The following is a 139512-nucleotide window of genomic DNA, read 5'->3' on the forward strand; positions in this document are numbered from 1 at the left end:
CACCTTTCTTGTTCCTAAGAATGGCTTCATAGTTAACAGGCCCAGATTATAAAGCATGGTTCAAAATCCCAGTCGCATTTTCAAAAGTGACCAAATGCCCCAATATACTTAGTATAGTCACTTTTTTATTATCCATTTTAACAGACAGGAAAAAAAAAAAAGGAAAACAATCTTTTTTAAGCAGATGAGCTTTAAAAATGTATTTGGCTTGAGATAGCATCATGTTTAGTAATATCTTTAGAAGAATTTTTTTCTCCATGTTATATTTTACTTTGACTAATGTAAAAATTGGTAGATATTTCCTAAGAACACAATAATTTCACATTTGGAGAAGGCAGTCTCAGAATCCACTTGGTATGAAATGTTTTCTATTTTCTGTTAATAATTCCCAGAGAGAATAATCTGCATCTGCATAAAATTAATAACAATACCTACACTTTCAGCAAGTTTTGGTGGTCTAAAGGATGTTTTTAAAGGATGTGTGCAATTCTTGGATACTCCTCCTGTCTAGAGGTGGAGTCTATGCCTTCTCCTATTCAACCTGAGTAGGACGTAGTACTTACTGACTTCCTTAATGAATACAATGAAACAGAGGTGATGCTGTGTGATTTCAGAGGTTCAGTTAGGAAAGGATATGTATCATCCGCAAGTTTTCTTGGGATAATAACAGCTTGTGTTTAAGCCACCATGTGTGCAATCTGGCTATCCCAACATTGCCTTGTAGAGATCCTACATGGAGCGATGACATGTGGAGAGAGACAAACAGCCCCAGCTCCTCCAGCCCCTGGATGTTTGAGCCTTTTCAGCTCAGGCACCAGACGGGTAACTAAGGAAGCTTTAAAGGTGACCCTAGCCCTAGCCACTGTCCAGCTAAAACTCTATGAGACACCCTGAGCAAAACCTGCCTGGCTGGGTCTTATCAAAACCCCAATTCATTGTGAACAGAAATAATAGTTATTGTTTTAAGTCATTAATTTTGGCAAGTTGTATGAGATAGATAACTAGAAGATACTTTCAAAATAATTTCATCCCCGAAATTTCCCTGAGAGGGCAAACTTATATTCTTGTTTCACAAATAAGGAAACTGAGACAGAAAAATTAAATAGGTGCACTAGACTAGTCCAAGTTCCTCTTTTTACCAGTGTGGAAAATGAGGACCGGAGAGGTAAGATGACTTGCAAAAGCCATAAAGCCTGTCAGTGGAAAAGCTGAACCTTTTTCCAACCCTCTTTTCAGTCATTAGCTATATGTATGTCCCCTGCTCCGTTATGACGACACTCACTTTTCATTAAAATAAGTGGAAGTGGCTAGGATCATTTTCATATTTAGGTCAAATTGTCCTTGCATCAGTAGAAATAGTGGAAAGAGCATTGGTCTTTTCAAATCAATTTGCTGGCTGTGTGTTCACAGTTAAGTTATTTAACCCCTCTGAACCACATTTCTATCATCTGTAAAACATGGATAAAAGTGCTGACTTTGGAGTAGTGTTAGGAAAACAAGATATAAGGACTGTAAATTGCCTGGCACAATATAAGTCCTCAATAGATGTATCTTTAGAAAGTCTCTTGTAAAGTAACATTTTAGTACCATCATTATTATTTTTATTTGTTTCCCGAGGGCCTAAAATGATAAAAGTGATAATGTTATAGTATAATAATACTAGCAACTATGGTTTAGCTTATTTGATCCTCACAGCACGTGGAATAGTTAATGTTTTTCACTTTTTTTAGATGAGGAAACAGTCATGGAGGAATGGTTAAGTAATGTGCCAGTGTTAGTTGGGATTTGAATCTTGGCAGACCAGGAGGGGAGAAAAATTATCTTTTAGCACAGTGGTAAAAAAAGATATTCTGTTACTATTTGACCTCCCCTTCAGGCCCTATAGGGAATAAAACCAAGTGTAATATGCCTGATAACAGCCAAATCTTCTACCAAGCCAGATGATTACCCAATCATTCTGGAAAGTGAATCAAATTCTATGTAATTGTATGTAACTTTAATGTTGCTTAAGAGAAGGTTTTTCTGGAATGTCAGGGATTTATTATCTAGGGTCTTCAGTGTAATTTTCATGTTCTAGATAAGGGCTCCTAACCTGAAATGTGTATACTCTAAATGAAGCTATGAAGTGTATTTGCAAACTGAAGCATGAGACACCACCATTAAGAACAATTTCAGGCTCAGAGTGAACCTGAAATGAATGTTTATTTGCATTGCACTATAATTTTTACATTCGTGGTTCAAGAGTTTTGAAGTAAATTGTGTTTATTGTAATGTTACAGCTATCTGTACATGTGGGTCACATTACTTATTAAAAAAGTTCTTGGGGCTTTTACATTATAGAAATCCTCGCCATTGGCCAATAATCCCCTTATTCTTTAAAAATGTAATACACTTATTACATTATTATAATTTTCTAGTGTGAAAGTATCTTGTAAATTTCCATGTTGTCACAAAGCTATTGTAATAGCCCTGATCATTTCTCTTGGCAACCCATTTAGGATTGCTCACTGGGGAAGAGTCTGGGGAAATACCTCAGATGGTAAAGCTCAAAGGCACATTGTAACTGCCGGTCTTCATTTCCTTAGAACTCAGACTGTTACAAAAGTCTGAAAAGCTAATGTTCTCTACTTTCTCTCCTGTCCTCCATAAACTTCTTCAAGCCCTTCCTGCTCATTCCCTGCAACTTACATAGTCAAATGAGAATGTCTTGCTTAACTAGTAGAGTGATGCATATGCTTTTAATTCAGGAGAGGGTGGCTGACAGTTTGGCATGTTTATGAATCAAGACCAGACTTGCACTTTACTAGAAACAGTTTGTGCTTACATATTATTGGAGGATGCTGGGAAGCTAAGTGTCCACTCTAAAATTTTTCCCAATTTTGATATGTCTAGAATTTTACCGGTGGAGATGATTTCTTACAGTTATAATAACACAAACCCAAAGAAATGCTGGATAAAATACACAGTTAAGCAAACAAGAAAAGGAACATAGATGTGCTGGGATTCAAAATGAACAGTAGCCATAATGATAGTAATGTGAGCTCTTGAAACCATGGATCAGGAGGACATAGCACCTAAACAGAAGACCTAAAATCTTCTCATGAAAAAAATTTTAAAAAAGTAAATCACATCAAGAAACAATCCATGAAAAACTAGAGAAATAACACAATCAAAAAGAGAATGTGTTCCCTCAAAAACCTGAAAAGACAGAACTACCCAAAAGATCCTATAAAGCAAATATATTTAGAGACATAAAATAAGGAAATAAAAATTTTTTAATGAAATGATAAGACCCTATAAGAAAAGAGTAATGGTTATTTGAAAAAGTACATTTTAGAAATAAAAAATAGTAACTGAAATTTAATTCCATGACCATCCTATATGGCAAGTACTGTAATCATCCCCTCCACCTAACAGATAAAGAAACTGAGGTTCGGAAGATTAAATAATTTGCCCAAGTTCACATAGCTTGTAAATGCTGGAGCTGGACTTGAACCCATGTCTCTGACTCTAAAGTTTCTACTTTTAACTATTATGCTATAATTATTAATGAAAGTATGAATCTCATAACCATAATAAAGGTAGACACACACATATATCTTTATAGGTTACCAATATAAACATCTATATAAGCAAACACAGAGATATAGTAATGTTAATAGTGGCGAATTATGAGAGTTGATTTACTTGTAATCTTCTCTGTATCCAGAATTTGTTATGCTATGGACTGAATGTTTCTCCCCACTCCCCCAAGATTCATATGTTGAAACCTAATCTCCAGTGTGATGGTATTTGGAAGTGAGACATTTTGGAGGTAAGTAAAACATGAAGATGGGACCTTCATGAATGGAATTAGTTTCCTTATAAGGGTATGAAATTACCCTCTCCACTATGTGATGATATGAGAAGACAGCCATCTGTAAACCCGAAGAAAGCCTTCACCAAGAACCCAACCATGCTGGCAACTTGGTCTTGGATTTCAAGCCCCTAGAACTGTGGGAAACAAATGTTTGCTTAAGCGCACACCTTATAATATTTTGTTACAGCAGCCGAAGCTAAAACACTTTACTTAAAACGTTATAATATAAAAATAAAAAACCACACCTTATGACTTCCTTTGCTGAATAATTGGATGAAGCAAAAAACGAAAAAGCAAAACAAAACCAGCCACAATGAAGAGGATAAAAGGCAGTTTGGATTCTGCTGAAGACAGAATGTGTGATATGGAAAATAGATCTGAGAAATTACCTATAATACAGTGAAAAGAAATCTTATACATTCAATTTCTAGTGGTTGCTCTCATATTTTAAACATACATACCTGGTTTTACATAATCTAGTTACTCAGTATCTTTAGGCTCTTCCCAAGCAACACAATGATATTCCAGTTTTTAACTCTGAACATCTGTTTGACATATAATTTTTGCTAGCATTTTATTTCTAACTTCTGTGTGTTCCCCCATGTTTATTATTATTTACGTTGTCCTATATAGTCAATGTTTGTTTAGAGTTATCCATTGCTTTTTATATCTCCAGTTTCAATCTTTTAAAAATACAGTGTAATAGTATTCCATAGCAGTGTAAGAAATTATCATAAACTTGGGGGTTTACAACAACATACAGGCAAGCATTTTTTTGTTTTGTTTTGTTTTTTGTTTTGTTTTGAGGTGGAGTCTCACTCTGTCACCCAGGCGGGAGTGCAGTGGCACAATCTCAGCTCACTGCAACCTCTGCCTCCTGGGTTTAAGTGATTCTCCTGCCTCAGCCTCCTGAGTAGCTGGGACTACAGGCATGTACCATCACGCCCAGCTAATTTTTATATATTTTTTAGTAGAGACAGAGTTTCACCATGTTGGCCAGGCTGGTCTTGAACTCCTGACCTCAAGTGATCTGCCTGCCTTGGCCTCCCAAAGTGCTGGGATTACAGACATGAGCCACTGATCCAGGCCACCTTCTTTTATTGTACCTCACTTTATCGTGCTTTGCAGATAATTGTGTTTTTCACAAATTGAAGGTTGTGGCATCCCTGTGTTGATCAAGTCCATTGGCACCATTTTTCCACTATCACGTGCTAACTGTGTATCTGCACCACATTTTGGTAATTCTCACAATACTTCACACTTTTTCATTATTATTATATCTGCTATGGTGATCAATGATGAGTGATTTATGGTGTTACTAGTTACTATTGTAATTGGGGATACCACACACTGTGCCTATAAAATGAAGAACTTAATTGATAAATGTGTGTATTCTGACTGCTCCACTGACCAACAATTCCCCTGCCTCTCTCCCTCTCCTTGGCTCTCCCTATTCCTTTAGAAACAACAATATCAAAATTAGGCCATTTAATAATCCCACAATAGCCTCTAAGTGTTCAAGAGAAAGAAAGAGTTGCTAGTCTCCCACTTTAAATCAAAAGCTAATTAAGCTTAGTGAAGAAAGCATGTCAAAAGCTGAGAGGGGCCAAATTGTATGGCCTCTTGTGCCAAACAGTTAACCAAGTTGTGAATGCAAAGGAAAAGTTCTTGAAGGAAATTAAAAGTCCTACTCCACCAAACACACAACTGATAAGAAGGTGCAACAGCCTTATTGCTGATAGGGAGAACATTTTAGCAGATGGAAGATCAAATTAGCCACTACATTCCCCTAAACCAAAACTGAATCTAGAGCAAGGCCCTAACTCTCTTCAATTTTATAAAGGCTGAGAGAGGTGAGGAAGCCGCCAAAGAAAAGTTTGAAGCTAGCAGAGCCTGCTCATGAGGTTTAAAGAAAAAACCGAGAAGTTATAAAAGTGCAAGGTGAAGCAGCAAGTGCTGTTGTAGAAGCTGCAGCAAATTATCCAGAAGATCTAGCTAAGAAAACTGTTGAAGGTGACTCCACTAAGCAATAGATTTTCGTATATGAAACAGCCTCATGCTGGAAAAAGATGCCCTCGATGCCTGAACCCAAAGCTTCAAAGGATAGGCCAACTCTCTTGTTAGTGGCTAATGCAACTGGTGACTTTAAGTTGATGCCAATGCTTATTTACCATTCTAAAAATTCTAGGGCCCTTAAGAATTTGTGCTAAATCTATTCTGCCTTTGCTCTATAAATAGAACAATTAAGTCTGGATGACAGCGCATTTATCCTGGTTTGTTGAATATGTGGAGCTCAGTGCTGAGACCTACTGCTCAGAGAAAAAGATTTCTTTTAAAATATTATTGCACATTAACATTCAGCTAGTCACCCAAAAGTTGTGATGGAGATGTACAAGGAGATGAATCTTGTTTTCCTACCTGCTAATATAACATCCATTCTGCAGCCCATGGATCAAGAGGTAATTTGAAAACCTTCTGGAAAAGGATGACTTTGAGGTGTTCAAGACTTCAGTGGCGGAAGTAACTGCAGATGTGGTAGAAATAGCAAGAGAACTAGAATTACGAGTGGAACCTGAAGATGTGACTGAATTACTGTAGTCTCATAAAACTTGAACTGAAAACGAGTTGCTTCTTATAGATGAGCAAAAAGAGTGGTTTTTTGAGTCATCTATGAAGGTTGGAATCAAATTCTTCCAAACTCCTGTTAATGTTTATATTTTGACTTCCTTTCATGGACCATGGATGTTCTTAATGGCATCTAGAATGATGAATCTTTCCAGAAGATTTTCAATTTACTTTGCCCAAACCCATCATGGAATCACTATTTATGGCTGCTATGGTTTATGAAATGTAGTTTTTAAGTAATAAGATTTGAAGCTCAAAATTATTCCTTGATCTATGGGCTGCAGAATGGATGTAGTGTATGCAGGCAGTCTGTTCCTGGCAAAGATGCTGTAAACATTGCTGAAATGACAACAACAATAAAAATAGAATGTTTATATAAAATTGGTTGATAAAGCGGTGGCAGAGTTTGACTCCAATTATGAAAGTTCTATTGTGTCTAAAATGCCATAAAACAGTATCTCATGCTACAGAGAAATCTTTCATGAAAGGGTCAACCAATGCAATAAACTGTAATGTTGTGTTATTTTAAGAAATTGGCACAGCCACACTAACCTTCAGTAGCCATCACCCTGATCAGTTAGCAGCCATCAACATAGACAAGACCCTCTGCCAGCAAAAGGATTGTAACTCACTGATGACTCAGATGATTGTTTGCATTTTTTAATCAATAAAGTATTTTTAAATTAAAATATGTACATTGTTTTTATATATAATGACATTGCACACTTAATAGACTATAGTGTAGTGTAAACATAACTTTTATATGTACTATAAAACAGAAAAAGTTGTGTGACTCGCTTTATTGCAATATTTGCTTTATTTTGGTGTGCTAGAATGGAACCTGCAATATCTCCAAGGTATGCCTGTACATCCTTTCAGTTCTCTCTCAGTTTCTGTGGATCAAGAGTCCAGACACAGATGGAAACTTTGACCTCTGCTCAGCTTTTCAAAAGGTTGAAATCAGGTTGTCAGCCAGCCTGCATTACTTCCTGAAGGCTCTGGGAAATAATATGCTTCCAAGGTTATTCAGTATATTGGTGACTTCCATTCTTTGTAGTTATAGGATTTAGGATCCCATTCTGTTGGTGACTGTTGGCTTGGGTCTACACTCTCAGCTCCTAGAAGCTGCCCAGTTTCTTGCCATGTAGCCTCCTTCAACTACCCTCACACTTTGAGTCTCTCTGACGTGCCCTGTCTCTGATCCCTAACCCCAGATCTAAAGGTCTCGCATGATAATCTCCTTAAGACCAGTTGATTTGGGGACATCAATACATCAGCCAAATCCCTTCACAACAGCACCCCGATTAATGTTTGTCTGAATAACTAGTAGAAAGTATGTTTACAATAGCTACAGGTAAGCATCATGGGTGCAATTTTAGGATTCTGCCTACCACAAAAAATGTTAAAATTTTTTTAAATAGAGAAACTATAAAGAGTAAACTCTCTCAGCATTTTCTTGTCTTAAAATTGTTGTATGGCTACACTCTTTTAAATGGCTGTTTGTACGGGTTTACTGTGTATTTTGATCTCTAGGTTATTTACTTCTAAATGTGTAGGGATGATATTAAAACATGCTGGTATCAGTTAATTTAATTAAAATAATAAAAAGTTATATAAGTGGGAAAAAAATGGTTATTAAGCTTGACTGAGGATTCTATATTGACAGTACAGTAGTCCCGCCTTATCTGTGGGGGAAACATTCCAGATCCTCCAGTGGATGCTTGAAACTATGGATAGTACCAAAATCCTGTATATATCATGTTTTTTCCTACACATACATACCTGTGGTAAACTTTCATTTATAAATTAGGCACACTAAGGGATTAACAACAATAACCAATAATAAAATAGAACAATTATAACAATATGCCAGCATCACTACTCTTGTGATTTGGAGCCATAAGTGAAATAAGTGTTACTTGCACACAAGCACTGAGATGCTGCAACAGTCAATCTCATAATCAATATGGCTAATCAGTGAGTAACAGGTGGATTGTGTATGTAGTGTGGATATGCTGAACAAAGGGAAGATTCACATCTCACCTGGGCAAGGCTACTCAGAAAGGTGCCCAATTTGAAATTTAACATTTTTTTTCTAAAATTTTCCATTTAGTATGTTTGAACTGCAGTTGACTGCAGGTAACAAAATGTGGAAAGCAAAACCACAGATAAGGGGGAACTACAGTAAACTCTCAGCTTTAAAATACTCCATTGTCTTCTGGCTTCTCTTGTTGTTGTCCATAAATCTGCTGTATGTTGGATTCTCATTCTTCATACGTAGCAAATCTGTCCTTTTTACTTTGTTGTTGTTCTTTAATTTTTCTTTATTTTTGATGTCCTGCAACTTCACTAAGGTATATCTAGTGTGGATTTAGTTTTATTTATTCTGCTTGTTATACATCCTGAATCTAAGGATTTGTGTCTTAATAATTTTGCAAAATTCTCAGCCACTATCTATTTGAAAATTACTTCTTTTCTGTTTTTTATTTTTTTGGAAACATCTATTAAACGTATGTTGTACCTTCTCATTAGATCTTTCATGCCTTTAATTTTGCTTTAAAAATTTCCATTTCTTTATACTGCTAGGTTGGATTCTGAATAATTTTCCAGAAACATTTTCTAGTATATTAATTCTCTGTTCAGCTGCATTTAATGTATTTTTAATTCATTCATTAACTTCTGAATTTCAATGACATTGTCTATCATTTCTGGATGTTCTCTTTAGTTCTTTTACAAATCTGCCTAATTTTGTGTTGTTTTTTTCTTTTCATGTTGTCATTTCTTTATTTTATATTTTAATTTATTTAAAATACTAATTTAACATAATTTGTCAACTAACATAGTAATAATTGTTTCAGGTAAGAATCATCAAGAGATCCTAAAACTAATGGGTAGAAGTTTGATGGGAAATAGAATATTTACATAGTCTCAAAGTATCTCTCCACATGAAATTTATTAATTAAAAAGGAGAAATAGTAAGTTTGTGCTGAAGAAACCTGACATACATTTCTTAACCAAGTGCTCAAAGTTAATCTCCCACAGTAAAAGGGCAAATAGACATCACCTGCCTTTGATATGATGCACTAAGAAGAACACAATATTATTCCTGCCAAAAATACCTAATTTGAATCTACTCATTAGGAAATTTGAGAAACCCAAATTAGGAGATATAGTACAAAATAATTTGCCTCTAATCTTCAAACATATAAGGTCATAAATGACAAAGACTGAAGAAGGATTTTAGATTGAAGGAGACAAAAGAGACATAGAAACTAAAAGCAATGTATGGTCCTGAATTGGACCTTAAACTAGACAAACATTTTTTTCTTTTACTTTAAAGTATGTTCAATGGACAATTGACAAAATTTAAATAAGATCTGTAGATTAGATAATAGAACTATATCATTGTTTATTTTCTGATATTATAATTATATACAGTGATTATATAAGAGAATAGCCTTATTTTATGAAATACATACTGAAGTATTTAGTAGTTAATAGGCATTACATCTGCAACTTACTCTCAAATGGTTCAGAAAAATATCTGTATATATATATGATAGAATGCTTATGTTAAACATTGGGAAAATCCAGATTAAAGGTATATAGGACTTCTTTTCATTATTTTTGCAGCTTTTCTGTAAGTCTGAAAAATTTTTGAAACATAAAAATAATCAGTTTTATAGGTTCTATCATATTATATTATCTAATCAGCTGTTTGTAGCACTCATAATGAATTGTGTACTCTTTGATTTTAGCATTTGGAACTATGAACTGATCTTTAGTGGGGCTTTAACTATGAGACTCAGTACACCTGAATTGACAGCATTTTGTGTTGGTTTCTTCCAGGAAATCTAGGGATAATATTGGCCTGAGAACAAATCCAGAGTCATTTGTTTTGGCTTAGGGTTTCCCACAATACAAAGGTGGTAAAAATTTGAGACCAAAGTGCACATGATTTTCAGTTCTGTGGTTATAAAGTCTTAAGGGAGACTTTGTCCACCTATAGACAAATTCTCTGTTATCTTCTTGCCAGCGAGCAGATTTTCTTTCTTTCTTTTGTTTTTCACCCTGTCATTCACTGATGCTGTAGCTCTTTGACTTGTATTACATTTCCCACTCCCTCCCACATGTGGGCCTAATATCTCAAATTTGTGTGTGAATGTCAAAAACACTTTCTGAAATTGTCAACATGCTGGTTCCTCCCTCCTAACCTCATCCCAGTGAGAGTTATCACAGATTGGGTTTATAGTCTTACCACTCTATCCTTTAGTTACCATCTCACATCTAATCCTTGAGGATTTCGCTTACTTTCTTGAGAACTCAGCTACACATTTATTTACTATATTTTAATCAAACAGTTCTTGGCTTTTTCAGAATAACTTTTAGGTAACAATTTTCCATATTTCCAGAACTGAAGCTAACACATAAAGAGATAAAAAATATGTGTAAGCAGTTAAGAGATTTGGAAGATAGAATCAGAAAGGCCAATGTATGCCTATAGAACTTCCAGAAGGATATAATAAAAAGAGTGGTGAGAGGTACTATTTGAAGAATGTTGTAGAGATTGAATAGCACATTCTAATCTAAGGTATTTATTCCTTTTCATTTAAGGCTTTGTTCACTATCAATTGCTACTTCACTTTTGAGGGCCAAGTGCTATCAATCAATCATACTGTAATATATATTACCTACTGCTATGGTTTGGATGTTTGTCCTCACCAAGTCTCATACTGAAATTAAATTCCTATATGAACAGACACTTCTCAAAAGAAGATATTTATGTAGCCAAAGGACACATGAAAAAAAGCTCATCATCACTGGTCATCAGAGAAATGCAAATCAAAACCATAATGAGATACCACCTCACACCAGTTAGAATGGCAATCATTAAAAAGTCAGGAAACAATAGGTGCTGGAGAGGATGTGGAGAAATACGAATGCGTTTACACTGTTGGTGGGAGTGTAAATTAGTTCAACCATTGTGGAAGACAGTGTGGCAATTCCTCAAGGATCTAGAACTAGAAATACCATTTGACCCTGCAATCCCATTACTGGGTATATACCCAAAGGATTACAAATCATGCTACTATAAAGACACATGCACATGTATGTTTATTGTGGCACGATTCACAATAGCAAAGACTTGGAACCAACCCACATGTCCATCAATGATAGACTGGATTAAGAAAATGTGGCACATATACACCATGGAATACTATGCAGCCGTAAAAAAGGATGAGTTCATGTCCTTTGCAGGGACATGGATGAAGCTGGAAACCATCATTCTGAGCAAACTATCACAAGGACAGAAAAACAAACACTGCATGTTCTCACTCATAGGTGGGAATTGAACAATGAGAACACATGGACACAGGAAGGGGAACATCACACACCAGGGCCTGTTGTGGGGGTGGGAGCATGGGGGAGGGATAACATTAGGAGAAATACCTAATGTAAATGATGAGTTATGGGTGCAGCACACCAACATGGCACAAGTATACATATGTAACAAACCTGCACGTTGTGTACATGTACCCTAGAACTTAGAGTATAATAATAAAAACAACAAAAAAAGAAATTAAATTCCTAGTGTGGTGGTATTGGGAGGTGGGGCTTAGTGGGAGGTGTTTGGGTCATGGGAGCAGATCCTTCATGAATAGATTAATGCCCTCCCTCATGGGTAAGTGAGGGCTCACTCTATTAAGTTCCCAAAAGAGCTGATTATTTTAAAAAAGAACCTGGACTTCACCCATCCCTTGCTTTCTCTCTCACCATGTGATCTCTGCACATATCAGCTCCTCTTTGCCTTTTATTGTAAGTGAAAGCAGCTCGAGGCCCCTACCAGATACAAGTGTGGGTGCTATGCTTCTTGCATAGTCTGCAAAACCACAAGCCAAATAAACTTATTTTCTTTATAAATTACCCAGCCATAGATATTTCCTTAGAGCAACACAAAACAGACCAAGACACCTACTGATTCAGAGCACAGGATTTAGAGTTATATAGACTTGATTTTGAGATCTTGAGCCATCATCCACCTTGAAGGTATAAAATGCTGAAGCTGAAATAGCTGGGAGAGAGGATTACTATGGAGAAGGCATTTCTACTCCTGCGAGATAAAAGGGGTGCTTGTTTCACCCCTTGAGCTAAGAAAGAAAGCTTCAAAGGAATTATTTGTAGGACTTGTCCTGTAATCCTGGATCCTTGAAGCAAGGGAAGGCAAAAGAAACTAGAGACAGATTGTGCCAAGACAATAGAGCAAGAAAAAGAGGGTTAACTTAGGAATGAAAACCTTATCCATCAACAGCATGGTGAGACAAGGATGCAATAGTTTTTTTCATTGGCTAGATAAGAGCCATGTGAGAGAGAGGTGATTGGAACTACTTTAAATTCCACCCCCCACCACCACTTCAAGAAACAGCCTGAATAGGAGGTGTGAGCCCAGTTAGGGAGTTGACTGCCACATGATCAGAGACTGAGGGAAGAATTGAAAGCAGCTAGCAAGCAACAAGTAAGCATCAAGGGAGTTGTGATTAGAGGAATCCAGTTGGGATATCATTAAGAAACTCACCAAAGCATCCCACGAGAGGAAGAATCATCTTTGGAACACTGCCATACTCGGGCTTCCAGCATAGATTATATCCATGCCACTCAGGTAACACTCAAGTGTTGCATACCTCTCTTCCTCACTCTCCATCTCTAAGCCTGATATAACTCAGATCTAGGTCCTAAAAACAGGAAGAGGAGGATGAGGAAAAATAGACGGAGAAAAGAGAGAAGTGAAATGTGCTCTTCCCTCATTCTGTGTTTCCAGGCTTAAAGCAATATCAAGGTGAGAGGTGGTGGCAGTGGTAAGAAGAAGGAGCAGGGATTATTACATTCTTAGCCCTGTAATGAGACAATGGGTACACATAAAAGTGACTGGAGCACTTCTATTACCTGAGCATAATAAAAAGATTTTGAAACCTGCCAAGATTTCATTGTAGCAGTGAGGAAGAAATAGGTCAAGAGTACATTTGAAGAGACATAGTGAAAAAGAATAGTTTTTGGTTTTGGTTTTTCTGCTTGTATTTGTTTCAGTTCAGTTCATTCAATGTCCAGGTTTCATCTGCAATTTGTGCAAGGTCGTGTGGTGGTTAATTGGCAGAACTGAAATTGAAATTCAGAGACTGTTTACACTGTATGATAATGGCTTTCTTTAAAAGGGAGAATATTTGGTACTTATTTGCATAATTAGAAAGCTTAGTTTCATCTCTGGATAATTTTTGGCCCAAAAGATAAACACATGCGAAGTTCTGGATTCACAAAGTGTTCTCTCCAAGGACACCCAAGTCTTGGCTGACTTGGGTATGGAGTTTCCCTGGGCATGAGGCTGAGACTGAGATGTCAGGATTTCCATGGTGAGCCAATACTCACCGAGAGAGCAGATGGTTTTCAAAGTAAAACCTAGGGAGAGAGTTCCCAAAGGACACTGGATCTGAGGTTTTTTGGCAGAGAAGAGGTTGTTTCACCAGTAGACTGGAAACAAACCATACTCCCCTCCCCATTCCCAGTCTGATTCCCTTCATACACATACTTGTGGGACATACTCTCCACAATGACAACACACAGCACAGTGTTCACCACTAAAGGATAATCATATCTTCCTGCTGAACGCAGTGGGCTTTTCAAACAGATTATGGGGAGCCTGCGTTTTGTCGATAAACCTCTAGTAAGACTCAGAAGAAAACCAGAACACGGAGTTGGGATTTGAAACCATAGCCTGGCTAGTGACAGGAACCAGGCCTGGAGCGTCACTGTGGAGGGCAAGGAAGGGGGAGTGGGAACCAGGTGCAGTACAGGAAGGGGATTTCGTGCAGAATCTGCTTTCAGTTCTGCATCACTTGGAAACGTCAATCTTACTGGAAACTATGCTAATGAATGGCAATCAAAGCATACGTGGTGTACTCCTATAATACAGGAGCTGCTTCCCAGAGCCATTGGCCCAACTATTTGCATGACATTTGGGTTTTAATGTAGTATGGCTTCAGTGTGTTATGAGGGGTAGGATACCAGGCGTAAAGTGTATATGTTTCCTACAGGAAATTTGCCATCTGAGCAGTGCTCACTCTAAATCTCTGAAAACCCGTACTTCAGCTCCCTTCAAACAACCTTTCTGAAGTAGAATAGAAAACAATGTTGACAGGAGGCTTTGAAGTTGGATTTATTGTTTCCATCTCCTTTATAATAAAAGTTACCTTTCTGCCTCACTTTTACAAAAAACAAAACTTTGAGGAAATTTCAATTTTCTTTAATATTTGAGAAGGAAGAATGTAAAACTGATAATATTAGCCAGAGTTCTTTATGTTTGAAATTTTAAAATATTCTTTGAGGACACATTATAATTCTTCATTAATGGTAGCCTGTATTTCTTGAACATAATTAGGGGTTCAATGGATGACTTAAAAATGAATAAAAATGTAAATATAAATTATATTTAATAGTAATTATTAAATATGTAATTAAATATAAAAATAATTATATTAATTATTATATTATATTATACAGATAATATAATATCGATTATCTATGATATATTAATTATCTTATGCAATATTAATTATAATATTAACTATTTATGTATTAATTATTATATACCAATAATTAACGTATTAGTTATTAATTTTATAATATTAATAATCATTATATATGATATGTAATAGATATAACTATAGAACAATGTATAATTATTATACAATATTATTAATACAATTATATAAATATACTAAATTATATTTAATATAATTTTATATAGTGATATATAATTTTTGTTTGATATAATTACATATAATTATTATATTATAATAATTATATATGAAATAATATATAATTTATAATATAATACATAAGTATAACAAATATAACTATTATTATATAATTATACTATTTTATAATTATATAAAATGTATTATATAACAATATATAACAATTATATATTTGTTATATGTGATTATATTAAATATATTATTATATAACAATATATAATTATATTTAACATATAATTACTAATTATATATAACAATATATAATTATATTTAACATATAATTACTAATTATATATAACAATATCTGATTATATTAAATCATCTTTAATATAAAATTATTAAATAAGTATATAATTATTAAATAATTTCATAGCATAGAAAGTATTATAGTGTAATTATAAATATTTCTGTCTTTGAATAATGACCCAAAATATATAACCTTCTTAAATTCTTTATATTCTTTTATTTTCTGCATATAATATTAAGGAATCACATATAAGAAATATTGATCATATGTTCATTATTTTTTGCATCTGTGGTTCCGACTCCATTATTAATGTTAACAGTAAATTATTTTTCAGTTTATGTAGTTTTGATGCGTTTAAAATGGGAGGCATGATGAGGAGGTAGATTAAGGAAAATTTCACTGAAGTGTCTTTCCCCTTAGATCTGAATGTGGTGTAAATAGCACATAAAAATGATCATTTCTGTATATAGGGTCACAAAATAATAAATGTAAAATCTGTTACTTGTCTTCCTCTCTCAGTAATTCTCTGATGGTGTCTATTAGCCAACTGGCCTCCCCTCAAATCTAAAGAAACAATTAAGTTGCATGCTGGTCTAAGAACATGACTGATGAAAATATAAATTATTTTACTATATTGAGAGATATAAAAATGCAGTGTTTTATGGTTGGAACAGTATTTTTCATTCACATGTTTATATAAAATATGTTTCATTATACTAGTGTTTATCTAGTAAAAACAATACCACACTATCAAATACTTCAGGAGTAAATAATATCAGTCCCACACAAATGCTTTCAGAAAATAAAAAGGAGGGAACTGATATGAGGTCCTCATTCCCCTTATTCCAAATGCAGGAATAAAAATAAAAGTACAGTAGTTCCCCCTTTATCCACAGTTTTACTTTCATGGTTTCAGTCACTCAAAATCAAACATAGTCAACCGTGGTCCAAAAATAGGTGAGTATAGCACAATAAAATATTTCATATTTTGAGATGGAGAGTGCACACATACACGTAACTTTTATTTTAATATATTGTTATAATTGTGCTATTTTATTATTGTTGATAATCTCCTGCTGTGCCTTATTTATAACAAACTTTGTAATAGGTATGTGTGTGTAGAAAAAAATAGTATATATAGCATTCAGTACCATCTGCAGTTTCAGGCATACACTGGGTGTATTGGAATACATTCCTTGTGGATAAGGGGATACTACTGTATAAAGCAATATCCCTTATCAATACTCAAAAATCTGTAAGAAAATGAGCAAATTAAATATAGCAATACATAAAAAATACTATATCATGATCAAGTTGGATATACCTCAATTAGCAAAATTTAACATTTGAAATTTTATCCATGTAATCCATCATAGTAACTGAATTTAAAAAGAAAAGACATTATTATTCTAGTAGATATAGAAAAAGCATTTGAACAAATCTAATTTCTGTGACTGACTTAAAAATTGCTCTCATCAAGCTAGGAACAGAAAGGAACTTCCACAACTTGATAAAGTACCTACAGGTAATATTATACTGAAGGTTGAAAGACTGAATGCTTTCCTCAAGATTCTATTAACATAGTACTAGAGTTCTCAGTACAATAGGCAAGTAAAAGAAAAGAAAGGCATGCAGATTTGAAATAAGGAAATAAAACTGTCTTTATTAGTGGACACTGTGATTGAGTACATTGAAAAGCCCAAGAAACCTAAAGGAAAGCTACTAGAACATGTGAGATTTACAAGGTCATGGGATTCAAAATCAGAAATCAGTTGTATTCCCATCTATTAATATAAGCAGAAAACAATCAGAAATTAAAATACTGAGGCAATTGAAGAAAACCTAAACTAACAAAAAATATGCCATGTCTTTTATGAATTTTTAAAATATACCATGTCTTTTATGAATATGAATTCGACATTATTGTCACTTCTCCCTACATTGATCTATAAGTCAGTGCAATCCCAGTTAAAATTCTAGTAACTTTGTTGTAAAAATTGGCTGCTATAGTTTGGATATTTGACCCCTCCAAATCTCATGTTGAAATTTGATCCTCAATGTTGGAGGCAGGGCTTAATGGGAGGTGTTTGGGTCATGGAGATGGATCCTTGATGAACAGAATAATGCCCTCCCTGGTGGAGAGGGGCAGTGAGTTCTCACTCTATTAGTTCCTACACAAGCTGATTGTTAAAAAAGAGCCTGGCACCTCTCTCCTTTCTCTCTTGCCTCCTCTCTCATCATGTGATCTCTACATACATATCACCAGCTCCCCTTCCCCTTCTGCCATGAGTGGAAGCAGCCTGAAGCCGTCACTAGATGCAGATGCTGGTGCCATGCTTTTTGTACAGCCTGCAGAATCATGAGCCAAATAAACCTCTTTTCTGTATAACTTATCCAGTCTCAGATGATCCTTTATAGCAAACAAATGGATTAAGACATTGGCTATCTTATTTCAAAATTCATACAAAACTACAAAGAACCTAGGATAACCAAAGCAATTCTTAAAAATAAGAACAAATTTCTATCTAATCTCAAGACTTGCTACAGCACTGTTAAAGATAATTTTATGTGATAACAAACATGTTCTATAACTGTGTGTTGACCTATATTGGATGAGTTAAAGTGGGGAATGCAAAAGTATGTCTTCATTTTTCATCTAATGAACTAGGTTTATGGTGGTACTTTTTCCCATGAAGAAGACGGGGAAAAGAATTGGTTGAGGTGGACAGCCTCTTTTTAATATGCTTACTAGACTTCCAAGTAGAAATTCAAATATTTATATTTCAGTAGTCAGGAAGATTATGGTAGCTTGGACTGGGATGGTGTGGTGATGGCAGTAGTGAACTTGTGAGACATAAACTAACTGGAGGTGTTTTAGATGTTCTCAAACCTTGTGATACATTAGATGGGAGTGTAAGAAATATTCAAGTATCAGAGATTACACCAGTTTCTTCTGCTTGGACTGGGATGGTGTGGTGATGGCAGTAGTGAACTTGTGAGACATAAACTAACTGAAGGTGTTTTTCGATGTTCTCAAACCTTGTGATGTATTAGATGGAAGTGTAAGAAATATTCAGGTGTCAGAGATTACACCAGTTTCTTCTGGCTTGCAGAGCTAGATGGGTGGTGGTGCTTTTGAATGGAAACGGACAAGATTTGGAGGAAGATCATGAATTTCATACTGGATATTTAAAGTTTAAAATGATTGTTAGACAGCCATAATGTGCTGTCAAGCTGACAGTTGTATACGTGTCTCTGGAGATATAGATTTGAGTATCACTGGAATGTATCAGGTAACTGAATCATGTTCAAGAAAAGTAATCATCTAGGCAGTGAATATAGAGTGATATCATAAAGAAGCATAGGACTGAGTCTGGAGGGATTCCAGTGCTGAAAGACTGGGTGAAGTATGTTGAGCTTGTAAAAGAGGATGCTGAGAGTCCCAGTAAAATAATTTATGTGGAAGGTATTTTACCATTTGTAGAAGTTCAGGCAAATGATAATTTTGATAATTAAATTAAGCCCATGCTTCTCAAATAGGGATTTGAGTGCCCCCAGATGTAAGCTGATTGAATCAAGGGGCACTTAAAGCCCTGAGATAAATAATGATACATTTTCTTTGAACATGAATTTTACTCAAGAGTAAGTAATTTTAAATATTCTTTTTATATGGAGACAGATATATTATGGATAAAATGGAAAAATCAAGTCAACTTAAAGGCTATTATATAAGACTTCAAGGAAATCATTTGATTATGCCCCCAGAAATTCCTCCCATAGCATACTTTGTCCCTTATCTCTTGTAGTCTTCATAGGAATGTTTAGTGGGGACATTTGAGATGCACTGATCAGAGTCTTTAAGGTGATGAAAAACTCTTCCCTCACTTTCAACTCCACATGGTAGCAAACAAGGTGCTTTTGAAAAGACACTGCTTTTTCATTTATAATTTTTAAAAGTAACTTTATAAAAACATTCAAGGTAGAACAGTGCAAAGAGAAAAGCAAAAAATTCTTACCACTCAGAAATCACCAAAGTTAACATTATACAAATATCATTTCTCACAATTCCCTTTGTAAGTATACAAATGGTAGGATAAATATTTAAAGCCAATTATTTTAAGATGATGCTATGATTATATCTCCCCAAAATTCATATGTTGAAGTTCAATCCCCAATGTATCTGGACATAGGGTCTTCAGCAGGTAATAAGGCTGGTGCCTTCATCAGATAGGATTGTGGCCTTATAAGAAGAGGAAGATCTTGCTCTCCTTCTCTCTCTCTCTGTGTCATGTGAGGACACAAAGAGATGGTGGCCATCTGGAAGCCAGAAAGAAAGAGTCCTCACCAGAACTCATCCACACTGGCTCCTTAATATTGAACTTTCCAGACTCCAAAACTGTGAGAAAATAAATTTCTGTTGTTTAAGCATCTAGTCTATGCTATTTGGTATGGCAGTGCAAGCTAAGGCAGATGAGATGATACTAAGAAAACTTTTAATTCAAAGTATAATTTAATTATATCTTTAAGAAGAAAAAGAGAAAGTAAAATGACATAAAAAGGAATTACTGAAGATTCCTAGAGGAGGAATTGTTTCTTGGAAAACAAAGAGTTAATTTTTTAATGCAAACTACGCTCTCTTCACAAGGAAATAAAAATTCACATTTTCACTACATCCTTGTCAAAACTGAGTATGTTATTTTCAAAAATAATAATTTTTTCCAATGAAATATGTATTGTCTTAATTTGTGTCAATTTGATTCCTGGAGAGGTAATGTTTTTCATTTGAGGATAATTTATATATTTTTTTCAAATATTACCTGTCACTACATTTTCTCTGTTTTGTTATTTTGGGGTCTTAGAGATACATAAACTAAAGAAATAAAGGAATTAGAGAATTGCTATTGAGCAGCCACAATAATAATAATTATTTGAGATAAGAATAATCGGTGGATGTGAAAATTGTCCTTTCATGAAGGGGACTGGCTTGCCCAAGGCTATCCTCTGCTAGGTGATAGCACCAATCCACAAGTCAGGAGAGTTTATGTGGGACTGGATTCTGATGGTGCTGAATCAAAGGGATAGAATATAAAATTGGAGAAAAGAGAGTTTGTTAATATGGGAGTGTTTTCCCAGGACACAGGATTTAATGCCCTGGCAAGGACCCCAGGAGACAACACTAGTATGTTCTAGAATGGCTGTTGAAAGCTTGGAAAAACTGAGAGCCCACACTAAATGAAATAGAAATGCAGATTTGCCATGGGAGATGGTAGTAGAAGGGATTAAAAGACCCAAGAGGTGAGCATGCTAGATTGCAAATCAGCTATGTTCAGCTGGGGAACACTGTCAAAACAATAAAGAATGTGCTGGAGAAGGCGGCATTAGCATCATTAAGATCAATGGCTGTTCTCTGTAATCCAGGACTGTTGCAGAACTAGGCTTTCTAGTAGCAAAGGGATAAAAAGATTCTGAAATAATAGAGACAAAGTGACAACATGTAACCACCAGAAGCAAAATAGGCAGAATTATTTTAATGAGTACCAAGTTCAGAGTGGCATCCAAAATGTCTGACCTACATAGAACTATAGAGTTTGTCCACGGAACTCAGCATTCCTGTGGGCAAGATGGATGGGCGGTCAACAAGCATATGCTTAACTTACTTAACCAAAAGAAATTGAGCATGGATGATGAGAAAGCTGAGGGCTCCTGCCTTAGTTAAAAAGTTATAATTCAGATCTGAACCAGGCAATTTTCAGACCTAAACCCAGTGCCTAAAAAGAGAGGCTATGTCTCCACGAGGAAGAATCTTAGCATAGCATGGCAAGTTTTATCATAATGATTCTCTGTATCTTTCTCCAAAGGGACGTATGGCCTTTCACTTAGGTGACCATACATTGGAGTAACAATACCCAGACATTTCAAGGACTACTGGAAATAACTGTACAAGTTGACATTGAAGGAAGTGTCACATTGGATTCTATTGGATTCTTCTATTAGAGCAGCAGTCAGTGGGATCCAGGTAGTAAATGGAGTCCTAACCTTGATCTCTCTCAGTGGATCAGTTGTGTTCACAAACCCAGTGGCCATTTTCCCAGGCCTCAAGTGTATAATTGAAATGTCCATGATTAGTAATTGGCAGAGCCCTCCCATGGGTTCCTTGATCTGTGGGATAAGGACTAGCACAGAGGCAATCACCACACAGAAGCCTCTGAAACTGCCCCCTCCATTGGCCATGATAGAAAATCAAAAGTATTATCGTATTCTGGGTTGGGTTTCTTTTATATTTTTTTCTCTGGAGCATAGATTCAAGTTGCCCTGAATATACACACCTTGAGTTTCTTAGTGGCTTGAAAAAATATAAACTAATGTTGGAAGAATTCTTTATGAAGAATTCTTTACAAAGAATTGACATTTTTATAGTATTTAGCCTTTGGCTCCCAGAAGGATAAATATACCTTTCCATTTATTCAAGGTTCCTTGCATATCCCAATCAGTGTGGTTTCCTACAAATAAATATTGCATGTTTCTTGAAAAAGTTGTTCCTAAATATTTTAGTTTTAAGTGCCATTCTGGATGGGAAAGTTCACTACATTTTCTGATTGTTCCTGCCTCTGACCAGCTCTCCAGCTACTAGTGCAATTCCTTAATCCAACCTAGGAATCATCACCTCCATGATTCAAAAAAAATATTCCTTTGAGAAACACACCTAAGGACAAAGCAACCCATTCAGTTTTGTTTTGTTTTAGGGAGAAGAATATTAATCATTTATTCAACAAATATTTATTGAAGGCTCATTGTGAATACAGGTTTGAACTAGATGCTTTGTAGGTAGGTATACGAAAAGGAATATGTAGACCCTGTCCTCAAGAAAGTTATCAGTTCATAGGAGAAATAAATCTTTATGTCATTAATAATAAGAATGACAACAACAAGAAAGGTAAAGGATTATTGAGGTGGGGAAGGTGGGAGAGGGAAGGAGAGAAGGAAGGGGGAAGAATGATGGCAGTTAGAGGAGGGAGAGTTGTCTTCTGAATAATGGGATTGCAGCTAGTCTCAAGATACAGGGCAAAATGTCAGCCTTGGATAGGAAGTTCTCTTCCCTCTGTCATAAAGAGAAGAGTTGCAAGGATGGATTCGGGAAAAAAGAGAGAGACACTCAAAGAATGGAAGCTGAAGAAATGAACCTTAGTTACCTTGTTCTCTGTTAAGTAATAGGCAAGGTCATCTGTAGATAGTGAATACTGGGGTTTAACCCATTTATGCCTGAGGTTGCAATTTTTTGAATTTTTGCAATCAGACGTTGGTGATGACCTTGAGCAGTAGGATATAAATAACTCCCACATGCTTAGCGTTCCAATAATGGAACACTAGTTAAGGAAGAGACCCGGTGCGGTGGTTCACGTCTGTAATCCTAGCACTTTGGAGGCTGAGGCAGGCAGGAGTTCAAGACCAGCCTGGTCAACATAGTGAAACGTGTGTGGTGGTGTATTCCTGTAATCCCAGCTACTTGGGAGGCTGAGACAGGAGAATTGCTTGGACCCGGGAGGTGAAGGCTGCAGTGAGCCGAGATCCTGCACAATGGATTCTGCACTCCAGCCTGGCCAAAGAGCAAGACTTCATCTCAAAAAAAAGAAAAAAAAGAGAAGAAGAAGAGATTTTAAAATTGGTAACATGGGAGAGAGTGTAGAGAACAATTAAAGATAAGAAAATGCAAGGTTTCCCTAAGTGTGATCTTGCAGAGCACCCATATCTGAATCACCTATAGATATTTGGTAAAAATGAGAAGTCCGCAGTTCCACTCTAAACCTACATAATCAGAAAGGAGAGGGCAGACAAGTGCATTTTAGTGTCTTCTTTAGGAGACTTTTATGTTCACATTAAAAAAAAAAAAGAATCGAAGGAATTCTGAAGAACACCAAGTGTTCAGATGCGGTTAGGTTACTTAAATTTGTATATGAAACATTCAATTAATTTTAACTTTTATATTAAGACCGATGAATTTTTAAAGACTGTCTTTAACACTAATGATCAATACTAAAAATATGTTTGGTATCGTGATAAAGGCCAGTTAATGACTTCTGGGAAGGGGACAAAACAGTTGGAGGATAAGAAGATAAAGAAGTTAAAGATGGAGTGGGAGGAGAAAAAAGTGGAGAAGATGGAAATATTGGAGAAAGAAGGAGGAAGGCACATGAAGGAAAATATTAGAAGCAGAAAGGGAAAAGAGATACAGTTACACAGGGAAAGATACTAAGGGATTTAATAAAACGTGAAAAGGGGCTAAATAGATTTTGGGGTTAGTATTAGCATAGCCTGCCTTTAATTTAGCCTTCATAATAAATTATCACATTGTTTTCACCTTATTTGCAATTCTGATTAGCTAATTTGCCACTCTCTTTCACGGTGAGGAATTTCAGCCAGCAATGTTTTGGCTTACCACAGCGGTCCTGGGAAGGAAGATGTAGTTGTTCTTCTACAGCGCTTTTTGCAACAGGATGACAAAATTACACCCAGAGCTCATTCTTCTGGGGACTTCCTAGTATGACTAACCCCTAGGGCTCAAACATCAGGGAAAACTGGAAAATCTGAGATGTAGGCTGCAGATAGTTATGGTTGGTAACCTGACCTTTGGCTACATACACACCATCAGGTCATTACTTTTCCTTTTGGAAATCACTTGTTACCTAAGTAACCAATCAACTAACTCTCTCTAATCTGGATGCTAGATCCCTAAATACATCATAATTTCTTATTTATATTCCTTTATAGAATAAATGGAGCTAACTCTTCCTTATCATAAGTCCAGCACTCCTGTGTTAGACATGTAACATAATAGTGGTTGATGCCCATCACAGAGAAGTTAGTTTCTAGTTACCCAATGGTAGGAGACTTTCCTGGAAATTCCTAAGCAAAGGTTTGAAGTGCAGAAATGAAGGCAATGTGGGAAAATTTTCTTCCAGGTAGTAAAATTTGCGTAAATTAAGCTGTGTATTTAAAAAATGACCTTTGATGAAGTTGAGAGGCATCACAAAGATTTGAAGAGGCACCTGTTGAAGGAGAAAGATAAATTTCTTTCAGCAAGAGGTAGAGCAGACCTGTGGCCTTTGCATACTTCATAGCCTCACTACATTCTCACTCTTACCATCTTCATGATCAGCAAGTCACCCCCATTTCCTCTCTTCCCTCCCTCATGGCTTTGGGTGTTCTTTCATGAATTTTCTTCCTGTCATTCTTTTTGTTAACCTGATTTAATGAAGATAAAGATATTTCCTGTGGAATGGGGTGCATCTGTAGTTGTTTTTTTTCCCCCCCAGAGATTACCTAATTAACAGCCCTGGAACAATGTAGTCTGTTGGGGATCAGTTTTTAGACAGAAGAAATTCTAGACTGTTACTATAACTTCATAGAGGATAGCAGCCTTTGACAGAGCTTGATTAATTTTTTAAATAAGGCTTAATTGCTTATTGTTACTATTGTTGAAGACAATTTGAAATTGTACCAATATTCCCATATGACATTGTATGCAAAAATAAAGTATAAAAATAACATGGAATCTTTAAAAGTGCATACGCTTTGGCTCAGAAATTCTGATTCCAAAAAGCTATCTAAAGAAAACTGGGATACCACAAATGACTGCTATGTATTTACCAATCCTACTTCTGTTTCCTCCTAGGTACCTAGCCTATATCTCTCAGTCTCCTTTGCAGTTTGGTAGAATCAGGTGACTCTGAGATTTAGTTAACACAACGAGGGAAAAGTGATTTACATCGCTTCAACACCTGGGCCATAACGAACCTTCCATACAACTCTCCAGGCTCTCTCTTTCTCTATCCATGTGACTTTATGCTGAGGAGGAGAAGGTCCTAGAAGATGGCCGAGTCACATAAAGGAAGATGCTTAAGTCTGGGACTGATACGGTTTGAATATGTCCTCTCCACATCTCATGCTGAAATGTTGTCTCCAGTGTTGGAGGTGGGGCCTGGTGGGAGGTGCTTAAATCATAGGGGCAGATCCCTCATGGATGGCTTAGCACCATCCTCTTGGTGATAAATGAGCTCTTGCTTTGAGTTCACATGAGATCTAGTTGTGGAAAAGTGTATGACACTTCCCCCTTCTCTTCTTCCTGCTTTTGCTATAGGACATGAAAGCTCTTGCTTCACCTTCTGCCAAGAGTAAAAGCTCACAGAGGCCTCCCCAGAAGCCAAGCAGATGACGACACCATGCTTGTACAACCTGCAGAACCGTGAGCCAATTAAACCTCTTTTCTTTACAAATTACTCAGCCTCAGGAATTTCTTTATAGCAACGCAAGAATTGCCTAATACAGAAAATTGGTACTGAGGAGTGGGGTACTGCTATAAACATACCTGAAAATGTGGAAGTAACTTTGGAACCAGGTAACAGGCAGAGGCTGGAATTGTTTGGAGGGCTCAGAAGAAGGCAGGACAATGAAGGAAAGTTTGGAATATCTTAGATACTCGTTAAATACTTGTGACCGAAATACTGATAGTGATATTGACAGTAAAGTCCAGGCTGCTCAGGTCTCAGATGGAAATGAGGGACTTATTGAGAACTAGAGCAATGGTCACCCATGTTATGCCTTAGCAAGGAGCTTGGCTGCATTGTATTCATGCCCTAGGGATCTGTGGAAGTTTTAACTTCAGAGTGATGATTTAGGGTATCTGGCAGAAGAAATTTCTAAGCAGCAGAGCATTCAAGAAATTGCCTGGCTGCATCTAACAGCCTATGTTCAGATGCAGGAGCAAAGAAATGACTTAAAGTTGGAACTTATATTTAAAATAGAAGCAGAGAGTGAAAGTTGGAAAAATTTGCAGCCTGGCCATGTGGCAAAGAAAGGAAAAGCTTTTTTGAGAGAAATTCAAGCAATCTGTGAAACAACCACTTGCTGGAGAGATTTGCATGACTAAAAAGAGCCAGGTGCAGATAGTCAAGTCAATAGGAAAAAGACCTCCAAAGCATTTCAGAGATCTGTAAGGCAGCCCCTCCCATCACAGGACCTGAGACCTAGGAGGAAATAATGGTTTCCTGGGCCTGGCCTAGGGCCCTGCTGCCCTGCACAGCTTCAGAACAGCCCTCTGCACACCCAGGCCCACTCTGGCTCCAGCCTCAGCTCAAAGAGGCCCAGATACAGCTCAAGCCACCACTTCAGAAAGTGCAAGCCATAAGCCTTGGTGGCTTTCACGTGGTGTTAAGCCTGCAAGTGCACAGAGTGCAAGAGTGAAAGAGGTGTGGCAGCCTCTGCCTAGATTTCAGATGATGTATGAAAAAGCCTGAGTGCCAGGCAAAAGCCTACTGCAAGTGTGGAGCCCTCACACAGAACCTCTACTAGGGCAGTGCCAAGAGGAAATGTGGGGTTGGAGACCCCACACAGAGTCCCTACTGGTGCACTGCCTAGTAGAGCTCTGAGAAGGGAGCCACTGTCCTCCAGACCCCAGAATGGTAGACCACTGGTAGCTTTCACCCTGCACCTGGAAAAGCCACAGGAACTCAACAACCTGTGAGAGCAGCCCCAAGAGCTGAACCCTGCAAAGCCATGGAGATGGAGCTGCCCAAGGCCTTGGGAGCCCACCCCTTCATTGTGCCCCCTGGATGTGGGACATGGAGTCAAAGGAGATTATTTTGGAACTTTAAGATTTAGTGATTGTAGTGATATGTTTAGAACTTGCATGGGGCCTGCTGCCTCTTTCTTTTGTTTCACCTCTCCCTTTGGTAACAGAAAAGTTTACCCAATTCCTGTACCCCCGTTGTATCTTGGAAGTAAATAATTTGTTTTTGATTTTATAGGCTCATAGGTAGAAGGGACTTGCTTTGTCTCAGATGAGACTTTTGACTTTTGAGTGATGCTGAAATCACTTGAGACTTTTGAGGGACCGTTGGCAGGGGATGATTGTGTTTTGCAATGTGTGAAGAACATGAGATTCTGGGGGCCAAGGGTGGAATGATATGGCGTGAATTTGTGTCCCCTCCACATCTCATGGTGAAATGTGGTCTTCAGTGTTGGAGATGGGGCCTGGTGGGAGGTACTCAGATCATGGAGGCAGAGCCCTCATGAATGGCTTGGTGCCATCCCCTTGGTGATAAGTGAGCTCTTGCTTTGAGTTCACATGATATCTGGTTATTTAAAAAAGCGTGTGGCACCTGCCCCTGTCTCTTGCTCCAGCTTTTGCCATGTGACATGAAGCTTCTACTTTGCTGTTGCCATAAGACTTCAGGGAGCTTTTGAGTAGATGCTGGTGCCATCCTTGTACAGCTGCAGAACCATGAGCCAATTATACCTCTTGTCTTTATAAATTACCCACTCTCAGGCATTTCTTTATAGCAATGTAAGAACAGCCTAATACAGGTACTAACTGCGTGCAGCAGAGTTCTCCTGCCAACATATGTTGAACTACATAATTGATAATTCAGTTTTACTAAGCCACTGAAAGCTTTCATCTATTTTTTATAGCATTTAGCTTACTTTCACAAATACACATGCTATAACACAATATACATGTTATAACACTTTAGTAGATTGAGAAGGGAGTACATAAAGATTAGAAAGTGGAAACAAAATGGTTAATATTGGCTAATATGGTCATCTAGAGAGACTGTCCAAGAGAACATAAAGCATTAGAAACAATAGCAGAGTTCAGTTACATTTCTGGAAATAAAATATTCAAAATTTATTTATGTGGAATCTATACTCAAGCATCAAACTATAAATTAAAATTATGAAATAGGTACTGTTTATGATACCAATAAAACCTATAAATCTATTAAAATATGTGAAAAACTTATAGGGAGAAAAATTATAAAAGATGACCTGAAAATGTAATATATAAAAACATATATCATAAGGAATCAGTTCATGTGATTATTAAGGTGGGCAAGTCATAAGATCTGCAGGGTGAATCAGCTGACTGGGGATGTAGGAGAGCCAATGGTTTAGTTCCAGACTAAAGGCTAGAAGGTTTCAGACCCAGGAAGAGCCAGTATTTAAGTTAGAGTCTGAAGGCAGGAAAAAAGCCAATGTCCCAGTTCCAAGGCAGTCAGTAAGGAAAGAATTCTGTCTTATTGGAGGGAGGGGTCAGCCTTTTTGTTCTATTCAGGCCTTCAGCTGATTGGCTGAGGCCCATGTTAGGGAGGACAATCTGTTTTACTCAGTCTACCACCTTAAATGTTAATCTCATCCAAAAACACTCTCAGAGAAACATCCAGAATAATATTTAGCTAAATATCTAAGCACTCTATGGCCAAGTCAACTTGACATGTAAAATTTGCCATCACAAGCTGGAAGCCACCATCCTCAGCAAACTAACACAGGAACAGAAACCAAACACTGCATGTTCTCACTCCTAAGTGGGAGTTGAACAATGTGAACACATGGACACAGGAAGAGGAAGATCACACACCAGGGCCTGTGGAGGGTGGGGGGAAGGGAAGGGAGAGCATCAGGACAAATAGCTAATGCATGCAGGGCTTAAAACCTAGGTGATGGGTTGATAGGTGCAGCAAACCACCATGGCACACGTTTACCTATGTAACAAACCTGCACATTCTGCACGTGTATCCCAGAACTTAAAATATAAATAAGTAAATAAATTTGAATGAAATATTAAAAAAATTCATCATCACACCAACTTTATGGAAAGGAAGTGTTACTACTATAAAAACAGCCACTTCTACCAAATTGATTGGAATTTAATATAATTCTAATCAAAATTCCATTTTTTATATGATTTGATAAATTCATTCTGAAGTTCAAGTAAAAGAATAAAGGTCCAGAAATAACCAGGAAGATTAGAAAAGAAAAACAGTAGGAGATAATTCTTCTTATTTGTATTCGTTTTCTATGGATGCTATAACAAATTGCTACAAAATTAATGGCTTACAACAATGCAAGTACATTATGTTAGCATTTTGTAGATTGTAATTTCAATACAATTCTTACTGGGCTAAACTCAAGGTGTCAGAAGGGCTATATTCATTTCTAGAGTCTCTTGGGGAGCTATTTCCTTTCCTTTTCCAGCTTCTAGAAGCAGCCAGCATTCCTGGCTCATGCTTCCTTCCTCCATTTTCAAAGCCAACCACCTTGCATGGTTTTCACCATTCTGCTGTAATTATATCTCCCTCTAAATCTGACCTCAGCTTGGAAAAGTTCTATCCTTTTATGGACTCCTGGACGAGGTTGGGCCCATCTGAATAATCCAGGATATCCCCCATCTCAAGGTCCTTAATTGAATCAAATATGCAAAGTTCCTTCTGCCATGCGTGGTAACATATTCACAGAGTCCAGAGTCCACGTGGACATCTTTGGGGAGCCAAAGTGTGATATTGGTATAAGACTATAAAAATAGAGACCTAGGAAAATCATATATATTGGGGAGTTTAGTCTACGAAAAAAGAGGGTTGTGAATAATAGGATGAGGGATAAATTATTCAATTCTTGACACAGGGACAAGATTAAAACAGACCCCTATATTTTATGCAAAAGTAAATTTAAAAAATAGTGGCTCACTCCTGTAATCCTAGCACTTTGGGAGGCCGAGGCGGGCAGATTGCCTGAGCTCAGGAGTTTGAGACCAGCCTGGGCAACACAATGAAACCCCATCTCTACTAAAATGCAAAAGAAATTAGCTGAGTGTGGCGGCATGTGCCTGTAGTCTCAGCTACTCAGTAGGCTGAAGGAGGAGAATTGCTTGAACCTGGGAGGCTGAGGGTGCAGTGAGCCGAGATCGCGCCACTTCACTCCAGCCTGAGTGACAGAGTGAGACTCCATCTCTACATAATAATAATAATATAAAAATAAAAGTTGTAAATCTTCTAAAAGAAAATATTAGAGAAAACTTTTATGGCATTATGTGAAGAAGCATTTCTTTAACGGAATACAAAACGCAAAAATCATAAAATATCAATAAATTTAAGCCCATTAAAATAAAAGCAATTTCATGAAAAAGACATTGTAAGATGAAAAGACTGACATAGAAGGATATTTTGCAACCTTTGTCTTAAAAACCAACAAGAAGAAGAAGACATAAAGTCATAAAGTCAGAAGGGAAATTAGCAAAGGATATGAACAAGCAATTCACAGGACTGTAAATAGTCAATAAAATATAAAAATATATGCTCAATAGTATCAGTAGTCAGACAAAATTAAAATATCACTGAGATATAACTTCACAACCATTAAACTGACAAAAATTAATCAGTGGGTTTACATCAAGTGTTAGTGGTGATGTGAGGAAACAGCAATTCTTATTTATTGCTGATGGTAGTATAAATTGTTACCATTTTAGAGAGGAATTTGGCAATGCATGAGAATGAAGATGATCATTCCATAGCTTCTAGCAATTTGACTCCTAGAAAAACTCTCTTACATGCATTCAAGAATATATATACAAAAATGTTATTTTCGACCTTGTTTGTAATAGTAAAAAGCAAAACAAAAAATCTCACCATCCTATTAATTGGGATCAATCTAGCAGTTACTGAGAACTTGGACTGGCCCCTCAGGAAGGGAATAGGTTATGCACATAAACAGATAAAGAAATGTTATCCTGCTGTTAAATCACATACATAAATACGAATAAATCTTATGTGTTAGAAAGTTGCAAACGGATATATAAAGCATAATACCACATATGAAAGTGTGAAATGAAATGATAGTGTATGGAACACATACTAATGTAGTGAAAAGTACAAACATATGTACAAAAATGATTTTAAAAAACTGCAGATAAGTTTTCACCTTTGAGGAGAACTGAGGGGAAAAAGATGATGGGGTGAGGCTATAGCTATATGACATTTATGTCTATAAAAGAGGGAGATATCAAGCGTATATTTAAAAAACATTAAAGTCTGTTTAATCTTGGCGGTGGAAAACAGAGGTCTGTTACATTACATCCTGTGCTTTGCTGCATGTTTTATATTTCAAATGAAATGTTTCATTCTTTTTTAAATAAAAAAAGAAAAGCAGAGATAGGCAAGAGATGAGAGGAAAGCCAAGCAGTGAAAACATTTTCCTTGAACTGAAAATCATTCAATATTATTTTCAACAGGCATTGATTACAGATTTGCTATGTGACTTATCTTTGTGTTAAGAATTTGAACAAAGTCCTGTTTTTTTAAAGCTGCGTCAGTAGTAATTATATTGGTGTTATTTAACAGTAGAACACCATGCCTTATGACTTCAGCCAGCTGAAGTCAAACTCAGTAGGGATGCTTTATTTTGTATAATATAGACTAGTCCAAGTCCTTAGTTTCCACTAGATTGTTCCTGTGTATTTGGATGGCTGCTGAATCTTTTAAGGACATACCCCTGTTCATTCACTCAGCTGCTTCCTCTTCAGTGAAAACTAAACCATCTGTTGTAATGAATATAAGGCTTCCTGCTCTCAATTCTGTCTTCTGATTCCCCTACTAAATGCTGGTTGTCACTTTTAATTTAGAAAAACATCACTATACTCTCCACTTCCTTCTTGAGAATTTTCCTATGAGTATCTCAAAGCTCTTCATCCACGTGAGGGAGGCATTGCAGTTTTTCCAAGGGATTCAGTTGTGGTGTTAGCCCCATTTTGTAGACTGAACAAATGGAGATTTCTAAAAGTCTCAAGGCTTTCTAGCTACTGTTTTGAAAGGTAGTGCCAGTCAAGAAGCAAAGTATTAGTTGCTACTTTGAAACCTAAAATGTCAACACCAGGCAGTGCCCTGTGGAAAAATATCAGCAAAATGTTCACAGCATTAAAATCTACCCTGACAGACTCTCTGTCAGCTGTGGCTGACAGGTTTTCAGCACTTTTCCACTTGTAGGATGTGGGTGGTCTCCAGGGCCAGCCCTGGTAGAGCTGGTTGGTGAATTGGATGGGACTTGAGGGGGAGAGAGGTATTTGGAAAAGAGAGGGCCTAGAAATGGTGAGCTGGAGGTAGGGGAGGCTTTTACCAATGAAAGCAGACACAGCAGAATACCTGGACCCTACAAGGGAATCATTGAACAAGCTATTCATTAATCAAGGGAGCTGGGATTTAGAGTTGTAGTAGAAAAGGCAGAAAAATCCTCATTTGTAAATAGGAAATGGGAAATTTCACCATAGTAACCATAAAACAAGGAGTTTAAAGTGAGTTAAAGGGTTTTCCTAATATACTTCTTACCCTTCCTTTTTTGTTTCTAGAAGTCTCTCTAATATCCATCTGTCAAAGGTGGTCCATGAGATATTGTGAAGAGACAGCTTAGCAGTTTGACCCTTTCAGATCCTGAACCACGAGATGCTCATTGATTGGATTCTGTGCCCCCAAGTAACATGATTCATTCCACTCAATTAAGAAATTTAACTTTTCACTTTCCACTCTGTTAAAAAGAAAATAAAACTCTTAGCAATGTGGGACATACCTGTATCTTGAGCATTGAAACTAACCCAGTGTTTTCAAGGAAATATAGTCTTTATATCATGTTTAGGTATTAGCCTAACAAAAATCATCTAGGAGTTATTAAAGAAGTGGCTGAACTGTGCAAGTACAAATTTCTGATTTGTTAATAAAATGAACTTTTCGTTCTAAAAGACCAAATGCCACTTTCCTGTGTGAACAATATATTGATCTGGCTTATATTCTAAACATGGCCACTCAGAAGAAATCTTGCGAGGTTCTGGCTTGCCCTTTGTATTGACAGATTCAGATCTCAACTATATCAGACCTAAATCTTAAGTCTCTTTGTTAGGGACCAGCAATAAATTACTTGAGGTCAAGTTCTGTTTATACAGTGGACTGTTCTAAGAGAATTACCTTCTTGACTTAATAGCTTCCTTTTGGGTGACATTTCTCCCTGAAAGAAGACAAATTGTCTAAGGTCAGTCTGCAGATCAGTTCCGAGTGTAGGAGGAAATTGTAGTGGATCAACAAAATTGCACCAGTTCTACCAACCAGCATTAGGCAGCATGCCGCCAGTCAGAGGCAGACCCTGAGGGACTGCAGCCAGAGCTCCTTGAAAGAGCAGAGTTTTCAATTCTTTTTTTTTTGGGGGGCTGCTCTTGACTTTTATTTTCTCAGGCCCCACCAAAAAACAAAAACAAACACAAACAAACAAAAACAAAAAACAACAAAAAACGCAAAACAAAAAAACTCCTGCATTAACAATGAAATAAGATCTATTAAACTCTTTGTTCAGTGCTGAGTTTCTTTAAAAGTTTATTTCCCTCCATCTACCAAGGCTAATTTGAAAATTGAATGAAAAGAGAGGGTGAATTTCAGACTCAACTTGAGCTTGAATCTGTTCTGTTTCATCTATTGGAATGACTAAGTGAACCCCAAATTGCCATTTTAAAAAGGGAAACTTTAGAAACTAGAAGTGGACTTAAAGCAATTAATAAGTTTCAGAATACTAAAAATTGAGTAATTTATTCTTAAAGTTAAAGGTATTCTACATGAAGAAATTTAAAAACACAACTTCCTCATTACATATTCACCTACAATGGAATTGGTAGATTTGCCTTTTTACTGCTCCTTTAGAGGAAAAACAGAGAAAGAGAGAAAAAATAGTAATACAAGTCTCTTTTTAATTAAGCATTTTATCCTTTGAAGTTATTCTGATTTTTTTCACATTGATGATGTAATTTATGTAAATAATCATCTATCTATGAAAGGAGTGTGTCTGTCAAAAGCTGAAATAAAAAACATCCGTCATTTTGAAGTGATTAACATTCTCCAGATGTTTAAATCATCAGATTTCAGGAGTTTCTCTTTGTTGTGATAATGATATAGTATCCAGAACAAGAATGTTTACTTTTTTCTATGGGTCAAACGCAGATTTTTCACAATCCTATTAAGGCATGCAGTTCATTATAATTGTATGTGCAGATGAAAGCATATTCAGTTATTATTATTCCCCTTAATTGTAAACTGCTGCTGGTAATTTTACTGTAAAGCTCAAACAAAAGGAGAATACTTGAAAGGACCACCACTGCCCACTTATGTAATCAATTTATATATGTCAAGTTTGTACTGGGATGGTTATCCCCTTCTGTTACCAGACATGTGACATGCTACCACCCTGCAGCTTGGGGCCATGCATGCATGTCTCTGGCTCCTTTTGCAGGCTGCTTGGAAATACAGTACATGTCGGTGATAATGTTAAATGACAGCTTCAAACTATTTCCCTTAGGCCTGCTTGACCTGTGGGTTCAAGGTGAAACAGGAATGGTTCCGCTTACCTTCAAGACTTGAGCATCCTCACCACGGACAAATTTAACTTGGAAGCTTGGTGAGGTTCCCTGGAGATCCAATTACCCTTGTTAGGGGACCTATTGAAACATTAATGACATCTAGCCACTTCACTCATAAAGTTGGACTCAGCTCATGCTTAGCCTTACCTCCCACACACCCCCAGCTTCACGTCTGAAGTGCTTGTAGGGTTTTATTAAAACCGTTTGACCAGGGCACAAACTGACTACATGCTTATTATATGCTACCTCAACGCAGATAAGGCTGAGAGCGGGGTCTCGATCTCCATGTGCCAGTGCAGTCTTATAGAAGTGCATTAATTAAGAACAAGATATACAGAATAATGTCTCCAGAGCTGTTCATTATTCATGCTTTTGGTGGTTTTTTTTTTTTTTTTTTTTGTCTGTTGTGCTCCTGACATATATGTTCAGGAATTTAATGTGGTACTATTCCATACATTGCCACACAATTTTTCTCTCTCAAACATACCAACAGAAGGAGGAAATGTCTTCTTTTTGTGTTCTTATGAGAAATCAAAGCACTGAAATTGTTAGATGATGATGAGTCAGACATAGAATACCTTCTTTCTTACTGGACCGAAGCCTTGGTAATAGGCTAATAATTAATAGTTACCATCTGCTATTCCTTGTACCCTACCTTCAGATCATTCTTCATTTGTATTTGAACACATACATTCCTTTTAATCATTCCATGGCCATTACAGTACTTTGATAAACCTTCAGTCCCTAAGATGTTTCCAAATCACCCCCATCTGACATGGACCTTTGAATTAGAACTTTATTAAAGAGGAAATGTGTCTAATAAGTGACAAAGGGCTGGAGCATTGGGCTGGGAATCAGGTAACTGGGGCTGTCTTCGTTGTTATGTCCAAGCATCAAAGCAGGCACCTCAGCCAGTCCATTGGCTCAGTGCATTAGCATTTTGTTCTTACCTTTTCTGAACAAATGTAGTGGCCTCTTCTTTCACATATGAATGAGTTTCAACCCTCCCGTCTGTGTACCCTCATTTTTCCTCTATCTAGAAGAATGTTGACTCTGGGATTATCGTGAGACCTGAACATTATTCTTTCTCTAAATTAGGGAAAAACATTTGCTTCCATGTTTTTGTACATTTCAATTATGTGTCCACTGGATATTGAAAGGATCCAAAATGTCTTGGGTAAAAGAAAAAAAATGTGCAGGGGAATCTGGGGACATAGCAACTCTATTTTTTATTTATCACCATTATTATCACAGCTACTCTTCACTTACCATTGATAGAGCACATTTTAAATCTTCATATCAAATTAAAATGAGAATATTATTTCAAAATTTTAAAATGCTTCCAGATACGGCAAATGACTTATCCAAGGTCTTAGATTTGTTTATTCATTGATTGAACATCTGGTTTGCTGAGCACCGTACTTTATGTTTATCCCAGAGCAGGAATAAAATAACGATCTCCTGTCCTAGGAAAGAAGCAGAGCCAACACTAGAAACTTAGGGTCAAACTGCTTCTGCTTCTTTTCCCACTTTTTCCCTTGACATCTGGACCCATTGTTTTTAAGCATAAAAATAATTTTCTGTTGTGATTTGGTTTTATTTGACAATTAACCTCATGAAACAAATGGTGGCCACACTTCTCCAAGGAGGATAGGCAATGGCTATAGAGGAGAAGAAAGAGCACGCAATTTATTTTCTCAAATTATTAACCCTTCACATTATGAAACTTCTTTTTTCCTGAGATCCCAAACTAATGTCTTTACTGATAAACCAAATCATGTCATTGGCAGAACAGAGTTCTTTTTGTTAGGATAAAATTTCCTAGACCAATTTTAGACTCATTGGGAAATTTGTAGTAATCTTCAAAATGGCTAAAAATGTTAATGGTGAACCTTTCATCTTGAGCAATCTCTCACCCATGAGCTACTGTCATAGATCAATGATGTTTAAGAGCATAAATATGTAATGTTGAACAAACAATGGGGAAGGTATCAGTAGGACATTCTCAAGATTGACCGGTCCTCCCAGATCTCTAGCAAGTCATTTAGCAGGAGATAGAGACAAGCTTTCTTATTTTTGTATTAATACCACATTAAATAGACTCCTTAATGAAGTCTGTAGATGTTCCCTTCTTTGGCTTTTAAGGCTTTTGAATTAATGTACTTAAATCTCAGGCAATTTTCTTCTGTTTCATTTCCTTGATACAAAAAATGTGACGTGCAGTTTAAGTATTTTTAAAATTTCAGTATGAATGGCTATAGTATGTTGGCAGAATCAGAATAATGTGTTTTGGTAATTTGTTATGCAAATCTTAAAAAAAATTCTTTATCCCATTTCTCTCTCTTCGCCTTCCTTGTCTCCCTCTCCTTTCTCCTTTCCCCTCCCTACCATTTGCTTTTCTTGATATATTGGTTATAAAGACTCAGTGTCTCTACCTTCTTAGTCTATATTAGATCAAATTGTTTCAGCAGGTATCATATCTAGGCCCTAGCAAACATTTCTTAGCTCTTCACTTTAAGGCCATTTTTTTCACCCCCTCTCTCACTGCTAGGTTTATCTTCCTCATATTCCATTTTCATGTTAGTGAATAACCACTAGCTAATATAAAATCCAAAGTCCGTTGGATTTTTTTTTTTATCATTTATGTGTTCTTTTTAATCATCTCACCCTCTCATAACTCATTTCTGGGTTAGCATCTTTAGTAAGTATATTATGTAACACTTTACCATTTACAATGTAGCTACACAACTGCTAGTCCATGAGAGACTCCCAAAAATCTTAGATAAAGTTTGGAGATAATAAGCTACTTGTCTAACATCTCACAGGTATTGAAAGAGCATGCTTAGACTTGAACTTTGGCTTATTGCACCCAAATCCTAGGGACAGGGATTGGCAAGCTATGACTTGAGGGCCAAATATGATCGCCTGCCCATTTTTGTAAATAGACTTTTATTGAAATATAGCTAAGACCATCTGCTTTTCCTAATGGCAGAGATGAGCAGTTGTGACAGTCATTGTATAGAGTGCAAAGCCAAAAATATTTACTATTTGGCCCTTTACAGAAAGATTGCTAACCCTTGGTCTAATGTATCAAAATCTGATCTTTAAAATTAACAAAAAAATTCTTAAAAATTATAAAACTAATGCATGTTTATTGTAAGAACTTTGCAAAATATCAAAAAGTTCCAATATTCATCCTATTTGTCCTTCGTTTTCCCTCTCTAAACAATTAAATCTCAGACCCCATAGGTGGAGCTGAGCCTGGCAGTGGGATAAGGGTTTAGGAGTTGCAATGGCGCAGAACAGGGGCACACCTTACCCATTCCCCTTAGTGATTAAGAGAAAATAGGAGGGCATATTCATAGGAAGACTGCCCTGCTTGGGGAGTTAGAGCCCAAGCAAGGTAAGGAGGGTATTCCTGTGTGTGGACAGCCCAACATGTCTTACAGAGCTCCAATGGGATAAGAAGGGATTGGAGGGAGGGGGTTGCTGTGGGGAGTCAGATCCTCAGTAGGATAGGAGATTGCTACATACACAGGCATTAGTCAAATAAGAAATACTAAGAATCATGGGAACTAGGTTTCTCATTGTCAAGGAAGGGATTTGCAAATATGAAAAGGATGAAAATGGGAAAAAATCCTGTGAGATTTGCTTGGAATTGAAGACATTGGTATTAATTTATAGATTTCAATAACTATAGGAATATATAAAAATAAATATAGATGTAAACGTGTGTAAATGCATACGTTTTACAGCTCTGTATACTGCGGGCCCAAGAACAGTGACAAGCAAATAATTAGCATATTTGGCTCTAAAATGTTATCTTTTAAATGCCATTCTGCACTAAAAGAAATCCAGACTCCTTAGAGAAATGACTTAGTCCGGGACTGGAGCAAGGAAAATACAAGATGAGCTCAGAATACCTTGCTGTGACAGAAAGCAAAAAAGTACTCAACAAATGATGAGGCATGTAAGCTTCCACTGCTCAGAGGAAAAACTAAGCATCAAAATAGTGTTATTAATAGATTACAATAAAACAAAATAAGAAACCAGTTAATAAATTGAAGTTGGATGAGAAAGGATATTAGCATAGTGCCAAAGCATCTCTCTACAAAAACACTTCTTAATTACAAGAAGAGTAACTTTACATGGAGAAGCCTAGAGGACACAACTTTAATAAAATGATCAAAGTGAACATGATTTATAATGCTGACAAGTCAAAATTGTGAACTACCTGATAGGATACAATGAGAATACATCATTGCTTCCTGTGATATTCCTGCCACAGATGCATAACCAGAATCTAATCATGAGGGAATTCCAGACAAACACCAGTTGAGGGACACTCTAAAATTACTTGCTTGTAAACTTCAAAAATATCAAAGTTATGAAAGTCAAAGAAAGCTTGAGGAACTATAGGAACTATTCCTAGTTCTCATGTCCCTTTAATATACCATGAGACATGAGAGAACTAAATACAATATGTGATCCTGAACTGGTTTTATTTTGCTACTGTGTACATTTGGGGGCACATTTAATGGAAATTAAATGGGATTGAAGATAGATAGTAGTAATGTATCAATGTTATTTTCATGATTTTGATATTTTTCATGTGGTTGGATATCCATATGAATGTCTTTGTTTTTAGGAAATACACACTAAAGTATTCAGAGATATTGGAGGTAATATGTTGTCAACTGACTCTCAAATGGTTTATGTTATGACCATTTAAGAGTTGCAAATTAAATTTATGTGTATTATACTTCCAACATTTCTGTTAATTTGAGACTGTTTCAAAATTTAGAAAAAAAATATTTCTTTTAAATTAAGAGAACAAAAATCACTTGTCAGTTTTCTATCCAAAGATAGGTAACCATTTTTTAAATTAACTTTGATTTATAGCTTTCCAGCTTTTGTTTCTGTGTATGCATTCTAAAATATTATTTATTATTTCTAATTTTAGTAAATTTGATCATACCACTTTTAATATTTCATTGTTTTCTTTTTTTATTGAAGATAGTATTTTCTCAATGTATTAAATGTTAAGTAATCAAATATTAGTCCTCACTTTTCAACAAGTTCACCAATAATGGCTATTATAAATCGTTTTATTTTTAGCAAAGAGTCAAAACAAAATATCATTTTAATTTTAATTTTTGATTATTAAATAGATTGTATCTTTTAGATATATTATTGGCCATTTGTGCTTCTTCCTCTGTAAATTACTTTTCTCTTTTTTGCTAATTTTCTGCAACGATATCCCTTTTTATTGATTTACACATTCTCTTTACATAGAATGACTTTAACTCTTTTTTCTGCACACATATATAGTAGGTATCTTCTTTTAGACTTATATTGACATTGTTTCTATTTTCATTATTTTTAGGAAACAAAAACTTCTCAATTGTCATTAGTCTTAATTTTTTTGTAATTGCCAAATATATTTATTTTCTTTAGAGTGAAGTTTAGAAAAGCATTTACCACCTGAAGATCAGATAAATATTTATCAATTTATGTATATTACTTTTTAAAAGTGATTTAAGTTTTTCCCAGAAGTAGCAAGTGAAGATCCATTGTGAGTCACGAAAGACCACACTACAAACCATATTCTCTGCTCAGTTAGGTCTGGTCCTGGACTCTGAGGCTTTCTCCAGTCGCAGAATAATCCTTGCATGTAGGCTTGGCTTCTTGGGGCAGGAGGAGCAATTGTCCACCTCCAGAAATAGAGTATGACTCTACAATTTGGGGAGCCCATTCTGATGCAATGGAGCTCTCCACATGATCATCTTTGTAGTTTTTAATGTTGTTTGTGGTTTCTATCTTGATAAAATAAAAATCTGCTTTTGTGGTATATCAAAACAAATAGAATTGTAATAAGTTGCATTCTAAAAATAATACAACTATTCAATAAAATATCTGTAGTATTAAGAGGCAAACATGTCTTGGTGTAACTGACATATATTGAAACACCAGTGATTTGTTTTCTAATAATTTACATCCAAATGAGGTTTAGGATAGTCCAAGTTTAGCCTCAAACAACTTAAGACAAGAATAACTAAGATTAACCCTTTTGAGTGTGGCTGGCACCTTGTTTTCTTTCTCAAATTTAGTTTTTATTTTTATCAAAATTTGTTCTTAGGTTAAAGAGTAGAACACTAACACTGATAGTAGAAAGTGTGGTAGTCTTTAGTGCTTTTTGCCAAAATTTCTGCCTCTCTTTTTACTTCTGAATACATGGTAGAATTGTATGTTTTTGGTTCCCTTATATTTGTGTAGCGCCAATGTGTTGTAGGTAGAAGAGGGGTATGAGGTGTGTCACTTCCAGGCTGGAGCATTTAATTACTAATGTGAGACTCTCCAGTACTTTTTTTTTACTCTGGTGCAGTGGCTGGCAACATTCAAGACAGTATCAGCCTGGGTCTGTGGGAATACAATGAATAGAGACTGCTCCTGTCAGCGGTGGACATTTAATATGAGCAAGAATAAATATCGATGCCAAAAGTCACTGAGATTTTGCAATTTTTGTTACTGCAGTATAACCTAATCTACTCTGATACATATAATAATGGTGATATTATAATATATTGTTATTTATATTATTTATCATAAGTATTTTATGTTTATTTACTATTATCATTTTTAAAAAGCTTAGTATTTTATTAATAGGTTATATTAGTTGTTAGTTTATCATTATTATAATAGCAAACAGTTCTTACTATGTGCTAGGCACTATTCTAATGCTTTACCTATATTAACTAATTTAATGTTCACAATTATTCATGGAAATGCCATTATTATCTCATTTTATATGTGACAAAACTGAGGAACAAGGTGATTAAGTAACTTTTCAAGTAAGTGGTGGAACTGAATTGTGAACCCAGGCAGTTGTTCCCAGATTCCAGCATCTTAACCACTAAGGCAGTTTTAGAAAGCTTCATTAGTTTTCTATTGTATAACAAATTACTCAAACTTAGTTACTTAAAACAACACTCATTTGTTATCTCACCGTTTCTGTGGATCAAGTTTCTAAGCCTGGGTTCTCTGCCTCAGGATCTAAGCAGGTAGCAATAAAGGTATTGGTTTGGAGGCTTGAATGGGGAAGAATGTACTTGCAACCTCTTTTAGATTGCTGGAAAGATTATATTTCTTGCAACCGTATTACTGAGGAATCTGCTTTTTGCTAGCTGTTGGCTAGTGTCTACTCTCAGGACCGACAGGGCACCTGCAGTTCTTTGTCGCGTCACGCTTTCCATAGGCAGCTCATGACACGGAAGTTTGTAATGGAAAAGGTGGAAAACATTCATGAAGACATGAGAAATTTAAGCAAAGATGTGGAAACTGTAAAATAGAGCTAACCTGGGATAGAGGAGCGAGTCTGAGTACTGTATGGTGCTTGACACTTAGATCAACATCCAGATAATCGTCATGGAGAGAGTGCTATAAATTGAAGGAGGAGAAGAAGAAGCGGGAGGGGAAGTGGAAGGATAAATGAAAGGACAAGGAAAGAGGGAAGCGGAGGGGGAGAAGGAATGGAGGAGGTGAAGAAAGAAAGCACTGTTTTATTAAAAGTTCTGTAACACATTAGGGCAAGGGCAGATCTGCAGATGCATCAAATAGAATGTAATAGAAACTGTCGGAGACATATGTCCCTTTACCATGCTTATTTGGCGCATTGAGGAATTCAGTACAGTGGAGGTAGCCAGCACCTGGCAGAGCAGTGATGGGGCATGGAGGGAACGCCAGGTTCCTGAAAGGAGGCAGTGTTAGTTTCTGACAGGGACAGTGGGATCTGCTTACCCTTCAGTATCTAATAGGTTAGTAAATGTGTTCGCATCCCAGTGGAAACAGTAGTAAGCAAATATCTCAAAGCAGTTTACTTAGTTTATACATGGTATCTTCTGGAGACTCCTGGAAAATGTATTGAGGACTTTTCAGGGCCCTGATGTCTTGCATGGCATGTGGGGGCCAAAAAAAATGACACCTGGATTAATATTCTGTTAATAATATACTGTTAATATTCTGGCTATAAAGTAGGCTGATAAGCCCTGCTTCTACTCAGATTTTGATAAATTAGATCTATTTCCCTTGTTGCAGAACTTTCATGATGAGGGAAAAGTGGCTTATTTCCTTCCTGTGTATAAAGTTGCTCAGTTGATATAACAGTCACTTAAGAAATCAAAGAATATTCACCTTGTTTTAGAATCAGTCTTGTTGATCCAAACCACAGGTGTTATTCTGTTAATGGTTTCATTTGTTCTTGAAAGACATCAACAGCCTTTTCCCCTTTCTATTTGGCATTCTTTTCTTTGCAGAGCATAGCTTATTGTGTGGGGGCTATGCCTTTTCCATTTTCATTTATAAAAACTACTAGGCACTGCTTTAGTTACTTTACATTTATTGAGACAATTTCTTATTCTCAAGTAACCTAGTTTTATTTCTGGTAAAACTTGACTATCCTTAATAGGCCTTTCTATTTTAATTCCTTGCATATTAGCACTGCTTTTCAACATCGCTACATTGATTACAGTCAAGAGCTTTAACTGCACCATCCTTCAGTTTAGGTTTCAGTGTATGGATTTGAACAAATTATGCAACTCTGTCAAAAAAGGATTAACTCTGTCCTTAAGATTGGGTTATATTCTTAACAGAGTCTCCATTGAGAGTCACTTTTAGAAAAAGTAATCCAGGTGGCTCATAGTACCAAGTCAAGTATAAAAATAATAGAAATAATGACTTCTTTCTACTGTGTACAATGAAATTTGATGGAAATATTCAGGCCATGCAGCACTTGCCATTTTTAACATTATATTTGCAACAACATTTGCAGCTATAAGATAAAATATAATAATGATAATTACTGAATTCTTAGTTGTATCCACAGTTTTTGTAAAAAAAAGAAACGCTTTTAATTTCACTAAGTCAAATAAGAGTCCTTAATGTTTTGTGCAATTGTATGTTGTGTTTATTGAATATTGGTGGCTAAATTCTTGTTGGTAAAAGGGTAGGAGAGAAACGAGAGGCCTCTAGAGCAACCAAACTGTGTCATAGTTATATCTTGCTTGTGATACACAACAGATACCAGATGGAAATCTGGACCTACAAAGTAAATTCATTAAAAGTTGATAATTCGATTTCTAAAAGGATTAACTGCAAGGGGTTTTAAATTGTGGTCTCTAGAAAGTAATGAAATGCTTATCAATTTTATTGCTAAAAGCAAGGTACATATACCTCTGCTACTTTAGAGCTGAGCTGTGGAGATTACAAAAAAGTTCTGGGTTTTCCTTACAGGTAGGCTCCCCCCACCTGCCCTCTGACCCCCTACCAAGGAACTTCAAAAGCAAATGCATTAATTACCAATAGTTTTGTCCACATTTCTACCAAATTTGCCTGGTGAGCTTGATATTCAGCAATGGTTGTAAAGGTGCTGCTGCTGGTAATCACTTTTGTGAGTATAGCTGAGAAGAAAGTATTTTACAAATAACATCCTGCAGTAGGCCTGGGAGGGCAAAGCTCAGGGACTCTTGCCTGAGAATAAGCTTTTTTACATCCTGATTTTTCCTGTCATTTACTGTTACTCAGAGGGAGAAGCACAGAGAGTGGGGTTTTGTGGCTTCAGGTTCATTTACATATGCATTGTTCAAAACCACTTGGACCTAGGCAAGGCTCAATTTTGAGATTCTGCTGACCTAGCAAGGAAAAGGGTTAATGATGAACATGAAATTAGAAATGAAGATTTTAAAAAACAATAACAACAAACTTGTTTTAGTGAAAACTTTCATGTTACTTTAAAGGAAATGTAATGCAAAACAATTTCTTTCTTCTCGAACTGACACGAATATGACTGTTGATTTTGTTTTTAACCTTTTACTTTTCTATCTTGCTCTGATTTTCTTTAAACAATTATGTCAGGAACTGATGGGATATTGTTCTCCATTAAGAGTTCAAAAGAGATTTGCTCAAAGTTAAAAACTTTTGTGCTTTAGAGACACCATCAAGAAAGTGAAGAGTCAACCCACAGACTGTGACAAAATATTTGCAAATCATATATTGAATAAGGGACTTATGTCCAGAATATATAAAGAATCCTTAAAACTCATTAATAATAATTTTAAAAACTAAAAAATGGGCAGAGGACTTGAATAGACATTTTTCCAAAGAAATATACAAATGGCTAATAAGCACATGAAAAGGTTGTCATCATTAGTCATTAGGGAAATACAAATCAAAATCACTAGATCAAATTTTCACACACTAAAATGGCTATAACTAATAAGACACAATAACAAGTGTTGGTAAGGTTGTGGTAAAATAGGAACTTTATACATTGTGGTGGAAATGTATAATGATGCAAATATCTGCAAAACCGGCTAGCAGTTTTTAAAAAGTTAAACATAGGTTTATCTTATGACTCAGCAGTTCTGTTCCTATGTATCTACCCATGAAAACATATGTCTACACACAGATCTATACAGGAATGTCTGTAACAGTAATAATACAAATATCCAAAAGCAGAAACAATTCACATCCAAATGTCTGTCACTGGATGAATAGATAAAATGTGATGCATTCATACGATGGAATACTATTCATCACTAAAAAGGAAAAAAAAGGACTGCACATGCTACAGTATGGAGGAACCTCCAAACCTTAAAAATATCTCAATTAAAGGGTCTGACATAAAAGAACACATATTATTCCACTTAGACGAAATGTCCAAGAGAGACAAACATATAGAAATAGAAAATAGAATCATGGTTGCACAGGGCTGGGGGTGAGAATGGAGAGTGATTGTAAATGGGTGTAAGATTTCTTTTTAGTATGATAGAAATAATCTAGAATTAGGTTGTGATGATAGTTGTGCAATTCTAGAACTATACAAAAGCTCATTAAATCATACATTAAATGAATGAATTTTATGGTTGGCAAATTATAACTCAAGAAAACTGGTGAAAAATTCATTATGAGTTTTGACTCAGATTTTGAGGGAATTACTACCTACCAGATGGTATTGATCTTTGTGAACTTCCTTTTATTACACAGGTTTCTGATGACCCAGACTCGAGGGTGTTTTTAAGAAAATTCATTTCATGGAAATTATTAGGGCATTTTAATTTGAGGGAGCAGGAGCAGAAGAGGGGTGTAGGGCACAGATTCTTACATGCGTGGAGTTATTTGAAGATGATCAGCTCATTCCAACGTTGAAACTCCAGTTTCTTTGGTGATTTTCTAATAAGTTTCAAGGTGTAAAATGTGCTGAGTTTAACTCCTAATAAAAATATCCCTTACTGTTGACAGGAACAGATCTTTTTAACTTAGAGGAAGTATTAAGTAATTTTTGAAGCTGATAACATAAATTTCTATTTTCAAGAGTTTTTAAATGCCTTCTTTCTATAGGGTTTAAATATGGTGGAAAACTTATAAAATGCCCTCCAAAACAAAGCAAACAAGAAAGCTCTTGTTTCTGTATTATTTTCTAGAGAACAAAGACTATGCTGGTGTCAAAGTTGAATGTGCCCTCTGATGCCTCAGCCCCAGCTTTGTATCACTATACCTGTTTTTTTTTTTTTTTGAAGGGATAAAGAAATGGGATATATGCTCTAACAAGCTTCAAGTCGCTTTCTAAACTTATTTATTGAGTGTAGAAGTTCAAGTTCCAACATGATTGTTATTTAGAGTGAAAAACTTCTCTCTGAAAATATAAAATAGGCACATTAATAAGCCAAATGTACATTGGTTACCTGCTCCCATCCCCCAACCCCCCTTTTTTTAAAGAGATATATTCTGCATGATGGAGGCTAAAAGGTGGCAGCTGTGCCAAAGTAGTGGACCCTAAATCGCTGGGCAAAAAAGAGAGGGGGAGGCTCTGATTGCTCACAGTACAGGAGTGAATATGCGCTCTCAACCACAAATCAAGCAAGCTGAAGAAAAAAAAAAGGCCCAATCAAGGCAGTAATGGCCTCCACTTCACAATCAGACAAGTGCTTCTTACTTGAAAAATCCTACCATTTATAGCTGATTGCTAACCCGAGCCTCATTTCTAATCTAAAGGGCGAGTAATAATTTGGAAAAGGAATTATAACAACTTCCCAACAATTTAGCAAATTGTTATTATTTCAGGGGGAGGGAAGGGTGGAAAGGAGTTGCTTTTGTAATGTGTTTCTCTTGTGGGCTACCATTTTCATGACATCAAATCCTATTGCCACTATGCTAGAATAGCAACTAATATATAGTGAAAATATGCTTTTAAAAAAAAAAAGAAGAAAGAGAGAAAGATGATATTGTATGCCATGTCACATGTTTCAATGTGGTCAAAATTAAGGGTCTCCAAAGAAGAAAGGAGGAAGAAGAGCTGTGAATTCTTTTGCACAATTTGCCTATAATACACCCAAATAAGTTTGGGTGATTCTCTCTGAGTACCACTGTTTGGAAAGGATTTTGACCTTTCAGAGAATTTGACTTCACAAAAAATAATACCTTTAAATGCTTCACTGAGTTTGTTTTTCTTTCATTGTTGATGAATTTGGCTCAGATAAGGTTTTTGTTACTGAAAATATTGTAATATACAGTCATTATCTACAACCTTATTTTTTAGCTTCTAACTTAGAATGTGTATGTGCATATGTATATATATTTGAAAGATATATATAGCCAAGCATTTCATTAATATTTTAAAATGAGGCTCCTTTTACATAGATACTATTTTGGAGATTCAGCCTCTTTATTATTGTACAAATGAGAAAACAGAGGCTACAGTAAGGTAGTAATTTCCTAAAGGTCACACAGCTAGCCAATGACAGAGATTAAAATAGAACTTGGTTGACCTCATCTGACTACCATACCTTTTGTATGATATGTTACTTTTTCAAAATGATTCTTTCAAATGCCTTTAAATTATGCATTTTTAGGAACGTGGCACATTAGCCTCATGTAGTAAAGGCATCAGTGATTTTTGGTAATAGAATATGCTTGACATCAACATGCAACTTTAAGCCTGAAGTGTGAGCAGTGATATTGTTTCCTCGTGTTTTGCCACTTTCCATTATCTTTATAATAAAACCTATCTGTAATTTAGAACCGTTTTGTCCTCAGATCTGAGAATGTTAAATGTCATCTATTGAAAATATGCCTCATTGTCTTTTATTTCCAAAATTAAAACAAGCTAATTAAAACTGAATAGACAATTAGCAGAACCAAAACACAGTATTGTTCTTTCATTTCCCTTTTATAGGTAGGTAACCAATGACAGAATTTGGTAAGCAGAATGCAGGCCTCTGCTGCAGCTGTAGCTATACACGGGCCAATTATCATATCTGGAAAATCAGGCTGTAATTCTGATTCTAAGTTAGAAAAAGGGCAATTCTCTATCATTTGCATCAATGTAAGCTTAATAAACATTTTTATCACTTATTCATTTTTAGTAGAAAACATAACTTTCTTTGGTATTTTCCGTATGTTAGGATATGCTAGATATGGAAAACATATCTACTTTTTGAATCAAAGGAAATATTTTGATTTTAGATGGAAAAGGTTAAACATAATATACCACGCTTCTGAAGCACAGCCGATTTTAAGCAGATCTAAAAAAATAGATTTAAAGAAACAAATAAAACTCTCTTTATTTATGTGTGTAACTCGAATAAGAAGGCTAAATTTTTCAGATATGCAGAAATGATTTATAGCTTGCAATTACCCACTCCATTCAATATAAACAGGATCATAATTCATATTACATAATCTAGAGCTCATTTGAAAATACATAATGCTATTCTGAAAAAAATAGTTTCTTATGTCATCTTGCATGCCTAGCACCGTGCCCTTAAAGTGATTTTTTAAAAAGAAATAAGTAATTTATATTATTAAGTCCCAGAAAGGAAAAGCAAAGAAGTTTTAAGAAACTGCTTGATATTTTAAAAACGTTTAAGGGTAGAAAATCTGAGCTATAATAGAATGTGTTTATTTTGTTATGGGAAGAACAAAGTTCTACTCTAACAGATGCGTGCACTATACTTCACAGCAGTTTGAAAATTAGAGAAAAATAAGTAAGACTTCCATTGTAACTCAAGATGATCAGAATGTAAAGGCTTGAAGAAAAGGGCCAAGCAAACCCCAAAAGATGACAAAATAGTAAGTAGCAACCAGAGGCAAAATGTGAGATGAAACATGATGCCTTCAGGAGTGGAACCTGAACATTTTAGTAGAATTCACAAAAATGAGCTCGAGAAAAGAAACCCAAAGCACTTTTTGGTTTTACTTTTGAAAAGTAGACACTGTAACAGAATCTGTTCACACTTCAACTAGGGGAAAAATTAGGAATCCTAGCCCAGGAAAATGTTTCTCCAGGATAATATTTTTCTAGGAAATGTCATATTCCTACTCTCTTCTTTTATTAAAACTAAATATCATACACTGTTGCCACAAGCTGAAATGACCCCTAGTGTTAGGAAATAGATTCCTTACAGTGAATCACAGGCACCAAATATCATTGATAGATACAATAATGTTAGCACACATTTTGTCTGTGCCTGTAATATAATAGGCTGCTTTAGTCAATACAAAAAGACACAATCAAAGCATATGATAAAGGAAATCACTGTTCTTTTGCCCGTTAAATAAAAGAATATCTAATCCTCAGAGCCACTCAAGCAATTTGAGATTTTTGTCATCCAGAAAGGACTTTGTTTTCATTATACAATATATATTTATAGCCATGAGTTATAGCAGATGTAGCTACAAGAAGGAAAAAGGAAAGATTTTTTGATAAAAATTCTGGTAGCATCGTCAAGGATAATGTGTGGAAGAATTTCAAAACAAGTTTCTTGAGTAATAAAGTTACTTATATATGGGAAATCCTAGCTTTCATGGCTAAATGGAAAAGTACTCAAGCTGTCGTAGCTGTGCAAATCATTAGATACATTACAAGGAGACTCTAAAACTTAAGTATTTAAAAGTACTGTCTCATTAAACCTACACAAATGAATTCTATGGTAGCCACTTAATTTTTATATCTTAAAGAGCAAACTTTGGGATAGAAATATAATATTAAGGAATACAATTCCCACAGGGTATCAAAGAAGTACAACATGTACATTGTATACAGATCTCTTTACTAAGAAAAATATTGCTGAAAGAGGATTGCATTACAATTCAATAATTAATAAATAAACTCTACTATGATTCTTTTTGTATTTGTGTCAAATAACCAAAGCTAGTAAATACCAATCAGTATGGTTTATAGAAGCAAGGAGGGATTAAAACAAAAATTAACAAAAAACCTTCACTGATTATAATTAATGCAGAATGAAACATTAAAATACAAAATACAGGCATATATTTAAGCTTTTTAGAAAGTATCGATCATAAATGAGATAGATATTTATGTTAAAAATAAGAGGTTTTATTTGCACTGCATTATTTATAAATGAAAAATAGAAAGAAATGAAAGTAAGAACTAATAATTTATAGATTTATGATACAGGTTAAAAAATAAAAATTACTTACCTAACATCCAAGCACAATGTAATTACATTCAGAAAATAAATAATACTACATACATATGCATATTAGAAATATGGAAAGCCACTTTCAAATACATGTTTTGAACTCTGCTCTGAGATTAATTTGAAAGCCTTCCTGGAAGAAAAAAAAAATACCAACCTTCTTATGTGCTTATTGCTACCAGAGTAATTATCTAAGAAGAATATGCCATGATGATAAACTTCATTACTCAATAACATTAGTAAACATTAAAATATTTAAAGAATACTGTACTGCATTATGGTTTGTTCTATTTAAATCTCACAATTATAGCAGTCTTTTCTAACTTGTATTGCTCTATGGAATGAATTGCTGGGATTTGATAATCTCCTGCTAATGCAAGCTGATATTACAGTCATATGACCTAATTAAACGTTAGGATTCATATTTTAAATATATAATTACCAGTGTCATTTTTTAAAATGTAATTACTAGTTTCTACTTTAATAGAAAAAATTGGTGTTCGTGTCAACAGACTAAGGAAAGTTTTCCGAAAAATGTCTTTTTTCTCTGATTGTACAGAAACAATGAAAAATCTCAGTGACAAAAACCATTATTAATATTATTTTCATGAAATAAATTCCCTTGTTTTTTATCATTGTGGAAATTTCTACTTCCAGGATTATATTGCATGTCATTTCTTATTGTCACTTAAAATTCATTCATCTTTTCTTGTGGAAGTATATTTTCATTTTTGGCATTTAAGAAATTCACCTAACAATGCTAGCATGATATATAAGTGAAGAAACAAATTTCCATTATTTTAAAACAAAATAGACTCAAAGATTTGGGGCTTTGGGGAAGAATTTTTCATATCTGAATTGCACAAAATCATTCATAATTATCTCTGAGTGATTTCAATATCACAAATCCCTTCTGATTAGCCCTCTTAAAAAAAGAGACAAACCCGCTTCAGAATTGTTTAGCCCTGTTGGAAGCCCTGTCTTAGAGAATGACAGATTATGTAATTAAATTGAATCGTGTATTTTCCATAGAAAGAAGGCATGATACTGGAACTGATGCAAGCTATATGCTCATTTCTATATTTAGACACTCAACATCAACAGGGCAGCAGCCCACTGACCAACCAACCAAGTTAAGGGATCATATGTAGCTTTTCCATTTAAAAAATATGGAAAGGCAGAAAAAGAAAGTGACTATAGAAATGGCTGATGAAATGTAACCCTTTTAAATAACCATTCTTCATCCCTTGAGTGAAAGAATGTCCCCACAGATAATATTTTCCCATTTAGGAGATTGATTTACTAAGAGTGCAATATAGAAGTCTGGGGAAGCAGTTAAGTTTAGCATCCAAAACGGAGATCCAGGCAAGAAAGCAAAAACGCTAAGTTCACGGAGGAACACATGCCAAATACCTCCAAAAGTTTGTAAGTGAAAATACAAATGTGATATTTAAGAAAAATCCTGCTTTGTTTTTCAAATAAAAAATGCAAACTAGAGATTACAAGGATAAACCAGATGTTACTGGGACTAAATCTAACACACACTAGCAGTAGCAAGGCAACAAATCACTAAAGGTTTCTCAGCATTTGGTTATTTTTGTCTTTGCATGAAGCATAATATTTCTTATCAGACTTTACTTCCAGAGTCTCTTAATTTATTTCTACTTTTCTGCCACCAACCACAACTGTAGTCCTAAGTACTCAGCTGTGCTGTATTTCGAAATCCTCAGCAGTGTCCTCTAAACTGAAAGTGTATATTCCATTTTACTTACACAATCACCAAGAGAAATCAGTGTCACAAAATCCCTTAAAATTAAGAGATCAAAAATAATTTATCAATAGTTATACAAAATCCAGAATAAGTTGTCATTAGGAATTAATTACTATCAATCTTAGAATGATTGTTTTAAACTGGAAGCAATGGATTATTTAAAGACTTGGTGGCTAAATGTAGGTAGTTAAATATTGTAACTATTTGTTGTTCAAGTATTGAACATTGCAGTTAACATAAAGAATAAACGGGACTGCATGAGGAATGGAAATATTAAAAGTATAAATGCAAACAGTTTGACACAAAAATCTATAATCCTAATAAATTTAACTGTAATTGTTTACTTTTTTCAGACCATGTGTAGATTTAATAGATACACTGAGAGAACAATTTCCTTAGAGACCTATACACAAATAAATAAGCCCTGACTAGTGTGTGTAGGCCTCTAAGGAAATTGGATAGAATAAGATAAATAGGATTTATCCCTTGAATTTGTACAAAATGATGTTGATTATGAATTCCTTACATATATAAATGATGTGTGAATAATATAATTAAAGACACGAAGATTTTTTTAATGATTTCACAATTTTAACTAAATGCAGGTTTTAGACTGAAACCGCCTAAAAATTTGAAGTAAATCTTGTTCCCAATATTTCTTTCATTTTACTCTTTAGAAATAACATAATTTTAATGGCATACTTTAATAACAAAGGTGAAAACTTCTGGATAGTTTTGCTATTAAAATACCGTATGACCAAATTATATTTGATATTAGATAATTTAATTTATTAGAAGGATAAGCAGAAATTATGTTTTCCTAATGTTATTCTTTCTTAAAAATAAAACTATCAAAATATCATAGAATTGATTTTATAAAAAAAAATAAACCAAAACCTACTCTGTCTTAAACGAAGCTCAAACTACTCTGTGTCCACTGCGTGTAGTACTCTGCCACCTGGTGGATAATTGTGAAAAATCAGACAATGTGAGCGTTTGGTTTCTCCTTTTTCCTTCTTTACCCGCCGTTTCATAGAACCTATGAATTAAACTTCAATTTGACAATATGCCTATTGCCGTAGGAGACAGTGGCTGTAGGAGAGATTGGTTAGTCTACGTGACTTGTACATTTGCTTTTGCCTCATTTCAAAGCATCATTAAAAATTAGCCACAAAGATTAACAGGTTTGAATAATTTATTGGCAATTATTAAGTATAATGAAATTAGCCAATATTTCTTGATCTCAGCAAAGTTATTTTCTCCAAAGAGTTAAGGACAGTTTATTTAAGTCTTACCATGTCACAGAAAATAGGTAGGAGTTGATATGAAAATCTGAGGAATAAAAGAATTCATTAAATGAATATAATGCGACAGTATTTCAGTATATTAATATGAACATTCTCGCTGCTATATCACAGAGAAATGAACTTAGTAGACAGTTTTATATGTCATTTCTGTCAACACATCTCATGGATGATGTAAACTATAAGATCTAACCTTTGAATAATGATTATTTACTGATTATTATAGACGGATGAATAATTCTCATGAACACACTCAGTGCTGAGGAACTTTGTTTCTAAATGCCAGTCCCCACTGAAATGAATTGAGGTTCTTTGGCTGATTCTATGACTGGGGGCGATGAATGTACAAGATGAGCCTGGAAGGCCGCCTTGTGCAAGATAATGAGGAAATGCTCAAACACTGAAAGAGATATGTTAAAAGTAGACAGGGGTCAACGTGAAGGGACTCCCACTGGTCAAATCTGGAATAATATGAACATTAAAATAAATAATGATAGGAATGGATTATAACCTTTTGAATCAAATAAGAATCCACGAGTTCATCTGTGGGGAGAGTGTGTGAAAGCAAAGCTGTCTTTTAAAGTTGAATGCCAATTAATGAATGTAGAAGGAATAATGGAGGTAACAAATCATTATTTTGCAATCATAGTAATAACTTATTTGGAGAGGAATAATCAACAGATGCTGAAACTAGTGGGTAAAAGTTGGATAAAAATGGGTTATTTACATATTCTCAAGGTAGAGCCTCCTTCAAATTTCTTATTAATTACAAAAGGGAAAATTACCATTAAACCTAGCAGACACCACATTAGCCAAGAGATCAAAGTTAACATAACCAGTAATGGGACAAACTGAAATCCTGTACCTGCTGAAGTCATGCTTTGACAAGAACACATCACTTATATAATATTCTTGCTCCAAACGCATAATTTGAATCTAGTTAAAAATGAATATTAAAAATATAAATCGATGGCTATTAAATTTTCCTGTATTCTTCAAGCCTATCAATGTTATCAAAGACAGAGGCTTATAACCAATTATGTACTATTAAACAAGATTAAAGAAATATGAAACAAAATGCAATTCAGTTTATCCTACAAAGAATATCATTGGGACAAATGATGACATTTGGATAAGTTTTGTAGATTATATAATTATGTTGTATAACTGTTAAATTTCCTGATTTTATAATTTTGCTGAGATTATATGAGACTTTCCTCATTCTAAAGAAATATGCATTGAAATATTTAAGAGTGAAGAGTAAAATATGTTTAACTTACTCTCAAAAGTTTGTATATTTATATGAGATTATTCATATGTACTATATGTCTATATATGAGAGAGAGAGAGAGAATGGTCACTCTGGGTAAAGTATATTCAAGAATTCTTAGTGCTATTATAACTTATTTGTAGATCTGAAATTATTTCAAAATAAAAAGGCTTTCAAAAGGCTTGGTGTGAAAAAAGAAAGACAAGACCTATCATGTTTAGTCACAAGGTATATCTTGGAATACTAACATATGGAAATTTGGATATTTTGTGAGATATAAAGAATACTATTATGCACATGTTTAGTGACTTCTAAGCATCTTTTTTTTAAACTTTAGTCATTTAACTTTATCAGTTTCAAGATTCCTTCAAGAAGTGAATAGTAATATAATTTGGTTAGGGATTTTGTCATTTGCTTATAAAATAATAAATTATATAATACTCATGAACTCTACAATGCATTTATAAACCAGAATAGAAAGTAGTTGTTAAAAAAACAGTGTCCAAGATGCTGGGGATATAAAAATATTGGAAAAACAGCTTTGTCCCTCAGTTAGTCAAAGTTTAATATGATGGTGGTGATGGATATATATATATATGTATGCAATTAATAGCTACCAAGAGAATTCTTGGTTTGTGTGGTTATGTAAGTATAAACAAAATGCTATGTATATATAGTATTGGGAAGGTGCTATGGGAAAACAGGAATGTAAGAAGTTAATTATGAAATGAGCTTTTAGGAAAGCTTCTCAAAAGAGGCAACATTTGAGCTGAGCCCTGATTGATGAGTGAAATTTAAAGAGCACTAAAGATCGTAGGCAAGTGCCAATACAAACAAAGTCTTTAATAATGTTACTAGAAGGAAAGCTCTATGAAGGCAGAGTCCTTGTCCTGTTGCATGTGACTGACACATAGTAGGTGCTCAAAAAATATTTGTCGTGTAAATGAATAAATAATAAAAATGGCATGTAAACAATCTGGTTATTGAGAAATAGTTCACTTTCTTCTTGCATGGCTTAGATTTGGTAGTGGCGAGGACATTCTTTTCAATTATCCTTGGAATAGCTAAAGAACGTAGATCATTTCTATAATATACAAGTGTATTAAAGGTTTGTGTAAATATAATTTATTGAAATATCTGGGAAAAGGTATATAGAAGGAAATAATTATTAGAACCTTTAAATAATCTGCCTCTGATTTGAAAATGAACCAAAAAGAACTAGAAATAATAAAATATAATCTTTGACATGTAAAACTCAATGGACTGTCTAGGCAGTAGATTAGACACAGTTGAAGAGGGTGTGAGTTAACTAAACAATAACCCGAATGAATGACACAGAATGACACACATAGAGATGAAGAGAAGCTGGTGAAGGGGGATGAAAAGATTAGACAATATGGAGAATAGGCCCATAAGTAGGTATAATATAGGACTAATAGACTAATAGTTACAGGAGAGAACAGAATTGAAGAGAGATGAAGAGAGGCATGAAATATGGACTTTAGTCAAGAAATAGCAATCTTGGCTTATCAATTGTAACAAAAGTCCCACACTAATGTAAGATGTAGGATATATAAGATAATAAAGGAAATTGTGTGTGGGCAGATGAAGTGGGTACATGGGAACTATCTGAACTTTTTCTCTCAATTTTTCTGTAAACCTAAAACTGTTCCAAAAAATGTTATCAAAATAAATGAATAAATAAATAAAATGTGCAATGAGTTACAGTTATAGTTTAAATTCAACCACATTAAAGGCAAAACCAAAAAGGGCTGATAAATTCTTGCTTAGCAAGAATAGAATGCATAAAAACCCAGGACATTAAAGGACTGTTGTTTAAAAACATTAGCATTTGTGAATATTAAAATCCTATTGCATTGGAGAAGCATGAATGTTGACAGAAGCCCAGTAGAGTATGGAAAGAAGAGGCTTGAAGGTCAAAGCCCATTTTTAAAAGCCAAATATTCTAACCAAAAAATAGTCACTATTATACACCTTATATGGGAGTGTAATATTTACTCCAATCAAATTAAAGCCTGCTCAAGGGCCCATCTATAAGAAGAATGATGGTGGTCATTTTTCATGGCTCTTCAACACTTAACCCAGCAAATCATATAACTCCTCTCAAAATGGAGAAAGTCCTTGTTTTCAAAACGTGGTGCTCATCACTGCCTTTGCTCACATTTGAAATCAGGTGGCTCTGAAAAGGACTGTGGTTTACTCCATCTAAGGGTAGCCACTGAGACCTTTGCCCTAGTTTCCAAAACATCCATCCTTGCAGGCTTCCAAACAGCTACCTATTGTCCTGGAACCCAAGGGTGCCACATGTGAGCAGGTGTCAAGTCCTGGCACATCACAGAACCTGCAGCACTCTGCCTCTTTCTCAATGTGGGAAGGAGGGTTAAACACCCAGTTGAGTGGGAAGGCATCCATTCCCCTTAAAGCACCAAGCCTCACGTATGTGCAACCTGTGCAGCTTGCACAGGGCCCCGTGCTTAGATGTACCTGTACTTGATTTAGTGCTCTGCTGTTGCCATCTTGTAATTCTTAAACCTTTTTTAAGGGGTCCCACATTTTCATTTTGCACTGTCCTTTGAAAATTATATAGCCGGTCCTGCTCTCATCTCTTATTTATTATATAATATACTAACATAATAATAGAGTTTAATTCTCCCCAAAGATCTAACCAAAGTTTGCCAATGCTGGTGCCCATAGGGACCAAACAATGTGTAAATGACTGAAGCCGTTGTGTCAGGGAACCAGTAGGGGGTGCTGGGTCTGGGGTGAATAGGAAAACAAGTCTTATCCAAAAGGAGGGGCTAGTACTTGAGCGGCTGTGTTGTCCTGTGGGAATGTGAGACGGCTGTAGCCAGATCTTCCAATTAAAAAAAACACACACAAAACAAACTAGAGATGCACTTTTTATTTTGAAATATTAAATCATCATATTTTAAAACGTTGATTCAATTAGAAAAAATATGCTCCATGTGGGCCAAACAAAACATATCTGCTTGGCCATAACTTGGACAAGTTACAGTTTATGACTTCTGGCCTAGAACCTCAAAAGCGAAAGCATGTTCCTTAGTTTCCCTCCTTGTTTTTCAATAAGGTTGACAACTTCATTTTTCCTCTCTCTTTTAGAACACAAAAGCAGTTAACTTGTAGGTGATATGCAGAATCCAGACCTTAGGAATAAATGCTTGCCTTCATCCTGGAGGAAGGAAAAAGCATTTTATTTTGGATGGATCCACTACAATGAAAACAAATATAAAGCCATTCTTTCTCAATAGGCAGGTTATGGTGTGTATTAAATTATTACTAAACAACTGCTGTGTTTCAGTTATTGATATTGGTGATCTGGCATAAATAAAACACATAAATAGTTGTGTGTTGCTTAACAATAGAAACATGTTCTGAGAAATGGGTTGTAAGGTGATTTAGTCATGCAAACATCACTAGTGGGCTACATGGTGGAGCCTATTGCTTCAAGGGTACAAACCCATACAGCATGTTAGTGTGCTGACTACTGTAGGCAACTGTAACACAATGGTAAGTAAGTATTTATGTATTTAAACATATCTAAACATAGAAAAGGTACAATTAAGATATGGTATAACAGGTGAAAAATAGCACACCTGAACAGGGCACATACCATGAATGGAGCTTGCAGTACTGGAAGTTGCTCTGGGTGAGTCACTGATTGAGTGGTGAGTAAATGTGAAGGCCTAGGATGTTCTGTATAAACGTATTACTGTATAAACTTTATAAACACTGGACACTTAGGCTACACTAAATTTCATTAAAATGTTTTATTTCTTCAATAATAAATTAACCTTAGCTCACAATGAACATTTGGTTTATAAACTTTAATTTCTTAAAACTTTTTTTTTTTTTTGAGACGGAGTCTCGCTGTCGCCCAGGCTGGAGTGCAGTGGTGCAATCTCGGCTCACTGCAGGCTGTGCCCCCATGGGGTTCACGCCATTCTCCTGCCTCAGCCTCCCGAGTAGCTGGGACTACAGGCGCCCGCCACCTCGCCCGGCTAATTTTTTGTATTTTTAGTAGAGACGGGGTTTCACCGTGTTAGCCAGGATGGTCTCGATCTCCTGACCTCGTGATCTGCCCGCCTCAGTCTCCCAAAGTGCTGGGATTACAGGCGTGAGCCACCGCGCCCGGCCTCTTAAAACTTTTTGACTCTTTTGTAATAATGCTTAGCTTAAAACACATTGTACAGCTGTACAAAATATTTATTTATATCCTTATTCTATAAGCTTTTTTTTTTTTTAACATTGGAAAAAGCTTTTTGTGAAAAACTAAGATATATACACACACATTAGCCTAAGCCTACACAGGGTCAGAATCCTCAGTATCACTGTCTTCCTCCACATCTTGTACCACTGGAAGGTCTTCAGGGGCAATAACACACATGAAGCTGTCACCTTCTAGGATAACAATGCCTTCTTCTGGAGTACTTCCTGAAGGACCTGTCAGAAGCTGTTTTACAGTTAACATTTTAAGTAGAAGGAGTATACCCTAAAATAATGAAAAAAAGCATAGCAAAGACATAAACCAGTAACATATTATCAAGTATGATGCACTGGACATAATTGTATGTGCCATACTTTTGTATGACTGTCACCACAAACATGAGTCATGTGTTGTGCTACAGCTTTACAATGACCACAACACCAGCAACTGGAATTTTTCAGGTCCATTATAATCTCATGGGGCCACCATATCGTATATGGTATATGGTCCATCATTGATTAAAATGTTATGTAGCTCATGCCTGTATATTAAGGAATGTTAAGGAGTGAATAGGATTCAATGTCTTCTTAGGTTTACGCCAGCACCTGGTGTCTCCTCTCTACTAACCAAAGTAATTCTATTACCTTATATAAACAGATTAGGAAGCAGCCCCTGTCTTCTTAATTCTCATTAATATATTCAGTTTATGGAATCTTTAAAATACATAGTTCTCTTGGAGATCAATTTAAATGAAGAAAAATCAGTGAGCCTCTTAGATTTTAAAACTGCAGAATGTGTTGTCATTTCACCACAGGACAGGCTTGCTCCACCTGCACTCTCTCTTTCCTACAGTTCTTATTTATAACTTTTTTAAAAATTCATTTCTCTTCTCTTTTCATTTACTGCACTGCCAGGCAGATACTTCCATATTCTGTCCACTAGACTAGAAGAAACGCTCCAGGCATTCTGACACTGTGAGTTTCCTTTCCTGCCAACATTCCCTTCCCAGAAGGACTGCTGTATATGTTGGTAGGTAAGAATGTGCACTGCACAACTTCAGTGAGTGCCACTGACATTGTCATCTAGGGGAATGTTCCCTCCCAAGTGGTACAGAGTTCAACTTACACAGGTGAACAAGTTGCCATGCTTTCCTGGAAACTGCCTTAGACCCAATGGTAAGGACTATAACTTACCTGAGCTCTTGCTTATTCTCCTATAAAGTGTACACGTGAAATCTATGGCACAGGTACACTGCAACATCTGTTAATGTGGCCCTTTTTCTTTCCATTAGAAAATCTTCAATTCCTCCTCAAATGATGTCTTCAGGAATAAGTCTGTTATCAGCGGGTTCTAAAAGTGCTGGGCTGATTTTATCAGAACCACTTGGATGAGTTGTATGAAAAATAAAGATTCCTAGACTCCAGGATTAAGATTCTGGTTTGGAAGATCTGGAGCAGGGCCTATTAAAGCAGCATCTCCATGCCTCGTCTTGACCTAGGTAATTCTGATATACAGCCATATTAAGGAAACACTGTCTACCTCCATGCTAGATTATAACGGCCCTTCACAGTTGGGCATCAACTACCTTGACTCGCATCACATGCTGTGTTTCAGCCTTTCTGGACTATTCCCCATCACTGACTATACCATGCTTTTTGATGCCTCATATCCATTATACACCCTTTGTCTGCGAGAGGTTTTCTGATTTTTCCCATCATGTAAACTTGTATCTTGTCCTTTTAGACCTAAATGAAATGGTATCTACTTGAATTGGACTTCCAGTACTTCCTCACCTGTAATCAATTATTCCCAAATCTTTGTTCCTATAACAATACGTATTATAGAAGTCATACTTAAAAATTGTTACATGTCCCTAAAAGAATTTTTAAAACTATGTATTTACATCATTAATTTAGTTTATAGCATAAGTTTAAATCACAACCAAAGATATAATTTCTGGCATATCAACTATAATGCTAATTTCCAGCATTAAAATATCCACTATTATTTAAAATAAAGGTCTTTTTACTTAAAATGTTTAGGCTATCCCTTTTCAAAATGTATCCAAAATAATCTAAATACCTGTCTTAGGTCAGGTTCTTTCAGAATAAGACACCATTCAAACATCTTTGATTTATTAAGCAGGTGCTCCTGGGAGAAACTGGTAAAAAAGTAGGGATAACTATAGCATTTCAGATGAAGTCACAGGATAAGCCGGGTACTGCTGAGAGCTTAGATGACGATTGCACATCCTCTGGGCAACAAACTTATAGTCTGAAGCTCTGCACTTGTCATCACTGGCTTATGAATGGCTGATACACTCAACAAACTAAAATACTCTTATAAAGAGCAGCTTTATAAAACCTACTAGGAACATTACGGCCAAGACACATCAGAACCAAAGCTTAGTAATCTTCAGGGAAGATGGTAACATTGATTCCTAGATCATCATCATCATTTTCAAGTTCTTTATCATTTTCTTTAGTAATACACGGGGCACGTGCTTTTTCTGGGTTTCTTTTTTTCTTATGAGTATATGATGCGTTATTTTTCTCTTTGATCTTGGGATGTAAGTTAGTCATAGTTTCCCTTTCCAAAGCATGCTGTAGGCAGTTGTAAAACCTGTAAAGAAATAAGAACTACTGTTATATCTGTGTGTACTAAAACTAAATGATTGAAATACACCAAGAGCTTATAAGTTATGTAAGTTTGACTATGTCCCATGTTAGCTTTATAAATATAAAATAAATCAAATAAATAATATGTTTTACTAGGGAAATAAGTGCATTTCAGTTCTTTAAGAACAGCCCTGAAAACTGGATTGGAATCGCCTCTTGACAATCTCTGTCCTACCTCACTTTCCATCCCAAATGTAGGGGTCAAAGGAGAGGGTAAAAAAGAATGGAATTATTATTACATAAATGTAATGGCTCATTTTAGGTAATTTGTATAATGTATAAGGTTACAAATACAGATCACCTCTACATAACTAGAAATAACTCCTCTCAATATTTTTCTTTTCAGTTTATTAATGTAGTCTGAATTAATGTATTAATTAATCCATATACCTATTTTTTCACAATTAGAATATTACATATAAAGTTTTACATTGTTTTTTCAAATTTAATATTTATTGAGAATGGCAGTATAACATTATGTCATCTAGATTGGCCTTTATTTATATTCAAATTTTCCCTGATACGAACAAAAATGTGGTAAGCATTTTTGAAAATGATGTGAGTTTTTAGCCATTTCTTTACTATAGACACCTAGAAATATCATTTCATGGTTAAAGGGCATAAACATTGTAAGGTTCTTGATAAATACTGGTTGTTTTCCACAATAGATGTTCAAAGAAATACACTTCTAATAGCTGCACTTGAGAGAGATCACTACACCCATACACTGAATATTCCCGTCAAAAAACACATTCTACCTGGATGGGTGAAAATGATATCGCATTATTTTAACTTTCATTTCTTTGTAAGTAAAATAGAATGTTTTTCATGTATTAGCTATTTGAATTTTTTAGTGTAAATTATTCTTTCCCTTTACTCATTTTGCTGTTGGAGTTTTAGTGTTAGTTTTGTGATACAATAAACTGTAGGCTCTCTGAAAACCAGGCCTCATTTCTTTTCTACTCTCATGTTAATACCTAACACAAAACTCTGCTTGACACAGTAGACTTCAGTCTGTGTTGGAAGGCAGCAGGCAGCATGGTGTGTTGCATGCATTTGATAGCAACATTCTTTTGGGAAAGGTGATGTCAGCTAATTCCAATTAATTTCCCACAGTCTTGATTTTTCACGTTTATAAAGCTGGATATTATTATCCTGTAGCTATCAGGGTTGTCACAGGATTACAGATGATATATGTAAGTACCCAGAGAGTTAGTTATCAAAAATGACTACTTTTATAGAATACAGACTTCATGAGACCAAGGATCCTATCTACCTGTCTTCTGTTATATTCTTAGCATGTAGTAGAGTGCCGGCATACTCAGTAAGACTATATTGAATAAGTGAATGAATAACCCCAGAATAAAAATGTAACTATAAATGTATTATCCTAGGTCCCAAATTAGAATGATCTGAAAGTTAGGAAACCCCCTTGCCACTGCAGAGATCTTATCTTACTTTTATGTCCTATTATAATGGGAGACTGTGGCAGGAAATTTTTGATATCTACAGAATAGACAGCTATTTGGACCAATTTTCATCTTTGATTCAATAAACAGGCTAAGTTCTACTTATGAAGCCTATAAAACTCAAAAATTCCAAATATCCACCTATTCCTAAATACGTCATATACAACATGATGAGTACATATCCTTTTCCATTTTCAAGAACTTATGCATTCATCACTGTACACCTTGATATCTAGTGCTGTGCTTGGCAAACAACAGATGCTCAACAAATATTTTATCAATGAATGAATTAATCTCAAAAATGAACATGGAGTTTAATTTAAAAGACTGAGACACGTGACATACATAACTGTTTGGGACTTGTTCCATGGTAACATCCTTTCATGTAATGCACCCTTTACATCCTTCCGTTACTGAAACCTGGCTCCCCCGCAGACACCATTTGCCATCGTTCCTCCCAAGTGGAGACTGCTTATCCTTTCCATATCCTGCTACCACAGAGCTGAGAGATGAGGTCAGAATAAAACTGGCTCATCAACATTTTCCCAAATTCCTCCATCTGCTCCTCACGTCATCTACCAATAATCTGTTTGGTTCCTTACATTGATGAAAACTTCTGTGCTTGGCTTGATCTTTCTTTCTAGGTCTTGTCACCATCTTAGGTGATGTCAGTGACTGGTATCCTTCTCATGTTCCACACTGCCTGTTCAGAATGACTTAGATTAACATTATCTAAAACATAAATCTGAGCATGCCACAAGATGGTGTGGCTCATCCTGGTCATAAGACGCCATCCATGCTATACAACCTCGTCTTCTACCATTCTTTATCAACCCTGCACTTTAGGCTTAGGTAACTGAGTGTTTTTTTCTGGATTATACTTTCTTCCTAGAAAACGAAAGATAAGATTAAATTGCTCCTTTATGATCACCGAGAATTAACAGCTTGTGAAAAATGCCTCATCCATCACATTAAAAAAAGTAATTAAAAAGGAATGTATGCCTTACTTTAATCAACCATTAAAGAACCTGAGAATTCAAAGCTATGTCCTTAGGGTACCAAAACAACCGGTAAAATGGAACAAAGATCCTTTCCTGAATAAAAACTTCAAATACTAGTTTTCCTTTTCCCTTTCTAAAAGAACTTTAAAAGTCCTTTGAGAAATAGTACTCAATAAGTCAAAAGTTATGTTCTCCCCTTATACAGTAACACTTAAGCCTGATTCTCAAAAGTGCAATTTTCTCAACTCTCACAGACAACAAAATGAGCTCTGAGATTTAAGGGAAAAAAAAAAAAAAAGTATGTTCAGGCAACTGTGTTTTTTCTCTCCTTGAAAGAAAAGCAAATAGTCTTCAGTTTTTCTGCCTCTGCAGTCAAGATTATCATAGCATAGGACAACTTGTACTTAGTCCTCTTCCTGTTTTCAGGCCAAGCCTGAGAAAATGAATTCTTGTTTTTCAACGTTAGTTAGAAAAAAACTTGCAACAGAAAGCTGGAATTTCTCTAAATTCTCAAACAAAAACACAGAATTGAGGAAACTGAGGCACAATTTTATTTCCTTTAGGCTTCCATCATTCACAAATATCAAAGAAGGCTATTCTAATATATATTTAGATTTTAAGTAACATTTTCTCTAAAAAACAACATGTATGTGGCAGGCCCAGTGCCCAGTACAGGAAGCACAGAGAAGTGGTCTGTGGTCTGTGCCCTCAAGGAGCTCATGGTTTAATAGGAGCTACAGAACTGTAAAGCCACGTTTAACACACCATGAAAAAGATGGGACACAGTGCTCCAACTGCAATCACAAAATGCTCTCGGTCATAAGATCCAATGCCTAGGCTGAACTGCAAGGATGAATGGAAGTTGACAATGTGCTAAGAGAGGAATTAGGAGGAAAAAAATGGGTGCGGGGATGTCCCCAGAAAAACTATTAGAAAATAAAATATATGTTTTCGCTTTATATTACTTACTTATTTGGTCTTAAGTATACAGTTGACCCTTGAACAATACAGTTTTGAACTACGCAGCTCCACTTACATGCAAATTGTTCTCAATAAAAGCCACACCAAATATCCCTGCTTCTCCTTCTACCTTCTCTACTTCTTCTGCCTCTGCCACCCCTGAGATAGCCGGACCTACCACTCCTCTTCCTCAGCCTACTCAAGGTGAAGACGATGAAGACAAAGGCTTCTGTGATGATCCACTTCCACTTAATGAATCATATATCTTCTCTTCCTTATGATTTTCTTAATAATTTTTTTCTCTAGCTTACTTTGTTGTAAGAATACAGTACACAATATATATAACATACATACACATGCTAATCAACTGCTTATGTTATGAATAATGCTTCCAGTCAAAGGTAGGATATCAGTACCTAAGTTTCTTGGGAGTCAAGTCATATGTCAGCCATATGCATATTACACGCATATGGCTTATGCATGTAATCCCAACACTTTGGGAGGCCAAAGCGGACGATCACTCGAGTCCAGGAGTTTGAGACCAGCCTAGGCAACATGGCAAAACCCCATCTCTACCAAAAAATACAAAAAATTATCTGGGCTTGGTGGTACATGCCTGTAGTACCAGCTACTCGGGAAGCTGAGGTGGAGGATCACTTGAGCCTGGAAGGCGAAGGTTGCAGTGAGCCAAGGTCATGCCACTGTACTCCAGCCTGGGTGACAGTGAGATCCTGTCTCAAAAACAACAACAAAAGTCATGTGGATTTTCAACTACATAGCGGGGTGGTGACCCTAACCCCATGTTATTCAAGGGTCAATTATACAGGGAAATGTGTGTTATTTATTTAGCTGTTTTAGACCCATTTTTGGAAATGGTAAGACTTGACCATGTGCAGTGGCTCATGCTTATAATCCCAAAGCTTTGGGAGGCTAAGGCGTGACAATCACTTCTGGCCAGGCCAACCTGGGCAACATAGAAAGACCTCATCTCTGCCCAAAAAAAAAAAAAAAAAAAAAGGAAAAGAAAGAAAAATGATAAGACTAGCAACTATGAGGAATCTAAGACAGCTGTTATTCTTTAGTCCTCCTTCTCTGTGTTACCTCTATTTCCAATCTGCTGCTATGTCTGATGGATATTCTGCAGTCTCATTCTCATTCATCTTGTTACTCAGGGACCTATTACTTCTTCCCTAGACTATAGAAAGAGCCTACTTGTACTCACCCCATCTCTAAACCATCTGACAGGTCTTCCAGAATAATCATCCTAATGCTTTGAAGTCTTAAAAAAAGTAGCACTATTTATGAAAAAGTCTATTTAACTAAATTTGTGAACATTTATTAACCACTATTCTCATTCCAGACACTCAGAATATAATGAACAAGAAACTGTTTTTGCCTTTGGAGAACTCAATATAATGTGTTAACTTTCAAGCTCCTTTATCTTTTATGATTAATTCAATAAACATTTCTTGGGCTTCTACTATGAGCCAGATATATGTAATATTGTAGGATAAGATATCTCAACTGTGTTTGTGTATGTGTGTAAGGTTGGGGGCTGGTAGGGGGAGTCCTATCTTCAATGTGACCTGTTGCAGTGGAAAAAAAAGATGTGCGATTAAGTAATTGTAATTCAATGTAATAGAAATACCTGTTTTGCACTGGTAAATGATGATAAGAATCAGAACCAAGAAAATGCCTGGTAAATGATGATAAGAATTGGAACCAAGAAAATGGCTGGGGGATTTAGAATAAGATAAGAAACATATTAAGGAAAAGCTGGTGAGATATTTTAATTAGGTATGTTCAAATGGTTATTGGATATGTTGGCCCAAGACTCTAGAAAGATTTGGAAGACCTGCCAGTACATGGAAAAGTAGCAGAACTAGTTGAAGCCATGGGCCAAGGAGAGAAGCTTGGAGAACAGTATTTAATGAAGAGGAAGAAGAGAAACCTACAATGAAACTAAGAAACATCACAAGCAGGAAGAAAAGCAGCAAAGTGATACAACAGAAATTCTTATTCTCTCATCTTCCAGGTAAACTGAACCATTCACTGATCCCTATTTATGGCTTACATATTGCCATCTGTATTAGTCCATTTTCACACTGCTGATAAAGACATACCTGAGACTGGGCAATTTACAAAAGAAAGAGATTTAATGGACTTATGGTTCCATGTGGCTGGGGAGGCCTAACAGTTATGGTGGAAGGTCTCACATGGCAGCAGACAAGAAAAGTGAGCTTGTGCAGGAAGACTCCCGTTTTTAAAACCATCAGATCTCATGAGACTTAGGATCATGAGAACAGCACAGGAAAGACCTTGTCCCCAGGATTCAATTACCTCCCACCGGGTCCGTGCCACAACACGTGGGAATTCAAGATTAGATTTGGATAGGGACAGAGCCGAACCATATCATTCCCCGACTGGCCCCTCCCAAATCTAATGTCCTCACATTTCAAAACCAATCATCCCTTTCCAACAGTCCCCCAAAGTCTTAACTCATTTCAGCATGAACTCAAAAGTCCACAGTCCAAAGTCTCATCTGAGACAAGGCAAGTCCCTTCTGCCTATGAGCCTGTAAAATCAAAAGCAAGTTAGTTATTTCCTAGATACAATGGTGGTACAGGCATTGGGTAAATATAGCCATTCCAAATAGGATAAATTGGCCAAAACAAAGGGGCTACAGGCCCTATGGAAGTCTAAAATCCAGCAGGGCAGTCAAATATTAAAGCTCCAAAATGATCTCCTTTGATTCCATGTCTCACATCCAGATCACACTGTGTGTTTTCAGGTACACATACTATTGGTGGATTTATCTTCTGGGGTCTGGAGGATGGTACCCTTCACACTCACTAGGCATCCCGGCTCTGACCTCACATTTCCCTTCGGCACTGCCCTAGCAGAGGTTTTCCATGAGGGCCCTGCCTCTGCACTAAATTTCCATCTGGGCATCCAGGTGTTGCCATCCATCTTCTGAAATCTAGGTGGAGGTCCCCAAATGCCAGTTCTTGACCTTTGTCCACTCGTAGGCTCAACACCACATGGAAGCTGCCAAGGTTTGGGGCTTGCACCCTCTGAAGCCACAGCCCCAAGCTCTACGTTGGTCCCTTTCAGCCATGGCTTGAGTGGCTGGGACACAGGGCACCAAGTTCCTAGGCTGCAATATAGCACAGGGACCTTGGGCCCGGCTCACAAAACTACTTTTTCCTCCTAGGCCTCTGGGCCTGTGATGGGAGGGACTGCTGTGAAGACCTCTGACATGCCCTAGAGACATTTTCCCCATTGCCTTGGGGATTAACATTCAGCTCCTCACCCCACTTATGCAAATTTCTATGGCCGACTTGAATTTCTCCTCAGAAAATGAGATTTTCTTTTCTATAGCATTGTCAGGCTGCAAGTTTTCCAAACTTTTATGCTCTGCTTCCCTTATAAAACTGAATGTGTTTAACAGCACCCAAGTTACCTTTTGAATGCTTTGCTGCTTAGAAATTTCTTCTTCCAGATACCCTAAATCATCTCTCTCAACTTCAAAGTTCGACAAATCTCGAGGGCAGGGGTAAAATGCTGCCAGTCTCTTTGTAAAACATAACAAGAGTCACCTTTGCTCCAGTTCCCAAGAAGTTCCTCATCTCCATCTGAGACTACGTCAGCCTGGATTTCCTTGTCCATATCATTATCAGCATTTTGGTCAAAGCCATTAGATAAATCTCTAGGAAGTTCCAAACTTTCCCACATATTTCCTGTCTTCTTCTGAACCCTCCAAACTGTTCCAACCTCTACCTGTTACCCAGTTCCAAAGTCGCTTCCACATTTTTGGGTATCTTTTCAGCAGTGCCCCACTATACTGGTACCAATTTACTGTATTAGTCCATTTTCACGCTGCTGATAAAGAGATTTAATGAACTTACAGTTCCATGTGGCTGGGAAGGCCTCACAATCATGGTGGAAGGTGAAAGGCATGTCTCACATGGCAGCAGGCAAGTGAAGAGAGCTTGTGCAGGGTGACTCCCGTTTTTAAAACTGTCAGATCTTGTGAGACTTATGCACCATCACAAGAACAGCCCAGGAAAGACCTGCCCCCATGATTCCTCCCTCCAGCTCCCTGTCACAACACATGGGAATTCAAGATAAGATTTGAGTGAGGACAAAGCCAAACCATATCACTATCTCTTTTTCCTTTCTTCATGCTCTTCTTTTTTATCTATCATGCTATTTCCCCCTTCCACAGAGCTCTTCATATAAAAACCCTGCCTGCATTTTAGGCCATGCTCAGTGACTTCTTCCATGAAGCTTTCTTTGATTACTCTATACCACTTCTGAGTATATATCCAACAGAACCAAAAGCAGTGACTCAAATACTTGTACAATGATGTTCAGAGCAGCATTATTTATAATAGCCAAAAGGGAAAGACACCTTAAATATCCATTGACACATCAATGAATAAACAAAATGCAGTCTGTAAATACAATGGAATATTATTCAGTCTTAAAGAAAACTGAAATTCTGATACACATTACAGCATGGATGAATCCTGCATTAACTAAGTAAAATAGGCCAGATACTAAAGGATGCATATTGTGTGATCCCACTTAGATGAATTACCTTTAATAGTGGAATTCATAGAGAAAATAGAATAGTGATTACCAGGGGAATGGAGTATAAGGAGTCGAGACTTAGTGTTTAATGGGTATAGCAGTTTAGTTTGTGATGATGAAAACGTTCTGGAGATGGACAGTGGCGACAGTTGCATAACAATGTGAATGCACTTAATGCCACTGGTTAAAATGGTAAATTTCCTATTACATACATTTTATCACAAAATAGAGTTAAAAAAACAACCACTGAAAGTGGATTCAATTACTTTTCTTCCAGATTTGCTTTATCAACAATATTAGATGACAATATATTCTGCCCCCTTATTGTACATTTTATGTAATATTTTCTCATTACACAGTTGGTGAAAAGCACATGGCTAATTTTATGCTACTCATAGCCAGATGGTGGTTTCATCTGACCCATGTGCTGACTGCTTATTAACAGATTCACAGATAGCCTTCCTCTTGTAGTTAGTCAATAGCTATCCCCATTTTTCTACATCATTACGTATGGATTGTCTTCCTACATCTAGTGTCGGTCCCTGTCTCTTCCAGTCTCCAAATTAGCTGTTTATAAAGCAGGCTGCTGCTTGAAGGTCTTGTCTTGCCCAGCTCCAGAAACAACAGGAGCCCAATGGACAAGTCTCTTCCCACTAAGAAGTGGGCTTAGGAATTGTTTCTCATGAACAAGGCCTTTCTTTTATTAAAAATATTTTACCTCTTTAAGTTTCACATTTATAGAATATTTCTTATTGCTGAAATGTTTTTCAGGATAGTTTACGTTTTTGAAATTCTCTGAATTGTGAAACTTTGGTCCTATGGCAAACCAATCTTAGTACTTAATGAATGTCTGATTGCATAACTCATCACCTCCAGGAGTTTTTTCTCTTTTCAACATCAGAAGAGTAACTCTTTCTCTGCATTTGGTTGAACACACAGCTGTTCCCAAAGGAGCTCCTTAATTTGTTCTCCCTTTCTGAATTCACATGTAATCTTCTAATCAGTATCTTAAGACATTTTTACCCTTCTTTAATTTTTCCCTGATTTTATGTGATAAGCATGGCTCTTAATGGCAGCATGCACATTATAATCTCAAAACATATTTTTGAGTCAATGGATTTAAGCATAATTTGATTTTATAGTTGGTGAACGTGGCTCAATTAACTTCACCAGGTGTATAGTTAGTTGATCTTGGGCTCTATGTATAAGCTTGTTAAAATTCAAGAAAGGAAATAGAGAAAACTGATTTGCTACCTCCTATGTTTTAGCAAACAGTCTCACTGGATTACAATTTAATAAGTGGTAAACTTATGGAATGGTGCCAGTAAATACTTACGTATAGTATTCTGTAGTCTGGTGGAGTGGGTTGTTGCTTATTTAAAAGTATTACTTTAGTTACAATACTTGCTCAAAGCATTTTGTGGCCAGGTTTTTGTGGTCAGTTTTTCTCAACCAGGGTGTGGCTGGAAAATTAAGCTCTAGTACCCTAAGACATCCATTGTAAGTAATGAATTAACTTCTCTCCAATGTATCTAAAATAGTACATGTTACATAAAATCCTTGAGAGAATTCAGAAAATAGCCACTCAAATAACTTTGTGAATTGTGTGGTTCAAATGAGGAACCCTAGTTGAGAAAGCCTGGATGGTGATATTTTTATGATTATAGGTTTATTCTCCATGAATCAATGAAGGAGAAGGGCTATCCTGTCCTGAGAGTCCAAAACATAACAGGGTCAGGGCAGTCATTATAAATACACTATCTAATGAATATGATAATTATTCTTTAAGATAGGTATTTCCCAGAAGTTAGAGATAAGAAAATTGAAGTCCAGAAAGTTGAGCAATTTGGTGGAACCAGACTGAGTAACTCAGAACCAGGATTTGAACCCAGTTCTGCCTTGGTGGCATACTTCTACCTCACTTCACCCTTTTGCACTGCCACCACTAGCACTTGTTGGCCTTCAGTGCTTCAAAAAAAGTTCTAAGTATTAAAGAATCTTAAGCAGGCAAATTAAGCAATAGGAATCCTTTGCACTTTACAAACATGATTTGATAAAGAATGGCTTAGCAGAGAGGCATACTAGAAGCATCCTGAATGAGGCTATTGCGATGGTTGTGAATGAGGAAAGAAGCAGTATGGATGGAGACAGAATGACTGAAGAGATATTCAGGCAGCGATTGACTGAATGGAAGTAGCCAAAAGGGTGGGGAGAAGAAAAAAGAAAATTATAAACGACATCAAATTGGCTATTACTCCTTGGATAACTCAAAACTGTGCATCTAGCTGATGGTAGGTCAGTGGCATTACTTTCATATATGAAAGACAGCATAATATTTACTACTTTATATATAAACTTTATTCTTGGGAAAAAGTTGTAAAAGAAAATAATATAAAAGTTTCCTTTGCCAGGAGTTAACGATGAAGAACAAAAGAAGCATGGAGATGTGAAATGAAAGCCATACCTTCCTATTTAGAAAGTGATGGCAATTCTAGATCTAATCCATGACAAGATTTTGGTGTTAAACTAGCCTAAGCCAGAGAAGTGAAATATTTATCAGACAAAAAAAGTCAACCAGGCTGTTCCCCTCAACAGGAAAGACTAGGTAATCTCTGATAGGTCACATCTAGGGGCAGTGTGCACCTCTTCCCTGGCTGCCTTCAAATTGATCAGTTACGGTTCCTGTGGCTGCTGGGCTGTCTTTCCGGAATGATTATGTTTCCCCCCTTTATGCCGGCTTCTGGTGGTCATGTGCCCTACCATCCCATTTAGTGCCCATGGCAGCCTGACCTACTCTCATCTATTACTTTGATCATCTTTTTATTATGAATGATAATAAAAGTATTTTTAAATTATCTACAAATAGATAAGCAGTTGGCATTATAAACTGAAGATGGTAAGTATTAATGTTTTCAAGGATGACCTAGGCATATAAGAATAACATGGAAATACCAATTAATATACCTCTCAATTCTTTTCTTGTTTTCCTCCATTTTTTGATTTGCCACATTTAACAGGAAGTCAATATATTCCTCTGTCACCATCAGTTTTCCCTTATGGCTTAATGGAACTTCTAAGCCATGTGTACTCCGGACAGCCTACAAGGAAAAAACAATTTAGATTTGAAGACTTAGATACCACAGAAACTAAGTCAAGAAAAGTCCCAGTCAGGGCTGTGTTTGAACATACTTTAGTTCCATTACAACAGTTAAGTTAGTGTTTTGATAGAATTTAGCTGAGCACAGTTAAATCAAAGGAGATTAAATAAAATTTTTTCCATCATCTACAGTCATTTCTAAAGAAAGACATTCTATACATTATCTTTCAAAGAAACAGATGATATCAAAGAATCAAATAACTTTTAACAATTTCAATCTCACTATAGCTTAGAAAGCCATAATACACAAACTTAAAGAAAGAAATAAAACCTCGACAGAAATCTCAAGGGAAAATCAAAAGGAACTGGATGCCAAAGGGTCTCAGTGCTCTTGGAGCAGGGCAGAGTTACAAGAGTAAACCATGCCTCCTCTATCATACACAGGAGCTGCTTCTCAATGCTTTAGGGTTCACAATCCTAATAGCTCTGTTGATGAATAGTCAACATGTTCCAAGTAGAGGCAAACACTAGATAGAGGTTAAGAACAACCATACAAGCTCTATAAAAATTATTATGAGAATAAAAATTCACTCCATGAACTTTTTTTTTTTTTTTCCAGACAGAGTTTCGCTCGTTGCCCAGGCTGGAGTGCAATGGTGCAATCTCGGCTCACAGCAACCTCCGCCTCCCAGGTTCAAGTGATTCTCCTGCCTCAGCCTCCAGAGTAGCTGGGATTACAGGCCATGCGCCACACCTGGCTAATTTTGTATTTTTAGTAGAGATGGGGTTTCTCCATGTTGGTCAGGCTGGTCTTTAACTCCCAGTCTCAGGTGATCCACCAACCTCGGCCTCCCAAAGTGCTGGGATTACAGGCATGAGCCACCACGCCTGGCCACTCCATAAACTTTTACTGAGCATCTGCAATGTTCTAGGCTCCCTATAAGGCATGAAGATACAGGGTGACTATAACATGACCTCTGGCTTTAAGAGTTATGACAGAAGAAACACACATGCATGCATGTGCATGTACATACATATACACACACAATGCAAGAAAATGTAGAAGAGAAGCAACTAACTGAGTCTAAGAACTCAGCTTTATGGGAAAGGCAGCAATTGAGTTGGGATTTTAAAGGATGAGTGCAATTTCACCACACATAAAAATTAAGAAGGGGCCGAGCATGATGGCTCACGCCTGTAATCCCAACACTTTGGGAGGCCAAGGAAGGTGGATCACCTGAGGTCAGGAGTTTGAGACCAGCCTGGCCAACATGGTGAAACCCCGTCTCTACTAAAAATACAAAAATTAACCGGGCATGGTGGCAAGGGCCTGTAATCCCAGCTACTTGGGAGGCTGAAGCAGGAAAATCACTTGAACCTGGGAGGCGGAGGTTGCAGTGAGCTGAGATTGAGCCATTGCAGTACAGTCTGGGCAATAAGAGTGAAACTCTATCTCAAAAAAAAATAAAAAATAAAAAAAAGGTGGGGGAGAAGGGGAGGGGGAGGAAGAACTCCAGCCAGAGGGACCACTTATCTGTGGGCATAGAGACATGAAAGAGCATGATACCCTTTGAAAACAACCAATAGTTCTATATGGCTGGAGCATAAGTATGTAATCGGAAGATGAACATAAACAGGTAGATGCAAAATAGTCTGGGTAAGATCTTGAATACCAAGAAAATGTTTGCAGGCCCTGAGGTTTTTTTTTTTTTTTTTTTTTTTTTTTTTTTTTGAGACAGTCTTGCTCTGTCACCCAGGCTGGAGTGCAGTGGCACGATCTTGGCTCACTGCAACCTCCGCCTCCCAGGTTCAAGCAATTCTCCTGCCTCAGCCTCCCAAGTAGCTGTAATTACAGGCACATGCCACCATGCCTGGCTAATTTTGGCATTTTTAGTAGAGATGGGGTTTCACCATGTTGGTCAGGCTGGTCTCAAACTCCTGACCTCAGCTGATCCACCCACCTCGGTCTCCCAAAGTGCTGGGATTACAGGCATGAGCCACAGCACCCAGCTGAGGCCCTGAGTTTTTTAAAGGGGGATTCTGAGAGTGCTGGTTGGAGGGACTCAAGGAGAAGACCTAAAGTAGGAAGACTAGTCGGGAGACAATGGTAAAGACTGAGGTTAGGGATCTTGAGGGCTGGGCAGTGCCAGAAGACCTAGGGTGGGGTCAAGTATTAGAAACGAGGGACAGCATGGAGAGGACCTATAACGAATTGAATATGGAAACAAAGAAGAAGGATGGAAACAAAGAAGAAGGTGAAAGAATGGCTCTGTTTTCACCTGGGCTACCAGATGGAGTAAAGAGTGAGATGGCACACAAACCAGTACACAACGGGCCTTAATTTTCTTTTCTTTTTTTTTTTTTGAGACAGAGTCTTGCTCTGTCCAGCTGGAGCGCAGTGGCGTGATCTTGGCTCACTGCAACTTCGTGGGTTCAAGCGATTCTCCTGCCTCAGCTTCCCGAGTAGCTGGGACCACAGGTGCGCACCACCACGCCTGGCTAATTTTTGTATTTTTAGTAGAGATGGGGTTACACCAGGATGGCCTCGATCTCTTGACTTCGTGATTCACCTGCCTTGGCCTCCCAAGGTGCTGGGATTACAGGCACAAGCCACCATGTCTGGCCGGGCTTTGATTTTCTATTTAGCCATGCTTTAAGGGTTGTCCTCTTTTGTCGTCCACTCCTATTTGGGAAATAGGTTATTGTTAAAAATAGATAGAAAATAGGACAGTATAGGAATGTAGAAGGAGGGAAATCTCAAATAGTTCAAAAACATGCCATGCCAAACAGTAAATATCACAGGAGATCAGAATAGGGCACAATATCTAAGGGCTAGCTTGGCTAGAGAAGGACTCAAAAAGAATGCAAGTCTTAAAGATCATCTAGTCGAAAGGTTGGCAAATCTTTTCTCTAAAAGGACAGATAGTAAACATTTTTTGACTTTGCAAGCCATATAGTATCTGTCACAACTACTAAAGTTTGCCATTGTCTCACAAAAGCAACCTCAGACAATAAGTAATCAAATGAGTGTAGTGGGGTCTGGCCCCATGTGGGCTGAATGCGGCCCTATGACAGTAGTTTGCTGGACCACTGATACTGCTGAGAAAATTCAAACCCTGAGGGATTGAGGAGCTTGCCCAAATTCACACAGTACAGCTGTGATCCAGCAGGTATCAGTAAAGGGGACTTTGGACTCTCTCTGTGACTCTTTCCATGATGTCACAGTGCTTTTGGGCCTTGCCTACTTAGGATGAGGAGGGCAGAGTTAAGAATCAGGTTAAAAGTAAGTAGAGAAGAATATTAAATAAGACCTCAACTGTAAATCCAAACTCTGGACTTTGCCCTGTAGGAAGGAGTAAGTCACTGAAGGTTTATGAGTAAGGGAATGGCAAGAAGATTTGAGAAAGGAGACATTAAAGGCAGGAGTCTAATTAGGTTATTCAATCTCTGGATCACTTTACACTAAAAAAATTGCTCTTTGACAAAATATCTTACCAACATAGTTTTTCCTCTCTTTCCCACCGTTATGCCAGAGTTCCTGAAGCCTGAATCTATTGCCACGGAATGCTGTAAGAAAATAAAACTTGTTAAATTTTGATACTGTGGGTAATCAGATCATCTGTTTGGCTCCACAAACTACAGAAACATATATAACGCTAAAGGCTATTAAGATTTAAAAAAATTTTTTTTTGGCTAGCCAATATGGACTATGCTTAAAAATGACTTTGATCAAACTCCTAACATCAGGAAAAATATTGAAATATGAACTATGGACGTGTCATTAAGAAAGAGTAAAAGTAGAATTCAATCACAAACAGCGACATTTGGCTAGTGATTGCTTCCAGAAAGCAGAATGTAACCAAAAAACAATCATTCTTCTAACTATGTTGTGTAAAAATAAAACAAAATCTTTTAAAGTGAGTACAGTGTTTCTCAATATCCCTTCTATTCCTTGAAAAACTTTGTTGAAATGATATGAGAAAGCACAGAAAGCACACAAATTCTGATCTGCCTGGGGTGGCTTTTTAAGTTATTTCGTCAGTCTCTAAATGTCAGAGAGTCCTGGGGAGCAGACATGGGTCCCTTATTTTCTCCAGCTCAGTAGTTCTTCAACAAGAATAATTTTGAACCCCAGGGGCCATCTGGCAATGTCTGAAGCCATTTTTGGTTGTTAAGTTGTCACAACTCAAGGGAAGAGGAAGGGAGATCTCTAGCAAATAGTGGGTAGAGGCCAGGAATGCAGCTTAAACATTCTCCATTGTACAGGACAGCCCCCACACAAATAATTATTTGACCTGAAATGCCAGCTGTGCCATGGTTGAGAAACCTTGCTCTAAGTACATGCTCTCCTTTTGAGATTCCCTGGTTTAAATACCATATATATGTGTGTATGTGTGTGGTGTGTGTGTATATCTATGTGTATACACATATATATGTATACACATATACGTATACATATATATGTATACATATATATGTGTATACACATATGTATACATACACATATATACACACACATATACACATATGTATACAGATATGTATACACATATACACATATGTATACAGATATGTATACACATACACACACACATATATGTATATATGCATGTGTGTGTATATGTTTACTTATATATGTACACATATAGATGTGTATATATATACACACACGCATATATATGTATATATACTCACGTCCAGTGTAATTTCAGTAAATGGCACCACCATCTATCTAGCCGCTCAAGCTCCAAACCTAGATAGCCCTGATGCTTTCTACTTCTTCATTCCCCATACCCAACTCCCATTGATTCTACCTCTACGATTACCTCAAGTTAATCCAGCTCTTGCCACATCCACTGCCCACTCTTTTTCAAGTCTCCATCACCTCTCTCCTTAACTTCTGGAGGAGTCTCCCAATTAGTCTCTTCTTTCACTCTTGCCCCCTTCAAACCATTCTTGCAGACTAGCTAGTGACAGAATCCAAGCTCTAAACCACGACTAACGATGTTCTATTTGCTCCAGCCCTTGCTATTTTCTCTAACCTTGAGTGGCTTCCCTTCTGTTCTTCGAATACTCCAAACCCTTTCCTGCATCAACTTCTTTATTTTTGCTGTTCCTCCATCAGTACTACTCTTTTCCTGGCTGGTTTCTTGTCATTCATCCTGTTTCCATTCAATGCTACTGCCTAAAAAGGTCCTCTTCTTTTTTTTTGAGATGGAGTTCCACTCTTGTCACCCAGGCTGGAGTGCAATGGTGCAATCTCGGCTCACTGCAACCTTCGAATAAGGCCTTCTTTAACCACCTCTTTAAATGCAGCTCTCCCCTGACTCTCTAGTGGAGTCCCCTTTTTATCTCCTTCATAGCACGTCTCACAGTGAGAAATTATGTTTAATTACATACTTATTGTCTGCCTCTGTCCCCTAGAATACAAATATAAGCTCCTTAGGTAAGGACCCCCCTCAAAAAGGGGCTGTGAATGAGTGAATTTCTCAGTTCCTCTAAGTCCACTTCAATTAGCTCCCTGAAATGGTAGCCTTCCAATGAGGCTTAGACCCAGAGAAGAGCATGGCTGGGCTCAATCAGGATTAGCACAGAGAACAGAATACGGATATAGAAACAGGAGAGTTAAAGTCTGGACACACATCAGTGATGTGATGTGGTATAATGAGACTAAAATAAGGTTAGATAAAAGTTCAGGGTTAGAGCAGAGACTGAAGCCATGAGCCACTAAATGATTAAACACCATGTTTTGCAGACTATCTCTAAACGCTTGTGTTCCTCAGGCCCTCCTCCCTTTTTCTTCTGTACCTTCTCCACAGGTGATTTTATCTAGGCTCATGGCTTAAAATAATAATTGTGTATTGGCATCTTCTCAATGTCTGTCCTCAGTCCACATGGCTCCCCTGAGTTCCAGACTTCTACCCAAACGTCTATTTGAAATTTTCACTTAGGTGGTGGTGTTATGGACTGAATTATGTCTACAGGGCTTCAAAATTCATATGTTGGTGCCCTAACCTCCAATGTGACTATATTTGGAGATGAGGCCTTCAAGGTGGTAATTAGGTTAAATGAAATTATAAGGATGGAGCCCTGATCCAACAGGACTGGTGTCCTTACAAGAAGTAGAAGAAAGAAGTGACATGCATACACAGAGAAAGGGCCATGAGAGGACACAGGGAGAAGGCAGCTGCCTGCAAGCCAAGGACAAGGGCCTCAGAAGGAACTACCCCTGCCAGTACCTTCATCCTGGACTTTCAGCCTCCTAACTGTGAGAAAAATAAGTTTCTGTTGTTTACACTACCCAGTCTGTGTTATATTGTTATGGCAATGCTAGCAGACAAAAACAGGTGTCTTAACAGACATTTCACACTTAACATGTGAATCACATTCTTGATTCCCATTCCTTCTGAAAGGTGAAGCCAGCTGGACTTCCTGGGTAGAGTGGGGATTTGGAGAACTTTTCTGCCTAGCTAGAGGATTGTAAATGCACCAATCAGCACTCTGTAAAAAAGCACCAATCAGTGCTCTGTGTCTAGCTAAAGGATTGTAAACGCACCAATCAGCACTCTGTAAAAACGCACCAACCAGTGCTCTGTGTCTAGTTAAAGGATTGTAAACGCACCAATCAGCACTCTGTAAAAATGCACCAATCAGCACTCTGTGTCTAGCTAAAGGATTGTAAACGCACCGATCAGCTCTCTGTAAAATGGACCAATCAGCAGTACGTGGGCAGGGCCAAATAAGGGAATAAAAGCTGGCCACTCGAGCCAGCAATGGCAACGCACTCAGGTCCCCTTCCAAGCTGTGGAAGCTTTGTTCTTTCGCTCTTCAAAATAAATCTTGCTGCTGCTCACTCTTTGGGCCCACACTACCTTTATGAGCTATAACACTCACTGCAGAGGTCTGCGGCTTCATTCCTGAAGTCAGCAAGACCACGCACTCACCGGGAGGAAAAAACAACTCCAGATGGGCCACCTTTAAGAGCTGCAACACACTGCAAAGGTCTGTGGCTTCACTTCTAAAGTCAGTGAGACCATGAACCCACCAGGAGGAACAAACAACTCTGGACGTGCCACCTTTAAGAGCTGTAACACTCACTGCGAAGGTCTGTGGCTTCACTCCTGAAGTCAGCGAGACCATGAACCCACCGGGATGAACAAACAACTCTGGATGCACCACCTTTAAGAGTTGTAACACTCACTGCGAAGGTCTGTGGCTTCACTCCTGAAGTCAGCAAGACCACGAACCCAACAGAAGGAAGAAACTCCAGACACATCTGAACATCTGAAGGAACAACTCCGGACATACCATCTTTAAGAAATGTAACACTCACCATGAGTGTCTGCGGCTTAATTCTTGAAGTCAGTGAGACCAAGAACCCATGGGAAGGAACCAATTCCAGACACATTTTGGCGACCCAGATGGGACACATTTTGGCGAGCCAGATGGATCAAGCGCCTATTGCCAAGTGGTGAGTACCATTGGACCCCTTTCGCTTGCTATTCTGTCCTATTTTTCCTTAGAATTCAGGGGCTAAATACCGGGCACCTGTTGGCCAAACACTCAGGCATCAACAGGCTCACCCTTGAAATGCATCCTAAGCCACTGGGACCATTTTGACCCACAAACCCTGAAAAAGAGGCAGCTCATTTTTTTTTTCTGCATTACGGCTTGGCCCCAATATTCTCTGTCTGATGGGGAAAAATGGCCACCTGAGGGAAGTATAAATTACAATACTATCCTGCAGCTTGACCTTTTCTGTAAGAGGGAAGGCAAATGGAGTGAAATACCTTATGTCCAAGCTTTCTTTTCATTGAAGGAGAATCCACAACTATGCAAAGCTTGCAATTTACATCCCACAGGAGGACTTCTCAGCTCACCCCTATATCCTAGCCTCCCTATAGCTCCACTTCCTATTAATGATAATTCTCCTCTAATCTCCCCTGCCCCGAAGGAAACAAGCAAAGAAATCTCCAAAGGACCACAAAAAACCCTGGGCTATCGGTTATGTCTCCTTCAAGCTGTAGGGGGAGGGGAATTTGGCCCAACTTGGGTACATGTCTCCTTCTCCCTCTCTGATTTAAAGCAGATCAAGGCAGACCTGGGGAGATTTTCAGATGATCCCGATAGGTATACAGATGTCCTACAGGCTCTAGGGCAAACCTTTGATCTCTCTTGGACAGATGTCATGCTATTGTTAGATCAAACCCTGGCCTTTAATGAAAAGAATGTGGCTTTAGCTGCAGCCCGAGAGTTTGGAGATACCTGATATCTTAGTCAAGTAAATGATAGAATGACAGCTGAAGAAAGGGACAAATTCCCTACCAGTCAGCAAGCCATCCCCAGTATGGATCCTCACTGGGACCTCGACTCAGGTCATGGGGACTGGAGTCGTAAACATCTGTTGACCTTTGTTCTAGAAGGACTAAGGAGAATTAGGAAAAAGCTCATGAATTATTCAATGATGTCCACCATAACTCAGGGAAAGGAAGAAAATCCTTTTGCCTTCCTCGAGCGGCTACAGGAGGCCTTAAGAAAATATACTCCCCTGTCACCCGACTCACTCGAGGGTCAACTGATCCTTAAAGATGAGTTTATTATCCAATCAGCCGCAGGTATCAGAAGAAAGCTCCAAAAGCAAGCCCTGGGCCCTGAACAAAATCTGGAGGCATTATTAAACCTGGCAACACTGGTGTTCTATAATAGGGACCAAGAGGAACAGGCCCAAAAGGAAAAGGGAGATCAGAGAAAGGCCACAGCCTTAGTCATGGCCCTCAGACAAACAAACCTTGATGGTTCAGAGAGGACATAAAATGGAGCAGGCCAATCACCCGGTGGGGCTTGTTACCAGTGTGTTTTGCAAGGACACCTTAAAAAAGATTGTCCAACGGGAAAAGAGCTGCCCGCTCATCCATGTCTGCTATGCCAAGGCAATCACTGGAAGGTGCACTGCCCCAGAGAACAAAGGTTCTCTGGGCCAGAAACCCCCAACCAGCTGATCCAACAACAGGACTGAGGGTGCCCGGGGCAAGTGCCAGCTCATGTCATCACCCTCACTGAGCCCCGGGTATGTTTAACCATTGACGGCCAGGAAATTGACTTCCTCCTGGACACTGGTGCGGCTTTCTCAGTGTTAATCTCCTGTCTTGGGGAGCTGTCCTCAAGGTACGTTACCATCTGAGGAATCCTGGGACAGCCTATAACCAGGTATTTCTCCCACCTCCTCAGTTGTGATTGGGAGACTTTGTTACAGACAGTAAGTATGCTTATCTAATCCTACATGCCCATGCTGCAATATGGAAAGAAAGGGAGTTCCTAACCTCTGGGGGAACTCCCATTAAATACTACAAGGAAATTATGGAGTTATTGCACACAGTGTAAAAACCTAAGGAGGTGGCAGTCTTACACTGCCAAAGCCATCAGAAAGGTGAAGGAGAAAAGGCAGAAGGAAACTGTCAGGCAGATGCTGAGGCCAGAATTGCTGCCAGGCGGAACATCCCATTAGAAATACCTACAGAAGGACCCTTGGTATAGAACAACCCCCTCCAAGAGGTTAAGCTCCAGTATTCCCCAACTGAAACAGAATGGGGACTTTCACGGGGGTACAGTTTTCTCCCCTCAGGGTGGTTAACGACAGAAGGAAAGGTACTTCTACTCAAAGCCAGCCAGTGAAAAATACTTAAAACCCTCCACCAAACTGTTCATATGGGTATTGAAAACACGCATCAAATGGCCAAATCCCTATTTACAGGGCCAAATCTCCTCCGGACCATCCAACAGGTAGTCAAAGCCTGTGAGGGGTGTGCCAAAGGAATAATCCCTTGGTTCATCCTAAGGCCCCTTTGGGGGAACAAAGAATAGGTCACTATTCCGGAAAGGACTGGCAGTTAGACTTCACCCATATGCCTAAGTCAAAGGGATTTCAATACTTGTTGGTCTGTGTTGATACCTTTACAAATTGGATAGAAGCTTTCCCCTGCAAGACAGAGAAGGCTCAGGAAGTGATTAAAGTCCTAATTCATGAAATAATTTCTAGATTTGGGCTTCCCCAAAGCTTACAGAGCAACAATGGTCCGGCTTTTAAAGTCATGATAACTCAGGGAATTTCCAGGGCGCTAGGGATACAATATCACCTTCACTGCACCTGGAGGCCACAATCCTCAGGGAAGGTTGAGAAGGCAAATGAAACACTCAAGAGGCACTTAAGGAAACTAACACAAGAAACTCATCTCCTATGGCCTACTCTTTTGCCCACAGCCTTGTCGAGAACCCAAAATTGTCCTCACAAAATGGGGTTCGGTCCATATGAAATGCTGTATGGATGACCTTTTCTCACAAATGACCTCCTATTTGATCAGGAAACGGCCAACTTGGTCAAAAATATAACTTCTTTGGCAAAATATCAATGAAACCTTAAAAACCTACCTGAAGGATGTCACAGAGAAAAGGGAACAGAGTTGTTTCAACCAGGAGATCTAGTGTTGGTCAAACCTCTCCCCTCTACCTCCCCATCTATGGATTCTTTGTGGGAAGGACCATACTTGGTAATCCTCTCTACCCCCACTGCAGTTAAGGTGGCAGGAGTGGAATCTTGGATTCACCACAACCCAGTTAAATTTTGGACACCCCCTGAGGAACCTGCGGGACCATCAGCTCAGGAGTCCCAAGATCAGCCAGACCAGCCTCGATACACCTGCGAACCGTTGGAGAACTTGCATCTCCTATTTCGGAAGGAAACATCCCAGACTAAAAAGGCTCCTACCTCTGATCCTGAGGAAAAACCCCTTCCTCCTTAAAAAAGATAAGTGAAAACCTACATAACTTTAACACCTCTCCTTGCCCCTTTAATGGAATCCTTTTACTATTTCATCATATCATGTAGCAGCATACTAATCATACTCTTTGCGATAGGACTACATACTGTAGCCAAAAGAGCTCAACTAACAACTTCTACCGAGGACCCCTGGACCGACCCACTGGCCCTTTCACTGGTCTAAAGAGTTCCCCTCTGAAGGACACTACAATTGCAGGGCCCCTTCTTCGCCCCATCCAGCAGGAAGTAGCTAGAGCCGTCATTGCCCAATTCCCAGCAGCAGTTGAGGTGTCCTGTTTAGAGGGGGAATTGAAAGGTGAAGCCAGCTGGACTTTCTGGGTCGAGTGGGGACTTGGCGAACTTTTCTGTCTAGCTAGAAGACTGCAAATGCACCAACCAGCACTCTGTAAAAACGCACCAATTAGCACTCTGTGTGTAGCTAAAGGATTGTAAATGCACCAATCAGCACTCTGTAAAAATACACCAATCAGTGCTCTGTGTCTAGCTAAAGGATTGTAAACGTACCAATCAGCACTCTGTAAAATGGACCAATCAGCTCTCTGTGAAATGGACCAATCAGCAGGATGTGAGCGGGGCCAAATAAGGGAATAAAAGCAGTCCACCTGAGCCAGCGGCAGCAACCCACTTGGGTCCCCTTCCAAGCTGTGGAAGCTTTATTCTTTCACTCTTCACAATAAATCTTGCTGCTGCTCACTCTTTGGGTCCGCACTACCATTATGAGCTGTAACACTCACTGTGGCAGACTGCAGCTTCATTTCTGAAATCAGGAAGACCACAAACCCACTGGGAGGAACAAACAACTCTGGATGTGGCACCTTTAAGAGCTGTAACACTCACTGCGAAGGTTTGTGGCTTCACTCCTGAAGTCAGCAAGACCACGAACCCACTGGAAGGAAGAAACTCCGGACACATCTTAACATCTGAAGGAACAAACTCCGGATACACCATCTTTAAGAACTGTAACACTCACTGCGAGGGTCCACAGCTTCATTCTTGAAGTCAGTGAGACCAAGAACCCACTGGAAGGAACCAATTCCGGACACACTTCAACTTCAGCACACCCCATCTGGATAAAGGCTACTACCATACAGCTAGGGGCTCCAGCCAGACCTAAGTAGCTATGCTTGATTCCTCTTTCTCCTCCTCCCTCTGGCTGTCGTTCCCCAGGCAACCTTACAAGTCTGTTGATTCAAATGCTGAAATATATTTTGAATCTATTCCTTTCTCACTGCTTTGGTGCTATCACCTTAGGCCAACCCACCACCACTTCCCACTTAAATCACCACAAACTACTCCTAACTCATGTCTTTTCACTTACTGCACTCCTTTCTCTATGGTGGAGCAGAACTGAGTTTTTCAGAACAAAAACCTAGAAAGCCACTCTTTGCTTAAAACTGTCCCTTCAATAACTTTTCCCTGAACTCAGAAAGCAATTCAAACTCTTTAATCTGGTCTACAAAGCCTTAACTGACCTAGCTCTAGCCTCCTTCTTGCACCCTTTTTCCACTCTCTAGACCCACCGAAACTTTGTATATACTTTTTCATCTTCATGGAATGTTCATTTCCCAGCTACATGCCTAGCTCTTTCTGTTTCTTTAAGTCTTAGCTTAAAGAAAGCTTTTCAGAGAAGTCTGTCTTCAAGTGAGCTGCTCTTTGCACTGTTCTCTATTACCAGGTTGTTTTTTCCTTTGGTAGAACATTTTGCAACTTGCAGTTTGTTTTTTTGTTGTTGTTGTTGTTTTTTTTGTTTGTTTTTTGTTTTTTGCCTGTTCACTTGTTTGTTTTTGCTGTCTCCTAACTTTGGGAAAGGAACCAAGACAGTCTCTAATCTTGTTCATCACTGTGCCCCTAGTACTTGACACACTGAGACTCAATACATTATTGTTGCTTAAAATGCAATTTAGTTTAACATATAAATATATAAAAGGTATAAAAAGGAGAATCAAGACTAAACAGATGTTTACCTCATGCTCATTTAAATGGGAAAAGTGAAATATTCCTTAAAACTCTTAATTGTACATGTAGTTCCACAGTATTTTTTCTTAAAGCTTGGCAAACAAAAACAAACTATAGAATGCTGAAATAAAAATTTATAAATAAAAACGTTAAGAAAGAAAACAGGAACCATAACCTGGGACTTATATTTTCCTAGTAATGATTAGGCACTCTTTTTTCCTAATATTAAAAATTAATAGATTGGGCAGACCAATACATAAGAAATACATAACTAGTTGAATAAGGTAATATCTCATTGATATTTATAGCAGATTAAAAGCTTAAAATTACATCTACCCACATATATCTATAAATTCAAGTACAATTACAACAAAATTTTACCAGAATCTGTGCATCCTGCAATTGTCGACACTGCACATGAAGAACAAATGGTTCAAATTTCAAAGTGGCATCACCATTTGCTTTCTTCAGAGCTACAATCTAAATAAATGAACAGTGGTATCAGACGCAAGTATATGGCCTGTCCTTTGGTGACCCTTTACCCCATACCCCATACATAACTTCAATTTCTCTTAGAAATTTTCAGAATCACTCAGCATATTTTTTCTGCAATAACTTTTCCCTCGCTTTCTCGGTCCTTTTTCACCAAAAATTTATTTGCTTATTTTCTTAAAATTTCTAGTTCTCACATAAATCTTCTATACCATTCTTTCCACCTATTAGTATACTTTGATGAAGTAAACTACTACTTTATTTAATTCCATAACAGATTTTTCATTACGGAATATAGTATATAAAAACTGTATAAGGATTGTTTAAATTTTTTGTTAGATTGCGATAGAGACAAATGTAATGTAAGAGAAGGGTCCAAACAAAGCCTAACTGCCACCCATGTTCCCAAGAAGCATCCTGTACCAAGCACCAGTGCTTACCAGCAACACTGGTAAGCTCACAAATAGCAGCGCATGCAAACAGCTCAGAGCACAGCCAGTAAGTTCCTGTTCCCTCTGTAACAGGCACAGTTGTAACAATTGCAACTTGTAGTTTTTTTTTGTTTGTTTGTTTGTTTTTGCCTGTTCACTTGTTTTTGCTATCTCTTAACTTTGGGAGAGGAACCTTGGAACTGCTTAGCTACATGAGAACCAATGGCCCCTGAGCATGTTCCTAGCTTTCTGTATTTCAGACCCTATGGGGCAGTGGTCAGGGTCTGGGGGCTACTGCAGCACAAAGTGGGGTACATACCATCACTCTGCCCTGATCAGCTGTGGAACCAATCTGCTAGCCATGGGGACTGATACATTGCAAAGGGCTAGATCTTATGTAGTCTCTTCCCTCCTGCTATAAGCAAATGTTACAACACTTGAGCCTAGTATGCGTGTTTTTTGTTGTTAGTGACCTTGAGTCAGGTACTAGTCTCTTCCCTAGGTAGCAATTGCCTGCCTTTTAACCTTGGCTGCACACGTTATAGTGTATCCTGCGGCATAGTCTGACCACCTAGTGAAACATGTAATATTGTGTCTGAGCTAGAATTTATACAAGACAGTTATTATTTCTGTCTGCCCAGCATCCCTGGGCAACATCGTCCCGCCTTCAGACCATTTGATTTCTGGTGGGGCTGTCAATCATTACCCTGTCACACATCACTCTCCCTATCACAATATCAGAGGTGCCAAGTGCTTGCTTATGTCTGATCAAGGATATTATTACATTCCACTAGCAAAAATAATTGACCTAAGAGGGAGAGCGCCTAATCTAAGCAGGACAATTCCGAGTCCTTCTCTAAGATGGACACATGAATTGCGGGAAAAGGAATTCTTTTTCTACTGGTGTTGCTGACAGCTACCATTTCTGCAATAAAGATTATCTGCAGCAGAAGAGAATAAAGGCACACTGCAAAGTGAACCAGTGCCCGAAGATGAAGTGGGTACTCCGAAGACAAGATTTGAACTTCCGAACCAGCAATACCTGATTCTAGCTCCATTCGCCCTTTCCAGTTAAATAAATTATCTTTTTTGCTAAAAACAGAATTGGATTTGTAAATTCACTGGGAATGAAAAGTGCCTGGCTGATAAAAACTTATGAATTCATCTAAACTCTTTACCTTACGAAACTAAATAACCCAGCAGAGATATGAAGATTTTCAAAAAGCAATGCAGGTAAGTAATGTATTATTTATTTATATCAGTAAAGCTGGTAACACAGAGATAGTGCTAATCCCCTTCTGTTTCTATAATTTGTTCTAGGTTACAGGGTTTTCAAATAGCAGAATTAAAATTCAAAATTTGGATCCAATAGGTGTCCAATATCCATGAACTTTCTGCTGTGTCCAAGAGGATATGTTTTGTTGAGTAGCAGTAAGTAATGCTTCCATACTTTTTATCTCCTACAACCCAAGAAGAGCCATTGTAATGAAAGCTCTCTAGGTTTTATAATCTTCAGCCATTATAATCCTGCATATAAATTACCTTGAATTTTCTATTCTTGTCATATGTATTTAAAGTAACTGAATTTAAAAGTTTATTTCCAGATTTATTTTTTAAAACTTACCACATCATCTTTTACACAAAGTTTGTGTGTAACCAGTAGCCAGCAACAGTTTTGTTTCTGAACCTCAAAACCATTTAAACCCTAAAATAAAAAATAACATAATTTAAGTTAGTCATACAATATTTTACAAAAATAATAAGCATAATGCATAGTATATTGTAGGCTTTCTTAAACTAATAATCCCAAGTCAGGATTTTAAGTATTAATAAAAACAATTCGGTATGTTTTTGGGTAATGTTAACCCAGAATAAGAATGAGCCCAAATAACTTGAGGTAGAAAATTATGTGAAAGGTGAAACTACTAGATAAACATCTTCTGAAATACGGTCATGATTTTGCAAGACGAAAAGGGATTAGTATAAGGGATAATACTAGCAGCACCTGAGTTGTACTCTAGCTATTTGGCTAGCACAGTATTTAAAAAATGAAAAAAAAAAAAGAATTTTAATTTCTTTTGTAGGACAGCACTGTCCCAATTCCACACAAGATCTACTACCCTTTATTGCCACCTATGCCGTTTACACATTTATAATACTTCCTTGGTCTCTAGAGGCATAAATTTGTGACCTCTGAATTAGACTTTAGATGTAGTCCTGAAGGATGGAGCTAAGACTGAAAGGTCAAAGTTTCATGAAGGCAAACATTTAAATATTAATTTAAATTGAACAAATGTTTATTTGCAAACTTCTATTAGGTACTTTCGGTATACACAGAACCTACCCCTCAAGGACACTGGAAAAAGGATGCAGGAAACCACATGAACAGAAATCACTATACTCAAAGTAACTATAATTTATACGATAGATCCACAAGAGACTCTGCTGTCTGGCCTTGGAACCGGGCATTGCTATGCATGTCCTAAATAAATATTTTGACTTCACTGTATGACTTCGGTGATGGTGACTTACGTATCTGACGTTGTGCTGGCTACTCTGAATCTTAGAGCCAAATGTATGGCCCACTTCCAGCAACTTTACAGGATCTAATGGTAGGACTGGAAACTAATTCCATCACTGGCTTCATCTTATCTATATTTTCTTTATCCAGATTTTCCCACTTTTAATTTTTTCTTGTGTTGCCTGTTCGTAAGTTGCCCTAAATCCTTACTGAAATAAGGCAGATTTTAAAATAAACCATAATACGAGGTGTAAGGTAAGAAATAAAAGTCTAACCAGTACAGAAGCAGTCATCACTTCCAAGTAGGTAGTATGTGTTTGTGTGTTCAGGTGGGAGAGGGGAGTTTTGGGAATCATGTCTCAGATGTGCAGAGATAGGAAAACATTTCTGGAAAAAACCACCAAAAAACGTGAGCAAAAGCAAGTAAATACAAGATGAAAAGAACAGTTCAGTTTCAGTAACTAGCTAAAGATGAAGAAAAGCCATGAAAAAAAAGGTTCAAAGGTATACTAGAGTAAGCATTTGGATATTCTGATGCAGAAAAATGTGTAATAAAATATAGTATAGGTGAGATAAGCAGAGTTGCAATTTGTCAAACATGGTTTGGAGAAGAGTAGTTAAGTGGCTTGTTAGAGAAGCATTGCAAAAATCAAGGCGAGATAGAGTTATGGAAATGGGGCAAGAGAGAGCGTGCGGGCAAGAATGCCATTGCTCTGGAGGTAATGGAAGTGATTTAAAAATGAACAGGCCCTGCTAACTTGAGACATCAGCAAATAAATGATCAGTCAATAATGGACCTAAAGAATGAGCCTAACAATGTGCTGTCTTCCATGCTCTTCACCCAATACTACGAATAAAATCAGTACACAGCCAACTTTTACAGTGCATGGGCCAGGCACAATGCCAAATATTTCAAATAAATTATCCTATTTTCTCCACACAAAATCCCTATAAAGCAGATACTTTTTATTATCCTCAGTTCATAGAACAGGAAGGGGCAGAGTTGAGATAACTTTCCTAAGGTCACATAACCAGTGGTTTTTAATCTAAGCAGTATCACTCCCAAGCAGCCTTATCCTCAGGGGATATGTCCCAAGACCCCCTAGTGGATGCCTGAAACCTCAGATGAATGAATTTCTTTTTCCTTCTTCACACTGACACAAGATGCCTTCTTTCCGTAGATCTTAGCAACCTCAGCATATGCTGTTTTTTCTTTCCTTAAGTCTTTCCTTAAGAACTTTCACCTTTTCACTTCAAAGAAGCACTTTATGACTTACTGTTGGCAGATCCAAATCGCCAGCATCATTACTCCCGTACTTTGGGGCCATTATTAAGTAAAATAAGAGTTACTTGAACACAAGCACTGTGATACCACCACAGTCGATCTGATAACCCAGAGGGCTACCAAGTAGCTAAAGGGCAGCAAAAGTATATGGTGAATATTCTGGACAAAGGGATGATTCACCTTCCATTCTGGAAGGAGCTGGTTGGCTCAAGATTTTATCACGCTACTCAGAACAGCATGCAATTTAAAACTTACTAATTGTTTATTTCTGCAATTTTCATTTAATATTTTCAGACTGCTGTTGACTGGGGTAACTGAACCTGCAAATAAGGAGGTATGGCTTGTACAGCTGCTTCTTGATTTATGATGGGGTTACATCCCAATAAATCCGTCATAAGTGGAAAATGTAGGTCAAAATGCATTTACTACCCCTGTAAGCCCATTATAAAGTAAAAAAAAAAAAAAAAAGTCTAACCATCCTAAATTACATACGATCGTACTTATCTCTGCGTAAAACCACCAGAGTTGTAGTAACGGAGGGGCTCACTAGGAGGCGGTGAAACTCCTTAACGCTGGTGATGTTCAAGCATGCAGTAACAATGATTTGTCAGAGCTGTTGATGAGCGGATTCCCGCATTCAATACCTTGGCAGGCTACAAAGTCTTCAAATTCCCTTAGTATTCATATAATAAAATAAAATTTTCTAACCTTTGCCGCACAAGATAGTTCCCAGGTCAGCAGTTTCAACATCATTTGGGCACTTGTTAGAAATGCACAGTATCAGGCCCTACCCTACACTTAAAGAATCGGGATCTGTATTTTAAAAGATCCTCAGCTGATTAATAGCCACGTTAAACTTTTAGAAGCACTGATCTAATCCCCTAAATTTCACATATAAAGAAACAGAGACCACCCCGCAGAGGAGCAAACACAGACATGCTGAATCGGGTCGTCACTGGATGGGCACAAGGCTCCTAAAGTTTCGCACTAGAAGGCAGGCGCTGGACAGGCGCAAAGGGGCCTCACCCCGTCGAGGAGTAGGATGCGGCCAGCGCAGGAGCTGGTGGTGAAAAACTGATCTCGCATGTTCAGAAACTGCACAAGCTCTACCACATCCTCGTCCACACTGCCCTTCCGGCTGAGGTCCGCTTTGCTCAAACATTGCGCCTTCCATTTTCTGAACTCCGCGCTGCGATCCATGGGTGAGGGACTCAGGGTCTGCGCTCGGCTCCTTCACGGTAGCCTCGTCTCTCCCTGGGGGCAGCCATGTTGAAGCGAGCGGTGGCCGAAAAGGTCCAAACTTCCTCTTCGTTCTTAGTTTGGAAAATTCTAGCGCCTTCGCCTAGGGGTGGGGAGAGGCGCACAGCCTGGGCGGAGCCTGCAGAAGTTGACGGTGTAGCAGTCCTAGTTCTGTGGAAGCTGAAGAAGCCCACGCAGATTTTAATTCCCACTCTAGATTCTGGTAAGTGGTTTTAAAAACTCTCCTTACGTGTTCAGACAGCGAATCTCCCCACTGCTCGTCCAAGTGGAACCGAGTTTGATTTTGGCTGCACCCCTTTCCTGCCCTCTTTCCTCCCAGAGAACTAGTGCGTAGAGCCCCGGACCGAAGCCATTCCACTCCAGGGGCTGCAAGTTCCCACCCATAAATCACGTAGGGAGTTTTGCCTTCTGGTCCTGGGCTCCTAGCCCTGGTCCTGCGTTTAGGCTCTGAGTTTAGGCTACCACACCATGAGGCGTCCGTTGGCACTACCCCTGCCCAGCCTCCGCCCCCCGCCCCACGCTGCACCCCCAGCCAGTAACCTGCTTGGTTTTTCCCTGCAGCCAGTGCCTGCCTGGGTTTGGGGATTCCTGCAGCAGCGCTCAGCGGTCTATCCAGGCCGCTTCCCACAGCCCAGCTGTCAGCTGTAGGGGATTTCTCCTAGGTAGGGCCCCTTCCCACAGCCCAGCTGTAGGGGATTTGATTTATTCTCCTAGGTAGGGCCCCTTCCCACAGCCCAGCTGTGGGGGATTTGATTTCTTCTCCTAGGTAGGGCCCCTTCCCACAGCCCAGCTGTGGGGGATTTTTTCTCCTGGATTCCCACAATTACAGGTTTCCCGGAGCTTCCTCCAGCTTTGCCATCAGGATTGCAGTCTTACTTTGAGAGAAATGTATAGTTTTATTGACCCTGTGACGCCCACCACCTAGAATAATCTTCAAAAGAAAATTACGAAACACCCTGTTAACACATCTTTGGATGTTTATACTGAGTTTCTAGAGGAGACTCAGTGACCAGGGAAGGTGTGTCAATGATTAAACCTAAAGGCTAAAGTTTGGAATGCTTGTCCGTAGCTAATGGAAATTACTGTGCGAGTCCCACTGAAGCCGCTGTGATTACGTGTCTGGTTAGCGCAGCGAGTTCAGCAGCAAATCTCTCCAAGCTCTACTCCCCCAACATTAGGGAACAGACTGCCCTGTTCCACGGGATCGTGGAACCTGGAGGAGTCCGGAATTATTAAACTCCTCCCCTCTTCATACCCCGTCCTATCTCAAGTGAACAGAAGTGACCTGATAAGATCACACAGCCAGGAAGAGACTTTGACCACTTGTAATTCTTGCCTCTTTTACATTTCTGGGTTAATAATAAACCATATGCTTACATGAGTCATTGTTTATTAGCAGCAGAACATTTTGTAATGATTGATTTTTTTCTAAGTTTTCAGTTTTTAAAATTCTTGCCAGAATTCTTATTTAATTTTACTTTTGCTCTTGTCTCATAATGTTCCTTTGCTCTGGCTTTGTGAATTGATCTGTTCGTCCCATGTTAAAATATACTCCTAACATTTTCCCAATTCCTTTAATTTTCATTGAAATCAAATGGATACGAGCATAGCCAGGAAAAAGATCACTGTTGGAAGATTTTAGATTTCCTATTTCCTAGATTTGTGAGGCATATTGGCAACCTTTCAGAGGTAAAATAAAACCAAAAATCAGACCAAGGGACTCTAATTTTTTTAAGTTTACATTTGATAAACAGGAAGGCCTGTTTGAAGTATAGTTTAATTAAAAAACACAAGCAATGGAAAGGCCTGTCCTGTCCACAAGGATCCGATGCTAGGGAGTAATTTTTTTAATCATTTTAAAAAATAGAATCATGTCCTTTGTATTTCTGCTGCATTCCCTGACTTAGTGGGCATTTGAGAAATTTCAAACTCTAAGCAGATGCCTTAGTCATAAAATATGTGATTCTTCCTGCAGGTTAGTTTGATTTCACATTTTCTAGCTCAATCTGTCTCACTATCACTATTGTAAAGTTTATTTCTGTGAAGTAAAGGGTCTTATATGCCAGCATCTCAAAGGGTGAGATGAAAAGGATGGTAAAGAAAAGAATCAGCTAACACCATTTAATTATAGGACTTGGGTTCTAGCTTTGCTTCTGTGTGACCCTGACCAAGTCTCTTAACCTCTTGCGATGTTTTCTCATCCATAAAATGGATGGAGATTTTATTTTCACTTCTGCATAAAATAATAGTTTAAATAACTTCTCTACCTGTTGTGAAAACAGTTATGTCAATGGAGGTGAAAGACTTACGTTTTTTAGAAGAAATCCAGTATTACAGGATTTTAAGTATTATCCTATTTGCTATCAGTGTGCCACGTTATTTTATTCTTTGTATAATCTCCTTTGACAGGCTTCATCATTATGAAGCATATGATGATCCTGTGGATAGGTGAGTTCAAAGGCAATGAGTGCAGGTGGGAGCCTGATCAATCAGAATGCTAAAGGCTCAGTGGGAAATAAGATCAGCAGAAGCAAAGTAGGAGATAGTGTGGTCAGGCCATGCCCCATCACTTTCAAGCCCGATAGGATAATGTGGTCAGATAGTACTAGGCAAAGCAGATGAGTCTTCCAAATCCAGTAGGATGAATCATCTTCCTTTATTCCTTTCTCCCAACTTAGCCAGTGGCAAAATGTGTGGGGGGAAAGATACAGATCCTATTTCAGAGTAATTTTATTATTACAACAGTTTTTTTATGGTAATCGTGAGATGTGAGTGAAAGAAATATGTAGGAAGTAGGTAGGTATCGAAAATGAAAAAGGAGCAAGCATCTCATAGGCTGTGTGTCTAGGTGTGAGAGAGAGAGCACCCAGCTTACAGAAGCTAGGGGCAGGGTGGGGCATTTTCTTCTTGCTCTTTGTGTTCTCTGAGTTTAACACACTGCTTCATGTACAGTTAAGGTTCAGAAAAACACACATTGCGTAACAACCGATGTTTGGTATTAATGTTTTGTTTAAATCATCTTCTAGACCGAATTCTTTTGAGAATAAGAGCTTGTTTTGATAACCAGAGTCCTGTAAATATCGTTATATTAAATTAAAGATGATTATAGAACTATAGAGTATATTTTTTTCATAACATTTTAATGACTTCTCTAGTCTGCTTTTTTTGTTTGTTTTTTTTGTTTGTTTGTTTTTTTGAGACAGGGTCTCGCTCTGTCACCCAGGCTGGAGTGGTGCAGTGGCACGATCATGGCTCACTGCAGCCTTGATCTCCTGGGCTCAAGCGATCCTCCCACCTCAGCCTCCTGAGTAGCTGGGACCACTGGTGCTTGCCACCGCACCTGGCTAATTTTTTTTTTTTTTTTTTTTTTTGTAGAGATGGCATTTCGCCATGTTGCCCAGGCTGGCCTCTATCTCCTGGGCTCAGGCAATCCTTATGATTCAGAAATTGAAAAGAAGAACAGAAGGGAAAACAATAATGATGCCTACTGTATACAAGATCATATGTTTGGTAAGTTCTGTGCTTGGTGCTTACCATGTCTCTAGCATGTAACTCTGAGTGAGATCCCAGATTTCAAATGAGGAAACAGCATCAAGAGGTTGACTGCCTTGCCCAAGGCCATGTGGCTCCTACATGATAGAGCTGGGACTCACACCTCGAGCTGCATATTCCAAAACCTGCTCTTTCCATAACATCATGTTGAAAACAAAACAAAAACAACCTCTATGTTCTTATATCCACCATGGAAAATTCTCATCTGGGCTACCTTTTTCTTTTTTATTTTCTTGATACTTTCACTTTCTTGTCTAAGGAATTCTCAGCTAGAGTGAAGACCTGAATGGAAGTAGAGTGGTGAGATTGCTGAGTAGGACTGGGCTGTTTTTCCCCAGCCCTGCCCTCTGACAGACATCTCCCCACCAGAGACTGCCAAGCTGTTCTAAAGTGCAGTCTTTATGCCGTTTGCCTGCTTCTGCCTCCTTTTTCCCCCGAGGACCACCCTTCAGGATATGTCATTGCTAAACAACCTTTGGAAATGTCACTTTCTCCTTTGTGCTAGACATTGTGTTAAATCCTTTTAAGGGTTTTAAAATGGCACAAACTTTTGGTTAATTATATCAAGAACTTTCCATCAATAACACTACCAAAATACTTCTGATTTCACCCCTTGCCCCAACTGCTGTATGTGGAAATGTGGAATGACATTTTATAGCCAGTATGGGCTCTGTTCTGAATAGTCCTGTGTGGAGTTCTGATACAGTAAAAGTCTGAATTCTTTCATTTCAGGTCCTGGTTTCTGCAGCTCTTCTTAATGTTTAAACTTCTTGTGATTGAGGCAGATGTTTTAGGTAATGGCAGAATCTAACACTATTTGGTTGATTTCAAGAAATTATCATAACCCACAGATAAAATTATGGGGATATAGTCAAAACCTTTCATTACATCTTTACAGGTACAAAAATTTTTCTAAGATTGTATAACTTTCTGTACAAATGTTCTTTGCCTTTTTATAGGTTATTTGAACTCTGAGTTTTCATTTCATTTGATATTAACAGTGATAGGACAGAAAGGTTAGCTGTGCCCTTGTAATTTATAAAAGATGGCGCACTGTTTTTAGTTTTTGATGTTTTTCCCCTTTCGTTAAAATGAATGAATTACATAAAGCCAAGTGTTTTGACATTGATAAATCTCAAAAACTTAATGCTGAAAGGAAACAGCAAATTGTAGAATTCTTTTTCAAATCCGAATTTGCTTTTTCCTTTCAGCACTAAGTTTTTGAGATTTTTATATTCCATAAACTGTATAAATAAACATGCATGTTTTGAAAACATGCAAAACAATAACACATTATTTAATATTACATACTCACGTAGAAGTGGTATTAAATGCTTGAGAATGATGAGTACTGAATTTATGGTTATAGTCACCTCTTGAAAGGGTGGGCCAGAAGCAGGTTTGGCTTCAATTATATCTATAATAGTTTAGGTTTTTTAAATGTTAAGATTTGTTAAAACTGGGTAATATCATTTGGCTCTGTCCCCACCCAAATCTCATCTTCAATTGTAGCTCCCATAATTCCCATGTGTCATGGGAGGGACCTGGGGGAGAATTCAATCATGGGGCAGGTCTTTGCTTTTGCATGCTGTTCCCATGATAGTAAGTTTCATGAGATCTGATGGGTTTTTTTGTTTTGTTTTGTTTTGATTTGTTTTTTTGTTTTTTTGAGACAGTCTCGCTCTGTTGCCCAGGCTAGCGTGTAGTGGCTGGAGTGTAGTGGCGTGATCTCGGCTCACTGCAAGCTCCGCCTCCCAGGTTGATGCCATTCTCCTGCCTCAGCCTCCCGAGTAGCTGGGACTACAGGCTCCCGCCACCACGCCCAGCTAATTTTTTTTTTTTTTTTTTGTATTTTTAGTAGAGATGGGGTTTCACTGTGTTAGCCAGGATGGTCTTGGCGATCTGATGGTTTTATAAAGGGGAGTTCCTCTGCACACGCTCTCTTGTCTGCCACCATGTAAGTTGTGCCTTTGCTTCTCCTTTGCCTTCTGCCATGATTGTGAGGTCTCCCCAGCCACATGAAACTGTGATCCATTAAACCTCTTTCCTTTATAAATTGTACCCAGTCTCAGGTGTTTCTTCATAGTGGTATGAAAATGAACTAATATGGTAAATAGGTACCATTAGAGTGGGGTACTGCTGTAAAGATACCTGAAAATGTGGAAGCGACTTTGGAACTGGGTAACAGTTGGAACAGTTTGGAGGGCTCAGAAGACAGGACGAATTGGAAAAGTTTGGAACTTCCTAGAGATTTGCTGATTGGCTTTGACCAAAATGCTGGTAGTGATATGGACAATAAAGTCCAGGCTGAGGTGGTCTCAGATGGAAATGAGGAACCTGTTGGGAACTGGAGCAAAGGTGACTTTTGTTGTGTTTTAGCAAAGAGACTGGTGGCATTTTGCCCCTGCCCTAGACATCAGTGGAGCACTGCACCTAAGATGATTTAGGGTATCTGGCAGAAGAAATTTCTAAGCAGTAAAGCATTCAAGAGGTGACTTGTGCATTATTAAAATCATTCAGTTTTATGTATTCACAAAGATATGGTTTGGAATTGGAACTTATGTTTAAAAAGAAAGCAGAGCATAAAATTTCAGAAAATTTGCAGCCTGAAGATGCAATAGAAAAGAAAAACCCATTTTCTGAGAAATTCAAGCCAGCTGCAGAAACTTGCCTAAGTAAGGAGGAGCCAAATGTTAATCATCAAGATAATGGAATGCGGCAAATGTCTCCAGGGCATGTCAGAGACCTTTGCGGCAGTCTCTCTCATCACAGGCCCAGAGGCCTAGGAGTTAAAAAATGGTTTCCTGGGCTGGGCCCAGGGCCTCCATCCTGTGTGCAGCCTAGGGACTTGGTGCTCTGCATCCCAGCCATGGCTTAAAGGTGCCAACATACAGATCAGGCCATTTCTTCAGAGGTGCAAGCCCCAAGCCTCTGAGGCATTCATGTTTTGTTGGGCCTGCCAGTGCACAAGAGTCAAGAATTGAGGTTTGGGAACTTCCACCTAGATTTCAGAGGTTGTATGGAAATTCCTGAACGTCCAGGCAGAGGTATGCTGCAGGGACAGAGCCCTCATGGAGAACCTACCTCTGCTAGGGCAGTGCGGAAGGGAAATGTGGGCTGGGAGCCCCCACACAGAGTCCCTACTGGGGCACTGCCTGGTGGAGCTGTGAGAAGAGGGCCACTGTCCTCCAGACCCCAGAATGGTAGATCCACTGATAGCTTACACTGTGTGCCTGGAAAGGCTGCAGACACTCAATGCCAGCCCATGAAAGCAGCCAGCAGGGAGGCTTACCCTGCAAAGCCACAGGGGCAGAGCTGCCCAAGATCATGGGAACCCACCTCTTTTATCAGAGTGACCTGGATGTGAGAAATGGAGTCAAAAGAGTTCATTTTGGAACTTTAAGATTTGACTGCTCCACTGGATTTTGGACTTGCATGGGACCTGTAGCCCCTTTGTTTTGGCCAATTTCTCCCATTTGGAATGGCTGTGTTTACCCATTTCCTGTACCTCCATTGTATCTAGGAAGTAACTAACTTGCTTTTGATTTTACGGGCCGATAGGCAGAAGAGAGTTGCCTTGTCTCCAATGAGACTTTGGACTGTGAACTTTTGAGTTTATGCTGAAATGAGTTAAGATTTTGGGAGACTGTTGGGAAGGCATGATTGGTTTTGAAATGTGAGGATGTGAGATTTGTGAGGGTCCTGGGGTGGGATGATATGATTTGGCTATGTCCCCACCCAAATCTCATCTTGAATTATAGCTCCTGTAATTCCCATGTGTCATGGGAGGGACCTGGTGGGAGGTAATTGAGTCATGGGGGAAGGGAGTTCCCATGCTGTTCTAGTAATAGTGAATAAGTCTCACAAGGTCTGATGGTTTTATAAAAGGGAATTCCCCTGCACAAGCTCTCTTGTTTGCCACCATGTAAGACATGCCATTGCTTCTCCTTTGCCTTCCACCATGATTGTGAGACCTCCCTAGCCATGTGGAACTGCGAGTTTATTAAACCTGTTTCCTTTATAAATTATCCAGTCACCAGTATTTCTTCATAGCAGTATGAAAATGAACCAATACACTGGGTGTCAGGTAAATGTTTTGAATGTTTCATAATCTAACAAAAGGAGGTCAGTTTACCTAATGTTAATAAAACTCAACTCATAAAATTTCTAAGGTATTGCAACTCAAGCAAGAAAACCTAAATATGGTATCATGCTATGTCTATCCAGATGTTTTTGTTTGCATGTTTGATTCCTTTGTTGAAGGCACTGAATCCCTACAGGAGGTAGCATGAAGTATTCTGCTTTATAGCTGAGGGATTTGTAAGATGAAAGGTCCTTAAACATGAAATGAGATCAGTGGTAAGCTCATGATTTAAATTGTTATTTGAAAAAATTGTTTGATCTGCTCCCTCCAGGGGGGAAAAACATGGTGATATCCTAGATACAATGTGACAATACATTAATTTTTTTCTTCCTTAGTATCTAGATCACCATGGCGACCGGACAGAAGTTGATGAGAGCTGTTAGAGTTTTTGAATTTGGTGGACCAGAAGTCCTGAAATTGCAATCAGATATTGCAGTACCGATTCCAAAAGGCCATCAGGTAGAAATAAAATTACTTTATTGAGGCTATAATTATACTGAGTGTGAGTCTCTTGCACATAGTATTCAAAAGAAGCAGACTCACAATTATTTTTAAAGATATTGAATTAGGGTGCAATTTACACTACGTATACATATGGACATTGATAAAGTTAACATAAACCTGATAATTTGTGAAGTAGATGTATGAAAAGAATAACCTCTGGTTATAAGCAAATTTTTGATGTAGGGAATGATCTATGTAGTGCAATAATTGGATTTTTCTGAATGGACACATAAGGAGTTTTGAATAACTTATTTTATTACAAACATTCATGATTTTTATTTTTTGCATGCTGGGAAAACAATTTTCTTTTGCATTCATGCTTTTTCATGTGTGATTCATGAGAATTTAAGTGTATAGTTTAATCATCTCCAATGACTTTAACAATACACTTTTGATTTTAAATTATGTATTTTTATTACTGCACCCTCCATGGCTCCCAAGTCTAATTTTCTTAGCAAGCCTATGAGAGTTTTTACAGTTTGGCTATAACCTATCTTTACAAATTTATTTCTCATCACTTCCTCTCCATGTAGACATACAGTGCTGTAACAACATCAGATTTTGTCCAGTTTCCTTAAGACTTCCTTTCGTTCCTCTGTCTTTGCACATGCTATTTTTTTTTTACCCGACCTATCCTTTTTCTCATTCCTAAAGAATTTCTACTTATCTTTTTTTTTTTTTTTTTTTTTTTTTGAGATGGAGTCTCGCTCTGTCACCCAGGCTGGAGTGCAGTGGTGCAATCTCGGCTCACTGCAAGCTCCGCCTCCCGGGTTCACGCCATTCTCCTGCCTCAGCCTCTCCGAGTAGCTGGGACTACAGGCGCCCACCACCATGCCCAGCTAATTTTTTGTATTTTTAGTAGAGACGGGGTTTCACCATGGTCTCGATCTCCTGACCTCGTGATCCGCCTGCCTCGGCCTCCCAAAGTGCTGGGATTACAAGCGTGAGCCACCGCGCCCGGCCTCTACTTATCTTTTAAACCCTAACTAAATACCACTTCCTTTATAAAGCCTTCCCTTACTTTTATACCAGAGGTAATCATTCTGTGTTAATTAAAGTAAAATTAGCTCCTACAATTGCTGTAACCTAAAAATTGCAATAGTCCAGCCACGGATAATTATTTCTTATACACTAAATTTAGAAGTTCTCAAATGTGGGTGGGTAGCTGTTCTCCAACAGTGACTTAGGGACTCAGCTTCTTCTTTCATGTGGCTCTGCCACCCAACCCCTGTCTTCCAGGGTCTCCGTGGAAGAAGAAAAGCACGATGTGACTCAGTTAGGAAGTTTTAATGGGTCAGGTCTGCAAGTGTCTACTGTCACTTTTGCTAACATTCCATTGGCTAGAACTCAGTTACTTGGCTACTCATAACCATGAGGGAGGCGAAGAAGCACCACTCTTTCTGTGTACCCAGGAAAAGGAGAAAACGGGTTTGATGAACATGCAGAGGTCTCTACCACATATCCACTTAAATATTTCTTTCAGTATTTTCCCCAAAATGTTTTTAATACAGTACATAAGCCATTCTGTCATACTTATTTATGTTAGCTTGTAAAACTGGAATGTGAGCTTGTTGAAGGCAAGCACTTATTTGTTTTGCTTTTTTCTCCCATTTTGATAGCTCCCATAATCAGCACAGTCCTAGCATAAAGTTAAATGAATGCCTGAATTCTTTCTGTGAACTAAAATACATTGTCATTACAGGTTCTAATCAAGGTCCATGCATGTGGTGTCAACCCTGTGGAGACATACATTCGCTCTGGTACTTACAGTAGAAAGCCACTCTTACCCTATACTCCTGGCTCAGATGTGGCTGGGGTGATAGAAGCTGTTGGAGATAATGCATCTGCTTTCAAGGTATTGCATTTTTAATTATTTCTATTTTGGCTTAATTTATTTCATGAAAATATTTGAACATAGCTTTCAACCGCATCTTATTTAAGGCTTTAAAAGGCCCCATTACACAATTTCTGCCACTTGGGGGACTCCTCTAGTCAAAAAAGAAATTAAGAAATTAGATTTTATCCAGAGGCCTTATTTGTTTACTACATTGTAGTGAAGAGGTGCTGGGTAATTTCTGTATCTTCGTGCCCTCACAGAATCAACTGTGATTTTTTTGATTTAATAGAAATATGTAAGGAAAGAAAACACACAAGGAAGTTAGACTATTTCCTTACTCTTGATGATACACAAGCTAACAATTTTTAATTTCTTTTATAAATTTTGCTTTATAAGATAAAGAGAAAGTTAATTCTTTTGAAAAATAAGTAAAACATGAAAAAATGCAAGGTCACTATACAGTTTTGGAGCTCTGACTCAGTGAAAATGTTATGCTCAGGATATATACACACACACACACACACACACACACACACACACACACCCCCACCCATATATGCCAAAAGACATTCATAGTAAGCTCATGTCCTAGCATCTTTCCTCATAATTCCTTGACCTGCTCAACTTTGGCAGCACCTTACCAAAATTAGGTTGAGACAGAGAAGATTACTTTGCCCCTGTGCAGGAAGACTGGCAAATTCCTACAGCTTTCCACTCCTCAGCCTGTGGCAACCTGGCTTCTGCCCCCATCACTCCACTGAAAGGATTCTTGCTAATGTCACTAATGGCCTCTGTATTGCTGGAGTTAATGGGCCCTTTTATGTCATTATCTTTCTTGACTTCTCTGTGACATTTGACACTCTTAGCCACTTAACTTTTTCTTTAAAAAAACTTTTTCTGCAGCTTCTGTGACATCATTTTCTTCTGTTCTCTCCCCCTCCTTTCTGGGCCTCCGTTTTCAGGCGTCTTTTTCTCTGGGTAGTCCTTAAATCTTGGTGTTGCCTGGGGCTCTCAGTCTCTATTTAGACCTCTGCTTTCTGTATTCTTTACCTTTTTCATGATCTCATACACTCTTTTTGTTGCCATTATCACATGTTACATCTTTAGCACAGAATTTTCTGCTAAGCTGGATCTGTGCTATCCAAAAGAGTAGCCACTAGCCACATGTGGCAATTTAAAATTCAACTTAAATTCATATTGAAAATTCAGTCCCTGAGTCACTCTAGCAACATTTCAAATGCTTAATAGCCTCCCGTGTCCAGTGGCTACCCTGCTGGACAGCGCAGATATGAACATTTCATTACAGAGAGTTCTGTTGGAGACACTAGACTCACATGGTCAGCCTCCAGAAATCTCTTCCAAAATGTGTCTAAAACTAGCTTATCTTTTCTCACTGCAGATAGGGCCTCTCTTGTGTGACTGTCTTGGTGACTTCTGGGATTTGAGGATTACTCCTCGCTTTCCCTTACTAGAACTGTTTTCTCTCTCCTTTCCATTTCCACTGCCAGTGGTTTAGTTCAGGCTATCTTACCTGCTTAACTGTACCCCTGACCTGGATTTCTATAATAGACACTTAACTTTCTTTTTTCCCTGGAATTCATCCTTACTCTAGAATGAATCATTTTATAGAATTTAATTCTGATTGTTTTACGTCTCTGTTTTCATTCTTGCATCCATGTCTTGTAGACTTCAGGGAGACTCTTAAAATTCCTTATTGTTATGAAATAAGACTGTTTCATGCTCTTTCCCATCTATCTTTCCAGTCTTACCTCCCACTCCTCACAGTGTAGTTTATTCTTCAGTAGTGAATCGTTTGTCCTTCCTGCACATCCCATGCTCTCTCATCTCTGTGTTTGTGTTCATATTGGTTCTTCTAATTGACAGAATTACATTGAAACTTATAAACATGGATTCAAAGGATTTTACACTTTAGCTTCAATTTCTTTTCATTTTATCTCCTGAAACAGTTACATACCACACATTAGTCTGCTTACTCATTGGTAATAAATGCTGCTAATTTCTTGGCATTTATTCCTGTCCCTATCATTTGGCCAACTTTGTTTCCTTCACGTGTAATGACTCTTCCCCATTCTAGTTTTCAACATCTTTTCCTGTTCTTCAAGACTTACCTCAATTGTTAGCTTCTCAATGAAGCTATTCCTAATTTCCTCTACTTAGAAGTAATTTCTTTCTTTTTCTTGTACCTATCTTCAGTGGCTCATCATGTTTGCCTTGCTTTTTATAATTATTTCTATCCTTTGCTTTTCTCTCCTCCCAGAGTCTAGGATGCTTGAGGTTGGGGACAGTGGTATTGATGTCCCTCACATAACTTGAAATAATGCTTTCTATGTAGTATATTCGCAGTAAATGTTTGAATTATATTGAAATCAATTCAACAGGTTTTTTAGCTGTAAAAACAGGATTAATCTTTATCATATTTGACATTTCTAGGCAGCCATATTAAGTGGTGGTACTTGTCTTTGACTCTTGGATGGCTTTTGAATCTTTTTTGTTTTTATCCTATCAGATAGCATTTCTACATTTTCAGATTTCAATTAAAGTATACTGAGCAATCATTACCTTAATAATTTGCCTATTCTAGGGAATATTTACTTTTTTCTAAGAAGGAGGAGTTAAGGTAGGTGGTTACGGTGGGCAGTCTAATTTTCCCTAATGTGCAAATTACATACTGGACCAATAATGCCTGGCTAGGGCATTACTTCACCCTGAGTCCTGCATCTACTTTTTAATAGTGAGGTCCAACAGACATTTGTTGAGACTTTACTGTGTTTCTGGTGCCGTGACAAGAAGAAGGCTGTCCTGGGTCATCCTGCTCTCAGGGTCCTAGTATGGTTTTCTGCCTTTGGGTGTTTGCATGAGAAATAATGGCAATGCAGGGGTGAGGAAACTCATGGACGGGATTTAGAGTAGGTGTTTGGTGTGCAGAAGAAACTTCATATTTTATTTGTTTCTTCTCCCTAGCATTTTGGGCAAAAAGAACAGTTTATATTGACTGCTATTTACTAGCTGCTTGATCTGAGGAAATTATTGAACTTCTTTGTTCCTCAGTTTCCTCATCTGTGTAGTGGGGATTGCTCTAAAGTAGAGACAATACATGCCCATCTCACTGGCTGTTGTGAAGATGAAATTAGATAACACTCCAGAGACACTTAATGCAGTGCCTGGCATAGCAAGCTCTTCATGGACTGAGCCATCAACATCATCATGATGCCATTCAAGGAAGTTTATCCTTCCTTTTCTTATATTTTTTCTGTTTTCCTTAGATTTTCTTCCCATTGGTTCCCATTAATAAATATTTTTAAATGTTCAGTATTTTAAAATGATTTATGGCTGGGCACGGTGGCTCACACCTGTAATCCCAGCACTTTGGGAGGCCGAGGTGGGCAGATCACGAGGTCAGGAGTTCAAGAGTAGCCTGACCAACATGGTGAAACCCCGTCTCTACTAAAAATACAAAAATTAGCCGGGCATGGTGGTGTGTGCCTGTATTCCTAGCTACTCAGGAGGCTGAGGCAGGAGCATTGCTTGAACCGGGGAGGCGGAGGTTGCAGTGAGCTGAGATCATGCCATTGCATTCCAGCCTGGGTGACAGAGCAAGACTCTGTCTCAAAAAAAAAAAAAAAAAAAAATTATTTATATGAGACCCTATAGAGGACAATATATAAGTACTCACTTATTTCTTGTTATAAAGGATTATACCTATTTTGATGTAATATGTTTAGTCCTCCTGTATTTATTCATTTGTCTCTTCCTGTAGAAAGGTGACAGAGTTTTCACTAGCAGCACGATCTCTGGGGGCTATGCAGAGTACGCTCTTGCAGCAGACGACACTGTTTACAAACTACCTGAAAAACTGGACTTTAAACAAGGAGCTGCCATCGGTATCCCATATTTTACTGCTTATCGAGCTCTGATCCACAGGTAATAACACACTGTCAATTTTATGGCCAATGCCAAAAGAGGGCAGTGTTAACTGCCTGCCCTCTAGCTGTCTGTCCATCCATCTGTTCATCATATTTGGTTACCAGTTACTTACCATTAAACATTTATATAATGGAAACTGTGAATTTGGGGAATTGTGCTAATCACTGGGGATACAAGGAAGAGCAAACACTGTCTTCAAGATGCTCATAGTCTAGTAAGGGAAATGACATAAGAGTGATCATATTTATATATAATGTGGAAAGTACAGTGGTAGAGATGTGCATAGGGATATATAGACTCAGAAGGCATGTGCCTGTGGTGATGAGGTAGGGCTTCCTGGCAAGGTGTAAGACTTAGATTATTATTATTATTATTATTATTATTTTTTTTTTTTTTGAGACGGAGTCTCACTCTGTCACCCAGGCTGGAGTGCAGTGGCGCAATCTCGGCTCACTGCAAGCTCCGCCTCCCGGGTTCACGCCATTCTCCTGCCTCAGCCTCTCCGAGTAGCTGGGACTACAGGCGCCCACTGCCATGCCCGGCTAATTTTTTGTATTTTTAGTAGAGACGGGGTTTCACCGTGGTCTCGATCTCCTGACCTCGTGATCCACCCGCCTCGGCCTCCCAAAGTGCTGGGATTACAAGCGTGAGCCACCGCGCCCGGCTAGACTTAGATTATTTTAAAGCCATGGTTCAAAAATCTTGTTATCCGTTAGAATCATCTAGGCAACAATTTAGTAGTACACTATTGGGCCCTACTCCAGACCCTCTGGTCAGTTTCCATAGCTGGTGCCTGAGAATCTATAGTTTAATTCCATCTACTAAGTATTTGAAAAGCATCAGAGGGAATTCACCTCAGGAAGAGTAACTAGAAGGAGAGAGGACATTCTAGACAATGGGAATAGTATGGGGAAGAACAATATGGTGTGTGGGAACAGCTATAGAAACTGATTCTGTTAGAGAGGAGATTTCAAGAGAAAGAGTAGCAAAGAATAAAGTTGGAACAGAGTAATCTCTCAATAAATGTTAGCTGTCGTCAAATAGATAGAATTCAGGTTGTAAAAGACAGATTATAGAGCTCATCCATTGCTCTGTAAAGGATTGGAAGTAATGAAATGCTTTATTCAGGAGACTGTTATTGTCATATTTATGTTTTATTGAGATCACTTATCTGTTGTGTGTGGGATGGATTTGAGGATAGGAATGGAGAGAGAGATAAGAGCATCTTATAGGAGTCTCCACTAGACAAAATCCTTATGGGCCAGAACAAGGGTTCTGGTAGAAGAAGTAAGTAGAGAGGAAAGAATAACTATTTAGTGGGGGTAAAATCAGGGATATTTGGTGATTTCAGGTAGAGAATGAGGAAGAACTGAAGTGTAGTCTAGCTTTCTAGCTTGGGTCATGTTTAGCTGTGACAAAGAAAAGAAGGAAAAAGTTTCAAAGGGAAGCTGCATTCAGTTTTGATTTGAAATTCTGATAGACACATCCTAATGGAGAAGTTCAGTAGCCTATTGGATAAAAAAGCCGGAAGCTTGAAGACTGGAGATACAAATTTGGGGATAGTAGCAGGTAGGTAAGAATTGACAAGGTGAAAAGTGGTTGAAATTCCTCAGGGAGTGAGAACACTGGAGTGAGAATAGAGCCCTCGTGAACATCACCATTTAAGAATGTAGTCAGAGAAAAAGGATAGAGTCGTAAGAGACCGAAAGGATTCCATGACTGGCAGAATCTAGAGGTCATGGTATTCCTTAAGCATCCAGTGAATGCATGGGCTTTGAAGACAGAACGGCCTGGGTCAATGTCTTCACATAGTACTAGTTGTGTGACCTTGGTTAAGTTACTTAAACATCTCAGGGTCAGTTTACTGATTTGAGAAACATAGATAATGACAGCACCTACCTGCTAGGGTGTGGTAAGAATTACCTGGAGGTAATCTGTATAAAGTTCTTAGTACAGGGCTGGCACGGGGTAAGTGCGCAATCACTGCTGGCAGCCTTAGGCATGGCAATTGATACTGCTACTAAGGAGGGAGGCCAGCTGTCAGATGCAACAGAGGTCTGTTCAGAAAAAAATAACAGTTGGGCCCAGCAATTAAGAGGTCATTGGTGACATTGGTGAGTTCCTTTTCAATAGAATGGCGGGAAGAGCTTGATTGAGTGGATTGAGGAAGGAAGATGAAATCAATTCCTTGAATGGAAACTATTCTTTTAAAAATAGGGGAGGCAAGGAAGAGAGAGTAGGTTACTTGAGGAGAGTATGTGGAAAAAAAGGGATTTTTTTTTTTTTTTAAGGATAGACAAGACTTGAACATATTTACAGATGGAACAAGATCTGCATAAGGCAAGATGGAAAGGACTTAGGACATAGGTAGAGAGATTGGCTTCCAGTATGGAAAGGACAGCTCATCCGTAAAACCTAGAAGGGGTAAAGATGATATAATTATGGAAACATTTATGGGTAGGGAGGTGGAGTGTTGAAGGTACTTGTATGTGATTGCCTCACTTTTCACAATTAAGTAGGAGGCAAAAAGTGATATTTTAAGAATCAGAGCTGAAGTGGCACCAAAATGCATGGTCATGTGATTTTTTTTCTATAATAGCCCTTTGGATAGAGTATCAAGGAAGCTAGATTTGAACATTAATCCAGGGCTGGAATGTTGGTGGCACAATTGAATGGGGCAAAAGAAATGAGAGCATGGGGGCTGCAGGGAGAGGAGGCTGGGCAATCTATGGCATCCAGGCTGAGTAGGGACGGAAGGAAGGCCTGGAGCAGCAAGTGGGCAGAAATGGAGCTATCGAGAGTCAGTAATATCTGCAAAGTTGAAGACAGATTTTGAGAGAATATGGGTTTTCAGAATTAGGATAGATTACTGTCATAATATCGGTTATTGGCATCTGATATTTCTCAGGGAGAATGGTTGCTGGTAGTTAAGCCCTGGGAGAGAGTGGCTATAAGTGGAGGAAAATTCAGGAACTGTGGTGCTTGATTTTCTTTCTGGGTAATGCAGAATCTCCTTGACTGGAGCTGGATTTGGGGTGGGAGAGAAAGCCTATGTGCCAGGTCTTAGTCTTCAGTGAGTAGAAGATGGTAAGGGACAGCAGCATGGAAGGCCAGGCCAAGTGCCATGAGCGCCAGGGAAGATGACTGTATTAGTCAGCGTTCTCCAGAGAAACAAACAACAGGATGTGTGTCTGTCTGTTTGTCTATCAATCAGTCAATCATCTATCTATTTGATCTAATCTATCATTTATCTCTATATAAATTCCTTAAGAATCTGTCACTGTACACACACACACACACACACACACACGCACACAGATTGATTGATTTTAAAGAGTTGACCCATGAAATTGTGGAGGACTGGTGTGTCTAAAATCTGTTGCCGTGGGCCAGCAGACTGGAGACACAAGGAAGAGGTGCAGTTTAAGTCCATAGAAAGTTTGCTGGCTGAATTTACTCTTGCTCATCGGAGGTCAGTCTTTGAGAACAAAAGCCTTCAACTGATTGGATGAGGCCCACCCACATTCTAGAGGGTCATCTGCTTTACTCAAAATCCAGCTATTCCAGTGTTGATCTCATTAAAAAAAAAACAAAACAAAACAACACTTACAGAAACATCCAGAGTAATGTTGGAACAAATATCGGCTTCCTTGGCCCAGTCAACTTGACACATAAAATTAACTGTCACAGCGACTCTGCACAAGGATTCAGGAGGGGATTTGCCTGCTTTTTCTCCCCTTACCTCAGGCCCAGGAATTTATGAGAAAGTGTCTTTAGTGTTTGAGGGGCATCTTATAAGAATTTTTGAAAAATTTCGTTGGGAGGTATTTCATATCCCATAGTTTAACAGTAGTCATCCTATCCCCTTATGTTTATGTTTTACTTTAACATATCGTCCTCAGTCCCTTTAGCTCCAAGCAAGAGTGTGGGAGAAAGCTTCACTTATTGCTCATTGTTGCTACTTCTCAGCTCTTGGTGCACAGCTGGGAGCAGGACTCTGGTTACTGTTCTCTTTCCCAGATGGAGCATAATGTTCCATAATGTCTCTGCAGTGTGGCTACCCCACATTGTTCGAGGAAGTAAGAGATCCTTCCTGAGAGTCAGATCTGGATCTCACAGCATCTGCTGGCTTGTGACATTGCCACTGTCCATCTGGAATAGTGAGGCATCCCCTCATGCCTTGCTGCATGTCCCTTCTTTTCAGTATATATTAGAAAAGTAGTCATGTGAACCAGAATTAAAAAAAAAAAAAAATGCCATTTCACCAGACAATCTGGACATTTTAGGGGTTGACATGGGAATCTTTGTGTTAGGATTTATTGCATTTCCTGCTCTTTGACCTTTGATGACTCAGCATTGCTCCCTGAAATGAGAGTACAAGGCTGGTGCAACCTGACGTTCAGAGACATGGAGAAGAAAAATTACTTTCTTTCCTTGGGCAAAAAAAAAAAGCTACTGTGTTTATTTGGACATTACTCTAGACCACAGAATAAAGACCTAGCTCTATAATAAACCTGCTTTGAGGCCCTTTCTGTGGGGATATATGGGAATGAGAGATTCCAGATCCTCCAGGCTCAGCAGTTTCACTTCATGACCCGCAAGGACTGTAGCCACTCAGAAGTAGCACCACATAGTAATCCCAGTGTCCAGCAGCATAGTGCCTGGGACATGAAGACTCCCAATAAATATTTGTTCAAGGAATAAATGAATTGAAGGCTTTGTTTATTCTGTGGAGCTTAGGGAATATTTGGGGCTGTATGTCAGGTTGCATTTGCTCTTTGTGTAAGTGTTAGCCAGACTAAGGGTAGAAATTCCGTAAGATGATGAAAACACCCGAGATTAATTAGCTTCAAAAAATAAGGTGATGTAACTTACACTTTCTTTTGCAGTGCCCGTGTGAAAGCTGGAGAAAGTGTTCTGGTTCATGGGGCGAGTGGAGGAGTAAGTATTTTTTTTTTAATGTATTTTGAAACAAGCTTGGGTTTATGGGTTTCACAGTATAGTTCCTTTGGTCATTTTTAAAAGTCAGATTTATAAATATAGTCAAAGGTGCTTTTTTTGTTTATGTAGTAAAACTTTTGATTTTGGTCTTCCAAAGGTGATGTTTTGTCATTAGTTTAGCATTTCTTGGTTAATAAACTCCACAGAGCACTCCTTCAAAAATATGTTAGATTTTCCACCGGTATTGGGTGTGGACTAAGATAAAGTGGCCTTGTTTTTACCTTCAAGTAGCATCTGTTATACAAATATTTATTTAGAATTTTAAACAGTTCTTTAAGGTTGATATTAATTCCATATTCCCTTAGATAAGGAAAGTAAGGCTCATTAAAGCTTACCTATGTTGCCCCAGACAGCATGGTAAAGCCACACTGTGAATTCTTAGCTCTTTCTATCTCCCTTCCGCTGCTTCCCTGCTGCGCTTTGATGACATCCATGGAGTGCACGTATACAGCCCTGTCCTTAACACCACAACCCATGGCTGAAAATGCTAATGTGGGGGAATGGGGGAAGAGGACTCAGAACTTAAAATAAGCCCTTCAGTGAAATCACCCAACGCACGGCTGTCAGAAACCTCTTCAAGAAACTAGCTGCCAATCTGCCTCTCAGGGGCTTAGAGGGAAAAGTTAGAGCTCTGCAGTTAGAATTTAACAAGAAATCCACATGAACTGTATCAGTGGATGCTTTGGAAATTTTGGAGGTAAGATTTTGCATTTTAAAAATAAAAGGCCTGGGGGGCTAGATGCTTACTTTGAGGAGGCTGTTAACCCTTTCAGAGCACTGTGTATTCTGGAAGGTGGATAGAAAGAAGTAACCTATTAAATGGCACATTGTCCCCTGAATAATGAGTGGTATCCTGAAAATGTGAATTTACCTTTGAAAGTGCCCAGGTAATTTCAGTCCTTTTTGTCTCTGTTTCTTTAGGTAGATGAATCATGAGGTTTCACACCTAGCTTCCTGCACTTCAAATAGATCAGTTCTAAAGGATTTCACCGGATCAAACAATTTATTAAAAAACACCAGGATTGTCTTTATGGGGCTTGAGAAAATATGACAGATATACCTTGTCCAAAACTCCCATTGTTTAACTTCACTGAAGAGGCTATTTTTGGGTTAAATTAAATTTAACCCTAAATAACTAAAGGGTCTGTCAAATACATACATTTATTTAAATTACCTTGGCTTTCAGAGAGCAAACTTCGTGCTCTGTGCAGAAGGGAAAGATTTAAGTAGGAAGGGGAGAGAAGAGTTTAAAGAAAATCTCTTTACATTCCCTTTACCCTCTTGTAAAAAGACCGGTTGCTTCACCATGATTTTTTTTTTTTTTTTTTTTTTTTTTTTTAAGGTAAAATCCACACTGTTCTCTGAGCTGGCTGAGTTTGTTAAATCCTCGGCTGGCAGGGATAGGCTGGTGACCTGGTGTGTGAAGCGCTTCTGATCCTCCCTGTCCTATGAGAGGGAAACAGTACTGGGTTTTGCCTTACTTCTGTTTGTACTTTCTGTCCTCATTTAATTCAAATTCCTTTGGGATTATGTTGTGTTTTTAAAATGGTGTGGAATTTATGAACACAGCTATTACCCAGATATGTTGGTGGGGAGTGCCCTATTTTAGTGTTAGCAAAATAAGTAGAAGAAAAATAGTTGACACATAATGGTGCATAATCTGTCAAAGGAGTATTGCTGGTATAATTGTCAATAAGAATACAATAAACAGTGCCTTTTTAAAAGAGCTATTGAATGCCCTTTTAAAGCAGTTAGAACATAAGGAGATGTAGTTACGTTAGCTTTTTAAAGTGTGGTTTTATTAGAGGTCTTTTATTTAGATTTGAAAATTAAAATAGAAAATCAATTGTGCCCACCCCATAGTGGATTGTGTTTTATCTAATTGGATATCTCTTTCCTCCATCAGACAGTGGGTTCCGTGTATTTGTTTGTTTCAGTTAAATTCCTCTCATAACCTGGCTGAGTCCAGCCTCGTTATTCCCATGTGCCATACAATCTTTAAGGTCCATTTCAGGCCTGGAAGTCTGTTACAACTTTAATCTGTTTCTATCATTATTTTTCATCTTAATTCTTTTCTTGCCCAACCTGGTCCTCCCTGTAAATCACTGGTTATGAGTAGCGGGTGATTCTGCATCATTTCTCCTTCCGCTCTGGGACATTTGGCAATGTCTGAAGACATATTTGGTTGTCACAACTTGGGGAAGGGGTTCTGGCATCTAGAGGGTAGATATCCTTCAATACATGGGATAGTCTCCCACAGCAAATAATTATCTGGCCCAAAATGTCAATAGTGCCAAGTTTGGGAAACTCTGCTCTAAATGTTTGTGACACTTATTTGTACCATCATTTGTCATCTAATCAGACATATTTCCTAGTATTGTTATTTAAATAATTGCTCTTTTGTCTATATTCTTAAATTACTTTGATTTCTCTTTTATACTAAGCATATTTATCTGGTATTCTGGTGATTTCTTACAATCCCAACACTTTGGGAGGCTGGGATTTTGCCAGGTTGCCCAGGCTGGTCTCGAATTCCTGACCCCAGGTGATCCACCCGCCTCAGCCTCCTGAAGTACTGGGATTACAGACATGAGCCACCACGTTCCACCTAATCCTTTGGCTTTAAATACCATCCGTAAGATATTGAATCTCTAATATGTATCTCCAGTTGAACTCTTTTGAGTCCATACTCATATTCAGTGGATTGCTGCACATCTTCGCCTGTAAGTAGATGAGCACTGTGCAGCTCAGCATGTTCCAAGTGATTCTTTTAATTTTAGAGACAGGGTCTTGCTCCATTGCCCAGGCTGGAGTGCGGTGGCACGATCACTGCCATCTCAAACTCCTCAAACTCTTGGGCCCAAGCGATCTTCCCGCCTCAGCCTCCCACATAGCTGGGAGTATAGGCGTGCACCACCACACTTGGCAAAGTGAAATCTGGAGATTTTCACACTCTTAGTGCTCTCCAGTCTTCTCAGTTACTCTACCCAGTTAATCTGGCCAAAGACATAGGAGACATCCTATATTTTTCTCTTTTCCTCATCTCCCCATTCAATCTGTGAGAAAGTCCCATTAGCTTACCTCTAAACTGTATCTGAATTTGTTTTTTCCAGTGCCACCACCTTTGTTCAAGCCAGCTTCATCTCTTATCTAGACTGTTCTAACAGCTGCAAACTGATCTTCCTCCTCCCATTTTCCTCGCCACCTTCTTTGTGCCTCACGTGTAATTGGAGCGACCTTTTTAAAGCCTGAGTCAAGCAGATCATTTCCTGGCTTAAGCTCTCCAGTGATTCTGCATAGTTTTTAATATGCTCAGAAGCCTCTACCTTCACCCCTCAGATCCTGTGTGACTCGGCCTTTCTGGCCTCGTCTTCGACCCTTTCACACATGCCCCTCCCTGAGCCACACTGCCCCTCTTTCTGTTCTTTGACCCCAACTGCATTCCCACCTCACCAGGTTAGCCATGGCCATTCACCATGCCCGCGGCATCCTCCGCGTGGCTGACCGGATGTTCTCGTGGCTTGTTCCTCACTTTTTTTCAGGTCTCATTTTTTCAGAGTGGCCCTTCCTGATGACCTAAATAACCCCTATTCCTATCTCTTTAACCCAACAGCCAGTCTTATTTTTTTCTTAGCACTTTTATTTCCTGTATTTATTTTATTCATTCATATGACTATTATCTTCCTCCACCCTTAGAATGTAAGTTTATTTCTCACATTAAGTACCGTGTCTAGCACATCATAAACACTTCATGAACATTCACCATATGGATGAATTAGTTAATTTACCCATATACCTGTCTCTTCTACTTAAATGGTAGAGGCCTTACATTTGTTATTTAGAATTTCGTATGTGCAGAGAAGTCAGAGAGCAAGTTCTGATCATCTTTAAACCCTGCAAACATCTTGATGCAGTGGTTAAAAACTCAAGTTCTGCAGTCAGACTGGTCTAGCTCCTGTTTCCATCTCTGCATATGACTTGGCCAAATTACTTATAATTTGAAGCTTCAACTTTCTTAGCTGTAGAATAGGGACAATAATAGTATCTACTTTATAGGGTCGTTGTGAGGATAAAATAAAACAATATGTAGAAATTATTTAGTATGGTTCCTGGAATATTTTAACGCCCAATTAAAGTTAGCTGTTTTTCTTATTTCTTCATTTACCCTCTTAAGTTCCTTAAAGGTAGGGTGGGTCCTATAGGAATCTTAAGTTCATTGTATGTAAGTGTTTACAGGAATGTAGAGAATATATAACTCTTGGGTTATATTTGTTTTTCAGGTTGGATTAGCAGCATGCCAAATGGCTAGAGCTTATGGCCTAAAGGTTTTGGGCACTGCTGGTACTGGGGAAGGACAAAAGATTGTTTTGCAAAATGGAGCCCATGAAGTGTTCAATCACAGAGAAGTGAATTATATTGATAAAATTAAGGTAAAAATTTCCACTGTTTTACAAATGTCAAACTTTGTTCCTTGGAGACTTGCGTGGTTTTTTAATACGTTTTTAACCAACTACTCCTTTAAAGCTGTTTGCTTCCTTTTTTCAGTGCCTAGATGAGTTTTTATGCGTGTTTTAAAACTTTATTTAAAAAACAGAGATGTCTAAGTTTTAAACCTTCACTATGATTTTTGTATTGTTTATGTGTATTAAATAGAATATAGCTTCTCTAGACTCTTATAGCTAGAAAAATTGATTTTTTAATGCAAATAACATTTTAAGTAAAGCTGCAGCTTTGTATTTGCAGCTGTGAGGTGTTCTTAATATAATTTCTACTGATGTGAATTCTCCATGGAAGGTGAGATATCCGTAAATTACAAACTGGATCTGTGTGGCCCAGGGAATAAAGTTCATTTGTTAGCTGGATGCTTTGGAGGAATAATCACTACTGCATCTGAAATGGTGAGGTGGCATTTAGTTAGTTGCTGCATTTAACAGAATTCAAGCAGATTCTGAAGTTCTTCGCTTGTACTGTAGTAGCAATTTGCTAAACACTTATTGCTTTGCTAATCCTCAACCACTTCCTCATGTTAGGGAGATTAGAATTTCCCAAATATTGAGTACTGTGTAAACTAGATCATTACAAATGAAGGAAAAAGTAGGAGTGAGAGTTTATTACCTTTTTGGCAATCATCTTGCCAAAAAGCCGAGCAAAAGCACTCCTTTATTATACGTCTGGGGAACCTAAGATCTAGCACTCACTGCTGATACCATTATCGAAGAATATTCACAAAGATGAAAAATGGCCCATTATTTTAAGAGTATGGTTTTTGTTTAGCAACAATCTAATTTTAAGACCATGAGGTCTTGGGAGCTTCCACTGACTTCTGCTTAAGTCTCTCCCTTTCTCAAAAACATTCTCTTAACCTTTATCTCACCTCCCTTTCTCTCCTCCTCTTTCCCACAGAACTTCTTGAAAAACTAATATTTATTGCTTTTACTTCCTTACCTTCCACCACTTCTCACTGCAGTTTTCCTTATAGCCCAAGTATTTATACTGCTGCTCAGAGGTCACTGAGAAGCTCTTATTTAACAGTCTGCTGGTCTTCTTTCAGTCCTCATCTTGTTTGATTTTTCAGGAGCATATGACCCTGACCACATTTCTTTGAAACAGGTTCTCTTGTTACTTTCCTGACTTTTCACTTTCAATCTCCCTCCTCTTCATATTATTTAATATTCATATTCCTTAGGTTGTTTTCACTTGGTCTCTCATCTTCCCTGGTGCTACACTTTCATGCTGATCAGTCTCATATACTCTTGTGGCTCCTTTACTACCCATATGCTGTTGATTTCCAAAACTGTCTTTGGCCTGAGTTCACTTCCTTGATGCCATCAACCCGCTAGACATTGCTACTCATCTGGTTGCCCAAGACAGAAATCCTCATTTTATTTGTTTTTCCTGTCTTTTAATTATCATTCTCCCTCCCACCCAGCAAGTTGATTACCTCATTTTATCAGTTTCATCTCTGATATGCCTTTCAAATGTCTTTCCTTATCTCTATTCTGCTCACCACCATAGCTTAGTTTAGGCCTCAGTTTCTCCAGCCTTGACTGTTATGAATAACTGAGCTAATATCACCTTTTATCTGTGCTGTCATCTCCCTCTTAAAAAAGATCTCCAGAAATAACTAAAATGGAAGCTTTATGAGGAGAGTTTTGTTTTGTCTCTCTGTTCCCTACTGCACTTGCACATGCAGTAATAAACACCTCTAAGAAAAAAACAAAACAACAACAACCACACAATCCAAGTCTTTTAACATGGCGTTCACTGTATTTTCACTATCTGTCCCAACTTACAGTCTTCTCTCTCCTACCTCTTCCTCTCCCTACCACTCCCCCTTACCTGATTACGTTCTTCAGTTCCGCTTGTATTTCAATCCTTGTGTTCTCAGTCCCCTCCATCTTTGCTTTTCTGTTTCTTTGGTCCAGACTGACTCAGCCTCAGGTCTAGCTTCCTCTTACTCATCTTCCTTTCTTTGGGCTTGGGAAACTCCTATTAATCCCTCAGGGCCCAGTTCATCGTCTCTGTGGAACTTTATCTGACCATGGCAGGCAATCAAACCTTAACCTTTTTTCTCTGTATTCTATGATTTATTTCTGCTAATGTGTTACTTCGCCCATTACCTTATGGCTATGACTGTAATATTTCCCGTCTTTCTCACTAGTTTGTTTTGAGCTCCCTATGTTTGTCTTTGTATTCCTGGTATCTAGTGCAATCCCTGGCACAGGGATTCACTGGTGTGTGTGTGTTAAAATAAAATGAATATAATGTAGATGTGTGTAGCTTTTTGTAAGAGCCAGCATCCAACATGCAAGAGCCCAAAAGAATTAGTGCGTCAGATTGTAAACCATTTAGAACAAAACCAAATGCACTAAAACAACAAAAATCATGCAAAACCAAACAGCTAATGATATTTTCTTTTGCTTTTTGTTTATTAATAAAAATGGGAGCCCCCTGGGGATTTGGGGCTTTTGATTTGTTGTTTATTTATGAAAGTTTATTTTAAAGATAGAAAATTTTCAGCTAAGGAAAAGTCTTTTATGCTCAAGTTGAGTCTAGCACCTGAAAATTCCCCCACAAATTTTATTTCACTACAGCAATGTATTTAGTACAAATCTTTATCAGTTTAGATGTTCTGGCTGGTACCTTGGAATTACATCATAATTATATAATTAGATTGTTTAAAATTTCACATTATTAGTCTCAAAGATGTAGCATTTATATATCATTTGAAACATATTTCTATAATATCTTGTACAGATGGTAGCTATTTTACAGTTTTTCACTTGCTATCTTACTCTACATTTCTCTTTTATTATATAGAAATATGTTGGTGAGAAAGGAATTGATGTAATTATTGAAATGTTAGCTAATGTAAATCTTAGTAAAGACTTGAGTCTTCTGTCACGTGGAGGACGAGTGATAGTAAGTATTCCTTTTCTTTTTTTTTTTTACCACTTTAATGTTTTACCACAATTTAACACTATTTTACAATAATCTTTAACTGTAGACTTGCTGTTTTTCATATTAGGTTGTTGGCAACAGAGGTACTATTGAAATAAACCCACGGGACACCATGGCAAAGGAGTCGAGTATAATTGGAGTTAGTTGCTTTTCCTCAACCAAGGTAGGAAAAGAAGTACTTCCGGTTTTGGTAACTTAAACGCTGGTACAGTTTGCGTACTCAGGCAAACTGAAAGTTTGCGTAGATGTTAAACTTAGTTATATGACTAGAGGAGTTGGTCAGGATTAGTCACCAGAAGGACAACTAGGGTGACAATATAATTTATATCCAAGTAAGCATACCTTTTGAGATAGAAATGTGATACTAGTAATTATTTCAGGACAATAGATATTTTGTACACTAACACTGTCTCAGGCAGATAGGACTTACAGTTACCCTGTAGAGAACTACTTTTTCTGTAGTTCCAGACAAGTTGACAAAAGTCACACATTTGTAAGAGACTCTTCATGGTATAACACTTAGATTCTGAAGTATTTTTAATGCTTCTGAAAATTAAATCATATGGTTCACTACAAAAAGAAATTTGTTTTTCCTTTTCCTAGGAGGAATTTCAGCAATATGCAGCAGCCATTCAAGCTGGAATGGAAATTGGCTGGTTGAAACCTGTAATAGGTTCTCAATATCCATTGGAGAAGGTGGCCGAGGCTCATGAAAATATCATTCATGGCAGTGGGGCTACTGGAAAAATGATTCTTCTCTTATGATGATTAATTCTTTCATGGATTTCCTATGTAATTAGAGGTACTGTCTTTCCCCCAGTTGTACTTACCCTATCTTTTCTTTAACTAACATTCGATTCCATGAGCTTCTTATGTGAAAAAATAGGATTTTTCTTTAGAGAGCAGAGGCAGAAGAGTAAAATTCATTGTATAGCTAGCAGTATTTTTTTATGCCATCTGTCTCAAATCAAGGAGTCATCATAGTAGGAAATAGCATGTTAGTCATCATTTGGCATGAGGGTGCATTCCAGTGATTCTTAATTGATACTTGATTAATTCCATACCTTTGATTAAAACATGCTAGTTCAAAATAAGACTGCACAGTTTCCAAGGGTTTTCAAGCCTACTTACCTTTATAAAGGTTCTCTAGTCTCTGATTAGCCATGACTGTATTGGACTTTGAACATTTTCTGGACTAAAAACCTCTATTCTAAACTAATCTCATTTGGATGTGTAAGTCTTTTGTAAAGGCAAGAATAAATAATGTCCAGGACAATTTATTAGTTTTCTCAGTATTTTCCCAAATATTAGAATATTTACTTCATTATTGGTTGGCTGCCAATGACCCCATATGTTCTGTGAGAATAGGAGCTTTGTCTTTGATACAATACATAGTCTCCAAATAGGTAATACTTCTCAATTGATTAGATTTTCAGAGTAGATTTAGAGTTATCTGTTTGTCTGGTGAGGGTCAAATATTTTTGTTGAAATAATTAAGCTCAGAAATTTGATAAATTAAGAATTATCTGCATTTGTCTCATAACATAATAATGTGTAATAAAGTCTATAGGAAATTGAAACCTGCTTTTCTAGTTTTTATAGTATTTGTCTCTCATCACTTCTGCATAGCTCCTGACAGTTACTTCTTAACAGTGTTCTATGCTGGAAGCCTTTATCTAAACTAAATACAGGGATGACCTCTTAGCAGTCTTGCCATCAATATTATATTCAAGGAAATAAAAGTTTGGTTATTTATTGTTTTTGTTTTTCTTCACATGAGCACATCCTTTTGTCTTGCTGCATTATGTGGTTGATTGTTTTGACCTGATTTTTTCTGTTGAATGACAATTTCTGGCTTGAATGTGGAATCCTGCTTCAGTAATAAACACAAAACACTGCTAATTTCTATAGTTTTGAAGGATATCATTGGTTTCTGGCTGTATGTGCCATGGCTGAAGTGTTTTTGCTATTAGCATTTTCCAAGTTTATCCACTGTTTCTTTTACAGGTTAACTACCCTGTAAAATTACTTAAAAAAAAAAAGTGTTAAGGCAATGTCATCAATATAGGCTAGCATTTTATGTGCATCCTAAAATGGAGGATTCCTTTCCATGTAACAAAGTAAAATAATTATTCTGTAAAAGTCAGTTTAATCTATTTGTACATTTGCCTCATCCATAGAAAGAGCTAAAGCATACAGATGACTTAACACTTTAAAATACATTAATACAGTTTAATTAATTTTGAAGCCACAACTAGCCAAACTGTGTGCATTAACTACCATATTTATGAATATGTAGCACTGGGTGTGTTCTCTGCATAAATCTCTATGGTTTTAGTGTTGTCCCAACTTTCAGCCAACTGCATTCACTACTTGGTTGGTGCCTGTGGCCTTCGCGCTACTACATAGTCATCAGTGCCTGTTCTTGATGAAAAGTAGAGAATAACCTGTATAAACAACATTGTTTAATTCAGTCTTTTGGATTTCTATTCCTAGTTGCTTTGACTTCTGTGACTTAGTCATATAATGTATTAGAGGCCAAATTGGTCAGCACCCTGAGCCCAAAAAGGTGAATCAACATACCAAAGGTCACATGACTAGGACATTCAAATTCAGCTGACTCTTTTGTACGCTGTTGATATAAAACCATAAATTTAAATTTCCAGACCTTTGGCTTTCCTTGCTCACTGTACCTCTGGCTTCTCTAATGGATTATTATATGCATCCATTAGTTCAACAAGTATTTATTGAGTACCTAGAGTCTGAGAAAGCACCCTGTTGGAATTTGAAAATGCAGAGATATATAAGACAGAGTCCATATCCTTGAGCTTATAGTTGAGTAAGGATGAGACCCAAGTAAAACATTTTAGAATATAAGGGAGTGTCATACAGGGTTCTCCAGACAAACAATAAAATATATTAAGAGATGCATTTGAAAGAATTTGCTCATGCAATTATGAGGACTGGCAAGTTAAAATCTGTAGGGCAGGCCAGCAGGCTAGAAATACAACTAGTTTCTATTGTTGCAGTCTTGCAGAATTCTTTCTCTGGGAAACCTTAGTTTTTGTTCTTAAGGCTTTCAACTGATTGGATGAGGCCCACCTGCATTATTGAGGGACATCTCCTTAAAGTCAACTGATAATTCTGTATAAACATATAAGTAGCACATGATGACTATGTTGACACAAAACTAACCATCACAAGGGTGACAGACACAGAGGAAGGGCACTTAGTGTAGCTTGGGATTTGCAGTCACACATTTAATACATTTGATGCATTTGTTAGCTGTCTCCATCCATAGTAGCTTTAACCATAGAGGTAAAAAATAGGATGCTTCTGAAAGGGGGAAAAAAAAACTAGCATTTTTTAATGTCTTTAACTCGCCTGTTGAGACAAGAAATTGTATGTGTGCCAAGGGGCTTCCCCAATTTGTAGTATAAAGAGCTTTCTTTTTCTGCACAATTTCCAAGAACAGCAAAACCTGTCAGGTCACCTCTTTCCACCTCCTTGACCATATCTCGCAAACAGAAAAACACCTCAGCTCCATGCTCAATCATTTCTAATGCTTTCATTTTTTTAGTAGAGTGCTTTAAAAAGTCTTTTAAAAATTGTCATATGACAATTTTGCTAATCCATAGGGCTCATACTGTGGGAACTTCCTACATCCAAGGACAAGGCCTAGGAAATGTTATAGAAACGTAAGTTCACTTTGGTCTGTGTCGACCCCTAAGTCATACATGGCGACACTCCATGTGTGTCGTTAAAAGTGAGTCTAATACTGATCCCAAAATTATGTGATGTGGATGTTCATTAAATGTGCTAAATATAACTACAGATCGCAGTCCCTGATTTATTCATTTCCAACTTCATGTAAAAATACCCACAAAACTCCAGCAGTACAAGAGAGTGAAGAGAAAACCATGTGACAAAATCCACTGGGAATTTCTAACATCAGTGTCAATCATTTGATTCGTTGAACCAAATTATCTACAGAGCAGGCAGGAAAAAGCCACAACTCAATCACTGCCTCTAACTTGGGACACAGGAGGTACACTGCCTGGAAAACCAAGCCCCCCCAACCCACACACTTTTTTTTTTTTTTTTTTAACCAGAAATCATCTGAACTAGCTAGAGTTGAGGTCTAGGTCCACCCCACAGTATCCTTCAGCTCATTGCTTTCACATACATTTTAGAGACTACAGGTTTCAGTTTTCAGGACAGCTATAGATTAAGGAGGAAGTGGGACTTTGCACCTTCAGATGTTACCACAGAGAAAATCTTGCAAATGGACGGAGAGTGGAATTGCTGGAGAAATACAAGACTTGTGCAAACAACATTTGTCTGACTCTAGCAAAGCCAGATAATGTAAAAATTGGAGCAGAAGATGCCCGTGCCTTAGTCCAGCAGGCACTGGAATTGACACAAAATATTGAAGAGGCTGTCTCACTCCAGATATTGATCTGGAAGAAACTGAGCTCTCTTATGGGCAGGGAGGAAGGCCACAAGTACATCTCTGGTATAGTTGTTGAGAACATTGGTTCTGAAAGCAAAGAAATTGGATTTAAAGCCTAGCACTATTACTGACGAGCTGTGGAATCCTAGGCAAATTAATTATTTGGAGCTTCAGTTTGCTCATACGTAACATGGGAAGAAAGGGAGGTCAGAATTGTAAGAATTAAATGAGATAATGGTCGTGTAGTACTTAGCACTCTGTCTTGCACAAACACGTGTTTAAATAATAATCTTTTATTTTCATTAGCCAAAAAAGAGTAAATTGAGACAAAGGAGGAATGAAGAGAGAGCATCCTGAAATATGCAAAAAGGAATCCCAAATGCAAATCCCCAGAGGAGGTGCAAATGAGCATGACTGACATTACAGAAAACTTGGTCACATGAACAAATTTCATAACTCTCCAAAAGTATAGAGAAAAAGATGAAGAAAATATGATAGAACAAACAAAAAGCAAAAACAACCTTTAAATTATAGGCATGCCCCCTAAATTTCACAGAATAATGAAAGAAGTAATAATTAAAGAAAATTCCTGACCTAAACCAAAGAGCTAAGTTTATTCACTGGTAATATTAATTATGTCTGTGTAAAATTAATGAAGACCTGGTAATAAGATATATCCTTTAACTGTTTAAATTTCACATAGATTTGGAAGGGAGCATGGTGAAGGATCGTTATTTACAATTATGTTATTCAAAACCTAGAAAATACAGGAGAACAAATAGAAAAACTATTGATGAGTTAAGAAAACTGGTTAATTATATAATAAATATATAGAAATTAATATGAATCAGTAATGATTCATATTAGAAAATTAGAAAATAATGAAAAAAGATCTCTTTCACAATTGCAATGCCACTACTATCACTAATGTTAAAATCGGTGAGAAATAACTTATGTGTGTAATTGGATTGTTTGTAATTCAAAGGATAAATGCTTGAGGGGATGGATACCCCATTCTCCATGATGTGCTTATTTCACATTGCATGCCTGTATCGAGACATCTCATGTACCCCGTAAATATGTACATCTGCTACGTGCCCACAAAAATTTAAGAAAAAACAATTTTTAAGTAGTAAAATACAAGCTACCAAATTTACAATAACACACAGGACCTTTAAAAAGAAAACTACAAAACTCTCATGGAGGACACAAAGGATTACTCAAAGAAATGATTCTTGGTCAGATGTAAAGATTCTCCCTTCATACGCTAGAAATTCAAAGTTATTTATGTCAAAATCTCAATAGGAATTTTTAGAAACTTGACAGTACATTTCTAAAGGTGTTTTTTTTTTTTTTTTGGTGGGGGAAGGGAGGGAGGGGGAGAAAAAGGCAGCCAGAAAAATTAAGAAAAGAAAATGAGCTGGAACCAGGCCCAGCAGATGTGAACATTTTTTCCCAAGTTAGAGTTACTAAGGTGGACTTGTATTAGCTCAATGGTAACTAGATTAGTGGAACAAATCTAGTTAGTTCAATGATAACTAGATTAATGGAACAAAATAGAGTCCAGGTATGCTGCTTCCCTTTGCGGATGATAAAAATGGCTTTTCAGTGGGGTGAGAGGTTATTCAATAAGAGAACTGGCTCCCCATTTGGGAAAAAAAAATAAAGCTAATATTTGACTTCACTTCTAGCATCAAAAACTTTTAGATGAGCTGGGTGCAAGTGGCTCACATCTGTAATTGCAGCACTTTGTGAGGCTGAGGCAGGTGGATCACCTGAGGTCAGGAGTTCGAGACCAGCCTGACCAACATGGCGAAACCCCATCTCTACTAAAAATACAAAAAAACTAGCTGGGCTTGGTGGTACACGCCTGTAATCCCAGCTACTCAGGAGGCTGAGGCACAAGAATTGCTTGACCCCGGGAGGTGGAGGTTTCGGTGAGCCGAGATTGTGCCACTGCACTCCAGTCTGGGTGACAGAGCCAAGACATGGTAGAATATTTTTGTAATCATGAGGGATGAAAAGCCTTACACCATTACTCAAAATTCCAAACTATAAAAGAATAAGCAAAATAGGAAAAGTAGAAAAAGATCTCCAATAACAATAAAAATATCAACCTTAAAAAATTCTCCGAACTAATTAGTAAATGCAAAACATCCCACAAGAGAAATAGCATGAATGGATACAAGACTGAATACATATAACCAGTGAACTTATGGAAGGAGTTGTTCAACCTCACTACTAATAGAAATGGCACTCATGTACTATTGGTAGGAGTATAAAATTGTTTCTGTTCTGGAGAGCAGATAGGTAATGTCTTTAAATTTTAAAATGTGGATTTCCTTTGATCCATTAATTCCACACAGAAATTTATCCTAAAGAGATAGACATATCTGGAAAGATGTGCCAAAATTGTTTTCATTACAGCATTGTTTATTATAGTACAATATTGGAAACGACTTAAATTTCCATCCATTGAATGATTAAAATGCCAATACATCCATACAGTGCAATTCAATGTAACTATTATAATGACAAAGTAGACCCATAGTTCTAGACATGGGAAAATGTTTAAGGCATAGTATTAAGAAGATTATTCATAAGTTTAAAAAGCAGATATGGGATGTATGTAGTATAATTCTACTATATAATTCTTTTTGTGTATGCATTTCAAGAGATGCCTAGTAGATAGTTATCAAAATGATTTGTCTTAGTGCTGGGATTATAAATATTTTCCCCAACACTTTTCAAACATTTTCAAATTTATTATTTTTAATAAAAAGTTATTTCTGACAAATCAGTAGCTAAAGTCTAGGAAGAATAATTTATTAAATAATAAATATTAACAATCTAAAAACTTAATATCAAAAATAAAAATAACCTACTTTGAATTTCCAAATATGTATATATTTATATTATCTTGAATCTTCTGTAATTGTATGTCTGTGCATTCAGATTAACAGTTGTCCCTCAGTATACATGAGGGATTGAATCCAGAACCCTCTGTACACCAAAATCCTCACATACTCAAGTCCCCCAGTCATCCCTGGGGAACCTGCGTACAGAAAAAGCCAGTTCTCCGTATTTGTGGGTTTCACATCCTGCAAATACACCTGCCTTTGGTTGAACAAAATCTGCATATAAGTGGACCCACACAGTTGTTCAGTGGTCACCTGTATTTCTTACTTGTGCTAATAACTTATGATTTATTCTTAAAACATGCTCAGTAAAAAATTATAGTGTGTTTGTACTGAATTTGAAGTAAGTGGATCATAATGATTTACTTTTTTTTTTGAAATAATAAATTGTCCTTTGAAAATATTCCATTTTATTTTCAAAAGATAAAGTATCCTTCAGGTGATAAGAACTATTCTTGGGGGAAATTTTTTTTTTTTTTTTTTGAGACGGAGTCTCGCTCTGTCACACAGGCTGGAGTGCAGTGGCGCGATCTCGGCTCACTGCAAGCTCCGCCTCCCGGGTTCACGCCATTCTCCTGCCTCAGCCTCTCCAAGTAGCTGGGACTACAGGCGCCCGCCACCACACCCAGCTAATTTTTTGTATTTTTAGTAGAGACGGGGTTTCACCGTGGTCTCGATCTCCTGACCTCGTGATCCACCCGCCTCGGCCTCCCAAAGTGCTGGGATTACAAGCGTGAGCCACCGTGCCCGGCCAAGGGGGAAAATTTTGTGTTTGCATTTCTAGAAATGAACTCTCAGACTTAACTCATAGTTAATAAAAAACCCAAAATGAACTTGGGCTTATTGATTTGCTTTGGATGTTTATTTTGATTGTAGCATCACATTTGAAATCCAATTGTAAGCATCACCTCTAATCAAAGCTCTTTTAGTATGTGTGACAAATGCATTTTAGCAAAATTGTACCCATGTTTTATTTGGTGAAATATTATTTTGCTTAGGAATTAACACTGTAATTCTGTTTCACAGTTTATCCATGTAATTTGAGTTTTTACATGTCTCGCAGTTTCTTTCATCCTAGAGTAGCTTTTGAGTTTATTAGCTGGTTTCACTTAGTCTTGTTTATAGACCTATCACTATAGCTTCTAAGTGCTTCTCAGATTATGTTCCCTTTTATGTCTATCAAACTGCATTTCCACATAAATGAAAACTCTTCAATTGCTGGAATTCTTTGCTTGTTTATTGTCAGCCTACTAGCTAACCAAATGAGGAACACTACTTTCTAGAGTTTTGTTCTACCCAATGGTAGGCAATTTATCTGGATTTTTTTTCTTTTACAATGAAGGAAATAATCCTATTCACACTTAAAAATTTATTTGCATTCTTTTGTCCCATTCTCCTGCTTCACTGAAAGTGATGGCCCTCCTTCTTACTAAGCACAATTTGTCTAAATCTCATTGCTCTGGCCTCTCCATGAACTTTGCTTAATCAGCCCTTGAATCTTGTATCTTCATCTTCTTCCTAAAAATATAAACATCTCAATGTCTTGCCCATCCTGACTTCCAAAATATCATTCTCCTCGTACTCCTGGACCTTCTCAGCTTTATTTGCAAGCATCACTTCTTCCACTCACTTTTTAAACGTTGCTGTGCTTTACTGTCTTTTATTTTTCCTCTATGCATTCCCTCTGACTGGCATCTGAACCAGGCCTCAGTATCACTGGGTATTGGTGACCCTCACGCCTTTATCTCTAGCCTGTTCTAGGCCCTAAGGTCCATATATTAGACTGACAACTGGTTATCACTCAGGTATGTTCCAAATCAAATTATCCCCAATAACAAACCTGTTCTACTTCCTGTATTTCCTATCTCAGTGTGTAAAGACACTGTGTACCTAGTTAGCCAAGCCTGGAAGCCATTCTTAATTCATCCCTCTGCCAAGAACCCCTTCCAGACTGAGTGCACAGTGGAAAAGTAGCAGCACTTAGGTGCTGCTACTTGGAGAAGCAGAGGAGCAAGACTTAGCAGCTGCAAGACCAGGAAAAGTAAACTTGGTCTAGAGAGCCCTGGACCCCCAGAAATACTTGGAGAAGATTATTCAGGGAACTCCGTGCCCTGAACCAGGCACTGGGGTCACTGAATAATATAATTTGCATTATTACTATTTCTGTGGCCTCATTTTCCCTACGCGTGAGGACTAGAAATTAGGTTGCACACCTTTCTAAACTCATTAGAGAGGGAGGAAATCAGGTTCTAGGGCAGAGCTTCCAGACCTTCCAGATGGTGTTTAAATTAGCCTCTGAAATACATGTTGTGGGCCAGGCTCAGTGGCTCATGCCTGTAATCCCAGCACTTTAGGAGGCTGAGGCGAGCAGATCACGGGGTCAGGAGATTGAGACCATCCTGGTTAATACGGTGAAACCCCATCTCTACTAAAAAAAAAAAAAAAAAACAAAATTAGCCAGGCATGGTGGCACGTGCCTGTAGTCCCAGCTACTCGGGAGGCTGAGGCAGGAGAATCACTTGAACCCGGGAGGAGGTTGTAGTGAGCTGAGATCGCGCCACTGCACTCCAGCCTGGGTGACAGAGCGAGACTCCATCTCAAAAAAAAAAAGTACATGTTGTGGATATTAAAATCATGATCTTAGTCCATTTGGGCTGTTATAACAAAGTACCTTAGACGGGGTGACTTCTAAATAACAGAAATTTATTCCTAACAGTTCTGGAAGCTGGGAAATACAAAATCAAGGGTCCGACAGATTCAGTGTCTGGCAAGGACGTGCTTTCTGGTTCATGGATGGTGCCTTCTCATTGTGTCCTCACATGGTGGAAGGGCAGAGCTAGCTCTCTGGGTACTCACGACCTAATCACCTCCCAAAGACCCCACCTCCTAGTACCATCACCTTGGCGCTAGGTGCTTGTACCTGTAAATGTGAGGGGCACTCAAACATTCGGACTATATCAATCATTTTCCCTCATTTCAATTTTCCGTGCTCTTTGACTTCATTCAGTCCCTCTCTTCATTTGATCTCCCATTGCCAATCTCAGTCCAATGGCCCTAAGCAGCTCTCACATCCCACCAAGCTTAAGTTGGTCACTAAAGTACCCTCAATTATCTTGAATCACCATCCTTCTTCAAAAGTCACTCATTGAAACCTAGTCCTGGATGGAACTTGTAATCTACCTCCAACTTCCAGCCTTTTCACCACTTCATATATTGTAGATGTAGCCAATCATAAGGAGCAGGTGCTGTTCTGCCTCCCCCTCCAATTTGCCCTTCAAACCCAGTACTGTCCTGGCTCTAGTTCTGCTCATGCCATTTATTTCCATTTATTACCTTTTCTCTGAATAAATTTGAAAATTCACCATTTGATTAGTTTTAGCATGATCTGTGTATGTCTTTCTGTGCAGTATTTAGAAGATGAGATAGGCATCTTTCCCCTTGGGAGGTGAGTGAAATGTGGGGGCAGCTATTCATCAGATGTCACTCCAGTCATGATGGAAAGGGAATTGCTATAAACCACAGTAGACAAAAAGATGGACTGGGTAAAACTCGTGCAGTTGCTAATCAGGAGGAATGAATATTTTCATCTTAATTTTAACTTTGTTTGCCCTAGAAGTTAAGCAACTTGAGATGATAGATAAGACCTAGCATACCCCAGGCACTCAAATGTTTGATGAGTGAAAGATTATAACAGGCCAGGTTTTCCTACCTGTACAATTTTCTCTCTCAGGATTAATATGTCACTGATCATTAGAGAAATCCAAAGCAAAACCACAATGAGATACCATCTCACACCAGTCAGAGGCTGAGGCGGGCGGATCACCTGAGGTCAGGAGTTCAAGACCAGCCTGGTCAACATGGTGAAACCCCGTCTCTACTAAAAATACAAAAAAATTAGCTGGGCGTCCTGGCAGGCGCCTGTAATCCCAGCTACTCGGGAGGCTGAGGCAGGAGAATTGCATAAACCCAAGAGGTGGAGGTTGCAGTGAGTCAAGATCATGCCACTGCACTCTAGCCTGGTGACAGAGCAAGACTCCTTCTCAAAAAAAAAAAAAAAAAAGTCAAAAGATAACAGATGCTGGTGAGGTTGTGGAGAAAGGGAATGCTTATACAGTGTTGGTGGGAGTGTAGACTAGTTCAACCTTTGTGGAAGACAGTATGGTGATTCCTCAAAGACCTAAAGATAGAAATATCGTTTGACCCAGCAATCACATTACTGAGTATATATATACCTGAAGGAATATAAATCATTCCATTATAGACACATGCACACATATGTTTACTGCAGCACTATTCACAATAAGCAAAGATGTGGAATCAACCTAAATGCTCATCAATGATAGACTGGATAAAGAAAATGTGGTACGTATACACCACAGAATACTGTGCATCCATAAAAAAGAATGAGATCATGTCCTTTGCAGGGACATGGATGGAGCTGGAGGCCATTATCCTTAGCAAACTAATGTAAGATCAGAAAACCAAATACCACATGTTCTCCCTTATAAGTGGGAGCTAAAAAATGAGAACACATGGACACATAGAGGGGAACAACACACACTGGGGCCTATCAGAGGATGGAGGGTGGGAGGAGGGAGAGGATCAGGCAAAATAATTAATGGGAACTAGGCTTAATACCTGGGCAATGAAATAATCTGTACAACAAACTTGTAGGACCTAAGTTTACCTATGTAACAAACCTGCACATACACCCCGGAACTTAAAAGTTAAAATGATATATTTGTGTGTGTATATGTGTGTACATATATGCATACATATGTATGTATCCATATTTAATTTGAAATTTAAATTGTATCACAGAAGAACACAGGTATATATATACGTTTGTACATTAACTGTAAAGTAGAAATTTGACATTGGACATTTGGATCAAGTATGAAAAAGCTGGCTTTATGTGCAATCAAAGCTTAGCTCTGGGCACCTGCCATCTTGCTTCAAAGTAAAGCTTATTTTTTATGATTCACGGAAAAAAAAGGAATTAAGAAATAAGAAAAACCAATCTATTAAAAAATTATTTTTCTTTATTATTTTGTTTAGGTGAAACAAGAATCTACTTCTCTTAACCTTATTCAATTTTTTACCTTTAAAACTTTTAACAGCCTAACTCACATTCTAAATACTGAAAGTGCATAACATAGGTCAGTATTAATTTTTTAAATGTCAATTCAACTTAGTAGAAAAAAGCAATTGATGTGCTTCAGTAATAACTTCCACTTGTTTTAACTTGTTATATTAGCGCTTGCAATTCTATTTAATTGGCATGTAATTTAATTGCCACATAAGTTATTTAATTATATACTACAAATGGGAAAAGTTGTTTATAGGCAATCATATCTCTTTTGTTAAAATCTGGAATACTAGATGTTCCTCAATCTTGTGCTTATATGTAATTCTTTCATGCTGGTTATTTGCATTGCCTGATTGAGTTATATCCCATATTAACTCATTCTGTCATTGTTTCTAGAGGGGTGTATATTTATATTTTAGTGACAAATTCAGACAGTTAAATTTCAATCTATTATTAAAGACAAAGGCACTAAGACCTGTTTCTCTCTTTATGGAAATTATAATATCACAATAATTCACACTTGTTATTTGTTCAGGCCAGGATGCCTTACTCTCTCTCCTTTCTTTGCCTAATTTCAGTATATTACTTTTGAAGGTTTACCGTAGGTGTTACTTCTACTTAGAAGGCTTTTCTGACCTCACTAATGATCAGGTGGCTTTTCTCTGTGTTCCTTTCAGTACCTTAACAATATAGAATGAGACAGAACTAGGGTACAGTCTTTATTTTTCAGTAGCGTGGCAACCTTGGACTCTAGCAGGATATCCTTGGAAAGCCTCAGGTTTTTTTGTTGTAAATCAGGGATAATAGTTACTTATTTGATTGTTATGAAAGACATATTAAACAAACCTTATTATGTTTTTGCCTGATGCCTGGCACATAGAAAAGCTTTGAAAAATCTAGCCTTCTTCTACTTAACGTTCAATAAATACAGGTTGAATGAATGAATGGACTACAATTATTTATTGACTTATTTGACTCCCACTGTTCTGTTCATTTATTCAGGAATGGGTCTGTGATCTTTTGCCTCACATAAGATAGAAAATAGTACTTTCCTCATAGTAAGTGGTTGACAAGTTGTAAAAGCCTTTTGCTTTTCCATCTGACTAAGTCTTCCATACATATTTCAAGTAAATACTACTCATTTAACAAGTATTCGTTAAACCCTTACTTTGAGCCAGACATTGTTCTGCAGGCAGGTTATACTTCAGTGACAAAGACTCTGGTTTCATGGAATTTGCATTTCAATGGAGAAAGACTGACAATAAGCAGATAGACAGGCAAGTACACTGTCCAGCGACGAGAAGAGCTACAAAGAAACATGAAATAGAGCAAGGGGTCAAGAGAGTATCAGGAACAGTTGCTATTTTTATGCAGCATAGTCAGGAAAGATGATATTTGAACAGGAGACCTAAAGGAAATGAGGAAGTCAGTCCTGTGGACAGATATCCAGATACAGAGCTTTCCAGGCAGAAGGAATAGTAAGTATAAGAAATCTGCTTTGGGAGGCCGAGGTGGGCGGATCACAAGGTCAGGGGATCGAGACCATCCTGGCTAACACGGTGAAACCCTGTCTCTACTAAAAATACAAAAAATTAGCCAGGTGTGGTGGCGGGCGCCTGTAGTCCCAGCTACTCGGGAGGCTGCTGCGGGAGAATGGTGTGAACCCAGGGGGCGGAGCTTGCAGTGAGCCGAGATCCGGCCACTGCACTCCAGCCTAGGCGACAGAGTGAGACTCCATCTCAAAAAAAAAAAAAAAAAAAAAAGAAAAAGAAAAAAAAAGAAATCTGCACTTGTGTCTCTTAAATATATAACAATTTTTAAAAATTTTAAAAGAAACTTTGGCATTCTAGCATTCGCTATACAGGGTGGCAGGCTAAGGTGTTCCAGCAGATGCTGAGACCCAATGAGTGGCAATCCACTCAAACCACTCACTATTCATCACTGGCAGTCATAGGAGGGTATTCAGGAAATACACAATCTGAGCTGGGTTTTAACAAGACCACTCCGGCTGTTGTGTAGGGAACAGACAATGGAAGACCACTTACAGGCCACTGCAATAATCCAGTGAAAGATGATGGGGCTTTGGTGTAATCTTGTGTTTGAAAGAAATGTTATAATCTAGCCCAACTCAGTCATTAAGCTGATGACATTCATTCATCATTCAACCATTTATGTATCTTGTAATATAACACATTGTATCTGTAATTCTTAAGGAGATATACCTGTGTGGTCTTATTCAAAACGGAGTAAACATTTCTGTAAAACCAGTAGTGAAATTTGTATGGCTATATGAAATAAAGTTTAATTTTAAACCATCTTTCCAATGATGACTACCTACATTGAAAAATTCAAATACACTTAAAACAGTTTTCTTTCATTTTTTAATATCACAAGATAAACTAGTTTATCTCATATTGTCATCCACTTGGCTGCACATAAAGCATGTCCAAACTTGTAGGAGGCTGAATTATAGACAATTACCCCTTGCAGGTTTGATATAGGACACTTGTACATTTGGCAATATTGCTTATTTACATGACCCTCATGGAAGCTCATTATTTTGTAGATCGGGATGTGGTAATCATTCCAATGAAGAAATCAATATTACGTAGCCAAATCTTGTTCTTATAAGAAATATTATTTTTATCATTTTATTTTTTCAATTCTTAAAATTTATTCAGATTTTCATAAAATTCCAAAATATGAATAAATGCCACCAGATGGCATTTAAATTAGCCTCTGAAATACTTGTTGCAGATTTTAAGCAGATGATTAAAAAACAGACTTCATAATAAACATAATTTTTATTTTCTGATCAAATATTTTTGTAGGCAAAAATAATTCAGCTTCCCTGCTTATTGTAGGATATGTTTTCCCAGGTGATAGTTTTAATTACATTAGCTGGCAACATTAATTCACTCTATGTTTGAATTTTTATTCGTTTGTAGCTCTTTTTAATATATTCAACACATACTTTGTTTTTTAAAAGAACACTGTAATAATTATCCCTGTGGAACCATGTAATGCATTGAGTGAAATGATTTTAAAATATATATGTCTTTGTACATAGTACCCATACAAGTAAATATATATGTAATATTTATAATTATTGTATTATAACTGGTTAATTCAAGTTTCTTCTTTCTTTATTTTTATTTATTTATTTCTTTAAGTTTCTGTAAATTATATTTTAACATACTTGACTAAATAAGTGGTATTATAATTAAATACTCTGTTCTCACTATTGAGCTGTCACAGGTAAAATATGTCTAATATATAAGAAAATTTTCATTGTTTATTTCTAGAATACTTCCTCACACTTCATGGGTTAAAAAAGATGTATACACACACTCATACACATGTGCACACACAGACATACATACACACAGGCGTATGTATATATTGTATACATATATGTGATATATATATACACTTTAATGAATGGGACTATCTGTTCCTGGAAGCTGAGGGGTTTATATTATTTTTAATACTTTTATCTTAGTTCATACATACAAACACTCAGTAAATATTTGTTAAATAAATGAATATAAGTGCATGCCCTTGTCTGATTCTCAATAGGAAAATGTATTCTTCTGAGTTCCTTTGACAGAGAGGGAAATCATGGCCTATTTTTCACTATATTTAATTTCTCAATTTATAACTATAGCTATTGGTTTAAGAATTTTAGGATGGATACAGTGGCTCATGCCTGTAATCACAACACTTTGGGAGGCTGAAGCAGAAGGATCACTTGAGCTCAGGTGTTCAAGGCTGCCAAGAGCCACGACAGCACCCCTGTACTCTAGTCTGGGTGACAGAGCAAGACTGTCTCTAAGTAAGTAAGTAAATAAATAAATGTTTTAAACCTTCCTTTGAAAAAACATTTATTACGGTCATCCAAATTTCTCAAGGACCTTGAGTGTGTTTTTCATTGGAGAACTTAAGCACTGTTGACACAAATTGGTGTCTCTGCGTCCTTGTCTCCAAATTGCACTTATTAAGCACTGTCTTCAGGTGAGATCAATATTTTTTGAAAGTCTCCAAATTTATATAATTATGTGCTCAGATTTGCCAAGCAATTATGCTCTCATAAGATGTGAAATATTTTAACTCTTTCCTAAGACCACACACAAAGAAAAGAAAGCTATCTACTAAAAGGCCAGACTCTTTTTTTATTTTTTAGAAAAATAAATGCTGCTTTTGTTTGTAACCATATAGACATAAAGGATCTTTTCGAAATCCTTCTTCTTTCTCAGAGTCCACACCCAAAACATGCTGTAATATTGGCTGATGTTCTTTCCTAAGAGAATTTTCTACTTGCTGCATCTCCACGTTCCCTGCCCTAATTGAGGCTCTGACCTCTCCCGAGCTTTCTCAGTAGCTTCCTGTTTACCTTCCTGACCCTAACTAGTCTCTCTCCCGTCTTTCATATTGCCATCAGGGTGATTTTTCTAAGGTGAAAATCTGATCCCTTCACTGTTATGCTTACATTTTCCAATGGGTCCCTGGAGCCTCCTCCTTCAATATTTCAGCATTCCCTTCTCTGTGACACTGTCCCTGATTCGTGAAAGGTCATCTCTGTGGGCCCTGTGTTGTCTTATGTGTACCCAACCCAACCTGACAACCTTGACTATAAAAAATAATCTCTCTATATTTAGGTGTGTAGATAAGAGATATGTCTTCCCCAGAAGTCTGTGAGATTCTTGAGTGTAAGGATCAGACCTCCCCCTATCAGTTCCAGTGCCTGTCACAACACCTGAAACATACCACGTATTCACAAAAGATAGGTTTGAAGGAATAAAATCTATCCAAGCCATCCATTGTTTCCATTTGTTTTTGCTGTTGTTGACACAATGCACTTTTTTTCTTACCAGCAGGTGTCGCAATAGCTCCATGTTTTCAGCACGACTTTTGGCTTTTCAGCTTTGCTGTAACATATTAATTGGGCTGTTATGGGAAGGAGATGATAATTTAGGCACTGTTTACAGAATAAAGCTGATTTAACCTTCAGTTTCTCTGTGAACGTTTTTTTTCCAAACGTAGTGTTCCAACTGAAATTGCCAAAGTAAAAGGAAGACTTCAAATTTTAAAAACGATTAGAGTGAAATAAAAATTCAAGCTAGGGCATCAAGTTAAAAACACAGAAAAAATGTGAAGCACAAAATCAACACCTCAGAATGGTAATGGCACAGTGATAGCTATGGCCACACAACTGTTTCTTTCCATCTCACAAGCGAAAAGCAAATTGTGTTTGGTATTTTAGCAGAAGAGCTCAAAGGAAAAACATGGCCCAGAGTGAAATGTGCCTTGTTTTTAGGGTTCTTTAGCTTTGAAGAGTTCAAGATCCTGACAAAAAACTTTAAATCATGGACCCATGAACATTAGAAATGTAACACTTTTACAAGCTGAGAACCAGGGAAAATGAAGAAACAAACAGAAAAAGAAACACCAGGAGATGATAAATCATCTCTAAAAGTATGAAAACATATAGTGAAAAAAATTATTTAAATAAGGTATGCAGTGGTCAGGTACACATTACTGAATACTTGCCGCTCAGGGTAGTAAAGGGAAAAGAAAGTCTTGGAATCAGATGATCCAGGTGATGGATTCTAAAATTACTAGTCGTGTGACCTAGGACTATATAGACCCTGGCATCTCAAATCATCCATGCTTCCAAACATAAAATAAAGCCCATTTACAAAGGGTATTGTGAGGGTCAAATAAGATAAGTCATGTAAACATGCTTCATGTTCTTTAAAATGCTATATTTGCATAAAGCAGTATTAGAGAAGGATAAAGGCAACACTTATTGAGCATCTGTGATGTGGAGTGCTGGATACTTTACATAAAATCATATGCAATTATTTTCCAGTAGAGAAGATTCTCTCCAGAGTTTCCTAGTCCACAAGCTGCAATCACAGCTCCCTCCTCCTCACATCTCCTTTCTGTCATGGCCCTGTCACCATATTCCAATGAATACCTCTGAAATATGGAAATGATAGATATTACTGCCAGCCTAAACACTGAAGGAACTCAGTGAGGGGTGAGCTTTACTAGAACTAGTAATTTTCAGCTTCCAGAGGCCTTGTGGTAGGGGTGAGTTAGAATTAGTGCTTCTAAAGAAGCTCTAGATATATTTGCCAACAAATTCTGAGTGGAAACTTTCTTTTGAAGATGTAAAGAAATTTATCATCAGACCAAGATCACATATACCTTTTTAGACCTTTTTATGTGGATAGAAGAGACTTTTAAAAAAAAATTCAAAGCTTTCTTCTATTGCAGGTTAAAACTAGTTTTGGAAGATGACACTTTGAGACAATAGGAATAGCCTTACCCCAGATGATCTCTCAATGAATTTTTCTTAATAAATTAAGATTAGGCCATATACCAAGCAATCTATATTTCTAAGGTTATTAATTTCATTATATGCACACAAGTGTAAGTTGTTTAGTGATTTGTAATTTCCATTCCAGAAATAATCAGACTTGGACAGGCAAAACATATCATCTTATATGTATATACTTTTGGGTGCGTTAGAGTCAATGGTGTTATTCTAATGAACATCACATGGGCTGGGTAAAAAAAAAAAAAAGAAGCAAAAAAAAGAGTGAAAGAGAGAAAGGAAACCCTAAGATTTTGTTCAGTTTAAGGTACAGAAAGTGAATCTTACAGCAGTGAATGTGCTTAATTCCATGCTAACTTTCTTTTCTTTTATTCACCTTTGATTTTAGATAAATTATGCTTCAGATATTGGCTGTTAAAAGAAGCCAAATAGTGCCAGAAATTAAACTGCTCATCCTAAAAAATTTGCAGAGATTTGAATCATTATCAAACAAACACTGTTAGGACATTAGCAATCTATGCAATAGATTATAATTTCCATAGATTTTCTTGTGCAGTTCTGCAAAACTTCATTATTTCCATGACTGTTGAACTAGAACTATTTCCAGTTACTAAAAAGGCAGGTCGAATAGTATGTCAATTGCTGATTAGTAGTTCTATTTCTTGACAATGTTACCAGTGCTGCCATTTGATGTTTTGCACCGAGTGGAATTAATGTTACTCAGGGAGGTAATGATAATGAACTAAATTTCCTATCTACAAAGAAGCCTGGACAGCGGGGCAGTCTTGCACTTTGGTCTTTATCTGAAATCAGATGCCTTATCATCACAAATCCTGTCTGTCAAGCTCCTCCAAATAAGCTGGATTTATTAATACGAGTTGTTACTCTTTGTTCCAATAATGAGCTCCACTACTGGTGGTTGCTCAAAGAACCACAGAAAAGCAAAGCAGAGGACCTGTCATTAGAGAGCAGACCACATAGGCAGCAGGAATTGGATATGGCTCTTAACTCCGTGCCGTTGATGGTAATTTTTGGTTGCTTGCCTGATTTGCCTGGGGCAACTAAAAACATCACCTTAGTTTTATTCAGACTAATTGTCAGCCTGTGCAGTGGTGCCAAATTTGAGAAATGATTGACAACTAGATATATATCCTCAGATGTATGACCCTCCAGTTCATAGTCATTAGCACTCCATTACAGGGCCGCTCCGACCCAAAGACATTAGTAGAGACCAGTGATCTGCTGAGTGCAAAGAGCTCTGGGGAGGAGAAGCAGCACATTCCCACTCAGGTGTTCACAATATTTGTTGCATTATTGACCATCTTGCATAGGAGAAGCCGGATGGTGTAGGGCTTATTGATGACCTTGTTTGACACCCATTTGTGTGCAGAGGCAGCTCAGGCTAGACGCCATCTGTCCTGACTTGCTGGCCATATCGTCATGTAGCTGTCTCTTTGTGTTGATGGATTTCTTTGAATAGCTGAGTGAGTCGAGCATTAACTAAGTCCATTAAAAAAATGTATAAACCCTGATGTTCCTTACCACATTTTTTCTCACTCTAGAAAATCCTAAAGACTGTGTCCCTGAGACTAGTCTATAATTTAAAGAAATGCACATAACAAGGAGAAAGGAAGATACATAGAGATATTATATCCATCACCTTTAAAATCTAAACATATCTCAAATTCTATTCTTTTCCCCTTTGTTCTTTTTAAACACATTCCCCACACAGTGAAAGAGGATTATCCTGTGCCTGTCACTTTTTTTGGTGCTTCTAGTGCTTGGTTGTGTAACCAAACATATTAAAATTAAAATCCATATGAACAAGCTGTTGAAGATTACATCTAAAAACAGGGCTGATGGCAAATGTGCTATGTACTGAGGGTTATCTGCGTCAGGGAAAGACACTTGAAACAATGTAGTAAACATGACTTTTTCCCCAGTCTGAGTAAAACAAATGCATGCAAAGAATTAAAGCTTTCACGGGTGTCTTCTGGTGGTCTTCCCCACTTTCTAATTTTGCTGTACTTCCTTAGGTCCCTGCTCCTTCCTGAGAATGACTTTCTCTTCAAACTGGGCCTTGAGGGTCATTTACCCTTTGGGAAAAATCCACTCCCCACCTACACGGGCTGATGTTGCCGGAGGATCCAGTGGCTTTCCCAAGTCTGAGCTATTTCTTCCAGCGAGAAATACCCAGGAGCTTCAGCAGGGCAGTGAAGAGGGGCCTCTGGCCCTTCAAGTCCTGCAAAGCCATCTCATGTGGGAAGAGTCACTCTAACGGAGCCTTCTTCAGATCTTCCCACCAGTGTAGTTGTTCCTGCTTTTCTTTGTCTTCATTTGCCTGACAGACACCTGCTGGTTCATAGGGAGACATATATGTGTGCACGGGTTTCCCACTCGCTGTTTTCTGAAGGTCAGGCCTTCCTTTCCTGAGTAGGAAGCCTGTATTCCTACTCTGTTGTCATAAACTGGAAGCCAGTGGGCAGAATTCTAACCATAGATATTATTTATTTGGCTTCCACAATGTTCTAAAAAATTTTTAAAAATTCACTCAATCTATCTAGCTTTTCAGCTTCTTTGGAAAAATCAGAATCTGTGGCAACCCTAGAAGGCATTTCTAGAAGGCGACATAGCTTCTGAGCTCAGAGGCAGCCAACTTTTAGACAGACCATGCTATAGGACTGCCTGCCATTCCCCAGTGTCTTAATGTTTTTCTTCCTCCTTTGGGTTTTCAGTTCCTGGTTTAAGACCATAAGGAAGAAGAAAATCTTCTCAGATCAGACACCTCTCTCACAGTGGATTTGGCAGAACTTATTAATATACAGAGCAGCATTAGGTTCTTTATT

General features: G+C 37.8%; 2 protein-coding genes across 9 annotated transcripts; one reads left to right on the plus strand and one right to left on the minus strand.

Annotated features, from left to right (window-relative positions):
- Positions 1 to 57392: 57392 nt before the first annotated feature.
- Positions 57393 to 91458, minus strand: TYW3 (tRNA-yW synthesizing protein 3 homolog). Of its 7 annotated transcripts, none has more exons than XR_009213714.1 (7): positions 91186 to 91457; positions 87978 to 88058; positions 85812 to 85910; positions 76136 to 76207; positions 72508 to 72641; positions 58246 to 61461; positions 57396 to 57804 (listed from the first exon to the last, which is right to left on the minus strand). XR_009213714.1 is itself a non-coding variant. In XM_032155571.3 (6 exons), exons 1-6 carry the CDS (start codon positions 90910 to 90912, stop codon positions 61245 to 61247), a joined length of 648 nt encoding a protein of 215 aa, XP_032011462.1. In that variant the 5' UTR covers positions 90913 to 91050; the 3' UTR covers positions 57394 to 61244. The 7 variants fall into 7 exon arrangements, 3 of the variants coding, with proteins under 3 accessions (XP_032011461.1, XP_032011462.1, XP_032011460.1); XR_009213716.1 differs by having other exon boundaries at positions 57398 to 59085; positions 60033 to 61461; XR_009213717.1 differs by having other exon boundaries at positions 57398 to 57804; positions 58940 to 61461.
- A 12-nt stretch (positions 91459 to 91470) lies between these two features.
- On the plus strand, positions 91471 to 119769 carry CRYZ (crystallin zeta). 2 transcript variants are annotated; one of them, XM_032155567.2, is made up of 9 exons: positions 91471 to 91621; positions 99451 to 99574; positions 101322 to 101474; positions 105235 to 105398; positions 110291 to 110342; positions 114683 to 114832; positions 117723 to 117824; positions 117931 to 118026; positions 118467 to 119769. In XM_032155567.2, exons 2-9 carry the CDS (start codon positions 99464 to 99466, stop codon positions 118626 to 118628), a joined length of 990 nt encoding a protein of 329 aa, XP_032011458.1. In that variant the 5' UTR covers positions 91471 to 91621; positions 99451 to 99463; the 3' UTR covers positions 118629 to 119769. The 2 variants fall into 2 exon arrangements, with proteins under 2 accessions (XP_032011458.1, XP_032011459.1); XM_032155568.3 differs by lacking the exon at positions 117723 to 117824.
- The last annotated feature ends 19743 nt before the right edge of the window (positions 119770 to 139512 follow it).

Source organism: Hylobates moloch, unplaced genomic scaffold (assembly GCF_009828535.3).
Source record: "Hylobates moloch isolate HMO894 unplaced genomic scaffold, HMol_V3 SCAFFOLD_5, whole genome shotgun sequence".
Taxonomy (NCBI): Eukaryota; Metazoa; Chordata; class Mammalia; order Primates; family Hylobatidae; genus Hylobates; species Hylobates moloch.

Coding starts and splice junctions, on each gene's coding strand:
- TYW3 (XM_032155569.2), bottom strand. CDS start 91,359: ATGGATCGCAGCGCGGAGTTCAGAAAATGGAAGGCGCAATGTTTGAGC. Junction 88,059..91,185: donor GCATCCTACTCCTCGACGGG/GTGAGGCCCCTT, acceptor TTTTTATTTTAG/GGTTTAAATGGTTTTGAGGT. Junction 72,642..76,135: donor AGAGAGGAAAAACTATGTTG/GTAAGATATTTT, acceptor TTTTCCTTGTAG/GCTGTCCGGAGTACACATGG.
- CRYZ (XM_032155567.2), top strand. CDS start 99,464: ATGGCGACCGGACAGAAGTTGATGAGAGCTGTTAGAGTTTTTGAATTT. Junction 101,475..105,234: donor ATAATGCATCTGCTTTCAAG/GTATTGCATTTT, acceptor CTCTTCCTGTAG/AAAGGTGACAGAGTTTTCAC. Junction 110,343..114,682: donor TTCATGGGGCGAGTGGAGGA/GTAAGTATTTTT, acceptor TTTGTTTTTCAG/GTTGGATTAGCAGCATGCCA.